Genomic DNA, 142,941 nt, shown 5'->3' with positions numbered 1-142,941 from the left:
TTCAATACTTGTGTTCCAAAATGGCCCCACACAGCAAATACACAAAACACATATAGATCCATGCAGTCATACACACACACACACATATATAATATATCCATAAAAAGAAGATGTAACTGATTTATAGGTATAGTCTCTAAGGGAATAGAATAATAGCTGCTGTGCTGGTGGTCTTTGATAATTTGCTATTTTCTCAATCTTGCATTTGTTTTCTGATCACTTCTCAGATGGCGATGGCCAATGAAGGGATGCCAGTTCGGAGGAAAGAGTCAACATTTATTTTAATAAGTGCAGTTTCATGCGTGTTCCAGAATCTGGTAGGTTCCCCATGGCCATAAGATTTTTTTTGGCTAAATGTACTGCTGGTCTCCTAAGGAATAAATAGGCCTAAAAGAAACTGCTTTTTGTCATGTCAATGATACCATGCCCAGATCCACTCATTGAGTGTCTTGTCTCTTATCCTTAATCAATGGTATGGGTGTGGATACTCAGGGACCAAAATATTTGCCCTCATGACCCCTGTAGCTTGCTGCTTAAAACTTCTAGACTGTAACAACGTGCTTGGATGGATGATGACACCCTAACAAGCATTCCTTGGAAAAGCTGAACAAAATGAGTGAGAAATCCCTACCGTCTCCTCTCATCGAACTGAGGTCCAGCACATTGTCTCTTTCTAATATCATCTATGAATGAGGGACACACACGTTCCAAAGTTTCTATGACCTCCTGTCCCAAGCACTTTTACTGTGGGTGTCCATAGTCTTCCCAGCTCTAGCTTTACGCATTGGTCTTGTGTGAAGATATCCCTTGCCCCTTGGATCCTTGATTAAGTCCATCTTCCCAGCCAGTGGTCACACCAGTGAATAGGTGCTGGAGTATTAGTAACAGAATTTTAATACCATAGCTTGAGTCTGTACAGGCATTTGAGACCTTCATGTAGTTCTCTGCCGCCTAAGTTTAGGGGATAGAGATCAGATCTTTGAGTCATCGAGTAGAGGCTAAGGTCAAGGATTTAGTAGTGATTTCATTTGGTGAGGAATGTTAGTACCAATGGTGTTTGGATTGGATTAATTGGAATTGGTGATGGGAATGCTGACAAACCATCTACAAGCATACCCAGAACCCAGTGAAAAGCTTGTTACTCAACTCTTGACCTCAAAGTGATATGGAGGTGCTAAGGACATTGCTGGCCTCATGAAGTAGAAATCAGGGAAGCTTGTTCTGGAAAGCATTAGATATCTTTAGATGTTGTCTAATGGCTGGATAGTCCTCACATGGCCATAAGATATCTATGTAATTCTATAGGTAAAGGAGATGTATAGAGGCAATTCTAGCATGGAATGGTTAATGTCCACATATATGGGTATCTGGCTCTTTGGCTTTCATTTACGTATGTTGTTTATTCCACAGGATCCTTCTCTTCATAAATAAGTAAGAGATCTCCTGTTTTTACATCACCATGGGCCACAGTTTTAGCCACCTTAGGCTTCTGAATCTTGATAGTCCCTGTCACACTAGGATTCACGTCGAAGAGGATGTGTTTTTTATTTTCAGGAAAGACCCTCTGTCATCACTTGCATCCCCTCTCTCTCATGCAGCCTGGTGGAAGTTTGGTTCACTTGCACAAAGTGCCCCGAAGGAGAGTGCATGTCAAAGTACCAGGCATTAAGCCTGATTTTGAACTCATCCCAGACTCCATGTTGTAGTTGCCTGTTTCCTTTCAACTGTTGTGACTTTTATTGGTGATATGCTTCTTGTAGCCTCAGAAAGCTCTAGCACTGCCTTGCCAAGATAGGCTCAGGAGGTGACTGCTTCATGTGGTTTGGACCCAAGTCCTGGTGATCTTTGTTTTGCCTCCCTTTAGCTTATATGGTGCCCTCTTGGTAATGATTTGTGTTCCAGAAGGTTTCTTTTGTGCTGACCTGAGTGTGATGATGAAAATTTTAATGTGTGATTTTATGTTTCCTTCACTCTCATGACATTGATTCCTATTGTTTATGAAGCTGACAGATATTTGGGGATTTCTCCAATTCCGGTATAAGAGAGTTTTTGCGTGTACACTTGCGAAAGTTGTGTTTTGATGGACAGTTCCTGCTTAGTGGCCTAGTATTGCACAGGTGCTCCAGGTCATCCCTGAAATGTTCTTTTCTGGAGTTTGCTGCTTTCCCACCAAGTCATTTCTGCTTGGTTTGAAGACAATACTACACTGTTGAATTCAAATGTATGATAAGTGAGAATGTAGAGTATTGATGGGTGTGCTTTCCTGGAATGCACAGGCTGAGTATAAAGGGGAATGTAGCATTTATCATTTCCTAATTTTGTCAAACTCAGAGACTTCTGGTTGAAGGCATAGATTTTCTGGAGAAGTTTTCCACAATTGGAATCAATGAATGTAGAGAAAGAATGCTCTTGCCACAGGAGGTAACACCTGCATACCTAAATGTGCACATAAAACATACATTCATAGCTATATATGCCTATAGGATTTCTCACTAATATACATAAAAATAGTTAGGTAAACAGTGGAGTTGCAGCACATAAGCAGTGTAAGATTTGGGATTAACTGTGTTGCATGTGATCCTGTGTACATTTCTGAAGCATGTGTTTGTTTTCCCTGGCCTTCTCTGTTGCAGTTGCTTATGAATGAATGCCATTTTGAGGAGAAGATTCTCTGCTTATCTTCACATCTGTAGATATTTGGGGGTCTCTGGAAGTGCTGAAGACCAGAGCACTCTGGAAGCTGATAGATGGCTTGGCCGTAAGCATTTGGTTTTCCTTACCAAATGTGCAGATATTCTTCATAGGGACAAATAGACCTAAAGGAACGTTGACTTTTGCTGTCACTGAGGTGTGCAGGGGACCATTCACTCCTTGAGCACCTTGCCTTTTCTCCCTGCTCAATGGCCTGACTCTAGAAACTCAAGGGTGCTAAGGAGGGGGCTCACCAGGGTGAATGAAAATGCTTAGATGGATGAATCAACCCAAATATATATTCCTTAGAAAAGCTGAGCTAAATGAGTCAGAATCCCTACTGTCTGCTCTCCTAGCACAGTGCTCCTGCACTTTGACTCAGTTTAAGGAACCTCTGAGTGAGGGACCACACCGTATGCTCCCATCGTGCTCAAATCCATGCTTGTCAATTTGGATGTCTCCAGCCGACTTTGCACTAGAAAGATTCAGTTTTAAACTTGGCCATGAAACTGCAAATGCAATTTTCTAGATTGGATGGGTATGGGTTTGGGAGGGAATGGGTGACACCATAGTGTCAGTCCATGCAGGTCCCTTAATCCTCATATACCCTTAACCCTCCTCTGGGAGAAGTCTGGCAGGTTGTAAGGTCATGATGAGAGTGTAACATAACCAGTTATTCATCTTTTCCTAGGTTCCCTTATGTGGTGAAGTAATTTGTTTTGCCAGTGGTTTTTTTGGTGTGTCTTTATTTATTTAATGTTACATTAAAAAAATATGAGGCCCCCATATACCCCCCACTTCCCTCACCCCACTTCTTCCCCCGTAACAACACCTCCTCCATCATCATGAGACATTCATTGCACTTGGTGAATACATCGCTGAGCACCGCTACACCTCATGGTCAATGGTCCTTAGCCCACACTCTCCCACAGTCCACCCTGTGGGCCATGGGAGGACATACAATGTCTGGTAACTGTCCCTGCAGCACCACCTAGGACAACTCCAACCCCTGAAAATGCCCCCACATCACATCTCTTCCTCCCACTCCCTACCCCCAGCAGCCACCATGGCCACTTTCTCCACACCAATGCCACATTTTTTTTCCATTACTAATCACAATAGTTCATGTATAGAATATTAGTAAATCCACTCTAATCCATACTCTATTCCTCCATCCTGTGGACCTTAGAATGGTTGTGTCCACTCCACATCGATGTCAAGAGGGGGCTTAGATTCCACATGGATGCTGGATGCAATTCTCCTGCTTTCAGTTGTAGGCACTCTTGGCTCTCTGGTGTGGTGTTTGACCTTCTTCACCTCCCTGTTAGCTGAGTGGGGTAAGTCCAAAAAACCAGAGGGTAGGAGTTGTAAGTCTGTTGAGGCTCAGGGCCTGGCTATCACATGGTCAGTCCAGAGATTCAGGTCCCCTGGGTATACACTAAACCCAGCACCAACTACAGATCCTGTAAAAGTAACAGGAGAGGCTTGTGGACAAAGATCACATCTGAGTCCAACTCCATCACACAGAAACACAAACTCCAAAATAGGGCCAACTGGCATGGCACTGAATTCCATCTGCCATGACCATAGAATCTGTGGGTTGCTGTAGCCCTCAGGAGAACCAATACCCAGGGTTGTATCTACTTTATCTGTCTCTGGGACTCTGCTGAGGTGTGCATAAGGGCAACCCCTCTGATAACCTCCCGGCTCTTTTTGGAGACTCGTATCTGTATAAATTCATTTGTCCTTTCCATTTCCCCCTTTTATTCAGGTCAAAAAGCATTTTAACTGCTGATATTATATGTAGACTGAGATACTCTGCTGGTCTGAGTTGACCCTTTTATTCAAGGTCATTTTCTAGTTACATCATCAGCTGGTTCTTGGTAGTAATCCCTTGGCACCAGGGAGGCTCATTCCTGGGAATCATGTTCCATGCTGGGGGGAAGGCAATGCATTTACATGCTGAGTTTGACTTTGAGACTGGCCACATTTGAGCAACACGGAGGCTCTCAGGAGCTAACTCTTAGGCATCCTGCAACTCTAGGCCTTGTTCTTATTTCAGGTGCACAGGCTTACAAGCATAGTCATTAGTATCAAGGGCTCATTGTTGGACCTTCCTTTTTTTTTTGGTCTTTCCCATTGCACTTGAGGGGTTGTTGCTGTTCCTTTAGGGACTGTGATAGAGTTCCCTGGCTAAGAACTCAGCACTCCCTCAGTTGTTGTTTTTAATTGTAACCACTATGAAAATATCCAAACATTTTTTTTTTTAAAGATTTATTTTTATTTATTTAATTCCCCTCCCCTCCCCCGGTTGTCTGTTTTCTGTGTCTTTTTGCTGCGTCTTGTTTCTTTGTCCGCTTCTGTTGTCGTCAGCGGCACTGGAAGTGTGGGCGGCGTCATTCCTCGGCAGGCTGCTCCCTCCTTCGAGCTGGGCGGCTCTCCTTATGGGTGCACTCCTTGCGCGTGGGGCTCCCCTACGCGGGGGACACCCCTGTGTGGCACACGGCACTCCTTGCGCGCATCAGCGCTGTGCATGGGCCAGATCCACATGGGTCAAGGAGGCCCGGGGCTTGAACTGCGGGCCTCCCATGTGGTAGACGGACGCCCTAACCACTGGGCCAAAGTCCGTTTCCCTATCCAAACATTTTTATGTACCCTGGATATATGCCCTGGAGAACTCCCTGCCAACCATGTGTGCCCTGTCAGTGACATCCCACACCAGTATTCCTCCCCTGCCATTGTTTTTTTTTTTTTTAATTTCTTTTTCTTTATTTAAATTGAGATATAATTCATATATAAATTTTCACCATTTTAAAGTATACAGTTCAATGATTTTTAGTATATTCACAAGGTTGTGCCATCATCACCACAGTCAATTTTAGAACATTTTCATCACCCAGAAAAGAAATCCCATAACTTTAGCTATCGCCCCCTAAACCCCTACACACCCCCGCAGCTCTAGGCATTCACTGATCTACTGTCTGTATGGATTTGCCTATTCAAGAATTTTCATATAAATAGAATCATACACTACATGGTCTTTTGTGACTAACTTCTTTTAATACAATATTTTCAATATATGATACATCTATGCTGTAGCATTATTAGTACTTCATTATTTTTTAAAATTTATTAAAGTATATCACTCATACATAAACATACATAAACAATAAGTGTATATAGTAATTGTTGTGAACTTACAAAACAAACATAGTTAACATCATACAGGACTCTCATCCCTCACTCTACCCCCCAATACCTTGCATTACTGTTAAACATTTTTAGCTAATGATTAAGGAGCATTGTCAAAATATTACTACTAACCAAAGTAGTTTCCCCCAACTACCTATTTTTATATCTTTATATCATTTATATATGAATGTACATAAACAGTAAGTATACAGTAAAAGCTGTGAACTTACAGAGCAAACATGCATAACATCATACAGGGGTCCCATACCTCAACCCTCCACCAACACCCTGCGTTGTCATGACACATTTGCTACAAATTATGAAAGAATATTGTCAAAATCTTACTACTAATTATAGTCCTAATATTTGGTGCATTTTCCCCCAACCCACCCTATTATTGTTTTTTAAATACATTTTTATGACAGACATTGTAAACTTATAAAACAGTCATAAAATGTGCAGAATTCCCAAACAATACTCCTCTAACAACATACCACACTATGGTGGAACATTTGTTACAGATAAGATAATATCATCTGATTGTTACCATCTCCATAGTGTACTTTTGGCACACATTTTCCATACTGCCCCATTATTAACACAGTACATCTTTGGCATAGATGCAAGAATATTTTATTATTACTCCTAACCACAATCCATAGGTCACTCCAGTTGTATTTTTCCCATATTATTCCACATTCCCAACACCCTTCGGTAGTGATGTACAGTTGCTCTAATTCACAAAGGATACTCTTGCATCTGTACTACCAACCACAATTCTCATCCATCTCTTGGTTTACCATGCTATTCTGTTCTTAGATTATTCTCTAGCATTTGCCAATTGGCATTGACATACCTAGACTACCATTTTCAGTCACATTCCCATTTATAAACTAGCTTTTTCTCACTCTGTGCTACCAACCACTCATTACATTTCCACACTTTTACAGTAAAGCTAATTAAAACTTCTACATACATTAAACATCAGTAGTCCATCTCAGTCATTCTCTTATCTCCTTTAAGAATCCACCACCCACCACCAGATCTTGAACATATTTTCGTATAATTTCTTCTAGAAGCTTTACGGTTCTTGCTTTCACTTTTAAGTTTTTGATCCATTTTGAGTTAATTTTTGGATATGGTGTGAGATAGGGTCCTCTTTTCTTCTTTTGCATATGGATATCCAGTTTGTTCAGCACGATTTGTTGAATGGACTGTTCTGCCCGAGCTGTGTAGGTTTGACAGACTAGTGAAAAATCACTCACTATACCTGTGAGGGTCTGTTTCTGAACCATCAATTTGGTTCCATTGGTCTATGTGTCTGTCTTTATGCCAGTGCCATGCTGCTTTTACCGCTATAGCAAGGTAGTATGAATTAAAGCCTGTAGTTGAGGGAAACGGACTTTGGCCCAGTGGTTAGGGCGTCCGTCTACCATATGGGAGGTCCGCGGTTCAAACCCCAGGCCTCCTTGACCCGTGTGGAGCTGGCCATGCGCAGTGCTGATGCGCGCAAGGAGTGCCTTGCCACGCAAGGGTGTCCCCCGCGTGGGGGAGCCCCACGCGCAAGGAGTGCGCCTGTGAGGAAAGCCGCCCAGCGTGAAAAGAAAGTGCAGCCTGCCCAGGAATGGCGCCGCCCACACTTCCTGTGCCGCTGACTGACAACAGAAGCGGACAAAGAAACAAAAGCAGACAAAGAAACAAGACGCAACAAATAGACACCAAGAACAGACAACCAGGGGAGGGAGGGAAATTAAATAAATAAATCTTTAAAAAAAAAAAAAAAAAAAAGCCTGTACTTTTTTTTGAGAATTCACTTTTCCTTTTTAAATGTTTCTGACTATTCAGGACCCCTTACCCTTCTGAATAACTTTGATAATTGTGTTTTCTATTTTTAAAAAATACTGGTGGAATTTTTATCAGAATTGCATTGAGTTTGTATATAGATTTGAGTAGAATTGACATCTTAATGATATTTAGTCTTCCAATCCGTGAGCATGAAATGTTCTTCCAGTTATTTCGGACTTTTTAAATTTAACATTGAGTTGCAGTTTTCTGAATACAAGTGCTTTACATTATTGGTTAACTTTATTCCTGATTATTTGAGTTTTATCTGTTATATATGTATACTTTTCATTATTGAACCTCTTTATAGAACAAAACTTCTTCAAAAATGAAGCCCAATATAGTGCCAGGTTCCATTAATTGTAAAATGGAATATAGTGATGAGTTTAAAGGTTAGATATAGAATACATATTAATTTAGAAAAATTAAGGTAAAAATGAATTGGGGTATCAAAAAATTTAAAAATGCAAAAGCTTTGTTTTTGATGTTTTGCCATCCATCACTGCAGTAAGTGTTGCCCTGTATGCAAATTGGCAAGGCAACTTCTTCCGTCTTTTCCTCAGTGTCTATGTCCTTTCTTTTTCTTTTCTTTTTTTCCCTAATTATTAAGCTTATCTTCATAAAAGTTTTATATCACAATAATTTATATATACAATATACAGTATGCCCACATATCTAACATAAAACCCTTTCCCTTCCACAGCAATAATCTTTTTACATGTTCATACTATATTTACTGAAACTGATGTACAGATATTGAGACAATAGCTTTCAAACAAGGTAACATTTAGGTTTACATTGTGGTTTATATTTTGGACTATACAATTTTCTAAAATTTTAATTATCTTATGTTTTACATTATGATTTACATTTTAGCCTAACAGCCCCTATATATTTTTGGTGTAATTTAACATGTCTTACATCCATCCTTGCATAATCTTGTGGAACACTTCTATTGCCCACACAGTTACGTTGATTCCATCTATTCAATACCTCTTTCCCCCTCCCCTCAAGGCCCACAGTGACTGTCAATCTTCATTGCTTGAAGGGCCATGTTCAGAGATACTTGCAACAGTGTTGAGGGCTTGACATGCTCAACTGCCCTAATGCATTGGGAGCCACCATTTCTCTCGAGAGATACAATTCCCTCTATTTGAGAACATCAGTCCTCCCTAGGATGTGGGTATACCTTCACTCTCATTATATGGGTCTCTATCCAATGATATAACCCACTATGGCAAAATGAGTACTCACACACTCCCTAGAAGCCTGTCCTGTATCGCCAGTGGTTCTGGGTTAATGAATTGGAATTAGGGATTCGGATGTTTTCAAAACTCTTGCAAGCATTTCCCAGTATCTTAAAATTTGTCCTATCTTGTATCTTGAGGAGTGACATCAAATGAAAATGCTCTGGTAGTTGTTTGGCCAGATGGAGAAGAAACTGGCAGTAGTTTATGAAAAGATGAGATTTGTTACAGATGGTTTATTGGCTTGATTCTCCACTAGATATCAGAGGTTTCCTATGGGTTTCTATGGGGATTTTGGTTCTATGGGATTTTGGTTTCCACTCAGTGGTGTCTAGAATGGCATGTTCATTGTGTCCTTGGGATGAGCATTTTGGTCAATCTCCTTGGTTTATTTAAGGTGTTTATTCCATAGAATTCACCCTGAGTTTTCCCTCCAGTGGATGTGGAAGTGATCCAGGTCCAGATCCTTTGGCTCTCCATTTGTTTCCATGCAGCTTTTAGAATCCTGTGACCAAAAGGGTTTCTGAGTGTGGGATCTTGAACACTTTGTTTCCCATTTAATGGTGTTTCTCAAGAAATGCTCCCATTTCTCCTGCCTCTCTCTTGGGCCTGTGCCCTTGAATAGAGGTTTGATTTCTTTTAATTCTCTCTTGCCTATAGCTGTGCATAATAGAAATTTATGGAACTGTGACTTGAAGGCAGGTTTTCAGTTCATCTAAGAGTTTCTGTATGGAGTTGCCTTGTGGTGGTTATTGCTGTTGCCTTATCACGGTTGATCTTGTTGATGACGTATTTCATGTGGTTTATGTTCTGAAGAGTAATATGTCGCCCACATATCTGTGAAGGTGGATGCCTTTGTATTTTCTATACACAAGACAGCAGTCTGTGACTTGTCTCCCCCTCAGCTCATGGTAACACATGCAGGTATTTGTGTTTGGGTTCATATGTTACGGTACTTGCGTATAGACATGAAGATGTTATAGATGAAGAGTTTAGGTGTGTTACGTTTCCTTGAGTTCACTGCATAGAAAAACTTTTGTTTTGAAAAAGGGAAATATTTGGGATTTCCCTGTTTCAGTAAGGGATATAACATGCACCATTGCGCATACATATTTACCGTTTGAAATAGGGTTCTGTATTGTTTAGTTAAGGGCATTTTATTCCCGTTGTTGCGCATATGCTCATGTCTCATATGAAGTGTAAGGTCTGTTGGGTGGAATTCCTGTTTTGTTGTCTCAAATCCTGGGATTTCACATCCTGTTCCTGACATTTGATTTTCTGCTGGTCATTGCTTTCATTTCCATTAGCGGCCAAAGTCATTCGTACAACATTTAATCCTAACGTACTATTAGGAAGAATGTCTGATAACTAAGGTTGTACCTTAATATACAGCAGAGGAGAAAAGGCAAGGGCTGTACATCATGTTTCCCCATACATTCTTGGTCGAACTATAGAGAGATTAAGATTTGGAGACACTGAATTCTAGAAACATGATACCAGTTTTTGCATCTGATAATTGTGCACCAAGGATGGGCTTAGGCCCTTAGAAGAACCTTCAGTGTTACATGTCTACTTGTACAAATGCAACATATCTAAGTTTATATCAAAGGATAAACTTAAGTGCATAGCTGGTGGAAGGAAATGAAATGTAGATGCATGAAGGGAAACTCAAAATTCTGTGTTTACTTAGGTCCTCTTCATCCTGATTATTGTAGTCATGTTTGCATTTGTTTTCTGTACAATTCTTAGGTGGAATTCACAGGGAATGAATGCTGTGTGAAGGGAAAGCAATTCACCATGTGTTTACTGTCCTGAGACGAAAAGAAATCCTTGGAATATCTGTGGTCAAGAGTCTTGAGAATCTTGGACACATCTCATAGCAGTAGGAATTTCTCTTTTTCCCCTAACCTACTGACAGACTCCAAGAATAGGTCTGCCTCCAGGGACCTCTTACCTTCCATATCACAAATGGCATGCAGATATTCAATCCTTTAGTGTCTCTCGTCTTCTTTATGATCAATGACTTGGCATGGATAATCCCATGTGAGCAAATGTTTAAAGACATCTGCTGTACAAATGCCATACCCGGAGTTTTAAAATTCGGCAGTCTATGCCTGGATCAAAGCATTCCTTGGAAGCTGAAGAAATTGAGTGAGAACTCTATACCGTCTCACCTCATCAAGCTGAGGTCCAGCCCATTGCCTCTTTCCTACACATATGTAAGTGAGGGGCACTTTCCATGTGTTCCCTTTCACACTCCCACTCAGTGAGGAATCTTTCACATGTCTCCAGCCCTCGGTCACTAGAAAGATGAGGTTTTCCCTCGGCATGAATACACGGTCCCTTTTGATGGGGGTTCTCTGAGGGCAAAGCCCCCCACATGCATACAGGATCTGTGCCCTGGTGGGTGTGGAGCTGGCGGCTGTTTTGTGACATCATTGTATGGAAGGTGCAGGCTGCTGAAGGCTAGGAGAAAGAAAGCAGGTCCAAGGTGTTGGGATTAGTGTGTTACTAAAGCCATGAAATTAGGAATATTCTCTAGGTTTTATTTTTCATTTTGTGAGGAAATGTGAGTGCCAACCTTGATGGGGAAAATTGAATGGAAGTAGTATTATGGATGGTTGAAATCCTTTTTGAAGTCCTCCAGAATCCATTGAAGGGGTCATAGGATTTTCTTTCAGATTTGATAGCGCAAGGAAATCACTCTTCTGTTGGGTTGTAGGTTAGAAAAGAAAAACCAGGGAAGAGTGCCCAGGAAATGATGTATGTCAACGTTAGTGGTTCAACAGCTGTGGTTTCTGTAGATTTTACTAGGATTTCTAAGCTATGGGTTGCATTTTCATACCTAGTTTTGCCTGGAATGGAATGTTCTAATGTCTATGTGTGCAAGAATTTCAAAGAATTGTCTTCCTTTGCTCCCAGCCTATATTCCTGAGAAATAAACATGACATTTCCCATATTGGAACTGCAACGATCCATTGGCCCTCCATTGCAATATGCCAATAATTTAGACTCTCTAATCTAAAAGTCTGGTGTGCCTCTTGCCACAGTTCATGGTAGGTTTTCTAAAGGAAGGTGCTTTTTAATAAAGGGCCATTTGATGCATATCTCTTTATCAAATGCACTTCAAGAAGATGTTTGATTGTTCCATGCAACTCTGTTCCATATCTGTCCACTAATCACTTACCCCCACAAATGAAATTCAGAATTTAACTTCATTTAAGAGTAGCTGAGGCATATTTGCCTTGTTTTTGTTTTATTGGTATCTTATCATTGTTGAGTCTGTTCACTATACTTTTTACTTGACAAAGGGGCAAATAGTACTTCTGAAAATATTGATGAGAAGTTGTCTCTTTTGTATTTTCAGTAGGCAAGTCTTGATGACACTTGGATTGACACCTTCAACTCATGATAACTCAATTTGGTTATGATTTGTTTTTATACATTTGGAGTTTTCTATAAAAAGAATGTGGAAGAGAGTTACTAATGTTGGTTTCATGAGTGTACCTTTGATCTATTGCCAGGATAGTGAAGCTCATGGTTTGAGAATACCTAGGTACTTGCAAATTGACCTTTTTCCATAAAGACCCTTATCACAGACCATTCATACAAATTTACCCTAATTTGCCCCTGTGAGGATTTCTTGACTGGATTGTTGAGAAATAGCCCATGTCCAGGAACAGGTGTGGAGTCTTAAGATGGGACTCTCTACTCCTTGGCCAAATATCCCAGCTGTGTATCCACTGATCCAGGAAACATTATTTCCTTCTGATCAAGTGCTGTTCATTTCTCATGGATCCAAAGGGTTTTCTGAAATGTTGAATTATTTCCAGTGTGAGTCAATGTAGATTATTAGAAGATGTGTTACATGCAGTGTGTCAGTGATAGGGGAGGGCAGTGAGGAGATGCGTCATCGACATGTGGTTACAACTGACAAAGTGATGGTAGAAGACATTATTCAGTTTATTATAAATTATCTGAATACGGAGTCAGAGGAATTGTACAGTCAAAAGAAGACTTTTATCATAAGGGAGAGCACTTTTAATGTACATATTCCAAATGGCCCCACACAGCAAACATGCAAGTATGCATACATACATGCCATCGTTCATACATATGTATATAAAACATCCATAAAGATAAGGTGTAAATGATTTGTAGGTGTGTTGTATTAGTCAGCCAGAGGGGTGCTGATGCAAAATACCAGAAATTAGTTGGTTTTTACAGAGGGTATTTATTTGGGGTAGGAGCTTACAGATACCAGACCATAAAGCATGTTACTTCCCTCACCAAAGTCTATTCTCACATGTTGGAGCGAGATAGCTGCTGACATCTGTGAGGGTTCAGACTTCCTGGGTTCCTCCCTTCCAGGGTCTTGCTTCTCTCTGGGTTCAGGGTTCCTTTCTTCCCAGGTCTTGCTTCTCTTTCCCCTGTGTGCTTACTTTCTGGGGCTCCAGCTTAAGTCTTCAGCATCAAACTCCAACATCAGAACTCCAACATCAAAAACCCTTGCATCAAAAGCTCCAACTCTGTCCTTTGCCATACCTTTTATCTGTGAGTCCTCACCCACCAGGGTCCCCTTGATGCCCTAATGTGTGGCCCAATCAAAGCCCTAATCATAACTCAATCACACCCAGTAATAGACCAGATTACAAACATAATCTAATATCTATTTTTGGAATTCATAACCATATCAAACTGCTACAGGTGTTATTTTAGGCAGTGAAAAAAGAATGTTGTCCTGATTGCCTTTGATCATTTGTCCTTTTCTTGACTGCATTTCTTTTATGCTAACTTCTCAGGTAAGATGCCATCAGATGGGAGCCATTTGGGTGAAAAGAGTCTACATTTCCTTTAACAGCTGAAAGTACATGAATGTCCCTAGAAGCAATATGGCCTTGAGTCTCCTGGAACCTGGTAGGTGGCTCATGGCAGTAAGATATTTTTTTGGGTAATGTATTGCTATATCCTATGGAATACATAGATCTAAAAGAAATTTTTTTTTTTTTCATGTCAAAGTACCATACCTAAGTCCACTCATTGAGTGTTTTGGGTCTTATCCATAATCAACGGTACGGTTGTCAATATTCAGAGGATTGACATATTTGCATCCGTGACCTCTGTACCCAAGCCTGCTGCTTAAAACTTCTAGACTGTAACAATGTGATTGGATCGATGATGACATCCTAATTAGCATTCCTTGGAAAAGCTGAACAAAATGAGTGAGAAATCCCTACTGTCTCCTCTCATCAAACTGAGGTCCAGTACGTTGTCTCTTACTAAGTTACTACATGAGTGAGAGACACACATGTTCCAAAGGTCCTATGTCCTCCTCTGGCCTGGGCTTTTTCACAGGGGGTATCTACAGTCTTCTGGGCAGTGAAGAGATTCAGTTTTACACTTAACACAAGTGAAGATATCCTTTGCCTCTTGGATCCTTGATTAGGTCCATCTTCCTAGTCAATAGTCATACTCAGTGAATTGGTTCCTGGGGATTTTATTGAGGGAATTTATAATACCATATCTTGATGGGTATTTGAGACCTTCCTGTAGCTCTCTGCTATCCATGACTAGGGTACGGAGAACAGGTCTTGACTCATTGAGTAGCACCGAACATCAAAGATTTAGCAATGATTTCCTAGTTTATATCATTGGGTGAGGAATTAGAGTGCCAATGGTGTTTGATATGAAATAATGGGGATCATTGATGGAGATTCTAACAAACTATAATCATTACAAAGTGCATTGAAAAGGCATTGTTGCTTGTTATACTCTTGACCTCAAAATGATATGGAGGTGCTATGGGCATTGATGGCCAGATGAAGCAGGAAACAGGACAGCTGCCTCTGAAATGATTAGATGGCTATAGAAGTTGTTTAATGGCTGGATTTTCCTCATGGTGCACAGAGGTTCTATGCAGTTCTATTGGTAAAGAAGGTGAATAAAGGTGGTCCTGTAATGGAATGGCAATGTCAATGTATATGTGAATTTGGTTAGGTGGCTTTGGTTTGCATATATTGTTTATTCCATAGTAATAAACGTCTTCCTTCTCTTCATAGATAATGAAGAAATCTCCTAGTCTTGCATCTCCATGTCCCAATGATTTAGCAACCTCAGAAGGTCTTTCCTGGATCTTGCCATACCATGTTTAACATTGAAAAAGATAAGTTCATTTTCCAGAAAGACCTCATATTGTTACTCGTATCCCTCTCTGTCATGCCTTTTGTTGGAAATTTGCTTTATGTATGTATGCAAGTAGGTGCCAGGATGGGCTTGGAGAGAGCATGTCAAAGTACCAGGCATTAAAACTGATTTTGAATTATCTTCCCAGACTCGGTGATGGTAGTTGATTTTTTTCCTTTGAATAATAGTTGTTGATCTTATTGGTGATGCATTTCATGTATTAGAGAGCTTCTAGTAATAACTTGCCAACTTAGGCTTGAGGGGTTGACTCCTGCCTGTGTTGTATTTGTAAGTCTCAGTGATTTTTGTTTTACTTCAGCTCATGGGGTTCCCTGTTGGAATTTTAACTTGTGCCCCAGAAGGGTTCTCTGTGCTTGTCTGTGTGGTACCAATAAAAATTTAGATGTGTGAGTTTATGTTTCCTCCACTCTCATGAAATTGAAGCCTGTTGCTTGTGAAACTGCCAGATATTTGGAAATTGCCCCCATTTCCAGTATTAGAAAGATATAGCATGGGCTATTTTGTGTACAAATGAACTAATTCCTCAGGATTCCATCTTGGCCCTGGGAGGTGAGGATTTCTTATCATATACTAGTGTGAACTTAGGGTTAGATTTGGCTCTGATAGAAGGATGCTCCCTGCTCTGTGGCCTAGTGTCTCTCATGAGCCCCATTTCATCCCTGAAACAATTCTTCCCATGTATTTGCTTCTTTCTGACCAAGTCTGATCAATTTCTGCTTGTGTCCAAAGACATTACTATACCGTTGAGTTCAAACATGTGATGACTGAGAATGTAGAGTATTGCTTTCATCTTCTCCCAATTTTGTCATATCAGGAGACTGATGATTGAAGGCATAGATTTTCCACAGAAGGTTTCCACAGTTGGCATCCAGGGAAGTATATAGAGAGAATGCCTTGCAGAAAGAGGTAACATCTTTAACATCTGAATATATAAACCTGCACATAAAACATTTACACTTAGGCATATACATAAACACATATTCCTCACAATGTACATAAAAATAGTTGAAGTCAGTGCAGTGGAGGTGCAGCACATAAGCAGTATAAAATTTGGGATTGTGGGTTTTGTGTGTGATCTGAAGCATGTGTTTGTTTTCTCTGATCTCTGTTGCAGTTGCTTATGAATGAATGCCCTTTCAAGGTATTCTCCATCTGTCTTCACATGTGCAGATGTTTGGGGGTCTCTGAAAGCACTGAGGACTAGACCCCTCTAGAAGCTAGTAAATGTCTTGGTGGTAAGCATTCAGCTTCTCTTACCAAACATGCAGATAACCTTGCCAGGGTTACAAAGTCCTAAAGGAACTTTGTATTTTAATGTCACTACAGTATGCCAGAAACCATTCACTCCTTGAGTGCCTTGTCTTTTCTCCCTGCTCAATGACCTGACTCTAGAAACTCAAGGGGGCTGAGCAGGGTGGGCTCTTGGGCTCCCATCATCCCAATCACAGCTTTAAAATGCCAGGGTGTACGAAAGTGCTTAGATGGATGAATCGACCCAAGTATATGTTCCTTGGAAAAACTGATCTAATGCGTCTAAATCCCTTCTTTCTCTTCTCCTCGCATGGAGGTCCTGCACCTTGACTCACTTCAAGGAGCCTCTGAGTGAGGGGCCGCACCCTGTGCTTCCTTCTGAGCTCAAATCCATGCTTGCAAATTTGGATGTCTCCAGCCAACTGTGCACTAGAAACATTTGGTTTTACACCTGGCCGTGATGAGGGATTCTCTTGTTGAACCACCCCTTGATCGGTACATGATACCCATCAAATGCAGAGTTCCTAGATTGGGTGGGTGCAGAATCGGTGGGGAATCTGTGATACCACAGTGTCACTCCATGCAAGTCACTTAATCCTCATATACCCTTGACCTACCCACATCTGGGAGAAGTTTGGCAGGTTGGTAATGTCATGAGAGTGTGTAAGGTAAACAGTTAATCACCTTTTCCAGGTTTCCTCAGATGGTGATATAATTTCTATGCCAGTGGTATTGGTTTGATTGAATGGGAATGAGGGATTCAGATGTGTTGAATCCTCTTGCAAGCCTTGCCAGAATGCCTAAAAAATTGTCCTCTCTTGTATCTTTAGTAGTGACATCAAAATAAAATGAAAATGTTCTGGTGGCTGCTAGGCCATGTGGATAAGAATCTGGCACTTGCTTAGGAGCAATTGGTTGCCATTACAAGTGGCTTTTTGGCTAGCTTCTCCATAAGATGTCATAGTTTTCCTGTGAGTTTTTATGGAAATGTTAGTTTCGACCCAATGGCCTTTAGAATGGCATGTTCAAATGTCTTTGAGGATGAGCAGTTTGGCAGATTTCCTTGATTTTGTTGCGTTGTGTATTTCTCACAATTCAGCCAGATCTTTCCCTCCAGTGGGCATGGAAGCAATCCAGGTCCATATCCATTGGCTTTCCTTTTGCTCCCACCTAACTTTTAGAACTCCTGTGACCAGAGTGTTTTCTGGAGTGCCGGACCTTGAGCACTTTTTTTCCTAAGTAAAGGAATTTCTCAAGGAATGCTCCCATTTCTCCTGCATCCTATTGGATTAGTGCATTTGAATGGAGGTTTGACTTCTCTAATCCTCTCTTGCCTGTAGCTATATGGAATCAATGATTCATGGCACCAAGAATTGAAGGTTGGTTTTCAGTTCATCAAAGATTTCCTGTGTGGAGTTGCCTTGAAGTTGTTGTTACCTTATCATGGTTGATCTTGTTGATAACATATTTCATGAGGTTTAGGTGCCATCTGTTAACAGGTTGCCAAGATATGTGTAGGAGGTGCATGTCTAATATTTTCCATAGGGAAGACATGGAGATGAATGGTTTATCTTCCCCTCAGCTCATGGGAATTCATATAGGTATTTGAGTTTGGGTGTAAATGTTAGATTACTTCTCTACAGTCATGAAGATGCTATAGATGAAGAATTTAGCTGTGTTACATTTCATTGCTTCCATTATGTGTTGTAGCAATTTGATATGGTTCATGAATTCCGAAAATAGATATTTGATTATGTTTGTAAACTGGTCTGATTCTGAGCATGATTAAATTATGATTTGGGCTTTCAATGGGCCACTTAAGTAGAGTGTGGAGTCCCCACCCATTGGTGGATGGGAACTAAGATAAAAGACATGGCAAAGGGGATTGTTGGAGTTTTGATTTTGGAGCTTTGATGCTGGAATTTTGAGCTGGAGTCCAAGAAGTGAACATACAGGTGAAGAACAAAGAGAAATAGAGAAGGCTCCTTAGACAAGGCAGAAATCCCAGGGAGAAAGACAGAGCCATTTGCCTGATCATCTGTAGCTGGCCTTGTGGAGAATCAGATGAACTGAGCCAAGAGAGAAATGAGCCCCAGGAAGAGAGGAACCCAGGAAGCCTGAACTCTGGCAGATGTCAACGGCCATCTTGCTCTAACATGTGGTAAAAGATTTTGATGAGGGAAGTACCTTATCCTTTATGGCCTGGTAACTGTAAGCTTCAATCCCAAATTAATACCCTTTATAAAAACCAACCAATTTCTGGTATTTTGCATCAGCACCCCTCTGACTAATACATGTGGTTAAGCTTTTTTTTTTTTAAATGACATATCTGGGGATTTTCTTATTTCAGAAAGAGATTTCTCATGCCCCATTTTGCATACATGTTTTCTGTTTGAAATAGGGTTCTGCATTGCTTAGTTAAGGGCATTTTTTCTCATTGTTGTGAACAAACCCTTGTCTCAAATTAGGTTTGAGGTCTGTTAGATGGACTTCCTGTTTTGTCATTCAAGGTTCTCATATTTCTCATTCCATGCCTGAAGTTTAATTTTCTGATGGTTGTTACTTTCTGACCTACTTACTTCATTTCTGTGTGGTCGAAGTCATTGCTACAATCTTGAATTCTAATTTACTTTTAGGAAGAATGTCCGTTAACTATGGGTGTGCCCTATGTACAGTAGTGGGGAAAAGGTAAGGGCTATTTGACATTTTTCTCCATCTAAAGTTGGTCGAATTGAGAACATAACACCAGCTTCGTGATCTGAAAATTATATGCCTGATATGTTTTCTGCCAGTGGAAGAACCTTAAGTATAACATGCTTATCTGCACAAGTGCAACATGTCTAAGGGTATATCTAAGTATACACATAAGTGCATAGCTGCTGGAAGGAAATGAATTATCGATGCTTGGAACAAAACTCAAATTTATGAGTTTACCCTGGTCCTAAAACTTCTGAGTATTGTAATCATGTTTGTAATTGTTCTTTATACACCTTTTAGGTTGAATTGGCAGGGAATTAATGCCATGTGAAGGGAAATCAATTCACCATGTGTTCTCTACCAAGAGATGTAAGGGAATCCCTGGAAGATCTGTGGCCAAGCGTCTTGAGATTATTGGACATCGCACATGGTGGTAGGCATTTATATTCCTAACCTACTGCTATTCTACCAAGATTAGGTCTGCCTCCAGGGACCTTGTGCCTGCCATTCGCAAATGGTGTACTGAGATTCAGTCCTTGAGTGTCATTGGTCTTCTACATGATCAACAACTTGGCACTGAAAATCCAGTGTGAAGAAATGTTTAAAGATATGTGTTGTCCTAATGCCATGCCTGGCGTTTTAAAGTTGGGCATTCTGTGATGGATTGTTGATGACACCCTCAAAGCATTCCTTGGAAGTAGAACAAAATGAGTGAGAACTCTATACCGTCTCAGCTCATTGAGCTGAGGTCCAGCATGTTGCCTCTTTCCTACACATATGTGATTGAGGGCCGTTTCCATGTGTTCCCTTTCACACTGCCACTCAGTGCAGGAATCTTTCACACGTCTCCCGTTCTTGGATTATAGAAAGATGTGGTTTTCCCTCGGCTTGAATATAGGGTCCCTTGTGATGGGGGCTCTCTGAGGGCAAGGCCCCCCACATGCACACAGGATCTGTGCATTGGTGGGTGTGGACTGGTGGTGTCTTGTGACTTCATTGTATGGAAGGTGCGGGCTGTGGAAGTCTAGGACAAAGAAAGCAGGTCCAAGGTGTTAGGATTAGTATATTACTAAGGCCATGGAATTAGGAATATTTTCTAGGTTCTGTTTTACATTTTATGAGAAAAAGTGAGTATCCACCCAGATGGGGCATATTGAATGGAAGTAGTGTTAAGGATGGTGAAAATTCTTTAAACCCCTCTTGAATATATTGAGGGGTATCATAACATTTTGCTTCAGTTTTGACAGCCCAAGGAATTCACCGCTCTGTGCAGCTTTCAGGTAGATAAGGAAAACCCGGGAAAGAGTGATCATGAAAATGTATGTCATCATTAATGGTTCAACAACTAGAGATTCTGTAGATTTTTGTAGGATTTCTATGCTTTTTATGGGTTACATCAGCATGACTAATTTTGCATGGAGAGGAATGGTATAGCCTCTCTGTTTGTGTAAGCATTTCAGAGAATTGTCTTCCTTTACTCCCCAGCATATATTCTAGAGAAGTAATCACAACATTCCTGTATTGGAATGGTGGGCCTCTTCTCCCAGTTCACAGTAGTTTCCTAAGGGAAAGTGTTTTTTTTAGTAACAGCCCACTTGATGCACATCTCTTCATTAAAGTGCACTTTAAGAAAATGTTTCTTCTCCCATGCTGCTGTGTCCCGCACCAGTAGGATTAGTGGAAACTAATCACAGTGCCATGAATCCAGAATTTAACCTCATCCAAGGGTACTTTTGGCATTGTTGCCCTGCTTTTGTTTTGTTTGTATTGTACAATTGTTTATGTTTACTATATTTTACCATGGTATAGGTGTAAGTAATAAGTTCTAAAGATAGGAATGAGAAGTTAGACCTTGTATTTTCAGTAAGCAACTCCTCATGACATTAGTTTTGAAGATTTCAACTCAGGACAACCCAAGTTAGTATTAGAATTTGTTTTATATATGTGGGTTTTTCCATGCAAGAATGTGGAAGAGAGTGTTTAAAGTTGGTTACATGAGTGTACTTTTGCTGGGCTGTCAGGAATGTGAAGCTAACTGAGTGTGAAAATAATAGGTACCTGGGAATTGCCCTTTTTCGGTAAGATCTTTATCATGGACCCCTCATACAAATTTCCCCTGTTGTATTGTTTTGGCTCTTGACCCTGTGAAGGAGGAATTCGCTAGAATGTTGGAAAAAAATGCATGTTGGAACCAGGTGTCGAATCTGCAAATGGACCCCTCTGCTTCTTGGCCAGATATTCTGGCTGTGCTTCCATTGACCCCTGATGTGTTATTTCCTTGTGATGGTTACCTTCTGGGAAAGTCTCTTGGGCCCAAACATGTCATTGGAACATTTGAAGTCAATTTCAGGATGATTCACAATGTAGATTATGAAATGGTGTACTTCTTGCCATGCACGGTTGATAGGAGGAAGGCAGTGTGGTAGATATCATCATTAAAACCTGGGTACAACGAACAAATTAATGGTAGATGGTACTCTGTTTATTAGAAGGTATCCAAATATGAAGTCAGAGGAATAGTGCAGTCAAAAGAAGGCTTTTGTTGTGGGAGGCAGAATTTTAAATGCACATATTCCAAAATGGTTCCACACAGCAAATATGCATACATCCATGTCATCACACAAACAAATGTATATAACACAGCCATTAATAATTTGTAGGTATAACATGTAAGGCAATGGAAAAAGTTTGAACTGGTTGCCTTTCATCATTGGCCATTTTCTCAATTACATGTGTGTTTTCTGCAGACTTTTCAGGTGGAGATGCCATCGAATGGAAGCCATTTGGGTGGAAAGACCTGGAGGTGCCCTAAACGCCCTGGAAGCAGTGTGGCCCCGAGCCTTCCAGTATCTGGTAGGTGGCTCATGGGAGTAAGATTTTTTTTTTTTTGCTTAATGTACCACTAGTCTCCTATGGAATACATATTTACTCTCATGACCCCTGCACACCTCAGCCTGCCACTTAAAACTTCTGGACTGTAACAACATGCTTGGATCGATGATGACACCCTAATCAGCATTCCTTGGAAAAGCTGAACAAAATGAGTGAGAAATCCCTACCGTCTCCTCTCATCGAACTGAGGTCCAGCACGTTGTCTCTTTCTAAGTTACTCTATGAACAAAGGACACACACGTTTCATGGGTGGTCTGCCCTCCTAGCCCAGGCCTTTTCACTGTGGTGTCTATTGTCTTCAGGGCACTAGAGAGATTCAGTTTTACACATAGCACTAGGGAAATTCTCCCTTGCCCCTTGGATCTACGATGAAGACTATCTTCCCAGTTAGTGGTCACACTCAGTGAGTTGGTTGCTGGGTTTTATAAGGGAATTTTAATACTGTAACATGAGTCTGTACAGGCATTTGAGATCTTCATGTAGCGCTCAGCTAGGGGATGAAGACCAGATCTTTTGAGTCATTGACTAGTACCTAAGGTCAAGGATTTAGCAGTGACATACAAGTTTATGTCATTTGGTGAGAAATTGGAGCGCCAGTGGTGTTTGGGTGAATGAATGTGAATCTTTGATAGGGATGCTTACAAACCATCTGCAAGCACTGTGAGAATCCACTGGAAAGCTGTCATTGCTTGTTTTTCTACTTTTGGCATCAAAATCATATGGAGGTGCTATGGGCATTGCTCAGGCTGGATGAAGTAGGAATTAGGGACTATTGCTCCTGGAATAATTAGATATCTTTAGAAGTTGTTTAGTGGTTGGATTTTCCCCATGTTGCCATGGGTGTTCTATGCAGTTTTTTGGTTAAAGGAGGTGTATAGAGGCAGTGCTATATGGAATGTCCAGTGTCCACACATACAGGGATTTGGTTTGATGGCTTTGGTTTGCATATGGTGTGTGTTCCACAGTAGTAAGCATCCTCCTTCTCTTCATAGATCATGGAAGCGATCTCCTCGCCTACATCACCATGTATTAAGACCTTAGGCTGAAGGTCTTTCCTGTATCTTGCCAATCCCTGTTCATAGTAAGGTTCACATGCAAGAAGATGTGTTCTTTTTCCTGAAAAGACTCATATCATCACTTACATTCCTCTCTCTTTCATGAAGTCTGCTGAACGTCTGATTTATCCATGTATATAGGTGTTAAGAGGGACTTGGAGAATGCAAGTCAAAGTACCTAGCAGTGACTTGATTTTTAATTCATCACAGTCTCAGTGATGGTAGCTGACTTTTTTCCTTTCAGTTATTGTTGATTTTATTGATGATATAGTTCATGTTATTAGGAGAGCTCTAACATAGGCTAACAGTGTTGAATCCTTCAAATGTTCTGGACTCTTATCCTGTACTCATGTTTCTTTTGCATTTGTTCAGCCATGAAATTCATTGTTAGAAATAAAACTTGCATTCTCAAGGATTCTTTGGTGATGGCCATTGATACTTTGAGTGTCACAGTGATAAAAATTTAGATATGTGACTTGATGGATCTTCCAATCTCACCATATCGAAGCCCCCTGCTTGCAAAATTGTCAGATATTTGGGAACTGTCTGATTTCCAATATAAGAAAGTTATTGCATGAACATTTTTGTATATGAACATCTTTTCCTTAGGATTCCATCTTTGCACCAGAAATCGATGATTTTTTTCATTATCATGTACTATAGCGACCTCCGCTATTGACTCCGATAGATGGATACTCTCTGCTCATTGGCAAGTGTTGTGCATGAGCCCTAATTCATCCCTGAAACATTCTTTCCTGCTGTTTGCTGCCTTCTGACCAAGTCGGATTCATTCCTGCTTGTTTCCAAAGACATCAATACACTGTTGAATTCAAATGTGTGATGACTGAGAATGTAGAGTATATAGATAGGTGTGTTTTCCTGGAATGCACCGGATGAGCAAAAGGGGAATGTGGCGCTTGTCATCTCCTAATTTGGTCAATGTGGCAGATTGATGGCTGAAGGCATAGATTTTCTTCAGAAGGTTTCCGCAGTGGAATCTAGGGAAATGTAGAGAAATAATTCATTTGAGGCAGGAGGTAACACATTCAACATGTACATAAAGGAGAAGATAAAACTTTTAGCTATGTACATATGCACATGATTCCTCACCAATATACATAAAAATAGTTGAAGTCACTGCAGGTCAGGTATTGCACATAGCACTATAAAACTGGGGAGTGTGGGTGTTGCGTGTGATCCTGTGTACATTTCTGAAGCATGTGTTTCTTTTCTCCACTCTTTTCTGTTGCAGTTTCCTATGAATGAATGCCATTTTGAAGAGAAGATTCTCTGCTTATCTTCACACATGTAGATATTTAGGGGTCTCTGAAAGTGCTGAAGACCAGAGCCCACTGGAAGCTGGTAGATGACTTGGTGGTATGCATTTGTTTTAATTACCGAAAATGCAGATATTCTTCCCAGGATTACTAAGTCTTAAAAGAACTTTGTCTGTTACTCTCACTAAGGTGTGCTGGAAACCATTCACTCCTTGAGTGCCTTGTCTTTTCTCCCTGATCAATGGACTGTCTCTAGAAACTCGAGGGGGCTGAGCAGGGTGGGCTCTTGGGCTCTCATCATCCCAGTCACAACTTTAAAATGCCAGGGTATACGAAAGTGCTTAGATGGATGAATCAACCCAAATATATGTTCCTTGGAAAAGCTGATCTAAATGTGGCCAAATCCCTACTGTCTCCTCTCCTCGCATGGAGGTCCTGCACACTGACTCAGTTCAAGGAGCCTCTGAGTGAGGGGCCACACCATATGTTCCCTTTTGAGCTCAAATCCATGCTTGTAAATTTGGATGTCTCCAGCCGCCTTTGCACTAGAAACATTTGGGTTTACACCTGGCCATGATGAGATATTCTCCTGTTGGATGGCCCCTTGATTGGTACATGATTCCCATCAAATGCAGAGTTTCCTAGATTGGGTGGGTGTGGAATGGGTGGGGAACCTGTGACACTACAGTGTCACTCCACACAAGTCACTTAATCCTCATATACTCTTGACCTACTCACATCTGGGAGAAGTTTGGCAGTTTGGTAATGTCATGAGAGTGTAATGTAAACAGTTCTTCACCTTTTCCAGGTTTCCTCAGATAGAGATGTAAGTTCTGTGTGTTTTGGGTTGATTAAACGGGTATTAGAGATTTGGATGGTTTGAGTCCTCTTACAATTATTGCCATAATGACAGAAAAGTTGTCGTACCTTGTATCTTTAGTAGCATGATGGCTGCTAGGACATATGGAGAAGAAACTGGTAGTTGCTTATGAAATGATAGAATGTAGTACAAGGTGCCTTTTCATCTGGTTTCTCCAAAAGATGTCATAGGATTCCTTTGGGTTTCTATGGAAATATTACATTCGAACCAGTGGTCTTTAGAATGGTATGTTCAAATTTCCTTGGGAACGAGCATTTTGGAAGATTTAAAAAATCTTTTTGTGTTGTGTATTCCACACAATTCAGTCTGACTCTTGAAACTCGAGGGAGCTGAGCAGGTTGGACTCATGGGCCCTCCAAATCCCAGTCTTCAGCTTTAAACACCAAGGTATATGGAAATGCTAAGATGGTTGAATCTGCCCAAAGAAGAATACCTTGGAAAAGCTGATTCTAAAATCATTTATCTGCTCCCCTTGCACAGGGCTCCTGTATGTTGACGCAGTTCAAGGAACCTCTGAGTGAGGGGCCACATCCCTCTGTTCCCTTTTATGCTCAAATCCATGCCTGTAAATTTGGATGTCTCCAGCTGACCAGGTACTAGAAAAATTCAGTTTTACACTTGGCCATGATGAGGGAATCTCTTTTTAAATGCCCCCCCCCTTTTATATATATATATTTTATTTATTTATTTTTAAAAGATATATAGATCACACAAAATGTTAAATAAAAAAATATAGGGCAACCCATATGCCCCATTCGCCATACCCACCCCACTGCTCCCACATCAACAACTTCTTTCATTAGTGTGGCACCTTCTTTTTGGTTTTTGTGCTCTGCTGCTCAGTATGGATTATAGTTTACATGGTAGTTTACACTCTCCCCCAGTCCATTCATTGGGTTATGACAGGAAATATAATGTCCTGCATCTGTCCCTGCAGTATCATTCAGGACAGATCCAAGTCCCGAAAACGCCCCCATATTATACCTCTTTTGCCCTCTCTATATCTTCAGCAACTCCTGTGGCCACTGTCTCCAAATCATTGCTAGAGTCACAATAATTCTATAGTAGAATACCAGTAAGTCCACTCTAGTCCATGTTTTATTCCCCAATCCTGAGGACTCTGAGATGGTGATGCCCACTCTACCTCTTAATTGAGAGGGGGCTTGCATCCCACGTGACTGAAAGATTGGACTCCCATGCTTGCAGTTGTAGACTCTCTTGTTTCCTTAGTGTGGTAGTTGTTCATTCTTACCTCCCTGTCAGCTGACCTAGGTAAGTCCAATGAACTGGAGAGTAGGTGTTGCAACTCTGCTGAGGCTCAGGGCTCAGCTGGCACATGGACTGCCCAGAGAGTCTAGTTTTCTGAGCGTATACCAACCCCAGCGCCAACTACAGGTTCAATAAAAGGTATAGAAGAGGCATGTGTAGATAAGTCACCTCTGATTCTAACTCTGTCACACTCAGGAGCACAAATTCCAAAGTAGGGCCCACTGGCAAGCCACCAAACTCTTGGAGCCATCTTTAAATGACCCCTTATTGAATGTGATATTCCCAGCAAGAGCAGAATTTCCTAGATTAGGTGCATGCTGATTTGGGAGGGAATGCCACAGTTTGAGACTCCACAGGTCATCTAATCCTCATATACCATTTACCTGCCCACCTCTGGGAGAACTATGGCCAGTTGGTAATGTTATCTAAGAGTCTAAGGTAAACAGCTATTATACTTTCCTAGGTTTCCTCACATAGTGATGCAATTTGTGTGCCAGTGGTACTGGGTTAATTGAATGGAAACCAGTTATTCTGATGTCTTGAAACCTCTTGCAAGCATTGCCAGAATGCCAGAAGAATTGACTACCTTGTATCTTTAATAGTGACCTCAAAATAAAATGAGAATTCTCTGGTGGATCCTAGGCCAGATGGAGAAGAAACTGCCAATTGCTTATAAAATGATTAGATGTCATTAAAAGTGACTTTAGGCTGGTTTCTCCATAAAATGTCATAGGTTTCCTATGGTTTTCTCTGGGAGTGTTATGTTCCATTCAGTTCTGTCTAGAATAGCATGTTGAAGTGTCCTTGGGGATGAGCATTTTGGCAGATTGCCTTGATTTATTTATGGTATATATTCCATAGAATTCAGTCTGAGCTTATCCTTCAGTGGGTGTGGAAGTGGTTCAGGTCCAGATCCTTTGGCTCTCCATTCCTTCCCACACAACTTTCAGAATCCTGTGACCAAACTGGTTTCTGGCATCTGGGGCCTTGAACATTTTGTTTCCTATTTAAAGGTGTTTCTCAAGAAATGCTCCCATTTTACCTTCATCCCTATTTGGCCAGTATCTTGAGTGGAGGTTTGATTTCTCTAATCCTCTCTTACTTATACTTGTGTGGAATCGACAATTTATGGAACAAAAGAATGAAGGAAAGTGTTCAGTTCATCCAAGAGTCTGAATGGAATTAAATGTCTGGTTTTTGTTGTAAACTTATCATGGTTGATCTTGTTGATACATATTTCTTGTGGTTTCAGTGCTGTATAGTAACATGTACCCAAGATACATTCTTCATTTGATCCCTGAAACATTATTTTCTTATGACTCTTACATTCTGGTCAAGTGCAGCTCATTTCTTGCAGGTCCATAGATATTACTGGAAAGTTGTAGTCCATTCCAGGATAAGTCACAATGTAGATTATGAAAAGATATATTTGATAGGGGAGAGCAATGTGACCAATACCATCATCGATACCTGGGAACAATGGCAGATTGATGGTGGAAGGCATTCAGTTTAATAGAAGGTATCCAAATACAGAGTCAAAAGCAGCCGTTTGCCATAGGAGTCAGCACTTTAATGCACATATTCGAAAATGGCCCCACACAGCAAATATGTAAACATGCATATTCCCTTGCTATCATACATACATATCTATATAATACACCCATAAAGACAAGACGTAAATGGTTTTCAGATGTGGTAAGTGAAGCGTGGAAAAATGGGTGTGGCCCTGGTTGCCTTTGATCATTTGTTCTATTTTCAATAGTGCATTTGTTTTCCACTGACTTCTCAGGTGAGATACCATTGAATTGAAGCCATGTAGGTGGAAAGAATCTACATTTCTTTCAACAGCTGGAGGATGCAAAAGTCCCCGGAAGCAGTGTGGCCCTGAGTCTTCTGGAATCTGGTAAGTGGCTCATGGCAGTAAAATTTTTTTTTGCAAAATGTCCTGCTAGTCTTCTAAGAAATACATAGACCTAAAAGAAAATATTTGTCATGTCAATAATGCCATGCCTAGACCCACTCCTTGAGTGTCTTACCTCTTTTCCATAGTCAACTGTATGGTTGTCAATACTCAAGGAACCGACATATTTGCACTCTTGACCTCTGCACACCCCAGCCTGCTGCTTAGAATGTCTATACCAGGGGCTCTGAAAAGGGGTCCATGAGCTTGAATTGGAAGTCAAGAAAACATTCTTGTTGGGACATGTTGGTGTGGGTGTGATATATTTATTAAATAATACCCAGTATAGTGTGGACTTAGTAAGGGGTCTGTGGTTTTTACCTGACTGACAAAAGGGTCTATGGAACAAAAAAGTTTAAGAACCCATGTTGTAATTGTAACAATGAGCTTGGATCGATGATGAAACCCTAATCAGCATTCCTTGGAAAAGCTGAACAAAATGAGTGAGAAATCCCTACCGTCTCCTCTCATCGAACTGAAGTCCAGCACGTTGTCTCTTTCTAAGTTACTGTATGAACAAAGGGCACACACGTTCCATTCTGCATAGGTGGTGGAAGGAACTGAAATGCATGATGGAAAACTCAAAATTCTGCATTTACTCTGGTACTCATCCTCCTGAGTATTGTAGTCATGTTTGTATTTGTTTTCTGTACACTTCTTAGGTAGAATTGACAGGGGATGAATGCCACGTAACGGGAAAACAATACACCATGTGTTTACTACCCCAAGATGTAAGGAAATCCCTGGGAGATCGTGGCCAAGAGTCTTGAGAATCTTGGACATGTCTCACAGAGGTAGGCATTTTATTTTCCTAACCTACAGATATTCTCCTAAGAATTGGTCCTCTTCCAGGGACCTCTTACTTGTCATATCACAAATGGCATGCTGAGATTCAATCCTTGAGTGTCATTGGTCTTCTCAATTTTCAATGACTTGGCATTGATAATTCCATGTGAATAAATACTTAAAGATATCTGCTGTCCGAATGGTGTATCTGGAGTTTTAAAAAATTGGGCAGTCTGTGCCTGGATCGATGATGACACCCTCAAAGCATTCCTTGGAAGCTGAACAAAATGAGTAAGAACTCTATACCGTCTCATCTCATCGAGCTGAGGTCCAGCACGTTGCCGTTTTCCTATGCATATGTGAGTGTGGGGCAGTTTCTCTGTATTGCCTTTTCCGCTCCTACTCAGTTTCACACAGCTCCAGCCCTCAGTCACTAGAAAGTTGCATTTTTACCATGGCATGGATACTATAGGTCACTTGTTGTGATGGGGGATCTCTCAGGGCTGGCATCCTCAAACATATACATGGTCTGTGCATTGGTGGTTTGAAGCCGGTGGCTGTCATGTGACATTTTGTGGAAGGTGAAGGTACCTGAAGTCTAGGGGAAGGAAATCATGTCAGCGTTAGAGTGTTTTAAAGCCAGGGAATTGGAGTATTTTGTATGGTGTTTTTTGTTTTTTTTTCTTCATTTTATGGGTAAATGTGAGTGCCTACTGTGATGGGGTAAACTGAATGGAAGTAGTGTTAAGGATAGTTGAAAACCTCTTTGAAGCCTTCTAGAATCCATAGCATTTTTTTTATCCCCCCCTTGAAACTTTTGTGTGCTGACTGCTCTCTGTGTCCATTTGCTGCATGCTCTTCTGTGGGTTTTTTACTGCTTGTCTCCCTTTTTTGTTGTTGCATCACCTTGCTGTGTTGGCTCTTCACAGCATCTGTGGGCTAGGCAGTGCTCTGCAGTGTGTGGACGAGCTTGCCTTCACAAGGAGACGTGAACCCAACTGATTGAGCCACAGCCACTTCCCAGTCCATAGCATTTTAGTTCAGTATTGATAGCTCAAGGAAATCAGTCTTCTTTGTGACTGGTTAGCTAAGATGAAACCAGGGAGGGGTGTGCATGAAATGATATATCTCAATATTTGTGGTTCAGCAGCTAGAGTTGTGTAGATTTTTGTAGGACTTCTTCCTTTCTGTGGGTGGCATAGTCATGTCTAGCTTTGCCTGGAATGGTAGTGGAAGCATTTCAGGGAATTGTCTTCCTTTACTCTCTGCATGTTTATTCCAGAGAAGCAAATATGAGAATTTTCTTTATCAAGTATGCAGTGATTCATCAGACCTCTAATTGCAATATGCTAATTTTTTTTAAGAATATCTAATCTAAAGGTTGGTGTACCTCTTGTCTTGGTCCATAGTCATTTTCCCAAGGGAAAGTGTTTTGTCAGTAAAGGCCCATTTGACATGCATGTCTACATCCAGTGTACTTCAGTAAGATGTTTGCTTCTTCCATGCAACATTTGTCTTACAAATGAAATCTGGAATATAAGTTCATCTGATAGTAATTGTTGTAGTTGCCTTGTTTTTTTTGTTGGTGATATCCTATCATTGTTGATTTTGTTCATGATATTTTTCACATGGCATAGGGGCAAATAGTAACTTCCAAAGGTTTGATGAGAAGTTGTTTCATTTGTACTTTCAGTAGGCATGTCCTGATGACAGTTAGCTTGATGTCCTCAACTTAGGACAGCCTAATTTAGTATTGTGATTTATTATTTTACTTGTGGGATTTTCTTTTTTTTTTTTTTTCTTTTATTGACTTTGTAATAATATTACATTAAAAATATATATGTGAGGTCCCATTCAACCCCACCCCCCCACCCCCCCTCTCCCCCCCCCCCAACAACACTCGTTCCCATCATCATGACACATCCACTGGATTTGGTAAGTACATCTTTGGGCACCTCTGCACCTCATAGACAATGGTCCACATCATGGCCCATACTCTCCCCCATTCCATCCAGTGGGCCCTGTGAGGATCCACGATGTCCGGTGATCACCCCCGAGGCGCCATCCAGGGCAGCTCCACGTCCCAAATACACCCCCACCTCTCATCTCTTCCTGCCCTTCCCCATACCCATCGTCCACCATGTCCACTTTTCCCAATCCAATGCCACCTCTTCTATGTGGACATTGGATTGGTTGTGTCCATTGCACCTCTATGTCAAGAGGAGGCTCAGATTCCACATGGATGCTGGCTGCCATCCTCCCATTTTCAGTTGTAATCGCTCTAGGCTCCATGGTGTGGTGGTTGTCCTTCTTCAACTCCATCTTAGCTGAGTGTGGTAAGTACTTGTGGGATTTTCTATGGAAGAATGTGGAAGAGAGTAATTAAAGTAGGTTTCATGAGTTACCTTTTCTCTGTTGTCAAAAGAGTGAACCTTACCGATTGTGAACATATCTGGTACATGCAAATTACCCCCTTTCCAGTAAGACTCTTATCACAGACCACTCATATAAATTTACCATGTCATATCATTATGGCTTTTACTTGGGAGAAGGTGTTGATTGTTGAGAAATAGTATGTGTCTGGGACCAGGTGCACAATTTTCAGGTGGACCCCTCTGCTCCTTGGATAGCTATCCTGGCCGTCTGCCATTGATTCCTGAAACATTATTTCCTTGGGCCTGTTACCTTCTGGCCAAGTGCACTTCATTTCTGCATCTCGAAGTTGTTCAGCTTTGAGTAACCAGGTAGATTCTGAGAAGTTGTGGCTCTTGCAGTGCATGGTTGATAGGTGAGGGCAATGTGGCCAATACCATTGTTCAATGGGAGAAAAATAGGCAAAGTAATGGTAGAAGGCACTCAGTTTACTAGAAGTTACCCAAATATGGAGTCAGCTGCTGTCATAGGAGACAGTGCTTTTAACGCACATGTTCCACAGTGGTCCCACAGAGCAAGCATGCATACATTCATGTCATCATACATGCAAAGGTATGAAATACAAGAGAATATCTAAATGATACACAGGTGTGGTATGTAAGGCAGGGGAGATGTATTTTGCACTGTTTGCCTTTGTTCATTTCCTTGTTGCTCAATCATGCCCTTGTTTTCTGCTGACATCAGGTGGAGATGCCATCGAATGGAAGCCATTCAGGTGGAAGGAGTGTATGTTCGTTTTAACATCCGGATGTGCATTAAATTTTCTGGAAGCAGTGTGGCCCTGAGTCTTCTGAAATTTGGTAGGTGACTCATGGAAGCAAGAATATTTTTTGGGGTAGCTAAATGTATCATTAGTCTCCTATGGAATATATAGACCTAAAAGGAATTATTTTTTGTTATATCAAAAGGTCATTCCCAGACCCACTCCTTGAGTGTCTGGCCGCTTTTCCATAATCAATGGTTTGCTTTGGGATAGTCCAGGAATCGACACATCTGCACCCATGACCCCTACATATCCCAGCCTGCAGTTTAAAATTTCTAGACTGTAACAACGTGCTTGGATCGATGATGACACCCTAATCAGCATTCCTTGGAAAAGCTGAACAAAATGAGTGAGAAATCCCTACCATCTCCTCTCATCGAACTGAGGTCTAGCCTGTTGTCTCTTTCTAAGTTACTACATGAGTGAGGGGCACACACGTACCACAGGTTGTCTGCTGTCCTCTGGCCCAGGCCTTTTCACTGTGCGTGTAAATGGTCTTCTGGGCACCAGAGCGATTCAGTTTTGCATATAGCACTTGTGACCATATCCCTTCCTGCTTGGATCCTCTATGAGGTCCACCTTCCAGTAAGTACTCGTGCTCACCGAATTGGCTGATGGGGATTTGTTGAGGGAATTTATAACACCAGAGCTTGAGTCTGTATAGGCCTTTGAGACCTTCAGGTAGTCCACGCTACCCACTTCTGGAGGATGGAGTCCAGGTTTTTGAGTCACTGAGAGTGCCTTAGGTCCAGGATTTAGCAGTGATTTCCCAGTTTATGTTATTTGGTGAGGAATTAGAGTGCCAGTGGTGTTTGGGTTGAGTTAATCAAGGGAATTCTTGATGGGCATGCTGACAACTCATCTAGAGCATTGCAGGAATCCAGCCACCAGTGGCCATTGCTGGTTACTGTACACTTGACCTCAAAATGATATTGTGGTGCTTTGGGCCTTGCTGGCCAGCTAAGGTAGGAAACAGGGACAGTTGCTGGTGAAAGGATCAGTTGTCTTTGAAGTCGTTTAATGGCTGCATTTTCTTCATGTTGCCATTGGTGTTCTACGTAGTTCATTTGGTAAAGGTGGTATATATGGAGGTGGTCCTGTAATGGGATGTTTAAAGTCCTTGTGGATAGGAATTTGGGTATATGGCCTTGGTTCACATAGGATGTGTATTCCACAACAGTACCAGCCTTCTCTTCATAGCATCAAAGCTATCTACTGGGCTTACAAAGCAGTTGCCAATAATTTAGCAAGCCTAGGCTGAAAGCATTCCTGAATCTTGCCACTTTCCTTTTCATGCTAAGTTTCACATTCAAGAGTTGTGTTTCTTTTTCCTGAAAGGCCCCAACTCGCATCTGTGTCTCCCTCATGCCTTCTGCTGAAAGTTTGATGTATCCAGGCACACAGGTGCCAAGAGGGGGCTTTAAGTGTCCATGAGAAAATACTAGGCATTAATCCTGATTTTGAAATCCCCCCTGACTCTGTGATGGTAATTTCCTTCTTTCCTTTCAGTTATTTTCATTGCTATAATTTGCAAAATATCTCATGTATATTAGGAGAGTTTTAGCAACACCTTGTACACGTAATCTCAAGATGTTAACTCCTTTGTATATTCTAGACCTAAGTCCCAATGAATTTGTTTTGCCTCCTTTAACTTATGAGGTTCCCTGTTGGAGTTATAACTGGTGTTGCAGTAGGTTTTTCTTGTGCTAGCCTGAGTGTGATACTGAAGAAAATTTAGATGTGTAGCTTTTTATATCTTCCACTCTCACAATATTGAAGTCTGTTATTTATAAAACAGCCAGATATTTTGGATTTGCCCCATTTCCAGTATAGGAGTGTTAGAGCATGGATCCTTTTGTGAACAAAAGAACCAATTCCTCAGGATTTCATCTTGGTACAGGGAGTGGATGGTTTCTTTCTTATCTTGTAATAGTTTAGTGTTAGATTTAGCTCCATTAAATAGACACTCACTGATCAGTGGCCCATTGTCATGCATGTGCCCTAATTCATCCCTCAAATGTTTGTTCCTGCTCTTTGCTGATTTTTAACCAAGTCTAATTCAGTTTATTTTTGCTTGTGTCCAGTGACATTATTCCACCTTTGAATGCAAATACCTGATGAGTGAGAATGTAGAATATTGATAGGTGTGCTTTCCTGGAATGCCCTGGCTGAGCATCAAGGGAATGTGGTGTACGTCATCTACTAAGTGGTTCACCATCAGTCGATGGATGGTTGAAGGCATAGATTTTCTTTTTCTTTCTTTCTTTCTTTTTTAATGTTACATTTAAAAAAATGAGGTCCCCGTATAGTCCCCACCTCCCTCACTCCACTCCTCCCATAACAATAACCTCCATCATCATGGGACATTCATTGCACTTGGTGAATACATATCTGAGCTGCTGGACCACATGGTCAATGGTCCACATTAGAGTTTACACTCTCCCCTGTTCACCCAGTGGGCCATGGGAGGACATACAATGTCCAGTAACTGTCCATGCAGTACCACCCAGGACAACTCCAAGTCCTGAAAATGTCCCCACATCACATCTCTTCTTCCCACTCCCTACCCTCAGCAGTTACCATGGCCATTTTCTCCAGGTCAATGCTACATTTATTTCCATTACTAATCAGAATAGTTCCAGAATAGAATATCAGTAAGTCCACTCTAATCCATACTCTATTCCTTAATTCTCTGAATCCTGGGATGGTTATGTCCACTCCACCTCTGTACAGATTTTCTACTGAAGGTTTCCATCGTTGGAATCCAGGGAAATGTAGAGTCAGAATGTTTTGAGGCAGGAAGCAACATATTTAACATGTTCATATCTAAATGAGAACATAACACTTTTAGCTACATATGTACTCACATGATTCTTCATCAATGTACATATAAAAATTGTTGACACTGATGCAAGGGCGATGCAGCAGATAAGCAGTGTAATTTGGGATTGTGGGTGTTGCGTGTGATCCTGGTAGTTTCTGAAGCATGTGTTTGTGTTCTCTGCCTTTTCTCTTGCAGTTGCATATGAATGAATGCCATTTCGAGGAGAAGATTCTCTGTTTCTCTTCACACATGTGGATATTTGGGGGCCTCTGAAAGCGCTGAGGACCAGAGCCCTCTGGAAACTGGTAGATGGCTTGCTGGTAAGCATTTTGTTTCCTTACCAAACATGCAGATATTCCTCCCAGGGTTACAAAGTGCAAAAGGAACTTTGTCTTTTGCTGTCACTAAGGTGTGCAGGCAACCGTTCATTCCTTGAGTGCCTTGCTGTTTCTCCCTGCTCAATGACCTGACTCCAGAAACTTGAGGGGGCTGAGCAGGGTGGGCTCTTGAGCTCTCCAACTCCCAGTCACAGCTTTAAAACACCAGGGTGAATGGAAGTGCTTAGATGGATGAACCCCTGCAAATACCTATTTCTTGGGAAAGTTGAGCAAATGAGTCTAAAATCCCTACTGTCTTTTCTCTTTGCATGGAGCTTTGCATGTTATGTCAGTCCAAGGGACCTCTGAGTGTGGGCCAGCATCATATGCTCCCTTTCATGCTCACCCTCTGTGCTTGTAAATTTAATATCTCAGCTGACTTTGCACAAGAAAGATTCCATTATAAAATAGGCCTTGTGGAGCTCATGTGGCTCAGTGCTGGAGTGCCAGCCTCCCACTTATGAGGTCCTAAGTTCAATCACCCACCCCAGTACTTAAAAAAAAAACCTGGTATGATGAGGGAATCTCTTACTGAATGACCCCTTGATTAGTGCGTGACTCAGATCAAATGCAGAGTTTCCTACACTGGATGGGTGTTGACATGGAAGGGAACCTGTGATGCCACAGTGTAAGTCCATGCCAGTTTGCCTAATCCTCCTATACCCCTTGCCTACCCACCTCTAGGAGAAGTATGGCAGACTGTTAATGTCATGATGAGAGCCTAAGGTAAACAGTTATTAATCATTCCTAGGTTTCCTCACATTGGGATGTATTAGTGTGCCAGTTATGTTGGGTTGATTGGATGGGAACCAGGGAATCAGATGTTTTGAATCCTCTTGCAAGCATTGCCAGAATGCCAGTAAGTTGTCCTACCTGTATCTTGAGTAGTGTCATCAAAATAAAATGAAAATGTTCTGGTGACTGTAAGCCAAATGGATAAAAAACTGGTAGTTGCTTATGAAATGATTTGATGTCAATGTAAGTGGTGCATCAGGTAGTTTCTCCATAAGATGTCATAGGTTTCCTATGGACTTCTATGGAAATTTTAGTTTCCACTGACTGGTCTTTGAATGACACATTCAAATGTCCTTGGGGATAAGTCATTTGGAAGATGTCCTTGATGTACTGAATGTGTGTATTCCACAGAATTTTCCCTCCAGTGGGTATGGATGTGTTCCAGATTCAGATCCATTGGGTCTCCATTTGTTCCCACCGAAATTTTAGAATCCTTTGACCAAAGTGGTTTCTGGAGCATGGGATCTTGAACACTTCATTTCCTAAGTAAAGGCATTTCTCAAGAACTGCTCCCATTTCTCCTGCATCCTATTGGACTAGTGCCCTCTTCTGGTGGTTTGAGTTCTCTAATCCACTCTTGCATGTAGCTTGCGGAATCAATGATTCATGCAACCAAGAATTAAAGGCAGGTTTCAGTTCTTGCAAGATTCCCTGTATGTAGCCTTAAGGTTGTTAATTTATCATGGTTGATCTTGTTGATTATATATTTTGTGTGGTTTTGGTGCATACCATTGTATTTTCCCTAGCAAGACATGGCTATGTATTCCTTGTCTATCCCTCAGCTCATGGCAACCCATGAGCTATTATTTGTGTTTCAGTGTATATGTTATAGTAGTTGTGTACAGATATGAAGATATTACAGATGTAGAATTTAGCTGTGTTAGGTTTCATTGCATTCTTCGTCTGGAAAAACAATTTATTTAAAAAATGTCAAAATCCAGGAATTTCCCTATTTTGGTAAGAGATATAGCATGCCCCATTCTGCATACATATTTACCATTTGAAATTGAGTTCTCTGTTTCTTAGTTAATTCATGTTTTGTTGTTTGAGATTCTGGTATTCCCCATCCTTTGCTTGAGATTTGATTTTCTCCTGGTCGTTGTTTTCTGAGCTACTTTATTTGTTTCTATTTGTGGCCAAAGTCATTACTAAAGTGTTGAATTCTAATTTACTTGCAGGAAGAATGTCCATTAACTATTGGTTCACCCTATGTACAGCAGTGGTGGAAAGCACGGGATATGTGATATCTTTCTACATCCAAAGTAGACCAAAGTAGGCAGATTGAGAGTTGGGGCATCAAATTCCTGAAGCATGGTACCAGCTTTGGTACCCAATAATTGCACACCAGGAATGTTTTCTGCTAGTGAAGAACCTTCAGTATAACCTGTTTGTATGCCCAAGTGCAGCAGGTCCAAGGGTATATCTTAGTATCCACACACGTGCATAGTTGGTGGAGGTAAATGAAATGTACATGCATGAGGGGAAATAGATTTTCTGTTTACCCTGGTCCTCATCCTCCTGAGTAGTCATGTTTGCATTTGTTTCCTGTACACTTCTTAGGTGGAATTAACATGAATGGATTCCATGTGAAGGGAAGGCAAATAACCCTGTGTTTACTACCCTCAGATTTAAGGGAATCCCTGGAAGATCTGTGGCCAGGAGTCTGGAGAATTTTGGACATCGCTCTCTGTGGTATGCATTTTATTTTCCCATGCTACTGGTAGTCTCCCAAAATTAGGTCCATCTCCAGGGACCTCTTACCTTCCATTCACAAATGGCGTGCTGAGTTTCAATCCTTGAGTGTCATTGGTTTTCTCTGTGATCAATGGCCTGGCACTGATAATGCCATCTGAATAAATGTTTAAAGCCATCTGCTGTCCAAATGCCATACCTGGAGTCTTAAAATTGGGCATTTTTTGCCTGCATCAATGATGACACTCTGAATGCATTCCTTGGAACCTGAACAAAATGAGTGAGAACTCTATACCGTCTCATCTCATCAGGCTGAGGTCCAGCACGTTGCCTCTTTCCTACACATCTGTGAGGGAGGGGCAGTTTCCATGTGTTTCCGTTCATGCTCCCACTCAGAGCTTGAACCATCCATGTCTCCAGCCCTCAGTCACTAGAAAGATGCGTTTTTTCCCCGACTTGAATACTGGGGTCCCTTGGGATGGGAGCTTTCTGACAGCTCGGCTCCCCACACGCATGCAGCATCTGTGCATTGGTGGGTGTAAAGCTGGAAGCTGCCTTGTGACATCGCAGTACAGAAGGTACAGTCTGTTGAACTCTAGGAAAAAGAAAGCAGGTCCAAAGTGTCAATTAGAGTGTCAGTAAGGCCATATGTCAGGCATTCTTAACCAGGGGTCCATCCGCTTAAATTGAAATTAAAAAACATTATTCTTGTGGTTTTGATATATTTATTAAATAATACACAGTATAGTGGGACTTAGTACGGGGTCCATGGATTTCATCTGAATGTCAGATTGGTCCATGGAACAAAAAAGATTAAGAGCCCCTTCCATGGAGTGCAGAATATTTTCTCATTTTGTTTTTATAATTTCGTGAAGAAATATGAGTGCCCACCAACATGGGAGTAGAGTTATGGATGGTTAAAAACCTCTTTTTTTTTTTAATTTTTAAATTTTTCTCTCTTTATTTTTTTACATGTTACATTCAAAAAACGAGGTCCCCATATACCTCCCACCCCCGTCACCCCACTCCTCCCACATCAACAACCTCTTTGATCATCGTGGGACAGTCATTGAATTTGGCGAATACATTTTGGAGTGCTGCTGCACCACATGGATAATGGTTTACATTGTAGTTTACACTCCCCCCAGTCCCTCTTTGATGTCTTCCTGAATATATTGGGATGTTTCATAGCATTTTTTTAAAGGATTAAAAAAAAATTTCTCCCCTTCCCCCTGTTGTCTGTTCTCTGTGTCCATTCGCTGTGAGTTCTTCTGTGTCCACTGGCATTCTTGTCATGTGGCACTGGGAAACTGTGTCACTTTTTTTGTTGTTGGTTTTCCTGCATCATCTTGCTGCATCAGCTCTCCATGTGTGTGGTGCCACTCCTGGGCAGGTTGCACTTTTTTCACGTGGGGCAGCTCTCCTTGCCAGATGCACTCCTTGTGCATGAGGCACCCCTACAAGGGGGACACCCGTGTGTGGCATGGCACTCCTTGTGCATGGCAGCCCTGCACGTGGGTCAGCTCACCACATGGGTCAGGAGACCCTGGGCATCGAACCCTGGACCCTCCATGTGGTAGGCGGATGCTGTATCAGTTGAGCCATAACTACTTCCCTGTTTCATACCATTTTGCTTAAGTATTGACATTGCAGGGAAATCAGTCTTCTATGGGGCTTGTGGAGTAAATAAGAAGCCAGGGAAGAGTGCTCGTGAAATGGTGTTTGTCACCATGAGTTTATCAACAGATAGACTTTCTGTAGATATTGTAGTATTTGCATGCTGTCTGTGGTTTATATCATCATGCCTGACTTTGTATGGAATGGAATGTTCTAACATCTATGTTTACAAGCACTTGAGGGAATTTTTTCCTGTTCTCCCAGCATATATTCCAGAGAACTAAACATGACATTTTCCTTTTTTGGTCTGTAGTGAACCATTGGCCCTCCAATTGCAATAGGTCAGTTAAGTAGATGCTCTAATCTAAAAGTATGGTGCATCTCGAGCACCTGTCCATAGTAGGTTTCCTAAGGGAAGGTGTTTTTTGTTTTTTTTTTAAGTAAAGGCCCATTTGACATGCTTCACTATGTCAAATGCATGTCAAGAAAATGTTTGCTTCTTCTATGCAACTTTGTTGCTCACCTGTCTGGGTACAGTAACCACAGTTCCTCCAAAGAAATCTGGAATTTAAATTCATCTAAGAATAAGCGTTCTAGTTGCCTCATTTTTATTTTGTTGGTATCTTATCATTGTTGATTTTGTTCACATATTATTCACATGGCATAGGGCCCAAATAGTGACTTCCCAAGTGATGAATGAGAAGTTGTTTTTGTTAGTATTTTCAGCAGACATGCCCTTTTTTGTTGTTATACATGTAGATTTTTCTATGCAAGAATGTACAAGAGAGTGATTAATGTTTGTTGCCTGAGTTTACTTTTGCACTGATATCAGGATAGTGAGGCTCATAATTGTGAAGATACCAAGTACTTGTGAATTGCCCGTTTTTCAGTAATACCTTTTATCATGAACCACTCATACAATTTTCCCCTGTTGTATCCTTATGGCTGTTGGCCCTGTGAGGAGGTGTTGACTGGATTGTTGAGAAACAGTGCATGTCTGGGACCAGGTGTCAGTTCTCAGATGGACTGCTCTGCTCCTTGGCCAAATATCATGGCTGTGTGTCTATTGATCCCTTCACTCAACATCTGGTCTTTGAGACACATCCTCTCTTGTCAATACACCATTCCTTCTTATAGTTGAGCAATAGTCCATCATTTGTATATGGCACATTTTGTTTATCCACCCATCTGTTGGCAAACACTTGGGTTGCTCCCATTTTTGACAATTGTGAATAATGCTGCGATGAACATTGGTGTGCATATATCTGTTTGCGTCCCTGTTTTCAACTAGAAGGCACTCATTTATTAGAAGTTACCTGAATACAGAGATAGAGGTGTGTATTGTACAATTGAAAAAAGACTTTTTTCAAAAGAGGAAGCATTTAAACGTATACTTTCCAAATGGCCCCACACATCAAACATGCAAACATACATACCCCTATCCCATCTTATATACCTATATTTATAATGTATCCATAAAGAGAAACATAAGTGATTTTTGAGTATGGTATGTGAGGCAGTGGGAAAGTTATTAAACTGTTTGCCTCTGATCTTTTGGTCTTTTCTCAATTGTGCATTTGTTTCCTGCTTACTTTTCAGGTGGAGGTGCCATGAATGGAAGCTGTTCGGGTAGAAAGAGTCTACATTTCTTTTGCAACTGTAGGTTCAGGAAAGTTCCTGGCAGGAGTATGGCCCCGAGTCTCCCAGAATCTGATAGGAGGCCCCTGACAGTAAGGTTTTATTCTGACTAAATGAACCACTAGTGTCCTCAGAAATACATAGAACTAAAAGAGTGTATTTTTTCTCATGTCATACTGCTATTCCCAGTTCCACTCCTTGAGTGTCTGGCCTCTTTACCAAAATCAATGGTATGGTTGTTGCTGCTCCAGAGATCAACACTATCTGTACCCATGACCCCTACACATCCCAGCCTGATGCTAAAACTTCTAGACTGTAACATGCTTGGATTGATGATGACACCCTAATCAGCATTCCTTGGAAAAGCTGAACAAAATGAGTGAGAAATCCCTACTGTCTCCTCTCATCGAACTGAGGTCCAGTACGTTGTCTCTTTCTAAGTTAATATGTGAGCGAGGGGCACACATGTTCCATGGGTTGTCTGCTGTCCTCTGTCACAGGCCTTTTCACTGTGGGTGTCTGTTGTCTTCCTGGCATTATAGAGTCTCAATTTTACACATAATTGTAGGGAACTTATCCCTTGCCGCTTTGATCCTCTATGAGATCCATCTTATGAGTCAATATTCAACTCATTGAGTTGGGTGCTGGAGTTTTACACACCATGTCTGTAGTCTGACCACATATTTTGAAACCTTCATGTAGTCTTCTGCTACCCATATCTAGAGGATGGAGACTGGTTTTTGAGTCACTACTTCCTTAGGTGAAAGATTTATCAGTGATTTCTGAGTTTATGTATTTAGTAAGTAATTGGAGTGCCAGTGGTATTTGTGTTGTTAATGGATCATTGATGGGGATGCTGTCAAGCCATTTATAAACATTGCTAGGATTCAGAGTAAACGAGTTATTCCTTGTTACTTTACTCTTGACCTCAAAATAATATGGAGGTGCTACAGGCATTTCTGGCCACATGAAATTGGAAGCAGTGACAGTTGCTCCTGAAATGATTAGATGTCTTTGGAAGTTTTTTAATGGCTAAAGTATCCTCGTGTTGCCATAGGTGTTCTATGTAATTCATCTGGTAAAAGAAATGTATAAAGGTCATCCTGTAATGGAATGTTCTGATTTTATTCATATGGGAATTTGGTTATATGGCCTTGGTTTACAATAGTAAGCACCATCCTTCTTTTTACAGATCATCAAAGTTATCTTACATAGCCAGTTGCTAGTATTTTAGCAAGCTTAGGCTAAAAGTCTTTACTGAATCCTGCTACTCCCTGGCCATGCTTGGGTTCACATCCAAGGTTTCACTTTTTTTTTTTAAGAGACCCCCATATAATTTATTGCATTTTACCTTCTCATGCACTGTTAGAAATTTGATTTATCCATTTACATAGGTTTCTTTCTTTCTTTTTTTTTTTTAAGATTTATTTTTATTTATTTAATTCCCCTCCCTTCCCCCGGTTGTCTGTTTTCTGTGTCTTTTTGCTGCGTCTTGTTTCTTTGTCCGCTTCTGTTGTCGTCAGCGCCACGGAAAGTGTGGGCGGCGCCATTCCTGGGCAGACTGCACTTTATTTCGTGCTGGGCAGCTCTCCTTACGGGGCGCACTCCTTGCGCGTAGCACGGGGGACACCCCTGCGTGGCAGGGCACTCCTTGCGCGCATCAGCACTGCGCATGGGCCAGCTCCACACGGGTCAAGGAGGCCCGGGGTTTGAACCGCGGACCTCCCATGTGGTAGACGGACGCCCTAACCACTGGGCCACAGTCCGTTTCCCTTACATAGGTTTCTTGAAGGGCTTGGAGTGTGTATGTCAAAGTACCAGGCATTAAACCAGCCTCAGTGATGATAGTTTCCTTTTCTCTTTTGATTATTGTTGTTTATTTAATGGTGATATATTTCATGTTATTAGGAGAGCTCTAGAAATACCTTGAGAACATAGGCTCTATCTGTTGACTGCTTCTTATCTTCCTGACACAAGGCCCATTGATATTTGTTTTGCCTCCCTTCAGCTCATGAAGTTCCCTGAAAATATAACTTGTCTTCCAGAAGGTTTCTCTTGTGCTAGCTTGGTTGTCAAACTGAGGAAAATTTAGGTTTGTGATTCTATATTTCCTCCATTTTCACTACGTTGAAGCCTGTTGCTTACAAAAAGAAGAGATTTTTTGGATTTGCCCAATTTCTAGTGTAAGAGTTACAATGTGGACCCTTTGAATACAAACAAACCAGTTTCTCCAGATTCCATCTTGGCCCTGGGAGTCGATGGTTTCTTTGTTATCATGTACCAGTATGAGCTTCGGTTAGATTTGGTTCTGATAGTGGGTGCTCCTTGCTCAGCAGCCTCGTGTTGTGCATGAGCCCCAGTTCGTGCCTGAAATGTGCTTTCTTGGTGTTTGCTGCTTTTCGACTAAGTGTGATTCATTTCTGCTTTTTCTTTACATTGACACTGTTGAATTCAAGCATGTTGAGTGAGAATGTGTTTTTCTGGAATTCACTGGCTGAGTGTCAAGGGGAATGTGGCACATGTCATCTCCCAATTTGGTCAATGTAGGGAGACTGATGGTTGAAGGCATAGATTTTTGTGTAGTAGGTTTCAGTAGTTGGAATTCAGGAAAATGTAGATTATTTTTGCAGCAGGAAGTAACACCTCAAAAGCTGCACAACTAAACTTGCCCGTAAAACACAAAACATGTAGTTACAGCTACATACATATGCACATGATTCCTCACCAATGTACATAAAAATAGTTGAAGTCAATGCAATGGAGATTCAACACATAAGCTGTGTAAGCTTTGGGTTGTGGGTGTTGCATGTGATCCTGTGTATATTTCTGAAACATGTTTTTATTTTCTCTGCCCTTCTCTGTTGCAGTTGCCTATGAATTAATGCCATTTTGAGGAGAAGATTCTCTGCTTATCTTCACACATGTAGAAATTTGGGGGTCTCTGAAAGCTGAGGACCAGACCCCTCTGGAAGCTGCTAGATGGCTTGGTGTAAGCATTTTGTTTTCCTTACCAAATGTGCAGATATTGTTCATAGGGGTACATAGACCTAAAGGAACTTTGACTTTTATTGTCACTAAGGTATGCAAGGAACCATTCACCCCTGAGTGCCTTGCCTTTTCTCCCTGTTCTGTGGCCTGACTCTAGAAACTCGAGGGTGCTGAGCAGGGTGGGCTCATGGGCTCTCCACCTCTCAGTCACAGCTTTAAAACACCAGGGTGAATGAAAGTGCTTAGATCGATTAAAGCCCCCAAATATGTATTCCTTTTGAAAGCGGATATAAATCAGTTTAAAATCCCTACTGTCTGCTCTCCTTGCACTGAGCTCCTGCACACTGACTTAGTTCAAGAAACCTCTGATTGAGGGGCCTTATCCATACGTTCCCTTTCATGCTCTCATCCATGCTAGTAAATTTGAATGTCTGCAGCTGACTTTGCACTAGAAAGGTTTGGCTATACACCTCGCCATGATGAGGAAATCTCTTTTGAATGGCCCCTCAATGAAGCTGTTATTTCTAGCAAGTCCAGAGTTTCCAAGTTTGGGTGGGTGTGGAATTGGCAGGGAATGGGTCACACCACAGTATCAGTCCATGCAGGCCCCTTAATCATCATATACCCTTCCCCTACCCAATTCTTGGAGAAGCATGACAGTCCAATAGTTATGTTGAGAGTGTAAAGTAAACAGTTACTCATCTTTTTCTGATTTTCTCATCTAAATTCTTTACTAACGGTATTGGGTTGATTGAATGGAAACCAGGGATTCAGATGTGTTGAATCCTCTTGGAAGTATTGCCAGAATGCTGGAAAAGTTGTCCTACCTTCTATCTTTAGTAGCAACATCAAAATAAAATAAAAATGCTCTGGTGACTGCTAAGCCACATGGAAAGGAAACTGGCAACTGCTTATGAATGATTGGATATTGTTACAAGTATCCTTTCACCTGGTTTCTCTCCAAGATGTCATAGTTTTCCTTTGGGTTTCTATGGAAATGTTAGTTTTGACCCAACGGTCTTTAGAATGGCATATTCAGATGTCTTTGGGAATGAGCATTTGGGCAGATTTTCTTGTGCTGTGTATTTCTCACAATTCAGCCTAAGTTTTCCCTCCAGTGGGTATAGAAGTGATCAAGGTTCAGATCCTTTGGCTCTCCATTTGTTCTGACCTAACTTTTAGAAGTCTGCGACCAAAGTAGTTTCTGGAATGTGGGGCTTTGAGCACTTTGTTTTCTAAGTGAAGTTGTTTCTCAAGAAATACTCTCATTTCACCTATATCTCTATCAGGCCAATACATCTGAGTGGAGGTTTGAGATCTCTAATCTCCTGCCTGTAGCTGGGCAGAATCAACAATTCGTGGAACCAAGACAGGTTTTCAGTTCAACCAATCTTCCCTGTATAGGATTGTCTTGTGATTGATCTTGTTAACTAATGTGCTTGATTTTGCCCATCACGTATTTCATGTGGTTTACATGCCATGTATTAACATGTTTTCCAATTTATGTGCGGTAGGTGCATGCCTTTGTATTTTCCATAGTAAAGTCATGGCTGTATATGGGTTGTCTAACCCTCATCTCATGGGACCCCATGCAGGTATTTGTGTTTGGGTGTATGTTAGGGTATTTGTGTAAGATGTTACAGATGAAGAGTCTGACTGTGTTACATTTCCTTGCTTTTATTACATGGAAAACATTTGTTTAAAAAATCGATGTATTTGAGAATTACCCTATTTCAGTAAAAGATATAGCATGCACCATCCTGATTGCCTTTTTACCATTTGAAATAGGTTCTGTATTGCTTAGTTAAAGGCATTTTATTCCCACTGTCATGAACATGCCCATGTCTTGGATGAGGTGTGAGGTCTATTAGACAGAATTCATGTTTTGTCCTTTGAGATTCTGGGAATCCGGATCCTGTGAATGAGATTTGATTTTCTGCTGGTCAATGCTTTGTGAACTACTTCATTCATTTCTATGTGTGGCCACAGTTATTGCTACAGTATTGCAATTTTTTTTTCAAGATTTTTTCTGTTATTTATTTATTTTTTCCCCTCTCTTCCCTGTTTGCGTGTGCTGTCTGCACTCTGTGTCTGCTCGTCATCTTTTTAGGAGGCACCCAGAACTGAACCTGGCACCTCCCATATGGGAGGGAGGCAGCTATTCACTTCAGCCACAACTGCTCCATATTTAGTGTGTCTCTCATTGTGTTTTCTCTTTGTGTCTCCTTTTACCATCATCTTGTTGTGTCAGGTTGCAAGCCAGCCCATTGCGTCAACTCGCTGTCTTGTTCATCATCTTTAGGAGGCACTGTGAATTAAAACTGGGACCTCGCACATGGTAGGAGGAAGCCCAACCACATGAGCCACATCTGCTTCCCAAAAGGTTGAATTTTAATTTACATTTAGGAAGAATCTCTGTTAACTATTGGTATGCCCTATGTACAGCAGTAGTGGAAAAGGAAGGGCTCTGTGGCATGTTTCTGTATCCAAAATTGGTTGAACTAGACAGATTGAGGATTGGAGGTTTTGAGTTCTAGAAACACAATAACATCATGAAGACCAATAATTGCACAGAAGTAATGTTTTTTTGCCAGTCTCAGAATCTTCAGAATAACATGCCTACCTGTATAACTGCAATATATCTAAAGTTATAGCTAAGTATTCTGTGTTACTCTTGTCCTTTTCCTCCTGATTTTTGTAGTCAAGTTTGCATTTGTTTTCTGTACACTTCTTAGATGGAATTGGCAGGGAGTGAATGCCAAGAGAAGGGAAGACAATTAACAATATTCATTTACTACTCAAGATGTAAGGGAATCCCTGGAAGATCTTTGGCCAAGAGTCTTGAGAATCTTGGACATTGCACATGGTGGTAGGCATTTTATTTTACTAACCTACTGATAATCTCCCAAGTAGAGGTCCACCTCCAGGAACCTCTTAACTGCCATATCACAAATGGCGAGCTAAGATTCAACCCTTCAGTGTTTTTGATCTTCTCTGCGATCAATGACTTTGCACTGATAATTCAGTATGAAGAAATGTTTAAAGACATCTGCTATCTGAATGCCATGCCTGTAGTTTTAAAATTGGACATTCTGTGCTGGATCGATGATGACACCCTCAAAGCATTCCTTGGAAGCTGAACAAAATGAGTGAGAACTCTATACCGTCTCATCTCATCGAGCTGAGGTCTAACACATTGCCTCTTTTGTATGCATATATGAGTGAGGGGCAGTTTCTTTGTGTTCCCTTTCACATTCTCACTCAGTGCAGAAAACTTTCACACGTCTCCAGCCCTCAGTCACTAGAAAGATGCGTTTTTCCCTCAGCATGAATACTGGACTTCTTGTGATCAGGGCTCTCTGAGGGCAAGACTCCCCGCACACATACAATTTCTGTGCATTGGTGGGTGTGGAGCTGGTGGTGTCTTGTGACATCATAGTATGGAAGGTGCAGGTTGTTTTATTCTAGGACAAGGAAAGCAAGTCCAAGGTGTCAGGATTAGTGTGTTACTAAGGCCATAGAATTAGGAATATTTTCTAGGTTTTATTTTTCATTTTGGGAGGAAATGTGAGTACCCACCCATTGGGGTAAATTGAATGGAGCAGTGTTCTGGATAGTTCAAAACCTCTTTGAAGGTCTCCTTTTTCATTGCAAGGTGTGATAGCATTTTGCTTCAGTATCAGCTGCTTGAGGAAATCATATTGGTTCAATGCCTAGAGGCTCTGTAGAATTTCATAGGTTTTTTTACAGTGTGTGGTTGATGAGAAGGCCAATATGGCTGATACCATCATTGAAGCCTGGGAATAATGGACAAATTAATGATTGAAGGCACTCCCTTTATTAGAAAACATTTGAATACTGAGTTAGAGGAATTGTACAAAGGAAGGCTTTTGCCATAGGAGGCAGCACTTAAAATTCACATATTCCAAGTTGGCCGCACTAGCAAACATGGAAACAAGCATACACGTTGGCGTCATACAGACCTATTGTTATAATATATGCACAGAGAGAAGATGGGAAGATTTGTAGGCATGGTAGGTAAGGCAGTGGAAAATGGGTATTGCCCTGGTTGCCTTTGATCATTTGTCCTCTTCTTGACCGCCCATTTCTTTTATGCTCACTTCTCAGGTACAATGCCATCGGGTGGAAGCCATGTGGGTGGAAAGAGTCTGCATTTTTTTTAACAGCAGGAAGTACATGAAAATCCCTGGAAGCACTATGACTCTGAGTCTTCCATTAAGCTGGTAGGTGGCTCAAGGCAGTAAGGTTTTTTGTTTTTTGGTGGTTTTTTTTGGCTAAATGTCTTTCAAGTCTCCTAAAGAATATATAGACCTACAAGAAAGTGTTTTTTGTCAAGTCAAAACACCTTTCCCAGTTCCGTTCCTTGAGTGTCTGGCCTCTTTACCTTAATCAGTGGTATGGTTCTTTATACTCAGGGGACCAACATTTTTGCACCTATGTCCCCTGCACACCCCAGCCTGCAGGGCAAAGCCTCTAGACTATAATATTGTGCTTGGATCGATGATAACACCCTTATCAGCATTCCTTGGAAAAGCTGAACAAAATGAGTAAGAAATCCCTACCGTCTCCTCTCATCGAACTGAGGTCCAACACGTTGTCTCTTTCTAAGTTACTCTATGAGTGAGGGGCACACATGTTCCACGGGTTGTCTGCCCTCCTTGGATTAGGACTTTTCACTGTGGGTGTCTGTAGACTTCTTAGCACTAGAGCTGGGCATCTGTGGAAAGATTTCAGGGGTTCTGTTTGCTTGAATTAAAAAACAATCAATTTATTATTTTTATTTTCTCTGACCTCTTACTGATATAGCATTTATTTCACTTATGTATGCAATAAAGTATGGTAGTATTCATTTTACATCCCATTACAGTTGTTGCCTATCTTGAAAAATCACTTACAGTTATCTATACTTCAAAATTACAGTAGTTGTTAGACTTGATGCTAGTTGAGTGTCATAAAACATTCTGCCTCTACATTCTGAGAATGGGTCTGTGGTTTTTACCTTACTGGCAAAGGGTTCCATGGTACAAAAAAGGTTTAAAACCCCTGCACTGGAAAGATTCAGTTTTACACATAGCGCTAGTGAAGATATGCCCTGCCACTTGGCTCCTCAGTGAGGGCCATCTTCCCAGTCAGTAGGAACAATCAGTGCATTGGTTGCTAGGGATTTATTGAGGGGATTTATAACACCATAGCTGGAGTCTGTATAGGCATTTGAGACTTTCATGTAGTCCTCTGCTACACATGTATAGGGGACAGAAATTAGGTTTTTGAGTCATTTAGGTATGCCTTGGGTCAAGGAATTAGCAGTGATTTCCAAGATTGTTATTTGGTCAGGATTTGGAGTGCCAGTGGTGTTTGGGTTGAATTATGGGAGTGATTGATGGGGATGCTTACTAGCCATCTACAAACATTATGAGAATCCAATGAAAAGGAGTCAGTGCTAGTTACTCTACACTTGACCACAAATGATATGGAGGTGCTATGGGCATTATTGGCCAGATGAAGTAGGAAACAAAATTGCTCCTGAAATGATTATATGTCTTTAGCTGTTGTTTAATAGATGGATTTTCCTCATGTTGCTATAGGTGTTCTATGCAATTCATAAATAATGAAGGTATACCAAGTCAGTCCTGTATGGAATGTTCTAAGTTCACTCGAACGGGAATGGGGTATTATAGTTTGTTTTTCATAGGTATACATTCCACACGATATGCCATGCTATAAGGAGAGCTCTAGAAATACCTTGCACATAGGCTCTATATGTTGACTCCTTTGCATGTTCCCGACACAAGGCCCATTGATGTCTCTTTCACCTCCCTTCAGTTCAGGATGTTCCCTGTTGGAACTATAATTTGTCTTCCAGAAGGTACCTCTTGTGCTAGCCTGATTGTCATATTGATGCATTTTAGATCTGTGTCTCTATATTTACTCCATTCTCATGACATTGAAGCCTGTTGCTTACAAAAAGGACAGATTTTTTGGATTTGCCCAATTTTTAGTACATAGAATTATAGCATGGACCCTTTGTATAAAAACAAACCAGTTCCTCCAGATTCCATCTTGGCCCTGGGAGTCGATGGTTTCTTCGTCATCATGTACTAGCATGAGCTTTGAATTAGAGTTGATTCTGATAGTGGATGCTCCTGCTCAGTAGCCTAGTATTGCGCATTAGCCCCAGTTCGTTCTTTTTTTTTTTTTTTTTTTTTTAAAGATTTATTTTTATTTATTTAATTCCCCTCCCCTCCCCCGGTTGTCTGTTTCCTGTGTCTTTTTTGCTGCGTCTTGTTTCTTTGTCCGCTTCTGTTGTCGTCAGCGGCACGGGAAGTGTGGGCGGCGCCATTCCTGGGCAGGCTGCTCCCTCCTTCCCGCTGGGCGGCTCTCCTTATGGGTGCACTCCTTGCGCGTGGGGCTCCCCTACGCGGGGGACACCCCTGCGTGGCAGGGCACTCCTTGCGCGCATCAGCACTGCGCATGGGCCAGCTCCACATGGGTCAAGGAGGCCCGGGACTTGAACCGCGGACCTCCCATGTGGTAGATGGACGCCCTAACCACTGGGCCAAAGTCCGTTTCCCCCCAGTTCATTCTTGACACGTGCTTTCCTGGTGTTTGCTGCTTTTTGACCAAGTGTGATTCATTTCTGCCTGTTCATTACATTACTACCTTATTTTAATTCAAATAATGTTGAGAGTTTGCTTTCCTGGAATTCACTGGCTGACTGTTAAGGGGAGTGTGGCTTATGTCATCTTGCATTTTGGTCACCATCAGGAGACTGATGGTTGAAGGCATAGATTTTTGTGTAGAAGGTTTCAATAGTTGGAATTCAGGGGAATGTAGAGGAGGACTATTATTGCATCAGGAAGCAACTCAAAAGTTGCATATCTAAACATGCACATAAAACTAAAAACATACGTACGCACATGAATCCTCACCAATGTACATAAAAATAGTTGATGTCAATGCAATGGAGTTGCAGTAGATAAGCAGTGTAAGATTTGGGATTGTGCTTGTTGCGTGTGATCCTGTGTACGTTTCTGAAGCATGTGTTTCTTTTCTCTGCCCTTCTCTGTTGCAGTTGCCTATGAATGAATGCCATTTCGAGGAGAAGATCCTCCACTTATCTTCACACATGTAAATATTTGCGGGCCTCTGAAAGCATTGAGGACCAGAGCTCTCTGGAAGCTGATAAGATGGCTTGACAGTAAGCATTTGGTTTCCCTTACCAAATGTGCAGATATTATTCATAGGCGTAAATGTACCTAAAGGAACTTTGTCTTTAAAAGTCTCTAAGGTATACCAAGAACCATTCATCCTTGATTGCCTTCCCTTTTCTTCCTGCTCAATGGCCTAACTCTAGAAACTCTAGGGTGCTGAGCAGGTTTAGGCTCATAAGCTCTCATATCCCAGTCAGAGCTTAAAAACACCAGGGTTTATGAGAGTGCTTTGATCAGTGAAACTAAATCATTCTAAAATCCATACTGTCTGCTTTCCTTGCATGGAGGTCCTGCATGTTGACTCAGTTTAAGAAACACCGGAGTAGGGGCCACATGCATATGTTCCTTTCATCTAAAATCCTTTTAAAATGCTTTTAAATTGAGTGTCTCCAGCTAACCTTACATTAGAAAGGTTTGGTTATACACCTGCCCATAATGAGGAAATCTCTTTTGAATGGCCCCTCAAAGAGGGTGTTATTCCCACCAAATGCAGAGTTTCCAAGATTGGGTGGGTGTGGATTTGGCAGGGAATGGGTCACTCCAGAGTATCAGTCCATGCAAGTCCCTTAATCATCATATACTCTTCACCTACCCAATTTTTGGGGAAGTATGGGAGTTTGGTAATTATGTTGAGAGTATAAGATAAACAGATATTCATCTTTTCCAGGTTTCCTCAGATTTGTGAACTATGTTCTTTGCCAGTGATACTGGATTGACTGAATGGGAACCAGAGATTCAGATATGTTGAATCCTCTTGTAAGCATTGCCAGAATGCCAGAAAAGTTGTCCTACCTTGTATCTCCTTTTAAATTTAATTTTATTTATTTCTCTCCCCTTCCCCACCCCCGCTCCAGTTATCTGTTCTCTGTGTCCATTTTGCTGCATGTTCTTCTTTTTTGTCTGCTTCTGTTGTTGTCAGTGGCATGGGAATCTGTGTTTCTTTTTGTTGCGTCATCTTGCTGCGTCAGCTCTCTGTGTGTGCAGCGCCATTCTTGGGCAGGCTGCACTTTCTTTCGCGCTGGGCAGCTCTCCTTACGGGGCACCCTTCTTGCATGTGGGGTTCCCCTATGCGGAGGGCACCACTGCGTGGCATGGCACTCCTTGTGCGCATCAGTATTGCACATGGGCCAGCTCCACATGGGTCATGGAGGCCTAGGGTTTGAACAGTGGACCTCTCATGTGGTAGGTGGACACCCTATCCACTGGGCCAAGTCTGCTTCCCCTACCTTGTATCTTTAGTAGCGACATCAAAATAAAATGCAAATGTTCTGGTGACTGCTAGGCCACATGAATAAAAATTTACCAGTTGCTTATGAGTGATAGGATGTTATTTAAAGTGTCTTTTCAGCTAGTTTCTCTGTAAGATGTCACAGGTTTCCTTTGGGTTTCTATAGAAATATTACTTTTGACCCAATGATCTTTATTTTTATTTATTTATTTATTTATTTTATTAAATTGCCTTTTTTAAAAAAAGATACATAGATCACAAAAAATGTTACAGAGAATGGTATGTTCAGAGGTCTTTGGGGACGAACATTTTGGCAGATTTCCTTGATTTTCTTGCATTGTGTATTCCTCAAAGTTAAGCCTGACTTTCCTTTCAATAGGTAGGAAAGCGATCCAGGTCCAGATCTTTTGGCTCTCCATTCTCTCTCACCCAACTTTTAGAACCCTGTGGCCAAAATGGTTTCTAGGGCGTGGGACCTTGAACACTTTGTTTCCTAGGTAAGGGTGTTTCTCAAGAAATGCTCCCGTTTCACCTGCATCCCTACTGGGCCAACACCCTCGAGTGGAGGCCTGGGTTCTCTAATCCTCTCTCACCTGTAACTGTGTGGCGTCAATGATTCATTGAACTAAGAATCGAAGATAGGTTTTAGTTCATCCAAGATTCCCTGTATGGGGTTCCCTGTGTTTGATCTTTTTAAAAAAAAAAATACATAAAAAAAATTTAATGATACTTAGATTACTTAAATGTTACTCAGAGAATATAGGGATTCCCATATGCCCCACTCCCCACACCTCCCACAGCCTCCCACATAAACAACATCCTCCATTAGTGTGGCACATTCATCACAATTGATAAACGCATCATGGGGCATTGCCACTGAGCATGGATCATAGATCACATTGTAGTTTACACTCTCTCTCACACAGTTCTACGTTATGGGGAACTTATCATGGTTGATTTTGTTGATAACCTATTTCATGTGGTTTAGTGTCATTTATTAACATGTTTCCAAGAGATGTATGGGAATTGAATGCCTTTGTATTTTCCATACTCAACACATGATTATATATGGGTTTTCTAACCCTCAGCTCATAGGAACCCTATGAAGGTGTTTGTACTTGAGTATATATGTTAGGGAGCTTGTGTAAAACATAAAGATGTTACAGATGAAGAGTTTAGGTATATTATATTTCCATGCTTTCATTATGTGGGCAGACTTTTGTTTGAAAATGCAAAATATTTGAGAATTTCCCTATTTCAAATGTACAAGATACAGCATGCACCATCCTGATTGCATATTTATCATTTGAAATAGGTTCTGTATTGCTTAGTTAATGGCATTTTATTCTCATTGTTGTGAACATGCCCATGTCTTGGATGAGGTGCAAAGTCTGTTCAATGGAATTCATGTTTCGTCCTTTGAGATTCTGGAATTTTGTATCCTGTAGCTGAGATTTGATTTTCTGCTGGTGATTACTTTGTGAGCTACTTCATTCATTTCTATGCGTGGCCACAGTCTTTGCTACAACATCGAAGCTTAATTTACTCTTAGGAAGACTATCAGTTAACTACTGGTGTGCCTTATGTACAGCAGTAATGGAAAGGGAAGGTCTGTGTGGCGTGTTTCCAGATCCAAAGTTGGTTGAACTAGACAGATTGAGGATTGGAGGTTTTGAGTTCCAGAAACACAATAACATCTTTAGGACCAGTAATTGCACAGAAGTAATGTTTTTGTGCCAGCATAAGAATCTTCAGAATAACAAGTATACTTGTATAACTGCAATATATCTAAAAGTATATCTAAGTATACACATATGTCCATAGTAAATAGAAGGAGTTGAAATGTACATGCAAGATGTACATTTATTTTTGTCGTTGTCCTCCTGAGTATTGTAGTCACATTTTCATTAGTTTTCTGTATACATCTTAGGTGAAATTGGCCAGGAATGAATGCCAAGTGAAGAGAAGACAATATAACAATGTTTGATCACTAACCCAAGATGTAGGAGAATCCCTGGAAGATCTTTGGCAAAGAGCCTTGAGAATCTTGGACATCTCTCATAGCGATAGGCATTTTATTTTCCTAACCTACTGATATTCTCCTAACAATAGGTCCACTTCCAGGGTTTTCTTAATTGCCATATAACAAATGGTGTGCTGAGATTCAATGCTTCAGTGTTTTTGGTCTCCTCTGTGATCAATGACTTGGCACTGATAATCCCATGTGAAGAAATGTTTAAAGACATCTGCTGTCCGAATGCCATGCCTGGACAATTAAAATTGGGCAGTCTGTGCCTGTATCGATGACGACACCCTCAATGCATTCCTTGGAAGCTGAACAACACGAGTGAGAACTCTACACTGTCTTATCTCATCGAGCTGAGGTCCAGCATGTTGCCTCTTTCTTGTGCAATATGTGAGTGACGGACAGTTTCCATGTGTTCCCTTTTGTGGTCCCACATAGTGCTTGCACATTTCACATGTCTCCAGCCCTCAGTACCTAGAAAGATGTGTTTTTCCCATGGCCTGAAACCATGGTCCTTTGAGATGGGGGTTCTCTGAGGACACGGCCCCCCACATGCATGCAGGATCTGTGTGTTGGTGGGTGTAGAGCTTACATCATTGGATGGAAGATGCAAGCTGTTTAATTCTAGGAGAAGGAAAGCAGGTCCAGGGTATTATATGATAGTATTACTAAGGCCCTGGAATTAGGAATGTTTTCTAGGTGTTATTTTTCATTTTAGGAAGAAATGTGAGTGCCTACCCAGATGGTGTAAATTGAATGGAACTAGTGTTATGGATAGTTCAAAACCTCTTTGGTTTGCTTTTTTCATATCAGAGAGGTCATGTAGTATTTATCCTTCAATGCCTGGCTTACTGAAAGTCTCCTGATTGCGTTGAAAGGTATCGTATTAGTCAGCCAAAGGGGTGATGATATAAAATACCAGAAATCAGTTGGGTTTTATAAAGGGTGTTTATTTGAGGTAGAAGTGTACAGATACCAGGCCATAAAGCATAAGTTACTTCCCTCATCAAAGTCTATTGCCACATGTTGGAGCAAGATGGTTGCCGATGTCTGCCAGGGTCCAGGATTCCTGGGTTCCTCTCTTCCCAGGGCTCATTTCTCTCCAGGCTCAGCTCCTCTGTTTTGTCCACAAGGCCAGCTGTTGATGATCAGGCAACTGTCTCTATCTCTTTCCCTGGGCCTCGATTCTCTCTGAGCTCAGTTGCTCTGACCCTCTGTGTGCTTACTTCCCAGGGTCCAGCTCAAAAACTCCTAACTCCATCCTTTGTTATGTCTTTTATGTGTGCGTCCCCCTTGGTGGGCGGGGACTCACCACCTTACTGACGTAGCCCAATCAAAGCCCTAATAATAATTTAATTAAGTGAAAGTGAAACTTCGGACAGACCAATTTACAAACATAATCCAATGTCTGTTTTTGGAATTCATAAACAATATCAAACTGCTACTGGTGTCATAGCATTTTGCTTCAGTATCAACTGCTTAAAAAAATCACTCTTTTGTGGGGCTTGTGTAGGAAAGAAGAAACCAGGGAGGAGTGATCATGCCTGCATATTTGTCACCATTATTGGTTCAACACCTAGAGGTTCCATAGAGTTTTGTAGGGTTTTGCAGTGTGTGGTTGATGAGAAGGCCAATATGGCCCATATCATCATTGAATCCTGGGAATAATGGACAAATTAATGATTGAAGGCACTCCCTTTATTAGAAAGTATTCTTCGAATATGGGATCAGAGGAATTGTACAGTTAAAGGAAGGCTTTTGTCATAGGAGGCAGCACTTAAAATTCACATATTCCAATTGGCCCCATTAGCAAACATGGAAACAAGCATACACATTGGCATCATACAGACCTGTCGGTATAATACAGCCATAGAGAGAAGATTAAAGACTTGTAGGCATGCTAGGCAAGGCAGTGGAAAATGGGTTTTGCCCTGGTTGCCTTTGATCATTTGTCCTCTTCTTGACCACCCATTTCTTTTATGCTCCCTTCTCAGGTGGGATGCCATTGGATGGAAGCCATGAGGGTGGAAAGAGTCTGCATTTCTTTTAACAGTAGGAAGTACATGTAAATCCCTGGAAGCACTATGACTCTGAGTCTTCCATTAAGCTGGTAGGTGGCTCAAGGCAGTAAGGTTTTGTTTTTGTTTTTGGCTAAATGTCCTTCAAGTCTCCTAAGGAATATATAGACCTACAAGAAAGTGTTTTTTGTCAAGTCAAAACACCTTTCCCAGTTCCGTTCCTTGAGTGTCTGGCCTCTCTACCTTAATCAGTGGTATGGTTCTTTATGCTCAGGGGACTAGCATTTTTGCCCTTATGTCCCCTGCACACCCCAGCCTGCAGGGCAAAGCCTCTAGACTATACTACTGTGCTTGGATCGATGATGACGCCCTAATCAGCATTCCTTGGAAAAGCTGAACAAAATGAGTAAGAAATCCCTACCGTCTCGTCTCATCAAACTGAGGTCCAATATGTTGTCTCTTTCTAAGTTACTCTATGAGTGAGGGGCACACACGTTCTATGAGTTGTCTGCCCTCCTGGCCCAAGCCTTTTCATTGTGGGTGTAAATAGTCTTCTGGGCACTAGAGCAGGGCTTCTTAACTAGGGTGTCTGTGGATAGATTTCAGGGGGTCCATGCATTTGAACTGAAAAAAAATCAACTTATTTTCTTTATTTTCTCTGACCTCTAACTGAAATCTAGCATTTCTTTCATTCATGAATGTATGCAATAAATTACAGTAGGATTCATTTCATATTATATTGCAGTTGTTGCTTATCTCAAAGTCACTTATGCTCACCCATACTTCAAAATTACAGTGATTGTTAGACCTGATGATAGTTGAGGGTTATAAAACATCTGCCACTATATTCTGAGAAAGGGTCTGTGGTTTTTACCTTACTGGCAAAGGGGCCCTGTGGTACAAAAAAAGGTTTAGAACCCCTGCACTAGAGACAGTCAGTTTTACACAATAGCCCTAGTGAAGATATGCCCCACTGCTTGGATCCTCAGTGAGGTCTGTCTCCCCAGTCAATAGGCACAGTCAGTGAATTGGTTGCCTGGGATTTATGAGGTAATTTTACCTGGAGTCTCTACAGGCGTTTGATAACTATGTAGTCCTCTGTCCATGTATAGGGGTTGGAGACTAGGTTTTTCAGTCACTGAGTAATGCCCTAGGTCAGGGATTTGGCAGTGATTTCTAAGATTATATCATTTGGTGAGGAATTGGAGTGCCAGTGGTGTTTGGGTTGAATTAATGGGAATGATTGATGGGGATGCTTACTCATCATCTACAAGCATTATGAGAACCAGTGGAAAGGTATCATTGCTAGGTACTCTACACTTGACCCTAAAATGATATGGAGGTGCTATGGGCATTATTGGCCAGATGAAGTAGGAAGCAGGGACAGTTACTCTTGAAATGATTAGATGCTTCTAGAAATATTTCGATGACTGGATTTCCCTCATATTGCCATAGGTGTTCTATGTAATTCTATTGGTAATGGAAGTACGTCAAGGTGGTCCTATGATTTAATGTACTAAGTCCACGTGGATGGGAGCTTGGTTATATGGCTTTGGTTTACATATGGTGTGTATTCCATGGTAGTAGGTACCATCCTTCTCTTCATAGACCATTGAAATGATCCACTGGTCTTACATTGCCTCATGCCAGTATTTTATCAGACTTTAGAAAGTCTTTCCTGAATCCTTCCACTCCTTTTTCATTATTGGGTTCACATCCAAGAGCGTTTGTGTGTTTTTTAAGAAATTCCCATATCAACACTACACCCCTCTTTCTCTCGTGCACTCTGCTGGAAGTTTGACTTATCCATCTATGTAGTAGCCAAGAGGGGCTTGGAGGGCTCATGTCAGAGTACCAGGCATTAAACCTGATTTTCCATACATCCCACACTCATTGATGGTAGTTACCATTTTCCTTTCTTGTTGGTTTTATTGGCAATATATTTCATGTGAGTTAGGAGAGCTCTAGCAGTACCTTGCTAATACAGGCTTGAGATGCTGACTCCTTCTTATGTTCTGGACATAAGTCCTGATGATGTCTGTTTTGCCTCCCTTTAGCTCATGACAGTTCCCTATTGGAGTTATAATTTGTATTTCCAAAAGGTTCTTTTGTGATTCTGATGGAAACTTAGATGTGTGATTTTGTTCTGCCACTCTAATAACATTGAAGCTGGTTGCTGGTGAAATTGCCAGATATTTGGGAATCACCCAATTTCCCATATTAGAGAGCTATAGCATGGACCCTTTTGTATATGAATGAACCAATTCCTTCAAATTCTGTCTTGACCCTTGGAGTTGATGATTTCTTCATTATCATGTACCAGCATGAGCTTAGGCTTAGATTTTGTTTTGATAGGTGGATGCTTTCTGCTCAGTGGCCTAATGTCATGCATATGCCTGAAATTATTCCCTGTAATGTACTTTCCTCTTATTTGCTGCTTTCTGACCAAGTCTGATTCATTTCTCCTTGTTCCAAAGTCATCACTACACTGTTGAATTCAAACACATTATAAGTGAGAATATAGAATATTGATAGGTGTGTTTTCCCAGAAGGCACAAGCTAAGCATCAAGGAGAATGTGGCATTTGTCATCTTCTCATTTGGAGACTGACGGTTGAAGGCATAGATTTCCTGCAGAAGGTCCACAGCTGAAATTCAGGGAAATGTAGAAAAAAAATGCTTTTGTAGCAGGAGGTAATGCCTTCAAAGCTGCATACTTAAACATGCACATAAAACATAAAATATACAACTACATACATATGCACATTATTCCTCACCAAAGTACATAAAAAATAGTTGACATCAATGCAGTGGAGATGCAGCAGATAAGCAGTGTAAGATTTGGGATTGTGGGTGTTAAGTGTGATCTTGTGTATGTTTCTTTTTTTTTCTTCTGTATATGTTTCTAAAGCATGTGTTTGTTTTCTCTGCCCTTCTCTGTTGCAGTTGCCTATGAATGAATGCCATTTTGAGGAGAAGATTCTCTGCTATCTTAACACGTGTAGATATTTGGAGGTCTCTGAAAGTGCTGAGGACCAGAGCCCTCTGGAAGCTGGTGGCTGGCTTGGCGATACACATTTGGTTTTCCTTACCAAACAGCAGATATTTTCCCAGGGGTACGTAGCCCTAAAGGAACTTTGTCTTTTACTCTCACTAAGGTGTGTGGGGAACCATTCACTCCTTGGGTGCCTTGCCTTTTCTCCCTGCTCAGTGACCTGTCTGGAAACCTGAGGGGGCTGAGCAGGGTGGGCTTATGAGTCTCCACATTGCAGCCTCAGCTTTAAATCACCAGGGTTTATGAAAGTGCTTAGATGGATGAATCTCCCCAAATATATACTTTTTGGAAAAGCTGATCTAAATGAGTCAAAATTCCTACTGTCTGCTCTCCTCGCATGGAGCTCCTGCATGTTGACTCAGTCAAGGAACCTCTGAGTGAGGGGCCACACGATACACTCCCTTCATGCTCAAATCCATGCGTGTCAATTTGGATGTCTCCAGCCGACTTCACACTAGAAACATTTGGCTTTACACCTGGCTGTGATGAGGATTCCCTTACTGAACATGCCCTTGATGAGGGTGTTATTTCCAGCAGATGCAGAGTTTCCTGGATTGGGCAGGTGTGGACTTGGGAGGGAACCTGTGACACCAGTGTCAGCCCATGCTGATCACCTAATCCTCACATACCCTTCACTTGCTCACCTCTGGGGGAAGTACGAAAGGCTGGTAATGTCATGATGAGAGCCTAAGATAAAGAGCTGTTAATTTTTTCCTAGGTTTCCTCATATTGTGATGTAATTTTTTTTATCAGTGGTATTGGATTGATGAAACAGAATCAAGGATTTGGATGTTTTGAAACATCTTGTTTGAATTGGCAGAGAGCCAGAAATGATGTCCTGCCTTCTATCTTGAGTATTGATGTGAATACAAAAAGAAAATGCTCTGGTGGCCGTTGGGCAATACGGAGAGGGAACAAGCAGGTTCTTATGAAATGACTGAATTTTATTCCAAGTGGGTTTTTAGCTGGTTTCTCTATACGATGCCATAGGTTTCCTACTGATTTTTATGGGCATGATGGGTCCCACTCAGTGGTACCTAGAATGGCCTATTTAAGTATCCTTTGGGCATAGTATTTTGGCAGATGTCCTTAGTTTACTTAATGTGTGCGTTCCACATGATTCAACCTGAGCTTTCCCTCCAGCAGGTATGGAAGCAATCCAGGTCCAGAGCCACTGGCTCTCCATTTGTTCCCACCCACCTTTTAGAATCCTGTGTCCAGAGTGGTTTCTGGAGTCCGGTGCCTTGCACACTTTGTTTCCTAAGTAAAGGGAAGTGCTGCCGTTTCACCTGCATCCCTATCAAGCCAACGTACTTGAGTGGTGACTTAAGTTCTCTAATCCTCTTGCCTATAACTTTGTAGAAGCAGTGATTCATGGAACCAAGAACTGAAGGCAGGTTTTCAGTTCATCCAAAATTCCCTGTATGTAGTTGCTTCGTGATTATTTTTGTTAACTTACTATGATGGATCTATTGATTACATCTTTGGTGTGGTTTAGGTGCCATCTATTAACATTGTTTCCAAGATATGTGTAGGAGGTTTGTGTGTTTGTATTTTCCGTGGGCTAGACATGGCTACGTATGGCTTGTCTTCTCCTCATGGAAAGCCATGCAGGCATTTTTGCTTGGGCATCTATATTAGAATATTTGTGTACAGACATGAAAATGCTACTTATGAAGAGTTTAGCTGTGTTACATTTTCTTGCTTTTATTACGTGGAAAAACTTTTCTTTTGAAAATATTTTGAGATTTCCCTATTTTAGTTTTAGATATAGTTTGCACCATTCTGTGTACATACTTATCATTTGAAAAAGGATTCAGTATTGCTGAATTAAGGGAATTTATTCTCATCTCTGTGAACAAGCCCATGTCTTGAATGAGATGTGTGTACTGTTAGATGAACTGCCTCTTTTGTTATGCAGGGTTCTGAAATTCCCCATTTTGTTCCTGACTTTTGATTTTCTGCTGGTAGTTGCCTTCTGAACTACTTCATCTATTTCTATATGTGGCCAAAAATTGCTACAACCTTTAATTCTAATATACTTTTTAGGAAGACTGTTAACAATGGGTGTGATCTGTGTATATTTGTGGCGGAAAGTGAGAGGCTATGTGGCATATTTCTGCATCCAGACTTGGTTATATGAGACATTGAGAATTGGAGGCATTGAGTTCCAGAATCACAATATCAACTTTGGGATCCAATAATTGTTCACCAAGAATGTTTCTTTGCCATTGAAATAACCTTCAGTATAACATGGCTCCCTGCACAAGTGGAGCCTATCTAAGGTTATATCGAAGTGTACATACATGTGCATAGCTGCTTGAAGGAAATGAGATGAGATGCATGATGTGACAACCAAAATCCTGCATTTACTCTGGTCCTCTCCTCCTGAGTATTGTAGTCATGTTTGCATTTTTTTTTTTTGCACATTTCTTAGGTGGAATTGGCAGGGGATGAATGCCATGTGAAGAGGAAGCAATTCGCCGTGTATTTACTACTCTGAGATGTAAGGGAATCCCTGGAAGATCTGTGAATTTTGGAGATGCTCATGATGGTAGGCACTTTATTTTCCTATCCTACTGATATTCTCCCAAGAATAATTCCACCTCCATGGACCTCTTACTTGCCATATCACAAATGGTATGCTGAGATTCAATCCTTGAGTGTCATTGATCTTCTTTTTTTTTTTTTTTTTTTTAAAGATTTATTTATTTTATTTAATTTCCACCCCTCCCCCGGTTGTCTGTTCTTGGTGTCGATTTGCTGCATCTTGTTTCTTTGTCGGCTTCTGTTGTCCGCTTCTGTTGTTGTCAGCGGCACGGGAAGTGTGGGCGGCGCCATTCCTGGGCAGGCTGCTCTTTCTTTTCACGCTGGGCGGCTTTCCTCACGGGCGCACTCCTTGCACGTGGGGCTCCCCAATGCGGGGGACACCCTTGCGTGGCACGGCACTCCTTGCGTGCATCAGCACTGCGCATGGGCCAGCTCCACACGGGTCAAGGAGGCCCGGGGTTTGAACCGCGGACCTCCCATATGGTAGACGGACGCCCTAACCACTGGGCCAAAGTCCGTTTCCCTCATTGATCTTCTTGAAGTTCAATGACTTGGCACTGATAATCCTGTGTGAATAAATATTTAAAGATATCTGCTTTCTGAATGCCATGCCTGGAGTTTTAAAAAATTGGGCAATCTGTGGCCTGAATCGATGATGACACCCTCAAAGCATTCCTTGGAAGCTGAACAAAATGAGTGAGAACTCTATACCGTCTCATCTCATCGAGCTGAGGTCCAGCACGTTGCCTCTTTCCTACACATATGTGAGTGCAGGGCAGTTTCCTTGTGTTTCCTTTCCCACTCCCACCCAGTGCCTGCACGTTTCACACATCTCCAGCCCTCAGTGACTAGAAAGTTGTGTTTTTACCATGCCATGAACACTAGGTCACTTGTGATGGCGGCTCTCTGAGGGCTAGCCTCCTCAAGCATATACACGGTCTGTGCATTGGTGGTTTAAAGCTGGCGGCTGTCTTGTAACATCATTGCATGGAAGGGGAAGGTAGCTGACGTCTAGAGGAAGGAATCATGCCAGGGCCATGGAGTTGGAGTATTTTTTCTGGTGTTTTGTTTTGTTTTCTCCATTTTGTGAGTAAATGTGAGTGCCAACTGTGATGGGGTAAACTGAATGGAAGTAGTGTTATGGATGGTTGAAAACCTCTTTGAAGCCTTCTAGAATCCACTGAAGGTGTCATAGCGTTTTAGTTCAGTATTGATAGCTGAAGGAAATCAGTCTTCATTGTGGCTTGTGGGGTAGATAAGATGAAACCAAGGAGGAGTGTGCATGAAGTGATATGTCACCATTTGTGGTTCAGCGGCTGCAGTTCTGTAGATTTTCGTAGACTTCTTCCTTTCTGCGGGCAGCATAGTCATGTCTAGGTTTGCCTGGAATGGGATGTTCTAATGTCTATGTGTGGAAGCATTTCAGAGAACTGTCTTCCTTTATTCCCTGCATGTTTATTCCAGAGAAGCAAATATGACAGTTTTCTTTATTGAGTACGCAGTGATTCATCAGGCTTCTATTGCAATATACTAATTTTTTTAGAATACCTAACCTAAAGGTTGGTTTACCTCTTGTCTTGGTCGATAGTCATTTTCCCAAGGGAAAGTGTTTTGTTAGTAAAGGCCCATTTGACATGCATCTCTATATCCAGTGCACTTCAATAAGATGTTTGCCTCTTCCATGCAACAGTGTCCCACACCTATGAATGAAATCTGGACTATAAGTTCATTCGATAGTAATTGTTGTAGTTGCCTTGTTGTGTTGTTGTTATTGTTGGTATCTTATCATTGTTGATTTTGTTCATGATATTTTTCACATGCATAGGGGCAAATAGTAATTTCCAAAGGTTTGGATGATAAGTCTCATTTGTACTTTCAGTAGACATTTCCTGATGACATTTGGCTTGATATCCTCAACTTATGACAGCCTGTTATTTATTGTGATTTATTATTATACTTGTAGACTTTTCTATGGAAGAATATGGAAGAGAGTGATTAAAGTACATTTCATGAGTTTATCTTTTCTCTGTTGTCAGAAGAGTGAACCTCATTGAATGTGAACACATAAAGTACATATGAATTACCCCCTTTCCAGTAAGGCCCTTATCACAGACCATTCATATAAATTTACCATCCCATATCATTATGGCCTTTACCTGGGAGGAGGTGTTGACTTGATTGTTGAGAAATAATGTGTGTCTGGGACCAGGTGCACAATTTTTGGATGGACCCCTCTGCTCCTTGGATAGCTATCCTGGCCGTCTTCCACTGATTCCTGAAACATTATTTCCTTGGGCCTCTTATCATCTGGCCAAGTGCTCTTCATTTCTGCATCTCGAAGTAATTCAACTTTGAGTAACCAGGTAGATTATGAGAAGTTGTGTCTCTTGCAGTGCATGGTTGATAGATGAGGGCAATGTGGCCAATACCATTGTTCAATGGGAGAAAAATGGGCAAAGTAATGGTAGAAGGCACTCAGTTTACTAGAAGGTACCTGAATATGGAGTCAGCTTCTGTCATAGGAGACAGTACTTTATTTATTTATTTTAATGTTTGTTTTTTTTTAAAGATTTATTACATTTTATTTGTCTTCCCTTCTGCTGCCATCCACCCCCCCCCCCGCCGTTGTCTGCTCTCTTGTGTCCATTCACTGTGTGTTCTTCTGTGTCCACTTGCATTCTTGGTGGCATTGGGTATCTGTGTCCTTTTCTTTGTTGTTGTGTCATCTTGCTGTGTCATTCAGCTTTCTGTGTGTGCAGTATCACTCCTGGGTGGGCTGCACTTTTCACGCAGGGTGGTTCTCCTTGCGGGGCGCAAACCATGCATGTGGGGCTCCCCTATGTGGGGGACACCTCTGCATGGCATAGTACTCCTTGAGCGCGGCAGCGCTGCGCATGGGCCAGCTCATCACACAGGCCAGGAGGCCCTGGATTTCAACGCTGGACCTCCTATAAGGTGGGCGGATGCTCTATCAGTTGAGCCACATCTGCTTCCCGGAGACACTACTTTAAACACTCATATTTCACAGTGGTCCCACAGAGCAAACATGCATGCATCCATGTCACCATACATGTGAAGTTATATAATACAACCAAAATGATACATAGGCATGGTATGTAAGGCAGAGGAAAATGCATGTTGTACTGTTTGCCTTTGTTCATTTCCTTGTTGCCCAATCATGCACTTGTTTCCTGCTGACATCAGGTGGAGATGCCATCAAACGGAAGCCATTCAGGTGGAAGGAGTGTATGTTCACTTTAACATTCGGATGTGCATTAAATTTTCTGGAAGCAGTGTGGCCCTGAGTCCTCTGGAATTCGGTAGGTGACTCATGGAAGCAAGAATATTCTTGGGGGGTAGCTAAATGTACCGCTAGTCTCCTATGGAATATATAGACCTAAAAGGAATTCCTTTTGTTATATCAAAACACCATTCCCAGACCCACTCCTTGAGTATCTGGCCTCTTTTTCCATAATCAGTGGTTTGCTTTCGGATAGTCTAGAAATCGACACTATCTGCACCCATGACCCCTACATACTCCAGCCTGCAGCTTAAAATTTCTAGACTGTAACAATGTGCTTGGATCGATGATGGCACCCTAATCAGCATTCCTTGGAAAAGCTGAACAAAATGAGTGAGAAATCCCTACCATCTCCTCTCATTGAACTGAGGTCCAGCCCATTGTCTCTTTCTAAGTTACTACTTGAGTGAGGGGCACACAGGTACCACGGGTTGTCTGCTGTCCTCTGGCCCAGGCCTTTCCACTGTGCGTGTAAATGGTCTTCTGGGCACCAGAGAGATTCAGTTTAGCACATAGCACTTGTGACCATATCCCTTCCTGCTTGGATCCCCTCTGAGGTCTGTCTTCCAGTCAGTACTCATGCTCACTGAACTGGCTGATAGGGATTTATTGAGGGAATTTATAACACCAGAGCTTGAGTCTGTATAGGCCTTTGAGACCTTCAGGTAGTCCACGCTACCCACTTCTGGAGGATGGAGTCCAGGTTTTTGAGTCACTGAATGTGCCTTAGGTCCAGGATTTAGCAGTGATTTCCCAGTTTATGTTATTTGGTGAGGAATTGGAGTGCCAGTGGTGTTTGGGTTGAGTTAATCAAGGGAATTCTTGATAGGCATGCTGACAACTCATCTAGAGCATTGCAGGAATCCAGCCACCAGTGGCCATTGCTGGTTACTGTACACTTGACCTCAAAATGATATTATGGTGCTTTGGGCCTTGCTGGCCAGCTAAGGTAGGAAACAGGGACAGTTACTGGTGAAAGGATCAGTTGTCTTTGAAGTCGTTTAATGGCTGCATTTTCTTCATGTTGCCATTGGTGTTCTACATAATTCATTTGGTAAAGGTGGTATATGGAGGTGGTCCTATAATGGGATGTTTAAAGTTCTCGTGGATAGGAATTTGGGTATATGGCCTTGGTTCACATAGGATGTATATTCCACAGTAGTAGGTACCAGCCTTCTCTTCATAGCATCATAGTTATGTACTGGGCTTACAAAGCAGTTGCCAATAATTTAGCAAGCTAGGCTGAAAGCATTCCTGACTCTTGCCACTTCCCTGTTCATGCTAAGTTTCACATTCAAGAGTTGTGTTTCTTTTTCCTGAAAGGCCCCAACTCGCATCTGTGTCTCCCTCATGCCTTCTGCTGAAAGTTTGATGTATCCAGGCACACAGGTGCCAAGAGGGGGCTTTGAGTGCCTATGAGAAAATACTAGGCATTAATCCTGATTTTGAAATCCTCCCTGACTCTGTGATGATAATTTCCTTCTTTCCTTTCAGTTATTTTCGTTGCTATAATTTGCAAACTATTTCAGGTGTATTAGGAAAGTTTTACCAACACCTTGTACACGTAATCTCAAGATGTTAACTCCTTTGTATGTTCTGGATGTAAGTGCCAATGAATTTGTTTTGCCTCCTCTAACTTATGAGGGTCCGTGTTGGAATTATAACTGGTGTTGCAGTAGGTTTTTCTTGTGCCAGCCTGAGTGTGATAGTGAAGAAAATTTAGATTTGTAACTTTTTGTGTCTTCCACTCTCACAATATCGAAGCCTTTTACTTATAATACTGCCAGATATTTTGGATTTGCCCCATTTCCAATATAGGAGTATTAGAACATAGATCCGTTTGTGTACAAAAGAACCAATTCCTCAGGATTTCACCTTGGTACAGGGAGTGGATGGTTTCTTTCTTAACTTGTAATAGTTTAGTGTTAGATTTGGCTCTGTTAAATAGACAATCATTGATGAGTGGCGTGCATGAGCCCGAATTCACCCCTCAAACATTCATCCCTGCTCTTTGTTGATTTCTAGCCAAGTCTGATTCATTTCATTTTTGCTTGTGTCCTGTGACATTATTCCACCTTTAAATGCAAATACCTGATGAGTGAGAATGTAGATTATTGATAGGTGTGCTTTCCTGGAATGCCCTGGCTGAGCATCAAGGGAGTGTGGTGTATGTCATCTACCAACTTGTTCACCATCAGAAGCCTGATGGTTGAAGGCACAGATTTTCTACTGAAGGTTTCCATCTTTGGAATCCAGGAAAATAAAGAGACAGAATGTTTTGAGGCAAGAGGTAACACTTTCAACACGTTCATACCTAAAAGAGAACATAAAACTTTTAGCTACAGGGGAAACGGACTTTGGCCCAGTGGTTAGGGCGTCCGTCTACCACATGGGAGGTCCGTGGTTCAAGCCCCGGGCCTCCTTGACCCGTGTGGAGCTGGCCCATGCGCAGTGCTGATGTGCGCAAGGAGTGCTGCGCCCCGCAGGGGTGTCCCCTAGGGGAGCCCCACGAGCAAGGAGTGTACCCATAAGGAGAGCCGCCCAGCGCAAAGGAGGGAGCAGCCTGCTGAGGAATGGCGCCGCCCACACTTCCTGTGCCGCTGACGACAACAGAAGCGGACAAAGAAACAAGACGCAGCAAAAAGACACAGAAAACAGACAACCGGGGGAGGGGAGGGGAATTAAATGAATAAAAAAATAAATCTTAAAAAACAAAACAAAAAAAAACTTTTAGCTACATATCTTCTCACATGATTCCTCATCAATGTACATATAAAAGTAGTTGATGCAAATGCAATGGAGAGACAGTACAAAGCAGTGTAATATTTGGGGTTGTGGGTGTTGCATGTGATCCTGTGTAGTTTCTGAAGCATGTGTTTGTTTTCTCTGCCTTCTTTCTTGCAGTCACTTATGAATTAACACAATTTCGAGGAGAAGATTCTCTGCTTCTCTTCACACCTCTGAAAGCACTGAGGACCAAAGACCTCTGGAAACTGGTAGATGGCTTGCTGGTTAGCATTTTGTTTTCCCTACCAAACATGCAGATATTCCTCCCGGGGTTACAAAGTGCTCAAGGAACTTTGACTTTTGCTGTCACTAAGGTGTGCCAGGAACCATTCACTCCTTGAGTGCCTTGCTGTTTCTCCCTGTGTCGGAGACTAGGACCCAAAGGGTATCGGGAATGAAACAAAGAGAGAAGGGATCAGGGGATCTGTGAGTAGAGACTCATCAGACAAATTTATTGCCTCAGAGGGGCTTCTATATATACCCCAGCATATGTGCAAACAAGCAGCTACATGTAGTTAATCATTAATATTACCTATAACCTACGGAATTCAATCAACTATTATTTCAAGTTACCCATCTGTCCAAAGAAACTGAAAGATCTTATCTTGGAGTACAAAATCTAGATGTTCTATATAACTACGAAGTAAATATGCTTATAATTCCTGTAGCCCTTGACAACTTTGTCCCATTTGGCCAACTCTCTTAATTGCTGAACTCCTTGCATTGCAAGCATTACCAGGGAAACAGCATGTTTTTCCATATGAGATCATTACGTCTTTGTTTCCAGTATTTCCCCCTTTTTGTTTTAGTCGTGGTGACTGTGCCTATCTTAGGTTGCCATCCTTTCGAGAGTCTTACCCTTCATTGACTACCAGCCAAGCACTTTGACTAGGGAGTTATTGAAGTGCTTCACTAGTGCCTAATTATTAGCTTGTCCCATGGCTGTTACGCTTTGCAATTTTCTTCTGCAGCACTGTCTGGCACAGGTGAAAATCATGAGCAACAGAACAAGTATGATTAGCCCTATTCCTAAAGCTGACAGGAAATGCTGTGATTTCCACCAATTGACAGGATTAAATTTTGTAATATGTGAAATCAAATCTGAGAAAATATCCTTATCATTTGCTACATGAATTTGATTGAGACATTTCTAATATTTTCCTTTGTAATTTGATTATTTCTAGAGAAATATTACTTTTATGGCCTAACAATCTTTCAAATCTGTAATAATCAAAGACCAATTCTTAGGATTCATAGAGGGCTGCAGAACCCCTGGTTGTAGTGCCCCCATAGGGCTCATAACTTTTTTGACACCTCTCAGATCAGCTAGCATTCACCATTTTCCAAATTTCTTTTTTATTACAAACACTGGAGAATTCCAAGGACTACTTGAGGGCTCAGTGTGTTTCTAAGATAATTGTTCTTTTACTAGACTATGAAGGGCATTAAGTTTTCCACAGGGAGGGGCCATTGATCAACCCACACTGGTGGCGGCGGACTTGGCCCAGTGGTTAGGGAGTCCGTCTACCACATGGGAGGTCTTCGGTTCAAACCCTGGGCCTCCTGACCCGTGTGGAGCTGGCCCATGAGCAGTGCTGATGCGCTCAAGGAGTGCCTGCCACGCAGGGGTGTCCCCCGCGTAGGGGAGCCCCACGCGCAAGGAGTGCGCCCGTGAGGAGAGCCGCCCAGCACGAAAGAGAGTGCAGCCTGTCCAGGAATGGCGCCGTCCTCACTTCCCATGCGGCTGACAACAACAGAAGCGGACAAAGAAACAGGACGCAGCAAAGAGACACAGAGAACAGACAAGGGGGAGGGGGGGATTAAATAAATAAATAAATATTTTTTAAAAAAATTTATAGAAAGCAAAAAGTTTAAAAACAAAACAAAACAAAACAAAAAAAACCCACACTGGTACCTCTGTAAGCCAAGTTATGGGAATAGTTATGCCCTTTGTTGCAGTGGCCCCTATGTTAAATTTTGTGTCTCTGAATTCTGTCTTGGTGTAACAGAACCAAGTCCTCTACAGTCTCCTTTCTGACGTATGTTAGGGTTATACTGCATATTCATATATAAAGTTTTTGCCTGCTCAGATAATGTAGGTATATGACCAAAGGTTCCCCACTGACTAAGTAAATCACAGCCCCATATATTAAGTCCAACATCAGCCACATAAGGTTGTAGCATAGATTTTTGCCCATTAGGTCCTAATACATCAAAAATAGAGGTACTTTGATAAACATGTCATAGTGCCAATGCCAGTAAAGACTGCTGGAACCTTTTGTAATGTCCATGATTGAGGCCAATATCATTTAGCAATGATGGACTCATCAGCACCTGTGTCTATTAACCCTAAAAATATCATTCCATAAATTGTAATAATAACTTCAGGCCGATCATTGCCTACAAAACTTTGCCAATAAATTTCATGTCCTGTGGATCCAAATCCTCCTTCTCTATTAAAAGGAAGTGTCAATGGTTTATGATAAGGTAATAGAAGTAATTGAGCTATACGTTGCCCTAGAGTAATTTGTACCTGACTCACAGCTTGTACCATAACTTTAATCTCCTCCTTATAATCACTCTTGATAATGCCAATTTGCACTAACAATCCCTTCATAGTTAAACTACTTCTTCTCACAATTAACCCAACAGTTGCAGGGAGTAAGGGACCTTTCACTCCGTTATGTGTAGTTTGTGTACCCATAGCTGGAGTTAATAGCTTAGTTTCTGTAGAAGGTAGGTCAAAGCAGCCCTTCCTCAAGAAGCTGCTCTTAATTCTGAAACTGGGATGCATGCTGGTGGCCATTGCTGACTGGGTACTTTTCTTGTAGGCTCGTGTTGTTGTCTGAGGGCCCTGAGCTAGGCCTGTACAGCCGTTTCCCGATGATGAAATGGGAGAGCCATTTTTATGAAATTTAGATTTACATTCATTAGCCCAATGAAAGCCTTTTGACATATAGGGCATAGTTTGGAAGGAGTCTTTCTCCCACCATTCTTTCATGGCTGGGCGAAATATGCTCTGCAATCTTTTTGAAAATGACCAGATTTCCCACATTTAAAAGTTTCCTTTTTTAGCCTGCGGTCTTTGATTACCTCTTATTGCCGCAGCCAATACTGCCACCTGGTGGTGGTGGAACCTCTGTCCTGGCATGCGTTAATATAGTCTTGTATTGACCCTCCAGCAGCTTTGATAGGTCTTATTGCTTTTTTGCGCTCACTGTTAGCTTGATCAAATGCAAGAGTCAGTAAAATCAAATCTCTAGCTTCAGGGATTTCTATAGTTTTTTGAACACTGTCGGATAATTGAGCTACAAATTCCACAGAAGTTTCATTTACTCCTCGTATGACTTTAGCAAAAGACTGCGTGGGTTTTCCGAGAGCTGAAATTCGTCTCCATGCCACTAAACAAGACGTTTTAACCTGAACAACTGCCACATCATCATACTGCATCTGTCTTTGTGCTCCTGCCCAAGCTTCCCTTCCTAATAATTGTTCTGCAGATATAAGTATCGGAGGATTCTGATTAGCATTCCTCTGTGCTGTCGTGTTAGCCTCATCAGTCCACCAAGTTTTGAACTGCAGAAATTCAGCTGGACTAAGCACCATGCGTGCTAACATTTCCCAATCCCAGGGAATTTACCTACCCGAGCCAGGCCCTGAACTAAGCCAAACGTATATGGAGAATTAACCCCATATTGCACACAAGCCTGTTTCACATCTTTCAGTAGTTTCAAAGGTATTGGTTCATGATGGAACTCAGCACCTCCTGGAGGATTATTTATATCTGGTGGTATTGGTCATACTGTTACTGGAAAGGCAGATAGTAATTACGTGGCTTCAGGGTCCCCCTGTCTAGATCCCTGCAATAAACAGTGCATCACAGGTGTTGGAGGACCTGGGGTAGGCACACACATTTTATTAGTATAAGGCAAAGTGTCTGTCATATCTGAAAAAAATCCAGGAGCTGAGGTCGAGGCAGCCACAAGCGGTGGATCATCAGGTGCAGTAGGTTGAACTGAATATAAGCTAGGAGAAGCACCTGGACGAGATATGTGGAGACTGGACATTTCATTAGTACTGACAGTTCTCTTTATTCACAAAAGGATTGGTACTAGGATGAGGCATAAAGCCAGGAGACTCTTCACCATCCTCAGGTTCCTGCATTTCCTCAGATTCATCCTTTTGCTGCTCTAACTTATTTATTGGCTTAGAAAATATTGTAATTTCTTCTTCCTCATCCTCTTCTGACTGTAAAGGGTCTAATGCTGTGGCTATTTGACACAAAGCCCATACTGAGAGTGGAATAGACTCTCCCTTTTGATATGCTCTACATAAAGCCTTCATTACACATTTCCACTGCTTCAAATTTAAAAGATTATAACCCTGAGGTTGGAACCAGTAGCAATGTTTCTGGACCAATGCAAAGAGCTCCAATAAATCAGCTGTTTTCACAGATACCCCATTAGTTGTTAATAAAGTTTTTAGAACCTGAGAATATTCTTCCAAACATCCCAGTTGATTACTCATAACCCTGATGATCCACGGAAATGTTACCAAAAAGACTCGAGTCAAACTTCTTTGGACAGAGGGCTACAGAGACCCACAGGTTCTATGGTCATGGCAGATGGAGTTCAGTGCCATGTCAGCTGGCCCTTCTTTGGAGTTTGTGTTTCTGTGTGATGGAGCTGGACTCAGATGTGATCTTTTTTCACAATCCTCTCCTGTTACTTTTACCAGAACTGTAGTTGGTGCTGGGGTTAAATATATGCCCTGGGGATCTGAATCTCTGGACTGACCATATGATAGCCAGGCCCTGAGCCTCAACAGACTTCACTCTGGTTTTTTGGACTTACCCCACGCAGCTAACATGGAGTTGAAGAAGGTCAACCACCACACCAGGGAGCCAAGAGTGCCTACAACTGAAAGCAGGAGGATTGCATCCAGCATCCATGTGGAATCTAAGCCCCCTCTTGACATAGATATGGAGTGGACACAACCATTCCAAGGTCCACAGGATGGAGGAATAGCATATGGATTAGAAAGGACTTACTGATACTCTATTCATGAACTATTGTGATTAGTAATTGAAGAAAATGTGGCACTGGTGTGGAGAAAGTGACCATGGTGGCTGCTGGGTGTGGGGAATGGGAGGAAGAGAGGAGATGTGGAGGCGTTTTCAATTCTTGGAGTTGTCCTGGGTGAAGTTGCAGGGACAGTTACTGGACATTGTATGTCCTCCATGGCCCACTGGGTGGACTGGGGGAGAGTGTAAACTCTAATGTGGACCATTGACCATGAGGTGCAGCGGTGCTCAGAGATGTATTCACCAAATGCAATGAATGTCTCATGATGATGGAAGAGATTGTTGTTATGGGGGGAGGAGGGGGGTGAGAGGGGTAGGGGGTATATGGGGACCTCATATTTTTTTAATGTAATATTTTAAAAAAAAAGACAAAAAAAACTTCTTTGGACAACATTCACGACCCTCTTAGGAGCCCTTTCCACTGGTTCCTCGATACTGTTGTGGAAGACACTTCTTCTACCCCACGCTGGGTGCCAGATGTCGGAGACTAGGGCCCAAAGGGTATCGGGAATGAAACAAAGAGAGAAAGGATCAGGGGATCTGTGAGTGGAGACTCATCAGACAAATGTATTGCTTCAGAGGGGCTTCTGTATATACCCCAGCATATATATATGCTTCATGTAGTTAATCATTAATATTGCCTATAACCTATGGAATTCGATCAACTATTATTTCAAGTTACCCATCTGTCCTAAGAAACTAAAAGATCTTATCTTCGAGTACAAAATCTAGATGTTCTATATAACTACCAAGTAAATATGTTCATTATTCTTGTAGCCCATGACAGTTTTGTCCTGCTTGCCCAACATTCCCAACTGCCGAACTCCTTACATTGCAAGCATTACCAGGGAAACAGCATGTCTTTCATATGAGATCATTACGTCTTTGTTTGCAACATCCCTGCCCAATATCCTGACTCTAGAAACTTGAGGGGGCTGAGCAGGTTGGTCTCTTGAGCTCTCCATCTCCCATTCACAGCTTTAAAACACCAGGGTAAATGAAAGTACGTAGATGAATGAACCCGTGCAAACATCTATTTCTTGGGAAAGTTGAGGAAATGAGTCTAAAATCCCTACTGTCTTCTCTGTTTGCACAGAGCTCCTGCATGATATGTCAGTCCAGGGAACCTCTGAGTGCTGGCCAGCATCACATGCTCCCTTTCATGCTCATCCTCCGTGCTTGTAAACTTGGATATCTCCAGCTGCCTTTGCACAAGAAAGATTCTGTTATAAAACAGGCCACGGGGAGCCCGTGTGGCTCAGTGCCAGTGGGTCAGCATCCCACTTAAGAGGTCCTGGGTTCAATCCCCTGCCTCGGTACCTTAAAAAAAAACAAAACAAAACATGGCCATGATGAAGGAATCTCTTATTGAACATCCCTTTGATTAGTGCTTGATTCCAATCAGATGCAGGGTTTCCTACATGGGGTGGGTATGGACTCAGAAGGGAACCTGTGACAAACCACAGTGTAAGTCCAAGCCGTTCACCTAATCCTCATATACCCTTCACCTACCCACCTCTCGGAGAAGTATGGCAGGCTAGTAATGTCATGACGAGAGCCTAAAGTAAACAGTTATTATACATTCCTAGGTTTCCTCAGATTGTGATATATTAGGGTGCCACTGGTATTGGGTGATTGAATGGGAACCAGGGACTTGGATGATTTGACTCCTGTTGCAAACATTGCTAGAATGCCAGTAAGTTGTCTTACCTTGTACCTTGAGAAGCATCATCAAATAAAATGAAAATGTTCTGGTGGCTGCTAAGCCACATGGATAAGAAACTGGCAGTTGCTTGTGAAATGATTTGATGTTAATACAAGTGGTGCTTCAGCTCGTTTCTCCATAAGATGGCATAGGTTTCTTATGGACTTCTTTGGGAATTTTAGTTTCCACTGAGTGGCCTTTGAATGGTACATTCAAATGTCCTTGGGGACAAGCCATTTGGAAGATGTCCTTGATGTACTTAATGAGTGTATTCCACACAATTCAGCCTGAGATTTCCCTCCAGTGGGTATGGATGCAATCCCGGTTCAGATCCTTTGGCTCTCCATTTGTTCCCACCCAACTTTTAGAATCCTGTGACCAAAGTGTTTTCCTGAGTGTGGGACCTTGAACACTTTGTTTCCTAAGTGAAGGCATTTCTCAAGAAATGCTCCCATTTCTCCTTCATCCTATTGGACTAGTGCCCTTGAGTGGCAGTTTGAGTTCTCTTATCCTCTCTTGCCTGTAGCTTGCGCAATCAACAATTCATGGAACCAAGAATTGAAGGCAGGTTTTGAGTTCATGCAAGATTCCCTGTACGTAGTTGCCTTGAAGTTGTTGTTAATTTATCATGGTTGATTTTGTTGATTATATATTTTTTTGTGGGTTAGGTTCATACTATTGTATTTTCCATAGCAGGACATAGCTATGTGTGGCTTATCTATCCCTCAGTTCATGGGAACCCATGCAGTTATTTGTGTTTGAGTGTATATGGTACAGTACTTGTGTACAGATATGAAGATATTACAGATGTAGAGTTTAGCTGTGTTAGGTTTCATTGCATTCTTTATCTGGAAAAAACAATTAATTTTAAAAATATCAAATATCTGGGGATTTCCCTATTTTGGTAAGAGATATAGCAGGTCTCATTCTATGTACATATTTAGCATTTGAAATAGAGTTTTGATTTGCTTAGTTAATTCATGTTATGTTGTTTGAGATTCTGGTATTCCCCATCCTTTGCCTGAGATTTGATTTTCTCCTTGTCGTTGTTTTCTGAGCTGCTTCATTTGTTTCTATTTGTGGCCAAAGTCATTACTAAAGTGCTGAATTCTAATTTACTTGTAGGAAGAATGTCCATTAACTATTGGTTCACCCTATGCACAGCAGTGGTGGAAAGCATGGGCTATGTGATATATTTCTACATCCAAAGTTGATCAAAGTAGGCAGATTGAGAGTTGGGGGCATCAAGTTCCTGAAGCATGGTACCAGCTTTGGTACCCAATAATTGCACACCAGGAGTGTTTTCTGCTAGTGAAGAACCTTCAGTATAACCTGCTTTTATGCCCAAGTGCAGCAGGTCCAAGGATATATCTTAGTATACACACACATGCATAGGTGGTGGAGGTAAATGAAATATACATGCATGAGGGAAAATGGATTTTCTGTTTACCCTTGTCCTCGTGCTCCTGAGTAGTCATGTTTGCATTTGTTTCCTGTACACTTCTTAGGTGGAATTAACATGAATGGAGTCCATGTGAAGGGAAGGCAAATAACCCTGTGTTTACTACCCTCAGATTTAAGGGAATACTGGAAGATCTGTGACCAAGAGTCTGGAGAATTTTGGACATCACTCATTGTGGTAGGCATTTTATATTCCTATGCTAATGATAGTCTCCCAAGAATTGGTCCACCTCCAGGAACCTCTTAGCTGCCATTCACAAATGGCATGCTGAATTTCAGTCCTTGAGTGTCATTGGTCTTCTACATGATCAATGCCTTAGCACTGATAATCCTGTGTGAAGAAATGTTTATAGACATCTACTGTCCAAATGCCATACCTGGAGTTTTATTATTGGGCATTCTGTGACTGGATCGATGATGACACCCTCAATGCATTCCTTGGAAGCTGAACAAAATGAGTGAGAACTCTGTACCGTCTCATCTCATTGAGCTGAGGTCCAGCACATTACCTCTTTCCTATGCACATGTGAGTGAGGAGCAGTTTCCATGTTTTCCCATTCACACTCCCACTGAAAACTTGAACCTTCTATGTCTCTAGACCTCCATTACTAGAAAGATGCATTTTTCCCCTACATGAATACTGGGGTCCCCTGTGATGGGGCTGTCTGAGGGCAAGGCTTCCAAAGCACATACAGGATTAGTGCATTGGTGGGTTTCAATCTAGCCACTGTCTGGTGGCTTTATTGTATGGATGGTGCATGCTGCTGAAGGCTGGGAGAAGGAAAGCTGGTTCAAGGTGTCAGTATTAGTGTTTTACTGAGGCTATGGAATTAGGAATATTTTTTCAGATTTTTATTTTCATCTTGTGAGGAAATGTAAGTGCCCACCATGATGGCATAAATTGAATGGAAGTAATGCTAGGTTGGTTAAAAACCTCTTTGAAGCCCCCTGAATACATTGAAGGAAGCTTAGTATTTTGCTTTGTAATGACAGTGCAAGGAAATCACTCTACTGTGGGGCTTGTGGGGCTCATAAGAAGAAACCAACAAATGTCCTTATGAAATGGTGTATGTCAACATAAGTGGTTCAAGGGCTAGAGATTCTGTGGATTCTCATAGGATTTCTGTGGTTTCTATGGCTTGCCTCATCATGCCTAGTTTTGCCTAGAATGTAAAGTTCTAACATCTGTCTATGGAAGCATTGCAGGGAATTGTGTTCCTTTTCTTCCAGCATACATTCCAGAGAAGTAAACATGACATTTTCCTTATGGGTTTGCAGTGAACCATTGGCCCTCTATTGCAGTATTCCAAGAATTTAGCCTCATAACCTGAAGACCTGGCATGACTCTTGATAGTAGTTTTCCTTAGGGGAGGGTTTTTTTAGTAAAGACCCATTTAACATGCATCTTTACATCAAATGCACTTCAGTAAGATATTTCTTCTTCCATGCAACACTGTCCTGCACCTGTCTGTAGTCCAGTAAATACAGTTCCACAAATGAAAATCAGAATTTAAGTTGATCCAAGAGTAGGTATTTTAGTTGCCTTGTTTTTGTTTTGTTGGTATCTTATCATATTTTTCACATGGCAGAGGGGCAAATAGTAATATCAGAAGATGTGAATGAGTTGTTGTCTTATTTGTATTTTCACTGGACTAGTCCTGATGACATTTGTCTTGATCCCAATTTGGTGTTGTGGTTTGTTATCATACATGTGGGTTTTTCCATGTATGAATGTGGAAGAGAGTGATTAAAGTTGGATGAGTTTACCTTTGTTCTACTGTCAGGTTAGTGCAGGTCATTGATTGTGAAAGTGTCAGTTACTTGTAAATTGCCCCTTTTCCAGTATGACCTTTATCACAGACAACTCATAACGAATTTACCCTATCTTAAGGGTATTGGCCCTGTGACGAGATGTTGACTCAGTTGTGGAGAAATAGTGCATGTCTGGACCAAATATGGAATTTACAGATGGACCCTCTGCTCCCTGGCCAGATATCCCAGATGTGCTTCCACCAATCCCCAAAACATTACTTCCTTGACCTTGTTACCTTCTAGCAAAACATACTTCATTTCTCATGGGTCCAAACATATTTCTGGAATGTTGAAGTATTCATACTATGAGTCACCAGGTAGATTATGAGAAGTTATGTTTCTTGCAGTAGATGGTTGATAGAGGAGAGAAATGTGGCCAATACATCATAGAAAACTCAGAACAATAGACAAATTAATGGTAGAAGGCACCCAGTTTATTAGAAGGTATCCAAATATGGAGTTAGAGGAATTGTATAGTCAAAAGAGGGCTTTTGTCATAGGAAGTTGCACTTTAAATACATGTATTCCAAAATGCTCCCCCCCCCCGCAGCCAAAATACAAGAATGTAGACATCTATATCATCATACATTCATATGTATAAAATATATCCATCAAGAGAAGATGTAAATGATTTGTAGGTGTGGCATGTAAGGCAGTGTAAAAATAAGTTTTGTGCTGGATGCCCTTCATCATGCGCTCTTTTCTCAATCATGTGCTTGTTTTCTGCTCACTTCTCAGGGTGAGATGCCATCAAATGGAAGCCACTTGGATGGAAAGAGTCTACATTTCTTTTAAAAACTGTGGGTGCGTAAACGTCCTTGAAAGCCACATGGCCCTGACTCTTATATAATTTGGTATGTGGCTCATGGAAGCAAAGTTTTATTTTTTGGCAAAATGTAGTGCTAATCTCTAAGGAATACATAAACCTAAAAGAAATTATTTTTTTTTCCATATAAAAACGTCATGCCCAGACACACTCCTTAAATGTTTTGCCTCTTTTCTGCCATCACTGGTATGGCTTAGGATACTCAGAGGACCGACATATTTGCCCTCATGATATGTTCAGAGCCCAACCTGGAGCTTAAAACTTCTAGAATGTAACAATGTGCTTGGATCGATGATGACCCTAACAAGCATTCCTTGGAAAAGCTGAACAAAATGAGTGAGAAATCCCTACTGTCTCCTCTCATCGAACTGAGGTCCAGCATGTTGTCTCTTTCTAGGTTACTACATGAGTGACAGATGTACACATTCCACGGGTTGTCTACCCTCCTGGCCCAGGCCTTTTCACTGTGGAAATCTATTGTCTTCAGAGCACTAGAGGGATGTTTTACACATAGTCCTAGTGAGGATATCACTTTTTGCATTAATTCTCAATGAGGTCCTTCTTACCAGTCAATTGTAAGCTTACTGAATTCATTGCTAGGGATGCTTGAGTGGGAACAGGTATTTGAGACCTTCATGTACCCCTGTGCATTTCTAAGTGTTGGAGATCCGTTTTTGTGTCATTGAGTAACACCTTAGGCAATGGATTTAGCACTATTTCCTTGTTTGTTATTTGGTGAAGTATTAACGTGGCAATGGTGTTTGGGTTGAGTTAATGGAATCATTGACAGGGGATGCTTACAGGAGGTCTACAAGCACTGTGAGAACCCAGTAAAGGTGTTGTTGCTTGTTACTCTACACTTCCAAAGTAATATGGAGGTGGTATGGGCATTGCTGGCCAGATGACGTAGGAAACAGTGTTGCTCCTGAAATGATTGTATGTCTTTACTAGTTGTTTAATAGCTGGATTATCCTCCTGTTACCATAGGTGTTCCATGCAATTCTGCTGGTAAAGGAGGTGTATAGAGGGAGCCCTGTAATGGAATGTTTGAAGTCCACGTGGACGGGAATTTGGTTATATGGCTTTGGTTTATGTATGGTCTATATTCCACAGTTGTTAGTGCCATCCTTCTCTTCTTAGAGCATCACTGTGATCTACCTGTCTTATATTGCTTCTTCATGCCAGTATTTTAGCAACTTTTCCTGAAAGTCTTTCCTGAATCTGGCCATTCCCTTTCACACTTGGGTTCACATCCAAGAAGTGTTTTGTTTTTTCCAAGAAAGGACCCATATCATCACTCCCATTTTTCTCTCTCATGTAGTCAGCTGGACGTTTGACTGATCCATGCTTGTAGGTGCCATGAGGGGTTTGGAATGCACATGTCAAATTACCATGCATCAAACCCGAATTTGAAATCCTCCCAGCGTGATGGTAGAGCTCTAGCAATAACTTGGAGATAGGAGAGCTCTAGCAATACCTTGTCAACATATGCTTGAGATGTTGACTCCTTTGTAGATTCTGGAAGCAATTGCCAATGATTTTGTTTTGCTTCCCTTTAGCTCATGAGGTTCACACTGGAATTACGACTTGTGTTCCTGTAGGGTTCTTTTATATTGGCCTGAGTGTGATACTGATGAAAATGTAGATATGAGGCATTGTTTCCACAACTCTCATGACTTTGAAGCCTGTTGCTTGCAAAACTGCCAGATATTTCAGGATTACCCCATTTCTATTAGTAGAGAGTTTAAGCATGGACAGTTTTTATATAAAAAAATCAATTCCTCGGGTTCTTTCTTGGAGCTGGGAGTTGATGGCTTCTTTGTTATCATGCAGTAGCATGATCTTAGGGTTAGATTTACCTCTATTAGATGTCTACTTCCTGCTCAGGGGCCTACTGTCACGTATGAGCCCCAATCCATCCATTGAATGTTCTTCCCTTGTGTTTGCTTCTTTCCCACCAAGTGTGATTAATTTCTGCTTGAGCCTATAGATATTACTACATCATTGAATTCAAACGCGTGATGAGTGAGAATGTAGAGTATTGATAGGTGTGCTTTCCTGGATTGCACTGGTTGAACATTATGGGGAACATGGCATATGTCATCTCCCCATTTGGTCAATGTCAGGAGATTAATGGTTGAAGGCATAGATTTTTGCTCAATATTTCCACAGTTGGAATCCAGGGAATTGTATTGAAAGCATGCTTCTGAGCAGGAGGTTACACCTTCAAAACCTAAATGTACATATAGAATGTGCACATACTGCTACATACATAATCGTGTGATTCCTCCCCAATGTACATAAAAATAGTTGACATCAATGCAGTGGAGATGTAGCACATAAGCAGTGTAAGATTTGGGATTGTGCTTGTTGTGTGTGATCCTGTGTATGTTTCTGAAGCATGTGTTTATTTTCCCTGCCCTTCTCTGTTGCAGTGGCCTAGGAATGAGTGGCATTTTGAGGAGAAGATTCTCTGCTTATCTTCACACCTGTAGATATTTGGGGTCTCTGAAAGTGCTGAGGACCAGAGCCTTCTGGAAGCTGATAGATGGCTTGGCTGTAAGCCTTTGGTTTTCCTTACCAAACATGTAGCTTTTCTTCCCTGGGGTACATAGACCTAAAGGAACTTTGTCTTTTATGCTCACTGAGCTGTACCAGGGAACCATTCACTCCTTGAGCACCTTGTCTTTTCTCCCTCCTCAATGACCTGATTCTAGAAACTCGAGGGTGCTGAGCAGGGTGGGCTTTTGGGCTCCCATCATCCCTGTCACAGCTTTAAATCACCAGGGTTTATGAAAGTGCTTAGATGGATGAATCTCCCCAAATATATATTTCTTGGAAAAGCTGATCTAAACAAGTCAGAATCCCTACTGTCTGCTGTCCTTGCATGGAGCTCCTGCACGTTGACTCAGTAAAGGAACCTCTGAGTGAGGGGCCACACCATACGCTCCCATCGTGCTCAAATCCATGCGTGTCAATTTGGATGTCTCCAGCCGACTTCACACTAGAAACATTTGGCTTTACACCTGGCTGTGATGAGGATTCCCTTACTGAACATGCCCTTGATGAGGGTGTTATTTCCAGCAGATGCAGAGTTTCCTGGATTGGGCAGGTGTGGACTTGGGAGGAAACCTGTGACACCAGTGTCAGCCCATGCTGATCACCTAATCCTCACATACCCTTCACTTGCCCACCTCTGGGAGAAGTACGAAAGGCTGGTAATGTCATGATGAGAGCCTGAGGTAAAATTTTTCCCTAGGTTTCCTCATATTATGATGTAATTTTTTGGACCAGTTTTATTGGGTTGATGAAATTTAAACCACGGTTTCAAATTTTTTGAAACTTCCTGCAAGCATTGCCCGCATGCCAAAAATTTGTCTGTCTTCTTGTCTTGAGTACCCACATCAAAAGAAAATAAAACTGTTCTGGTGGCTGCTGGACCAGATGGAGATGAAACTGGCAGTTGCTTACAAAATGTTTGCATGTCATTACAAGTGACTTTTTAACTGGTTACTCTCTAAGATGTCATAGGTTTCCTTGAATTTCTATGGGGATTATAGTTTCCACTCAGTGGTGTCCAGAATGGTGTGTTCAAGTTCATGTTGCAGATGAACATTTTGGCAGATTTCCTTGATTTACTTCTGTTGTTCATTCCACACAGTTCAGGCTGAATTTCCCTCCAGTGGGTATGGAAGTGTTCCATTTTCAGATCTATTGGCTCTCCATTTGTTGCCACCCAACTTTTAGAATCCTGTGACCAAAGTGGTTTCTGGAGCATGGGCCTTGAACACTTTGTTTCCTAAGTAATGGTGTATCTCAAGAAATGCTCCCATTTCTCTTATATCCTTATTGGGCCAATACCCTTGTGTGGAGGTTTGATTTTTCTAATCCTCTCTTGCCTGTAGCTGTGCGGCATCAACAGTTTATGGAAACGAGTTGAAGACAGGTTTTCTGTTCATCCAAGATTCCCTATATAAAGTAGCCTTGTGGTTGTTGTTCTTGTTACCTTATCATGGTTGATCTTTTGGTGACATAGTTCATGTGTTGAGGTTCCATCTATTAATATATTGCCAAGATATGTGTGGGAAATGCACGCCTTTCTATATCCCATAGGCAAGAGATGGCTATGTATGGCTTGTCTCACCCTAAGCTCAAGGGAGCCTGTGTAAGTACTTTTTGTTTGGGAGTCTATGTTAGGGTACTTGTGTACAGACATGCAGATGCTACAGATGAAGAGGTTCACGGTGTTGTTTCCTTGTATCCATCAGATAGAAAATTTTTGTTTTGAAAATGCCAAACATTTGGGGATTTCTCTCTTTCAGTAAAAGATATAGGAAGTACCATTTTGATGACATATTTTCCATTTCAAATAGGGTTCTGTATTGCTTAGTTAAGTGCATTTTATTCTTGTTTTTGTGAACATGCTCCTTTCTTGAATGAGGTGTGAGCTCTGTTAGATGAATTTCCTGTTTTGACATTTGAGGTTCTGGGGTCCCTATTCTTTGACTGAAATTTGATTTTCTGCTGATCATTGCTTTCTGAAATTTCATTCATTTCTATGTATGGCCAAAGTCATTGTTAAAACACTTTTAATTCTAATTTACTTTTTGGAAGAAGAATGTCCATTAACTATGGGTGTGCCTTATGTTCAGGAGTGAATTAAAGCGTAGTTCTTTGTGGCATATTTCCGCATCCAATGTTGATCAAACTAGTTGTTGGAAACTGAGACACAGTGGTCTCAGGAGGAGAGACGTGCTGTCTCCAAGGCTATGCTTGCACCCTGAGGAATGCCGTAATTAAGAGTTCCCAGGCAAACAGGATGAAGCTGTTAAAGGCTGAAAGAAAAGATGACCACATAAACCTTTTTAGTAAATAGAACACTTAGACTTTGTACCTTGAGATAAGATTTTTTGAATTCCTTAGACTGTGAGTAAGGATGATGGTTAACTGCTTGTTGCCGCTTATTGTCTCGTGGACTGGGGTATATAGAGAGCCCCTTGAGAATAATAAAGTTGTCTAATGAGTCCCTACTCGCAGACCTCCTGATCCCAGCTCTCTCATTCTTCCTTTCTCTCTCTCTCTCTCTTCCCCCCCCTTTCTTTCTTTCTTTCTCTCTCCTTTTTCTCTTTCTTTCATTCCCGATACCCTTCGGGTCCAAATCTCCAACACTAGTCAGATTGAGAATTGTCGGCATTGAGTTCCAGAAGCACAATACCAGCTTTGGGGTCCAATAACTGTATACCAGCACGTCATTTTTTGTTTTTGTTTTGCCAGTGGAGGAACCCTCTGTATGACATGCCTTCCTGTACAAGTGCAACATGTCTAAGGGTATATCTTACTATACACATACATGCATAGGTGGTGGAAGGAAATTAAATGTAGATGCTTGAAGAGAAACTTGAAATTCTGAGTTTACTTAGGTCCTCAGCAACCTGATTATTGTAGTCATGTTTGTATTTGTTTTTTGCATGCTACTTAGGTTGAACTGGCAGGGAATGAATGCCATGTTACGGGAATGCACTTCAACATGTGTTTACTACCCTGAGATGTAAGGAAATCCCTGGAGATCTATGGTCAAGAGTCTGGAGAATCTTTGTCATCACTCATTGTGGTAGGCATTTCTCTTTTTTTCCTTTTTTCCTAAGCTACTGTTAATCTCACAAGAATAGTCTCTCTCCAGGGACCTCTTAGCTGCCATTCACAAATGGCATGCTGAGATTCAGTCCTTGAGTGTCATTGGTCTTCTCCATGATCATTGACTTGGCACTCATAATCCAGTGTGAAGAAATGTTTACAGACATCTGCTGTCTGAATGCCATGCCTGGCGTTTTAAAATTGGGCATTCTGAGCTGGATCGATGATGACACCCTCAAAGCATTCCTTGGAAGCTGGACAAAATGAGTGAGAACTCTATACCGTCTCATCTCATTGAGCTCAGGTCCGGCACGTTGCCTCTTTCCTACGCGTATGTGAGTGAGGGGCAGTTTCCATGTGTTCCCTTTCATGCTCCCACCCAGTGCAGGAACCTTTCACACACCTCCAGCCCCCGGTCACTGGAAAGATGCAGTTTTCCCTTGGCATGAATACAGGGTCCCTTGTGATGGGGGCTCTCTGAGGGCAAGGCCCCCGCATGCATACAGGGTCTGTGCATTGGTGGGTGTGGAGCTGGCACCTGTTATGTGGCATCATTGTATGGATGGTGCCGGCTGCTGAAGATGAGGAGAAGGAAAGCAGGTCCAAGGTGTCAGGATTCAAGTGGTACTGAGACCACAGAGTTAGCAATATTTTCTACGTTTTCTTTTTCATTTTGTGACATAATGTGGTACAGGGTTGAAAACCCCTTCGAGGCCCTCCAGAGTACATCTAAGGGTGTCATAGCATTTTGCTTCTGTATTGACGGTGTAAGAAAATCATGGTTCCTCAGGGCTTGTGAGGTAGATAAGAAGAAACCAGGGGGTACTGCTCAGGAAATGATGTACGTCAACATTAGTGGCTGAATGGCTACAGTTTCTGTAGATTTTATTAGGATTTCTATGCTTTCTGTGGTTTGCATTGTTATACCTTCTTTTACCTGGAATAGACATGTTCTTAAGTCTAGATGTTTAAACCTTCCAGGAAATTGTCTTCCTTTACTCCTAGTATATATTTTAGAGAAGTAAATATGACATTTTTTTTAATTGGGTCTGCAGTGATTCATCGGCCCTCATTATAATGTTCAAATTTTTTGGACTGTCTAATCTAAATGCCTGTCATACTTCCATATCAGTTTTCCAAATGTAAGTTTTTTTTTAGTCTCACCCATTTGACACATATCTCTATATCAAACACACTTAGATAAGATATTTGCTTCTTCCATGGACCTCTGTTACACACCATCCTGGAGTCCAGTAAACACTGTACCAGCAATGAAATCCAGAATTTAAGTTCATCCAAGTGAAGTTGTTTTAGTATCCTTCTTTTTGTTTTGTTGATATTTTATCATTGTTGATTTTCTTCACGATATTTTTCACATGGCATAGTGGCAAATAGTAACTTCCAGAGATGTGGATGAGAATTTGTATTATTTGTATTTTCACTAGACAAGTCCTGATGACATTTGTCTTGATGCCCTCAAATCATAATCCCAATTTGGTACTGGTATTGTGATTTGTTATTATAAATGTGGGTTTTCCATATAAGAATGTGAAAGAAAGTGATTAAAGTAGGTTCCATGAGTTTACCTTTTCTCTAATGTCAGGACTGTGAAGGTTGTTGATTGTGAAAATACCAGGTAATTGTGACTTGCCCTTTTCCAGTAAGACTCTTTTTTTAATATTTTTAATTTTTTTGTCTTTATTTTTTTAATATTACATTAAAAAATTATGAGGTCCTCATATGCTCCCCACCCCCCTCACCCCACTCCTCCCCCATAACAACAATCTCCTCAATCATCATGAGACATTCATTGCATTTGGTGAATACATCTCTGAGCACTGCTGCACCTCATGGTCAGTGGTCTACATCATAGCCCACACTCGCTCATATTCCAACCAATGGGCCATGGGAGGACATACAATGTCCGGTAACTGTCCCTGCAGCACCACCCAGGACAACTCCAGGTCCCGAAAGTGCCCCCACATCTCATCTCTTCCTCCCATTCCCTACCCCCAGCAGCCACCATGGCCACTTTCTCCACACCAATGCCACGTTTTCTTCAATTACTAATCACAATAGTTCATGAATAGAATATCAGTAAGTCCACTCTAATCCATACTCTATTCCTCCATCCTGTGGACCTTGGAATGGTTGTGTCCACTCCACATCTATATCAAGAGGTAGTAAGACTCTTATCACAGACTTCATACAAAATCTTATATCTTAAGGGTATTGGCCCTGTGAGGAGGTGCTAACTGGTTGTTGAGAAATAGGACATCTGGGACTAAAGGTGGGATTTTCAGATGGACTTCTTTCTTCTTGGGCATACATCCTAACTGTGTTTCCATGCATTCCTAAAATATTATTTCCTTGTGCCTATTCCCTTCTGGGCAAGTTTACTTCATTTCTCATGGGTCTGAACATATTTCTGAAACGTGAAAGTATCCCTAATGTGAATTAACATGTAGCTTATAAGGAGTGCTTCCTGCAGTGCATGTTTGATTGGGGTGGACAGTATGGCTATAACATCATCAAAACCTCAAAACCTGAGAACAATGTACAAATTAATGGTAGTCAGTATCAGTTTATTAAAAAGTATGAGGTTCAGAAATTGCACAAAGCAGCACTCTACATGTACATGTTCCACAGTGGTCCCACACAGCAAACAAGCAATATGCATATATCCATGGCATCATATGAATATATCCATATAAAACATTCATAAAGAAGATGTAGATGATTTGTAGGTGTGGGAGGAAGGCAGTGGAAAATGGGTGTTTCCCTGGTTGACATGGATCACTGCTCTTTTCTCAGTCTTGCATTTGCTTTCTGTTCACTTCTTAGGTGAGATGTCATCAATGGAAGCCCTTTGGGTGGAAAGAGTCTACGTTTCTTTTAACAGCTGGAGGTGCAGGGAAATTCCTGGGATCATCATGGCCCTGAGTCTTCCAGAATTTGGTATGTAGCACAAGGCATTATCTTATTTTTTTTTGTTTTGCTAACTGCACTGCTAGTCTCCTAAGGAGTACATGGATCTAAAAGAAAGTATTTTTTGTCATGTCAAAGTGCTCTATACACCTGCAATAAGAACAAGGCCTAGAGTAGCACTGTGCCTGGGAGTTTCCTCCTGACAGCCTTCATGTTACTCAAATGTGGCCACTCTCACAGCCAAACTCAGCATGTAGATGCAGTGCATTCCCCGCAGTGTGGGACATGACACCCGGGGATGAGCCTCCCTGGCACCGAGGGATCACTACCACATACCAGCTGAAGATGCAACTAGAAAATGACCTTGAATTAAAGGTTCAATACGGATCAGCAGAATATCCCTGTCTACATATAATAACATGACTTCAAAATGCTGTTTGACCTAATGTGAGGGGGAAATGGAAAGGAGAAATGAGATTATAAGGCTATGAGTCTCTAAAAAAGAGTCTGGAGGTTGTCAGAAGGAATGCCCTTATGCACAACTGAGCAGAGTCTAAGAGACAGATAAAGTAGATACAACCCCAGGTGGTTCTTTTGAGGGATAAAGAGACCCACGGGTTCTATGGTCATGGCAGATGGGGTTCACTGCCATGGCAGATGGCCCTTCTTTGGAGCTGGTGTTTCTGCATGATGGAATTGGACTCGGAGGGGATCTCTTCTCACAAGACTTGCATGCTACTTTATTGGAATTGTAGTTGGTGCTGGGGTTTAAGATATATTTAGGGGATTTCAATCTCTGGACTGATAATAAGACACCCAGGCCCAGAGCCTCAACAGACTTCAGCTCCTACACTCTGATTTATTGGACTTACCCCACTCAGCTAACATGGAGTTGAAGAAGGTCAACCACCACACCATGGAGCCTAGAGTGCCTACAACTGAAAGCAGGAGGATTGCATCCAGTATCCATGTGGAATCTAAGCCCCCACTTGACATAGATGTGCAATGGACACAACCAATCCAATGTCCATAGAGAAAATGTGGAATGGGTGTGGGAAGGGTAGCCATGGTGGCTGCTGGGTTTGGGGAATGGGAGGAAAAGATGAGATGTGGAGGCGTTTTCGGGACGTGGAGTTGTCCTGGGTGGTGCTTCACGGACAACTACGGGACATTGTAGATCCCCCCAGGGCCCACTGGATGGAACGTGGGAGAGTGTGGGCTATGATGTGGACCATTGACTACGGGGTGCAGTGATGTTCAGAGATGTACTTACTGGGTGCAATGGATGTCTCATGATGATGGGAGAGAGTGTTGCTGTGGGGGTGTGGGGGGTGGGGGCAGTGGGGATGATTGGGACCTCATATTTTTTTAATGTAATTTTTAAAAATAAATAATTAAAAAAAAAAAATGTTCTTCCCAGGTCCACTCTTGGGTGTCTGGCCTCTTTTCCATAATCAATGGTATGATTGTTGATTCTCCAGAGATTGACACTATCTGCACTCATGACATGTACTCACTCCAGCCTGCAAGTTGAAACTTCTAGACTGTAACATAGTGCTTGGATCGATGATGACACCCTAATCAGCATCCCTTGGAAAAGCTGAACAAAATGAGTGAGAAATCCCTTCCGTGTCCTCTCATCGAACTGAGGTCCAGCACATTGTCTCTTCTAAGTCACTATATGAATGAGGGACACACGCATTCCACGGGTGGTCTGCCCTTCTGGCCCAGACCTTTTGCTGTGGGTGTCTATGATCTTCCAGGCACTAGAGAGATTCCATTTTACACATAACCTTAGCTAAGATATTTTTTGACATTGGGATCATGATGATGTCCATCTTCCCAATCAGTAGTCATGCCTAGTGAACTGGTTGCTGTGGATTTATTGAGCGAATTTATGACAACATAGCTTGAGTCTGAAGACTCTTTTAAGATCTTCACGTAATCCTCTTCTACCTATGTCTAGCAGATGGAAAAGAGGTTTTTTAGTCATTGAATAGCACATTAGGTCAAGGATTTTGCACTGATTTCCAAGTTCATGTCATTTCATGAGGAATTAGAGTGCCAATGATGTTTGGGTTGAATTAATGGGAATAATTGATGGGAATGTTTACATCTCATCTAGAGCATTGCGAGAATCCTGTGAAAAGGTGTCATTATTAGTTTACTCTTGACCTCAAAAAGATATGGAGTTGGGGAGTGGATGTGGCTCAAGCGGTTGTGGGCCAGCTTCCCACATGGGAGGTCCCAGGCTTGGTTCCTAGTGCCTCTCCCCAAAAAACAACAAATAAAACAAAAACAAACACAAACAAACAAAATAAATGAAAAAAACAACTCAGGAGAGCCATTGTGGCTCAGTGGTTGAGTGCTGGTTTCCCACATATGAGGTCCTGAGTTCAGTCCCCAGCCCCTAGTACCTCAAACAAACAAACAAACAAACAACAACAAAACTACCACCATTGTGGGTGAGATGAAGTAGGAAACAGGGCCCATTGCTCCTGAAATGATTAGATGTCTTTGAAACAGTTTAATGGCTGGATATTCCTCGTTTTGCCATAGCTGTTGTATACAACTCTCTTCATAATGGAAGTATATAGAGATGGTCCTGTAATGGAATGTTTAAAATCCAGGCATATGGGAACTTGGTTATATGGCTTTGATTTACATATATTGTCTATTTCACAGTAATAAGCATCATCCTTTTCTTCATAGATCATCGAGGAAATCCCATGATCTTATATAACCACCTGCCAATATTTTAGCAAGCTTAGGCTGCAAATCCTTCCTGAATCCTACCACTCCCCAAGCATGCTAGTGTTCATATTTAAGAGGTTTATGTTTTTATTTTTGAAGAAAGGCCCCATATCATCACTCATATTTATCTAATTCATGCACTCTGGGGATGTTTGATTTATCTATGCCAGTAGGTGCTAAGAGGGGTTTGGAGTACAGATGTCAAAGTACCAGGCATTAAAACTGATTTTTAAATCCTCCCAGACTCGCTTATGATAGTTACCTTTTCCTTTCAATTATTGTTGTTGATTTTATTGGTGAAATATATCATGTGTATTAGGAGAGCGCGAGCAATACCTTGCCAACATAGGCTCAAGATGTTTATATGTTCATATGTTCTGGACACATGTCCCATTGATGATTTTTTGCCTCCCTTCAGCCCATGAGGTCTCCTGTTGGAATTATAACTTTTGTTCCTGAAGGTTTCTCTTGTGCTGACCTGATTGTCATACCAATGAAAATTTAGATGTGTGACTTTATGTTTCCTCCACGTTCATGCCATTGAAGCCCATTGCTTAATTAACTATATATTTGGGATTTGCTCCATTTCCAGTATAAGAAAATTATAGCATGGACCTTTTGTATACAAATGAAGCAATTCCTCAGGATTCTATCTTGGCCCTGGAAAGTGAGGGCTTCATTGTCACGTACTTCATTGTCATGAGGTTAAGGTTAGAGTTGGCTCCATGAGATGGACACTCCCTGCTGAGTGGCCTAGTATTGTGCATGAGCCCCAATTCATCCCTAAAATGTTCTTTCCTGGTGTTTGCTGATTCACTTCTGGTTAGTAAAAGGCACTACTACACAAATGAATTAAAACATGTGATGAGTGAGAATGCATGATATCAATAGGTGTGCTTTCCTGAAAGGCACAGGTGGAGTATCAAGGGAATGTGTCATTCATCATCTCCCAAGTTGGTCAAGGTCAGGAGATTGATGGTTGAAACCATAGATTTTCTGAAGGTTTCCACAGTTGTAATCCAGGGAAATGTAGAGAAAGAATGCTTTTGTAGCAATCATAATACCTTCAAAGCTACATACCTAAACCTGCACATAAAACATATCGTTATAGCTACATACATATGCAATGATTCCTCACCAATGTACATAAAAATAGTTGAAGTCAATACAGTGCAGATGCAGCATATAAGCAATGTAAAATTTGGGGTTGTGGGTTTTGAGTGAGATCCTGTGTAAGTTTCTGAGGCATATGTTTGTTTTCTCTGCCCTTCTCTGTTGCAGTTGCCTATGAATGAATGCCATTTTGAGAAGATTCTCTGCTTCTCTTCACACGTGTAGATATTTGGGAGCCTCTGAAAGTGCTGAGGACCAGAGTCCTCTGGAAGCTGGTAGATGGCTTGCTGGTAAGCATTTTGTTTTCCTTACCAAACATGCAGATATTCCTCCCAGGATTACAAAGTGCTAAAGGAACTTTGTCTTTTGCTGTCACTAAGGTGTGCAGGCAACCATTCACTTCTTGAGTGCCTTGTCTTTCCTCCCTGCTCAATGACCTGACTCCAGAAACTCCAGGGTGCTGAGCAGGGTGGGCTCATGAGCTCTTCACCTCCCACTCATAGCTTTAAAACTCCATGGTGTAGGAAAGTGCTTAGGTGGATGAATCACCCCAAATATATATTTCTTGGAAAAGCTGATCTAAATGCATCTAAATCCCTACTGTCTACTCTCCTTGCACAGAGCTCCTGCATGTTGACTTAGTCAAGGAGTCTCTGTGTGAGAGGCCACTCCACATGCTCCCTTCATGCTCAAATCCATGCTTGTCAATTTGGATGTCTCCAGCCAACTTTGCCCTAGAAAGATTTGGATTTACACCTGGCCGTGATGAGGGAATTTCTTATGGAACATCTCCTTGGTGACGGCATTATTTTTAGCAATTGCAGAGTTTCGTAGATTTGGTTGGTGAGGATTTGGGAGGGAACTTATGGTACCACAGTGTCGGCCCATGCAGGTCCCTTAATCCTCATATACGCTTCACCTACTCACCTCTAGGAGAAGTATGGCAGGTTGGTAATGTCATGTTGAGAGCTTAAGGAAAATAGTTTTTCACCTTTTCCTAGGTTTCTTCACATGATGATTAAATTTGTGTGACAGTGGTATTGAAAAGATCAAATGAGGGCCAGGGATTTAGATGTTTTGAAACAACTTGCAAACATTGCCAGAATACTGGAAAATTATGTTTGATGAGTAATGTCATCGAAACATAATGAAAATGTTTTGGCAGCTCTTCAGCCATATGGGAAAGAACAGGCAGTGGCTTATGAAATGATGGATGCATTATAAGTGGCTTATCAGCTTGGTTCTCCATAAAATATCAGAGGTTTCCTATGGATTTCTATGGGAATTATAGTTTCCATTCAATGGTGTCTAGAAAGGCCTGTTTAATTGTATGTGAGGATGAGCATTTTGGTAGATTTCTTTAGTTTACTTAATGTGTGCATTCCATACAATTCAGCCCGAGTATTCCCTCCACTGGGTATGGAAGTGATCCAGGTTCAGATTCACTGGCTCTCCATTAGCTCCCACCCTACTTTTGGAAATCCTGTGACCAAAATGTGGGGCCTTGAGCATTTTGTTTCCTAAGTAAAGGTGTTTCTCAAGAAATCTCCCATTTCACCTGCATCCGTATTGGGCCAATACCCTTAAGTGGAGTTTTAATTTTTCTAACCCTGTCTTGCCGGTAGCTGTGCAAAATCAGTGATTCATGAAATCAAGAATTGAAGGCAGGTTTTCAGTTCATCCAATATTCCCTGTATGGAGTTGCCTTGAAGTTGTTGTTTCCTTATCATGGTTGATCTTGTTGATGACATATTTCATGAGGTTTAGGTGCCATCCTATTAAGATATGCGTGGGGGATGCAGGCCTAGTATTTTCCGTAGACAAGAGATGGAGTTTTATGGCTTTTTACCCCCTCAGCTCATGGGAATCTATGTGGGTATTTGTGTTTGGGTGTAAATGTCAGGGTACTTGAGTACAGACATGAAAACGTTACAGATAAAGATTTTAGTGTGTTATGTTTCTTACATTCATTACATGGAAAAACATTTTGTTAAAAATTCCGAATATTTGGGGATTTCCCTATTTCAGTAAAAGTTGTAACATGCATCATCCTGATTACAAATTTACCATTTGAAATAGGGTTCTGTATTGCTTAAAGTGCAGTTTATTTTCATTTTTTGAATGTGCCCACATCTTGAATGATGTATGAGATCTGTTAGATGAAATTCATGTTTTCTTGTCTATGATTCTGGGATTCCCCATCTTATGCCTGACTTTTAACTTTGTGCTGATTGGTGCTTTCTTACTACCTCATTCATTTCTATAAGTGGCCAAGTCATTGCTACAAGATATAATTCTAATTTACATTTAGGAAGAATGCCCATTAACTGTGGTTGTGCCCAATGAGTAAGAGTAGCCAAAAAGCAAGGGTTATGTGGCATGTTTCTGCCTCTAAAGTTGGTCGAAATAGACAGATTGAGGATTGCAGGTTTTGAGTTCCAGGAGCATGATATCAGCTTTGGGATCTGTTAATTGTACATCAGTAAAATTTTCTGTGACAGTGCAAGACCCTTACTATATCATGCCTACCTACAAAGGTGCAGCATATCTAAGGGTATATCTAGGTATACACATACATGCATAGCTGCAGGAAGAAAATAAAATGTAGATGCATGAAGGGAAACTCGAAATTCTGAGTTTATTCTGGTCCTCATTCTCCTGAGTATTGTAGTCATGTTTGTATTTGTTTTCTGGGCACTTCTGAGGTGGAATTGGCAGGGAATGAATGCCATGTGAACATGGCACATGACGGTAGGCATTTTATTTTCCTAAATTACAGATATTCTCCTAATAATAGGTCTACTTCCAGGGACCTCTTACTTGCCATATCATAAATAGCATGCTGAGATTCAGTCCTTGAGGGTCATTGGTCTTCTCCATGATCAGTGACTCGGCACTGATAATCCAGTGTCAGTAAATGTTTAAAGATATCTGCTGTCTGAATGCCATGCCTGGAGTTTTAAAATTGGACAGTCTGTGCCTGGATCGATGATGACACCCTCAAAGCATTCCTTGGAAGCTGAACAAAATGAGTGAGAACTCTACACCCTCACCTCTCATCGAGCTGAGGTCCAGTACGTTGCCTCTTTCCTATGCGTATGTGAGTGAGGGGCAGTTTCCGTGTGTTCCCTTTCATGCTCCCACCCAGTGAAGGAACCTTTCACACGCCTCCAGCCCTCAGTCACAAGAAAGAAGTGGTTTTCCCATGGCCTGAATACAGGGCCCCTCGTGATGGGGGCTCTCTGAGGGCAAGGCTCCCCACACATACACAGAATATGTGCATTGTGGGTGTGGGTTTGTAACATCATTCTATGAAGGTACAAGTTGCTGAATTCTGGGAGAAGGACTGCAGGTCCATGGCAGAATTAGAGTGTTAAGGCCATAGAGTTTGGAATATTTTAAAATTTCATTTTGTGAGTAAATATGTGTGCCCACATGATGATGTAAATTAAATTGAAGTAGTGTCATGAATGGCTGAAAACCTCTTTCAGGCCCTCCAGAACACATTGAGGGTAGAGCATGTTGCTTCTGCATCACCAGTGCAAGGGATTCACTTTACTGCGGGACTTGTAGGGTAAATAAGAATAAACCAGGGAGGAGTGCTCCTGTAATAATGCATGTTCAATTGATTCTGTGGAATTTTGTAGGTTTTCTATGGTTTCTCTAGGTTGAATAATCATGCCTCCTTTTGCCTGGAATGGAATGTTCTAAGTGCTATGTGCCCACGCATTTCAAGGTATTGTCTTCCTTTACTCCCAGCCCATATTCTGGAGAGATAAACATGACATTTCCCTTATTGGAGTGGCAGTGGCCCATCGTCCCTCCACTTCAATATACCAATTTTTTAGAGTCTCTAATCTAAATATCTGGTGTTCCTCTTGCCCCTGCCCATAGTCCATTTCCTAAAGGAAAGTGTGTTTTAGTAAAGGCTCGTTTGACATGCATCTCTACATCAAAAGTACCTTAAGGGAGTGGCTCAAGCAGTTGAGTGCCTTATTCCCACATGGGAGATAGCAGGTTCAGTTCCCAGTGCCTTTTAAAAAGAAACAAACAGACAAAAAAAAAAAACAAACAAACAAGCAAAACAAATGATAAAACCAACTCAGGAGAGCTGATGTGGCTCAGTGGTTGAGCTCTGGCTTCCCATGTATGAGATTCTGGGTTTAATCCCCGGTCCTGGTACCTCAAAAAATAACAACAACAACAACAACAAAAAACTACCTCAAGAAGATGTTTGCTTCTTCTGTGCAACACTTTTCCACACCTATCTGGAGTCCAGTTACTACAGTCCCACAAATGAAATCCAGAATTTAATTTCATCCACATGTAGTTGTAGTTGCCTTCTTCTGTCCTGTCAGTATAATTGTTTATTTTGTCCACAGTACTTTTCACATGGCATAGTGCCAGATAGTAATGTACAAGATATGGATGAGCAATTGTCACATTTGTATTTCCAGTAGGCAAGCCCTGGTGACATTTGCCTTTATGATCTCAATTCAGGACAACCCAGTTGGTATTACTATTTGTTATTATACATGTTGCTTTTTCTATGGAAAAATGTGGAAGAGAATGGTTAAAATTGGTTTCATGAGTGTGCCTTTTCTCTGCTGTCAGGTTTGTGAAGGTCATTGATTGTGAAAGTGTCGGGTACTTGTGAATTGCCCCTTTTCCAGTTAGGCCCTGATTATGGACTACTCATACGAATTCACCCTGTTCTATCATTATCACTATTGGTTTTATGAGGAGGTGTCATTGACTTGTTGAGAATGAGCACATGTCTGGGAGCAGGTGTGAAATTTTCAGATGGAACCCTTTGCTCCTTGGCCAGATATCCTGGCTGTGCTTCCATTGATCCCAGAAATATCACTTCCTTGTGTGTGTTACCTTCTGGGCAAGTGCATTTCATTTCTTGTGGGTCTAAAGATACTTCTGGAATGTTGAAGTATTTATAATGTTTGTCATCAGCTAGATTATGAGAAGTTGTGTGTCTTGAAGTGCATAGTTGATAGGGGAGGGCAGTGGTGGCCAAATGCATCATCAAAACTTGTGTAGAAGGCACTTAATTTATTAGATGGTATCTGAGTGTAGTGTCAGAGAAATTATACAGTCAAAAGAAGTTATGGGATGCAGAATTTTAAATGCACATATTCCAAAATAGTTCCACACAGCAAACATGCAAACATATTATACCCCTATGCTATCTTACATATGTCCATTTATAATACATCCTTAAAGAGAAGAGAAGATGTAAATGATTTGTAGGTATGGTATGTAAGGCAGTAGATAAATGGGTCTTGCACTGGTTACATTTGATCTTTTACTCTTTTCTCAATCATGTGTTTGTTTTCTGCTCACTTTGCTGGTGGAGATGTCATTGAATGGAAGCCATTCAGATGGAAGGAGTGTATATTTGTTTTAATATCCAGATGTGCACAAAATTTCCTGGAGGCAATATAGCCTCACATCTTCTAGAACTCAGCTGGTAGCTTATGGCAATTAGAATTATTTTTCTAGCTAAATGTACTGCTAGTCTCCTATGGAATGGATAGAACTAAAAGAAATGATTTTGTCTTGTCAAAACGCCATGCCTATCCCAGTTCTTGGAACAATTCAAGACTGCTCAGGCTATGGCTCAGTTGGCAGCTCAGCATTCTCAATCTGGAAGCACCACCACCTCCTCTTGGGACGTGAGGTCGACCACACATTCCCCATTGCTGGTGCAGTATGATTTGAAGAACCCAAATGATTCAACAGCACACAGCCCTTTTACAAAGTGCCAGGCCTTTACCCCATCTTCAACCATGATGGAGGTGTTCCTTCAGGAGAAACCAATTGCAGTGGCTACATCTACAGCCGCACCTCCACCCCCCTCTTCTCCTTTGCCGAGCAAATCCACCTTGGCTCCACAGATGTCTCCTGGATCTTCAGATAACCAGTCCTCCAGCCCACAGCCAGCTCAGCAAAAACTGAAACAGCAGAAGAAAAAAGCTTCCTTGACTTCAAAGATTCCTGCTTTGGCTGTGGAGATGCCTGGCTCAGCAGATATCTCAGGGCTAAACCTGCAGTTTGGGGCATTGCAGTTTGGGTCAGAGCCTGTCCTTTCTGATTATGAGTCTACCCCCACCACGAGCGCCTCTTCAAGCCAGGCTCCAAGTAGCCTGTATACCAGCATGGCCAGTGAATCTTCATCCACAATTTCATCTAACCAGAGTCAGGAGTCCGGTTATCAGAGTGGCCCATTCAGTCAACAACCTATACCTCCCAAAATAGTGCTCAGGGCCCACTGTACGAACAGAGATCCACACAGACTCGGCGATACCCCAGCTCCATCTCTTCGTCACCCCAAAAGGACCTGTCTCAGGCAAAGAATGGCTTCAGTTCTGTGCAGGCCATGCAGTTACAGACCACGCAATCTGTTGAAGGTGCTACAGGTTCTGTAGTGAAATCTGACTCACCTTCCACTTCAAGCATCCCTCCTCTCAATGAAACAGTATCTGCAGCTTCCTTACTGACAACAACCAATCAGCACTCATCCTCCTTGGGTGGCTTGAGCCACAGTGAGGAGATTCCAAATACTACCACCACACAACATAGCAGCACGTTATCTACTCAGCAGAATACCCTTTCATCATCAACATCTTTTGGGTGCACTTCAACATCCACTCTTTTGCACACAAGCAAATCTCCATTCTTCCTCCAGCACTTTCTCCACCTCGTCTAGTACAGTCTCTGCACCTCCTCCAGTGGTCAGTGTCTCCTCCAGTCTCAATAGTGGCAGTAGCCTGGGACTCAGCCTAGGCAGCAACTCTACCGTCACAGCCTCCACTCGCAGTTCAGTTGCTACGACTTCAGGAAAAGCTCCTCCCAACCTCCCTCCTGAGGTCCCGCCGTTGCCTAATCCATATATTATGGCTCCAGGGCTGTTACATGCCTTCCTGCCACAAGTATATGGTTATGATGACTTGCAGATGCTTCAGACAAGATTTCCTTTGGATTACTACAGCATCCCATTCCCCACACCTACCACTCCACTGACTGGGAGGGATGGTAGCCTGGCCAGCAACCCTTATTCTGGTGACCTCACAAAGTTCGGCCGTGGGGATGCCTGCTCCCCAGCCCCGGCCACAACCTTGGCCCAACCCCAACAGAACCAGATGCAGACTCACCACACCACGCAGCAGACATTCCTGAACCCGGTGCTGCCTCCTGGCTACAGTTACACCAGCCTGCCATACTACACAGGGGTCCCGGGCCTCCCTAGCACCTTCCAGTATGGGCCTGCTGTGTTCCCTGTGGCTCCTACCTCTTCCAAGCAGCATGGTGTGAATGTCAGTGTGAATGCATCAGCCACCCCTTTCCAACAGCCAAGTGGATATGGGTCTCATGGATACAACACTGGTGTATCAGTCACCTCCAGTAACACAGGCGTGCCAGACATCTCGGGTTCTGTGTACTCCAAAACCCAGCAGTCCTTTGAGAAACAAGGTTTTCATTCCGGTACTCCTGCTGCCTCCTTCAACTTGCCTTCAGCCCTAGGAAGTGGGGGGCCCATCAATCCGGCCACAGCTGCTGCCTACCCACCTGCCCCCTTTATGCACATTCTGACCCCCCATCAGCAGCCGCACTCCCAGATTCTTCATCACCTGCAGCAGGATGGACAGACGGGCAGTGGGCAACGTAGCCAGACCAGCTCCATCCCGCAGAAGCCCCAGACCAACAAGTCTGCCTACAACAGCTACAGCTGGGGGGTCAACTGAGGCCCTGGGCCTCTTCTCTTGGCCCCATCTTCTGAGAGGGTTACCCAGCCCGGCAACTATGGAAACAGCATCTAAGAGAAAAAGGAATGTTGGGGGGGTTCCGCTGCCCCCACCCCCAGCGGAGCTCCCCATGCCTCAGCTTCATGTCTGTCCCATTCCCATACCATCCCCCACCCTGTTGTATGTATTATAGGATTTGTAATTTTTTTTTCCTTGTTTTTTTTCCCTTTCTTTCCTCGTCCTCTTCCGCTCCCCTACCTCTTGCATTTAAGATTATGAAACTTTGCTGGGGGCCCTGCCCTTCCTTCTCCTCCTCCTGTTCACCCTGGTGGTGTGTGGGTGAGATGGGGAGGTGGGACCCTCAAATATATATCAGCCCAACACCCCTAAGTCTCCTCCTTTATTATTAGGAAAACAAAACAACAACAAAAAAAATGGTGTCATGAGTATGAACAGCATTTGTCAGATGAATTAGTTGAAGTGTTGTTTTTTTTTTGTACTGTGTCCTCAAATTTAATGGATTAATGTGTCTTGTATATATAAAAAGAAAACCTCTAAAAAAAAACAAAAACGCCATGCCTAAGACTCACTACTTGAGTGTCTTGCCTCTTACCCATAATCAGTGGTATGGTTTGGGATGCTCAGGGGACCGACATATATTTGCACCCATGACCCCTGCATACCTAGCCTGCCACTTAAAACTTCTAGACTGTGCCTGGGTGGATGATGGCACCCTAACATGCATTTCTTGGAAAAGCTGAACACCTGAGTGAGAAATCCCTACCATCTCCTCGCATCAAATCGAGGTCCAGCACGTCATCTCTAAGTTACTCTATGAGTGAGGGACACACACGTTCCAGGGGTGGTCTGCCCCCCCTGGCCCAGGCCTTTTCACTGTGGTGTCTGTGGTCTTCAGGGCAGTAGAGAGATTCGGTTTTACACACATGGAAGATATCACAGGGAAGATATCACTTGGGCCTAGATCATCCCTGAGGTCCATCTTCCCAGTCAATAGTCACAATCAATGAATTGGTTGTTGGGGATTTACTGAGGAAGTTTTAACACCATATTTTGAGTCTGAACAGGGACTTAAGACCTTCGTGTGGTCCACTGCTTTGTAATACACTTCAAGATCTGGAAGCATGAGTCTCCTGGCTTCAGTCTTCTTTTTGGGGATGCTTTTGTCTATTTGGGACCCCTTTCCCTTCCAAATAAATTTGATAATTGACTTTTCTATTTCTGTAAAGTAGGTGTTGCAATTTTGATTGGTATTGTGTTGACTTTATAAATCAGTTTGAACCAAGCCAAGGTCCACAGGAAGGAGGAATACAGTAAGGATTAGAGTGGACTTAATGATATTCTATTCATGAACTATTGTGGTTAATAATCGAGAAAATGTGGCATTGCTGTGGAAAAAGTGGCCATGGTGGCTGCTGGGTGCGGGGAATGGGAGGAAGAGACGAGATGTGGAGGCATTTTCAGGACTTGGAGTTGTCCTGAGTGGTGCTGCAGGGACAATTGCCGGACATTCTGTGTCCTTCCATGGCCCACTGGATGGAACGTGGGAGAGTGTGGACTATGGTGTGGAACACAAGACATGAGGTGCAGCGATGCCCAGAGATGTACTCACCAGATGCAATGGATGTGTCGTGATGATGGGGGAGAGTGTTACTGTGGGGGGAGTGGTGGGGTGGGGGCGGTGGGGGTGAATGGGGACCTCATATTTTTTTAATGTAATATTTTTTTAAAAAATGAATAAATTGAGTAGAATTTGAAAAAATAAATAAATCAGTTTGGGTAGAATTGACACCTCCACGATGTTTAGTCTTCCAATCCATTAACACAGAATGCTCTTCCATTTTATTAGGTCTTCTTTGATTTCTTTTAGCAGTGTTTTATAGTTTTCTGAGTATATATCCTTTACATTTCTGGTTAAACTAATACCTAGATTTTTGAGTGTTTTTGTTGTTACTGTAAATGGAATTTTCTTTTCTTGATTTCCTTCGTCAGTTGCTCATTACTAGTATATACAAACACTACTGATTTTTGCGTGTTGATCTTCAATCCTTCTACTTTGCTGAATCTTTATTCTAATAGCTTTGTTGTAGATATTTTGGTATTTTCTAAATATGGGATCATGTCATCTGTGAATAGTGAGAGTTCTACTTCATCTTTTCCAATTTGGATACCTTTTAATTTCCTTCCTTCCTTCCTTCCTTCCTTCCTTCCTTCCTTCCTTCCTTCCTTCCTTCCTTCCTTCCTTCCTTCCTTCCTTCCTTCCTTCCTTCCTTCCTTCCTTCCTTCCTCCCTCCCTCCCTCCCTCCCTCCCTCCCTCCCTCCCTCCCTCCCTCCCTTCGTCCTTCCTTTCTTTTTCCTATTGCTCTAGCTAGAACTTCTAGCACAATGGGGAATAACAGTGGTGACAGTGGGCATCCTTGTCTTGTTCCTGATCTTAGAGGGAAAGCTTTCAACCTCTCACCATTGAGCATGATGTTGGCTAGGGGATTTTCATATATGCCCTTTATTATGTTGAAGAACTTTTCCTTCTATACCTAAATTTTGAAGTGTTTTTATCAAGAGAGGATGCTGGATTTTGTTAAATACCTTTTCTGAATCAATTGAGGTAATCATGTGTTATTTTTTCCTTAAAGATTTTAAATTAAATTAAAGATTTGTTAATGTGGTTTATTATATTATTTGATTTTCTTATGTTGAACCACACTTGCATACCAGGAATAAAACCCATTTGAATGTGGCGTATAATTCTTTTAATATGCTGTTAGATTCAATTAGCAAGTATTTTGTTGAGAATTTTTGCATCTATGTTCGTAGAGAGATTGGTCTATATTTTTCTTTTCTTGTAGTAGCCTTATTGAGCATTGGTATTAGTGTTATGTTGGCTTCATAAAATGTGTTCGGTAATTTTACTTACTTTTCAATGTCTTGGAAGAGTTTAAGCAACATTGGCGTAAGTTCCTCTCAAAATGTTTAGTTGAATTTGCCTGTAAAGCCATCTGGTCCTGGACTTTTTTTATTGGAAGATTTTTGATGATTGAGTCAATCTCTTTACTTGTGATTGGTTTGTCAAGTTCTTGTATTTCTTGTGACGTCAATGTAGGCTGTTTGTACATTTCTAGGAATTTGTCCATTTCATATAGATTGTCTTAATTTGTTGGCATACCTTTTCACATAATATCCTCTTATGAACCTTCTTATTTCTGTGGGGGCAGTCATAATGCCCCCCTTTCATTCCTGAGTTTTTTTCCCCATCCTCTCTCTTTTTTTTCTTTATAAGTCTATTGAAGGGTTTGTCAACTTGATTGATCTTCTCAAAGAACTAGCTTTTGGTTTTTTAAATTTTCTCTATTGTTTTTTTTTAAAATTTATTTTTAATTGTCTTTTTTTTAAAGATACATAGATTACAAAAAATATTACATTAAAATATATAAGAGATTTTGATATACCCCCCACCACACACCCTCACTTCTCCCATATCAACAACCTCTTTCATCATTGTGGCACATTTATTGCATTTGGTGAATAGATTTTGGAGCACTGCTGCACTGCATGAATTATAATTTACATTATAGTTTATACTTTCCACCATTCCTTCAGCAGGCTATGGCAGGGTATGTAATGTCCAGCATCTGACCCTGCAATATCATTGAGGACAACTCCAAGTCCAAAAAATGCCCCCACATTGTATCTCTTCTTCCCTCTCCCTGCCCTCAGGAACTACTGTGGCCACTGTCTCCACATCTAGTAGAATAACACCAAGTCCACTCTAATCCATATTTTATTCCTTCATCCTGTGGACCCTGGGGTGGTGATGTCTATTCCACCTTTAAATTAAGAGCGGGCTTAGACCCCACATGGCTGATGGATGTGATTCTCCTGTTGCAGTTGTAGGCACTTTTGGTTCCCTGGTGTGGTGGTTTACCATCTTCACCCCCCTGCTAGCTGACCTGGGTAAGTCCAACGAACCAGAGAAAAGGAGTTGCAACTCTGCTGAGGCTCAGGGCCCAACTGGCACGTGGCCAGTCCAGAGATTCAAATCTCCTGAGTATACACCAACCCCAGCACCAGCCGCAGGTTCAGTAAAAGTGACAGAAGAGGCATGTGTAGTAAGATCACATCTGAGTCCAACTCCAACATACTCAGGAGCACAAATTCCAAAGTAGGGCCCACTGACAAGGCACTGAACTCCAGAGCCATCTGCCATGAGTAGAACTTTTGTGTCTCTTTAGCCCTCAGAAGCACCAGTAGCTGGGGTTGTATCTACTTTGGCTATCTCTGGGATCCTGCTGAGACATGCATAAGCACAACCCCTCTGATGACCTCCCAACTCATTTTGAAGTCTCTTAGCCATATAAATTCATTTGTCTTTACCATTTTCCCCTTTTATTCAAGGTATTTTTCTAGTTGCATCACCAGCTCGTGATTAGTAGTAATCCATTGGTGCCAGGGAGGCTCATCCCCAGAAGTCATGCCCCATGCTGGGGAGAAGGTAATGCATTTACATGCTGAGTTTGGTTTAGAGAGTGGCCACATTTCAGCAACATGGAGGCTCTCAGGAGGTAACTCTCTGGTCTCTGGCACCCTGCAGCTCTGGGCCTACTTGAAATTTCAGGCACATCCAGGCTCATAAACATAGTCATCAGTATCAAGGGCTCATCATTGGAGCAGCCTTCTTCATGGCTTTGCCTTTTCACTTGGGGGATTGTTGCTGTTCCATTAGGGACTATGACAGAGCTCCCCTGTCTAGGAACTCAGCACTCCCTCAGTTGTTTGTGACTGTAACTACTATGAAAATACCCAATGAATATCCGAACATTTTTATATACCCCATATACATGCCCTGGAGGACTCCCTCCCAACCAAGTGTCCCCCATCAATAACACCCCACACCAGTGTTCCTCCCCTGCCATAGTTTAGCCCCTCTGTGGTCCAAAACATCTTCAAAGATGAAACCTAATATATTGCCAAATTCAATTAGTAGGAAAATGAAATGGTAATGATAGTTTTAAAGGTTAGAAATAGGATACATGCTAATTTAGAAAAACTAAAATAAATAATAAATTGGGGTATTAAAAAAGAAAAATATCATAAAACTTTGTTTTTGATGTTTTGCCTTTCATCACTGTAATAGGTGTTGCCCTGTATGTACAATGGCAAGGCAATTTCTTTCATTCCTTCCTCAGTGTCTACGTCCTTTTTTTTTTTTTAATTTTGTCTTCAAAAAAGTTTTAGATCACAGTAAAGTCATATATACAATTTAGGGGACTCCTATATATCCAACATCAAACCCTTTTCCCCCTTCCCCAGCAATGACCCTTTTTATTTTTTAAAGATTTATTTATTTATTTACCTCCCCTCTCCCCCATTGTCTGCTCTCTGTGTCTATTCACTGTGTTCTTCTGTGACTGCTTCTATCCTTATCAGCGGCACCGGGAATCTGTGTTTCTTTCTGTTGCATCATCCTGTTGTGTCAGCTTTCTGTGTGTGCAGCGCCACACTTGGGCAGGCTGCACTTTCTTGCGCTCTGGGTAGCTCTCCTTACAGGGCACACTCCTTGCACATGGGGCTCCCCTACATGGGGGACACCCTTGTGCGCATCAGCACTGTGCACGGGCCAGTTCCACATGGGTCAAGGAAGCCCGGGGTTTGAATCGCGGACCTCCCATGTGGTAGGCAGACGCCCTATCCATTGGGCCAAGTCCTCTTCCCAGCGATGATCTTTTTACATCTTCATGTTATATTTGCTGTAGCTGATGTGTAGATATTGAAATATTGCCACCAAACATGGTTCTATTTTGGTTTACATTATGGTTTGTTTTTTAGATTGTATACTTTTCTAAACTTTTAGTTACATTATGGTTTACATTATGGTTTACTTTTTAGACTATGCACTTTTATAAATTTTTGATGAAGTTTAACATGTCCATATCCATCATTGTACAATCTTGTGGAACACTTCCATTGCCCCCCAGTTATCCCTTCCTCCATCTATTCTATTCCTCTCTCACCCTACCCTCAGAGCCCACAGTGACAACCAAGCTTCACTGCTTGTTCTCAATTGCATTTATTTCTGCTCTTCTCTTTTTTTCTTCCCTCTATTTTTAAAAAATGTTACATTCGAAAAATATAAGAGGTCCCCATATGCCTCCTACCCTCCTCACCCTACTCCTCCCACATCAACAACCTCTTTCATCATCATGGGACATTCATTACATTTGGTGAATTCATTTTTTTCTTTCTACTTGCTCTGGGATTGGTTTGCTGTTCTCCTTCCTCTAGGTGTTCAGTTAAGTCTTTGAATTTATCTCTTTCTTCTTTTTTAAGATACACATTTAGGCCTATAAATTTCCCTCTCAGCACTGTCTTTGCTGTTACCCCATAAGTTTTATAAAGTTGTGTTTCCATTTTCATTCATCTCAAGATATGTACTAGTTTCTTTTTCAATTTCTTCTTTGATCAAGGACTGTTTAGAAGTGTGGTGTTTAGCATCCATGTATTTGTGAATTTTCCCCTTTCCCACCTATTATAGACTTCCAGCTTCATTCCATTATGATCAGAGTAGGTGCTTTGTATATTTTCAGTCTTCTTAAATTTATCAAGAGCTGTTTTGTGGCCCAAACTGTGGTCTATCCTGGAGGAAGATCCATGAGCACTTGAGAAGAATGTATAACTAATATGGGATGCAGCATTCTGTGTATGCCTGTTAGGTGTTGCTTGTTTATCATATTGTTCTGGTTCTCTGTTAGTTCTATCTTTTCATGTAAGTGGCATGTTGAAGTCTCAACCTATTATTGTAGAGATGCCCATTTCTCCTTTCAGTTTTGTCAGAGTTTGTCTCAAGTGTTTTGGGGCATCCTGGTGAGGTGCAGAGGTATTTATGACTGTTACTCCTTCCTTGTGGATTGTCCCTTTTATTTATTAATATATACTGACCTTCTGCATCTCTTATCTCTTTGTTTGCATTTAAAGTCTCTTTTGTTCAACGCCAGTATACTGTTCTCTTTGGATTACTCTTTGCATGAACTATCATTTTCCAGCCTTTCACTTTCAGTCCGTTTGCATGCTTGGGTCTAAGGTGAGTCTCCTGCAGACAGCGTATGGATGGCTCATGTTTTGAACTTCATTGATTAGCTCTTCAAGTCCTGTATCTTATCTGGTGCTTTGATTTGTTCCTCTGCCTGATCCATATCTTCCTTTTTCTTAATATGGCTTCTCATTTTTTGCTGATGTCTAGGCATCTGATTATATGCTGAGCTGCTCTGATGTTCAGTTTCTCTCTTTCTTATGGGCTTACTGTTAAGTAGCTTATATTACCACTATTCTTTGACTCTATTCAACACATTCTAGATATTTAGGATTGCTCCTATTTTATTGCTCACACCAGGTCTAATGACCCAGTAATGGGGCATAGGCCAGTTTCCAAGGGCCTTGGAGAGGGGAGTAGTAAAGGCATCCGACTGCCTTATTTATTTATTCATTGTTACTTTTTCCTTTTTTTGTGCACTTTTCTGGTCTGCCAGCCAGTGGTGATATTTGGCAGACCTCTCAGCTCAGACCTCAGATGCTAAGGGGAATATATTCATGGGAATATATTCACTTTAATCTGCCTGGGTGGGGAGTTTAGAAGCAATGCCCTCAGGGCAGGCCAAGCCTACCAAACAGACTTTCTCTGAAGCGGTTCTCCTCCCGTGGCAGGCCACACCCTCTTTCCCTCTGCCTCCTCAGCAGCCAACCACAGAAATAGAGAGGGTGTTTGAGAAGGCAAATTGTCTTTAGCTCCCCGCCAGCTCTCAGGGTAAATGGTGTTGTTGTCCCATCCATCCTGGCACCACACAACCCCTCCAATAAAGCAGACCAAGTTAACAAGCCCAAATCTGAAGTTGCTGTAGGCTGTACCCCTCCCTTTCCCCTCTCTAGAGGAAGGATGACCCCTGCAACCCTCTCAGTTTGCAGCCACAGCAGTCCATGGCTGCTGCAGTCCCCAGTCTGCTGTTTGCCCCAAGGGTTGGGAGATGGGCACAGTACCTGCTGCTGCAGCTTTATTTGGGATTTTCAGGCAGGTGGAGATACTTCTCCTCAGCTCTTCTCACTTCAGGGTGGTGTATCCTTCCCTTAGTGTCCTAAGCCCCAGAGCAGCCCTCCAGATAGTCTCTGCCTGTCCTCTAGCAATTTTTTTTCTGGGAGAGAATAGATCCCTCTTGCTCTCTAATCCTCAATCTTCCCAAAAGTCCCTAGTTGTATCTTTAGTAGTGATATCAATATGAAATGAAAATGTTCTGATGTGTGCTAGGTCAGATGGAGAAGAAACTGGCCATTGCTTATGAATTGATCGTGTCATTATAAGTAACTTCAGCTGATTTCTCCGTAAGATGTCATAGGTTTCCTATGGGTTTCTATGGGAATGATAGGTTCCACTCAGTGGTGTCTAGAATGGCATGTTCAACTGTCCTTGGGGATGAGCACTTTGGCAAATATCCTTGATTTACTTGCATGTGTATTCTATACATTTCAGCCTGAGCTTTCCCTCCAGTGGGTATGGAAGTGATCCAGGTCCAGATCCATTGCATCTTTATGTGCTCCCATCCAACTTTAAGAAATCTTGTGACCACAGTGGTTTCTAGAGCATGGAATCTCGAACACTTTGTTTCCTAAGTAAAGGAGCTTCTCAAGAAATGCTGCCATTTCTCCTGCACTCTGTCATAACAGTGTCCCTGAGTGGTAATTTGCATTCTCTAATCCTCTTGCCTGTAATTTTGTGCAATTGATGATTCGTGGAAGCAAGAATTGAGGGCAGGTTTTCAGTTCATCCAAGATTCCCTGTATAGAGTTGCCTTATGGTTGTTGTTGTTGGTACCTTATCATGGTTGATCCTTTTTTTTTTTTTAAGATTTATTTATTTATTTTAATCCCCCGCCCCTCCCCCCCCGGTTGTCTGTTCTCTGTGCCTATTTGCTGTGTCTTGTTTCTTTGTCTGCTTCTGTTGTCATCAGTGGCACGGGAAGTGTGGGCGGCGCCATTCCTGGGCAGGCTGCACTTTCTTTCGCGCTGGGCGGCTCTCCTTACGGGCGCACTCCTTGCGCGTGGGGCCCCTCTACACAGGGGACACCCCTGCATGGCGCGGCACTCCTTGCGCGCATCAGCACTGCGCATGGGCCAGCTCCACACGGGTCAAGGAGGCCCGGGGTTTGAACCGTGGATCTCCCATGTGGTAGACGGACGCCCTAACCACTGGGCCAAGTCCGTTTCCCTGGTTGATCTTATTGATGTCATGTTTCATATCGTTTAGGTGCCATCTATTAATAGGTTGCCAAATATGTGTGGAAGGTGCACCCCTAGTATTTTCCATAGGCAAGACATGGAGATGTATGACTGATCTCCCCCGCAGTTCATGGGAACACATGTGGATATTTGTGTTTGGGTGTATATGTTAGGGTACTTGTGTACAGACATGAAGTTGTTGAGGATGAAGCATTTAGCTGTGTAACATTTCCTTCCATTCATTACTTGGAAAAACTTTTGTTTTGAAAATGCCAAATATTTGGGAATTTCCCCATTTCAGTAATAGATAGCATGCACCATTCTGCATGCATATTTTCCAATTGAAATAAGGATCTCTTGTTGCTTAGGTAAGGGTATTTTATTTACATTGATGTAAACAACCCCATGTCTTGAACGACGTAGGGTCTACTAGATGACTTCCTGTCTTGTTGTCTAAAGTTCTGCTACTGCTCATTCTGTGCCTAAGATTTTATTTTCTGCTGGCCAATGCTTTCTGGCCTACTTCATTCATTTCTATGTGTTCTGAAAGTCATTGCTACAACGTTTAATTCTAATTTACTTTGGGGAAGAATGTCTGTTAATTAAAGGTGTGCCCTGTTACAACAGTGGCAGAAGAGGAAGGGCTATGTGGCATGTTTCCACATCCAAACTTGGTCGACCAAGACAGATTGAGGATGGGGGCCATTGAGTTTCAGGAGCATGATATTACCTTTGGGAATCCAATTTCCAGTAATGTTTTTATGCCAGTGGAAGAACCCTAGTAAAACATGCCTATCTGTACATTTGGAATGTACAGACATAAGGGTATGTCTCAGTATACACATACGTGCATAACTGGGGGAAGGAAATGAGATGTAGATGCAAGAAGGGAAACTCAAAATTCTGTGTTGACTCTGGTCCTCGTCTTCCTGATTATTGTAGTCATGTTCGTGGTGGAATTGGCAGGGAATTAATTCCATTTGAAGGGAAAGCAACTTACCATGTGTTTACTATCCCAAGATGTAAGGAAGTCCCTGAAAGACATGTATCCAAGGTCTTGAGAATCTTGTCATCACTTGTGGCAGTAGGCATTTATATTCCTAACCTACTGATATTCTCCCAAGAATAGGTCTCTCTCCAGGGACCTCCTAAGTGCCATTCACAAATGGCATGCTGAGATTAAATCCTTCAGTGTCTTTGGTCTCCTCTGTGATCAATGCCTTGGCACTGATAATCCCATGTGAATAAATATTTAAAGATATCTGCTGTCTGAATGCCATACCTGGAGTTTTAAAATTGGACAATCTGTACCTGGATCGATGATGACATCCTCAAAGCATTCCTTGGAAGCTGAACAAAATGAGTGAGAAATCCCTACCGTCTCCTCTCATCGAACTGAGGTCCAGCACGTTGTCTCTTTCTAAGTTACTGTATGAGTGAGGGGCACACACTTTCTGCAAGTGGTCTGCCCCCCTGGCCCAGGCCTTTTCACTGTGGTGTCTGTGGTCTTCCAGGCACTGGAGAGATTCAGTTTTACGCACAGCCCGAGGGAAGCTATCCCCTGCCACTTGGGTCCTCTGTGAGGTCCATCTTCCCAGTCAATAGATAGTCACAATGAATGAATTAGTTGCTGCGGATTTGTTAAGGGAAATTATAAAACTGTAGCTTGAGTCTGTAGAGGCTTTTGAGACCTTCCGGTAGCCCTCTGCTGCCTGTATGTATGGGATTTAGACCACGTCTTGAGACATTGAGGAGTGGCACCTAAGGTGAAGTGTTTAACAGTGATTTCTTAGTTTATGTTATTTGGTGAGGAATTGGAATGCCAATCGGGTTTTGTTCGATTAATGATAATCAGTGATTGGGATGCTTGCAAACCATCTACAAGTATTGTGAGAATCCAGTGAAAAGGTGGCATAGCTTGTCCTAGCTGTCTATATCAAAATGATATGCAAGTGCTATGAGCTTTCCTGACTGGAAGAAGAGTGAAACAGGGACAGTTGCTCCTGGAGTGATTAGATACTGTTAGAAGCTGTTTAATGCCTGGGTTTTCCTCTCGTTGCCATAGGTGTTCTCTGCATTTCTCCTGGTAATGGATGCATTTTGAGACAGTCCTGTAATGGAATATGGTTTTTATATATGGCATATATTCCCCAGTGTTAAGCATTGTTCTTCTCTTCATAGATTATCAAAGACATTACCTGGTCTTACATTACCAGGTGCCTGTATTTTTAAACCATAGGCTGAAAATCATTGACAACTTGCTGTTCACACTAATGTGCATATCTAAGAGGAATCATTTTTTTAAACTTAATTTTTAGAAGGACTTTAGATTTACATTTACAGAAAAATTACACCAAAAGTGTAGGAAATCCCCATAAAACCACACACACACAGTTACCCTTAATATTGATATCTTAGATTAATGTGGTGCATTTGTTATAGATGATGAGTCTGTACTGAATCATTGAATCACTGCTACTAAAGTCTGTAATTTATATTATAGTTTACACTTTGTGCTGTACAGTTCCATAGGCCTTGACAAAAATGTCATGTGTCCGTCCTTGTAGTATTATGCTGAACAGTATTACCACCCAAAATATGCACTGTTCCAGCCATTCATTCCCACCCTCCCTCTGAATCCTTGGAAACCATTATTTTTATATCAATGTTACAAATTCTTCTTTCAATACAAAAGAACAGGCCCAAGAACATCTAATCTAATTTGGTCTGTGACCACACACAGCCACCCCCTTCCCCCACCCACTTATTCATTTCCTGATCCCAAGGGACCCAGACACCGGCCTCAAGCTGTGAGGGCACCCAGATGCCACAGGGCAGATGGGAGGAATTATCCTGTCCACAGCTGCAAACCCTCCCCGATTTTGGAGATGGGACCTGCCAGTCATCATGGTTTTGTTGGTTGTCCATTGTCCAGGGTAAGCCTGAAGAACTGGAGAGCAGGAGTAGTCTGCTACTCTGCTAGGCTTCCAGGCTCAACAGCATTTGCACCGTCCAAATTTAATTCTCTGAGAATTAAATAGAACACATACATTCAAGATTGTAGGTTCAAATAGAAGGAGTAGAGGAATCTTGATTAGGGAGATTATAAGTGAGTGTAACTAAAGTATTTTGGGGAGATAGAGTATCATATATTCCCATATAGGGCCTTGCTTCTGTTGTCCACATGTCCCAAGAGCCCTCGGGAACACTCTTGTTTGAGGCTTTGTTTCCTCTGGCAGTTGGTGAAATCTGCCTGAGACCTGCATAAGCGTAATCTCCAGAATGAACTCCGGACTCACTTTGAAGTCTCTTAGTCATAAAAACTCTTCTTTATGTAATTTTCTGGATTTTCTGGAGAAAGTTTCCATAGCTGGAATCCTATGAATGTAGAGAAAGAATGCTTTTGCAGCAGGAGGTAAGACCTTCAACACCTGCACAGGAAACCTACACTCATAGCTACATCCATATACACATAATTCCTCACCAATGTACATAAATGCAGTGCAGATGCAGCATATAAACAATGTAAAATTTGGCATTGCGGGTTTTGTGTGAGATCCTGTGTGTATTTCTGAAGCATGTGTTTGTTTTCTCTGTCCTTCTCAGTTGCAGTTGCCTATGAATGAATGCCATTTGGAGGCGAAGGTCCTCTGCTGGTCTGCACCCATGTAGATGTTTGGGGACCTCACCTTTCCTTCCTGCTCACACACCAGTCGGCAGTTTTAAAATACCAGGGTGTATGAATTTGTCTGCATCAATGAAGCCACCCAAATATGCTTTCCTTGGAGAAGGTGAACAAAGGGAGTCTTAAATCCTTACCATCTCCTTTCTTTGCACAGAGCTCCTGCACGCTGTCTCAGTCCATGGAACCTCAGAGTGAGGGGCCACACCCAGGAGCTCTGTTTCGTGCTCACATTCCATGCTTGTAAATTTGGGTGAGGGAATCTCTGATTGAATAGCCCATCGATGAGGACGTTATTCTGCAGATTCCGATGGAAACGTGTGATGCCATATTTTGATTCTATGCAGGTCCCTTAATCTTCATATACCCTTCACCTACCCACCACCTAGAGAAGTATAGCAGGTTTGTATTGTGATGAGAGCCTAAGGCAACAGCTATTTATCTTTTCCTGTGTGTCCTCATTAGGTAAGGTAATTTGTGTGCCAGATGTTCCCGGGTTGATTAAATGGGAATCAGGAATCCGATGTTTTGAACCTCTTGCAAGTATTGCCATGATATCAGAAAATTTGTCCTACCTTGTATCTTGAGTAGCGACATCAAAATAAAACGTTTGCTCTTCTGACTCCTTGTCCAGATGGAGAAGACACTGGCAATTGCTTATGAAATGACTGGATGTTGTTACAAGTGGCTTTTCAGCTGCTTTCTCTACAAGATGTCAGTGGTTTCCTGTGGGTTTCCACGGGAGTGATAGGTTCCACTCAGTGGTGTCTATAATGGCATGCTTCAGGTGTCCTTGGGGATGAGCATTTTGGCAGATTTTCTTGATTTACTTAAGGTATGTATTCCACAGAATTCATCGGAGATTTCCCTTTAGTGGGTATTGAACTGATCCAGAGCTATCCGCTCCCACCCAACTTTTAGAAATCCTGTGATAAACTGGTTTCTGTAGCATGGGACTTTGAATACTTGGTTTCCTAAGTAAAGGTATTTCTCAAGAAAAGCTCCTGTTTCACCTGCAGTGTTTTTGAGTCAATGCCCTTTAGTGGATATTTGATTTATCAGGTAGCTTTTTATTCTTCCATGTCCTATGTCCCACATCTGTGTACAATCTATTAATAACAGTTCCTTGAATGAAATTCACACTTTTAATTCTTCCTAGAGTGTGTTGTTGCCTTATATTTTATTAACTTATTTTCTGTTTTACTGAGAATGTATTTCATACTATATAAGAGAGGTATGGTAATAACTTTCTAAAATATGTATAAGAAATTGGTCTGTAGTATTTTTCATATCTTTCTTGGTATCATTTGATTTGACCCCCTCATTTCTTTACTGCCTATATGCATATAATGATTTATGTTTACATATGAATGTTTTTCACTGCAAGTGTGAAAATGAGCTTGATGAACAGTTGTTTATGCACATTAGCTTTTCTCTAATCTCTCTATATAAAATTCCCTTTGTTTTGATAATCCAGGTACTTGGGAATTGCCCATTTCAGCATAGAATTTATCATGATCCATGCTTAAAATTTCACCATGTCACATTGTTTTTGTTATTGGACACATGAAGTGGTATTGACAGGTTCTGAAAAAGCACATGTTTAAGGCCATGTGTTTCTTCTTCAGGTAGACAACTTCTGTTCTTTGGCCTAATGTTCCTATGGTGCCCCAATTAATCCCTTGCACACTATATCCTTGTGGCTGTTAATTTCCTGCCAAGTCCAGTTTATTTCTGATGTGTTCCAAGGTATTTCTTTAATGCTGAACACATGTGTTTGGTGATTCACCATTTAGATGAATTCTAAGTGTGTTTCTTCCAATGCAGTGACTGATGGGGAAGGGAAATATGGCATACCACCCTTGAAACCTGGACAAACTTGACAAATTCATAATTGAAGACATTCAGTTTGTGTGGAATGTTTGCAAAGCTTGAGTCCAGGAAATTTTATAAACAGAATGCTTTTACCGTAAGGGGATACATTAAATTCACGTATACCAAAATAGCCCAATACAACACACATGCCTGCATACATACCTATATACATGCACATCTATACAATACGTACTTAAAGAGAAGATGTAATCAACTTATAGATGAAGCATATAAATGAGTGGAAAAATGGTGTGGTTGCCTTGTTGGTCTTGATTTTTTTGCTTGTTTCTAAATCATTCATTAGTATTCTCCTCATATCCCAATTGGAGTTTCCAATGAATGAATGCCATTTGGATAGAAAATTCCACATTTATTTTAACAGCTAGAGAAAGTCCCTAAAAGTGGTGTGGCCTTGAGTCTTCTGGAATCTGATAGCCCATTTTCTCTCTCTTGGCTTTCTCCTACTTTTGACTTCTCCTTCTTTTGATGATTCATCTCTCTCTCTCTCTAGATTTACTCTCTTTATAAGAACTAGCTATATGGGTTAATGTCCATTCTGATTAAATTTTGTTACACTTTAATAATATCTTCAAAGGCTTACAATATTTATAATATTTACAAATGGGTTCACACCCACAATACTGGGGTTAGCATTTGAGCATGTCTTTTGTGGGGGTAATAATTCAGTCCCCAACAACACATTTCTTTTTATTTTTTCATTCTCACTTTCCCTTTGGGTATATTTTCTTTTTTAAGAAAGTTTTAGGTAACAGAAAAGTTACATAAAAAATATAGGGGATTCCCATATACCTTACCCCCTGCCCCTCTCACATTTTCCCCTATTAATAACAGCTTACATTAGTGTAGTACATTTGTTAAAATTGATGAACAAGTATTGAAGCATTGCTACTAACCAAGGTCTATAGTTTATATTATGGTATACATTTTGCACTGTACAATTTTATAGGTTTTGACAAAATGTATAATGGCCTGTATCTATCATTGCAATATCATGCAGAACAATTCCAAAGCCCTAAAAATACACCTATGTTCCACCTATTTTTCCCTCCCCCTTCCTTCAGAACCTATGACCACTATCTTTATATCAATGTTACACATTCTTCTGTTCTACAGTAATAATAAGTCTACTTTTGTCCATGCTTGCATCCTCCCTTTAGGTTTGTTCATTGTGTATTTTGGAATGGTGCTACCCATTCTGCTTCAGATTGAGAGGGGGCTTAGATCTTATGAGGCAGATGGAAGGAACTGTTGTGCTTGCAGTTTTAAGTACTCTTTGCTCTTTGGGATGGGGTTTGTCCATTATCATCATTTTGTTTGTTGTCCTGGGCAAGTCCGATGAACTGGAGAGTAGGTGTTGGCTGTAATTTTGCTGAGATTCAAGACTCAACCTGCCTATGAACAGACCAAAGGTTTAAGTCTCTGGGACATTTATTTAATGAGTATAGTACTCATTATAGGTTCAAATACAATGGTAGGAAAATCATATGTAGGGAAATTATGAGTCTAACTCTGTTGTATTGGGGAAATAGGTTATTATATATTCCAATGTAAGGTCCACCAACCATGTGCTGATTTCATTGTGTGCCTTGCATGTAGTACCCAGAAACCCTTAGAGCCATCAGGAGCACTCCTATTTGAGGCTTTGTTTACTGTGGCAGTTAGTGAGATCTGCCTGAGACTTGCATAAGTGTAACCTTTAGAATGACCTCACAACTCACTTTGAAATCTCTTAGCCATAAAATATTTCCCCATTTTCATGAAGGTTTTTTTCTAAATGCATTGCTGATTGGTCCTTGGTAGTAATACCTCAGTGCCAGGTAGGCTCATCCCTGGGAGTTATGTCCCATGCCAGGGTGTGGGGAAGGTAGTGAGGTGTTTTGCTGAGTTTACCTTAGACTCTAAGGCTTAGAGAGAGGCCACATTTGAGTAATAAGGTTTTCAGGAGGTAACTTAGGCAATAGATAGTACTAGGCTAAGTGTCAACAAGAATAAAGTTCATAATTATAGGCATTAATATCAAGGGCTTGGTGTGTTGGTCTGTTTTCTCTTATTAGACACTGCCTATGTACTTGAGAGATTCTTGCCACTCTATTAGAGAACATAGCAGGACTCCCCAGGATGGGAATTTAATATTTTGTTGGTTATTGTGTGGTTCTCCACCCCCTGAGATAATACCCAATGACTACATGAACACATTTATATTCCATAAAGACATGTCCTAGATACACCATTCTCCACACACCCCACTTGTACCCTGCATCAGTGACCCTCCCCTGCCATAGTTGCCAAAAGAACACTCCCACAATTGCCTTCTCAACCAGAATCCTCTACCTCCCCAGAGGTCACCTGTTTTTTCCTCCATGCCAACCAACCCCCAGCTCATTGGACAGCACAACCTTCAACCCCAGTCCCACTCACACTCATGCTCCTGCACCATCAACCCCACTCATATCACTGAGCATCACACCTGTCTATGCCCAATATCCCCAATCCACCTTATCATAGATTCTGCCCAGGTTGAGTATTGGCTCACCACACTCTATTCTCTATCACCTAGTAACCTATCTTCCAGACACAACCTTTTTGAGTGTGCTTGGTACCATAGTTCATATCAGTGAGATCATGCAGTATTTGTCTTTCAGTGGCTAACTTACTTCACTCAACATAAGGTCTTCAAGATTCATCCATGTTGTCACGCATGCCAATACTTCATTCCAACAACACATTTCTGAGGTGAATTTACAGCATAATCTACGTATATTATGAGTGGATGAACACCTGTCCAGCAATCTCTTGAAACACAAATCACACTCAGAGCATCTGTTTACACATTTTATATTGTTAACAGAAATTGCTGGATAATATTTGCTCTACTGATAACCAAAGACCAATACAAAGGAATGTTTGTTTTGGATATCATTTGGAAATATCCTGGTAGAGTAATAATTTAGTATATTCCAGTTGAAGTATAGTCAGTAATCAGATGGTCTTTTGTGTGTTTGCCTAATGTATGTGTATATTTCTCATCTTTCTCCATTTTTATTCTCTCTGTAGGTGGTAGCTGTATACCAGTCACAGAATTACATATCAGAGAGTCATTCCTCCCCTTGAGACATGACATGAATTAGAGTATCAGAAATAAGTTGTCATCCACTCCTCAAGGACTGTTGTGACTTTTCACATTTTGTCCTGGAGATACTATCTGTGGCAGTTCGATATTATTTATGAATTCCAAAAAGAGGTATTGATTATATTTGTAAACTGGTCTGTTTCTCTAGTCATGATACCCTTTGATTGATTTAAATCCAAAGGCTTTATGTTTTCTTGATTAAATCAAGATTAGGGCTTTGATTTGACCACATCATTAGGGCCCCATCGGTCAGCCCATAAGATAGACTCATACACAGAGAATATATACAGAGGAAGAGAGACAGCTCTATAGACACAGCAGAGGCCCCAGGAAGAGAGATGAGAGTTCACAGCCGACCTTATGAAGAGAACACAGCAGCTGAGCCCAGAAAGAAACGAGCCCTATGCCAGCCTAGAGCTGAGATAGGAGGACACTGGACCCATGGAACCTTGAGAGGGAAGAGGACAGGTGAACCCTAGCAGACCTGCCTTCCATCTTGCTGCAACATGTGGCAACAGTTTGGTGAAGAAGTACCTCTTATGGTACCTTGAGTTGGACTCCTTATGGCCTTGTAACTGTGAGCTTCTACCACAAATAAAAGCCCTTTATAAAGGACAACAGATTGCTGGTACTTTGCCTCAGCACCCCTTTGGCTGACTAATACACTGTCTTTCTTCTTAGTGATTCCAGAATACTCAATGTGGTGGTCTGAAATTATTTTATAAATCCCCAAAAGAGAAAGATTATGTTTGTGAGCTATTCCCCTCCCCATGGGTGTGACACCCTTTAATTGGACTACGTCAGTGAGGCATTTCTCAGGTTGAGTCTCTGCCCTCTTGCTGGGTCTGATAAAAAAGGAGACACAGGAAAAGGGAGTCACCCTATTATGTTCATCCTGCCATGTGAGAGGGAGGACTGCAGGAAAACAGAAGCCCTGAGAGGCTCGAGGGCTGAGGCCCAGGAAGAGAGGAGCCATATGCCTGATAGCTTACCACTGTGCTTGGGAAGAAAGTGGAGCAGCTGAGACTGATTGAAGAGGTCTGGAAGGAGGCAAGCCCTCTGCCTGGTTGCTCCAGCTGAGCTCCAAGAATTGGTAGATTCTGGGGGAAGGCAGAGACCTCAGCAAAGACCTCAGCAGAGGTCAGCGGCCATCTTGCTTCACCTCATCACCAGACAACTGGATCAACAGTAGCTGACTTTGGTGAGAAAGCATCTCTGATGGTGCCTTGAGTTGGATGTTTCATGGCCTTGGAACTGTGAATTTTTACCCCCCAAAAATCCCCTTTATAAAAGTCTGGTACTTTGCACCAGCAGCCCATTAGCAAACCAAAATAGAAATTGTTACCAGGAAAGTGGGGTGCTGCTGCTATGCAAATGCCAAAAATGTCAGAATGGTTTTTTAAATGGGTAAAGGGTATTTTTTTTTGAGGAATTTTAAGCTGCTTGATAGAAAAGACCTAGATTACTTTGAAGAGACTATTAGTAGAGATATGGGCCCTAAATTTATTCCTGATGAGGCCTTAGAAAGAAATGGTGAAACTATTATTGGAAACTGGAGGAAATCCAATATGATCCTTGTTTTACAGTTGCAGAAAACTTGACAAAATGGACTCCTGATGTTACATGGGAGGCAGAATTTGAAAATGACAAGTTTGGACATTGAGCTGAGGGGATTTCCAAAGTAAATGTGGAAAATGCAGCTTGGCTTTAACTTGCAGCTTACAGCAAAATGCAAGAGGAAAGAGATAAGTGAGAAGTAAACTGCTGGGCAGAAAGGAAATAGAGATTTATGATTTGGGAAATTCCAACCTTCCAGAAACAAGCTCCCAAGAGGACAGTGACCCATGTGAGGACTGAACTGAACGTGGAACTTGTAAGTCATGATTGGAAATGCACTTATCCAGGAAGGACTTGCAGAAAGTCCGTTTACCCCAAAACACCCCCTTTGTAAAAGCCAGCCCATTCCTGGTCCTTTGCATGGCAGCCCTGTGGCTAAGACACTCAGTGACAAAGACTCTGGCTTTCTTCTAGCTGTAGAACTGCAATCATTGATATAACAGTCAGTCTCCTTGGTTAATAGTGTGGGCCAGTGTGGCCAGGGACAAACGCTGAGCACTGTGTCTGTCACTTTTCATACGGTCAAGATCCTCTTCTTGAAGTGTTTTAATTGATGGTGACTTCAATGTGGATCTTGTTGGAATCTGAACAAAATGAGTGAAGCCTTTTAAACTGAGGTCCAGCATGGAGACCCACTCTAAGCAAAAATATATAGAGGGGAAATTAGTATTTGGTTAGCTAAGTGGTACCAACCAGGACTGCCCTATTTGTAGGTAACCTGCTTGCATACATTAGAGGAATTGGAAAACAGAGTATCAACACTTGAGGGCGGAATTGACAATTTCACATTATTTGGTCTTCCAATCCATTAACATGGAATGTTCTTTCATTTATTGAGGTCTTTCTTTTAGAAATATTTTGTCAAGTTTTCTGCAACTGTAAAACAAGGATCATATTGGATTTCCTCCAGTTTCCTTTATTTTTTATTTTATTTTATGTTTTTAATATTTATTTTTTATTTATTTCTCTCCCCTTTCCCCCCCACCTGCCCAGTTGTCTGCTCTCTGTGTCCATTCGCTGTGTGTTCTTCTGTGACCGCTTCTATCCTTATCAGTGGCACCGGGAATCTGTGTATCTTTTTATTGCATCATCTTGTGTCAGCTCTCCGTGTGTGCTGCGCCATTCCTGGGCAGGCTGCACTTCCTTTTGCGTTGGGCGGCTCTCCTTACAGGGCGCACTCCTTGCGTGTGGGGCTCCCCTATGCAGGGAAACCCTGTGTGGCAGGGCACTCCTTGCGTGCATCAGCACTGCGCATGGGCCAGTTCCACATAGTCAGGGAGGCCTGGGGTTTGAACCGCGGACCTCCCATGTGGTAGGCGGATGCCCTATCCATTGGGCCAAGTCCACTTCCCTGCATATAGGCCATTTATATCCTCAGTTACATTTATTCCTACAAACTTTGATTCTTTTTGTTGTTAATGTAAATGGATTTTTCCCTTGATTTCTTCTACATATGATTAATTACTATTAGATGGAAACTGTGATTTTTGCATGTTGATCTTGTACCCTGTCACGTCACTGAATTTGTTTAATTCCAGTAACTGTTCTGGATTTTTCAGGATTTATTGATATGCTATTTTGTTAATGGTTTTTTTCCTCCTGGTATATTGTTAATGGTTTTTGCATCTATCTTCATAAGAAATATTGATCTATAATTTTCTTTTCTTGTGGTATCTTTATCTGGCTTTTGTATGAGGATGATGTTAAGATTGATCTTTTCAAAGAACAACTTTTTACTGATTCTGTTGTTATTGTTTTTTTCTATTTAGGTTATTTCCACTCTAATCTTTGTTCTTTCCTTTTCTTCTGCTTGGTTTGGGTTTAATTTCCTCTTTTCTTGTTCTTCCAATTTTGAGGTTAGTGCTCTGAAGTATTTCTTCTTTTTATTTTTTATTTTTTATTTTTTATTTTTTAAAGATTTATTTATTTATTTAATTTTCCCCCCTCCCCTGGTTGTCTGTTCTTGGTGTCTATTTGTTGCGTCTTGTTTCTTTGTCCGCTTCTGTTGTTGTCAGCGGCACAGGAAGTGTGGGTGGCGCCATTCCTGGGCAGGCTGCTCTTTCTTTTCACGCTGGGCGGCTCTCCTTACGGGGCGCACTCCTTGCGCGTGGGGCTCCCCCACGCGGGGGACACCCTTGCGTGGCACGGCTCTCCTTGCGCGCATCAGCACTGCGCATGGCCAACTCCACACGGGTCAAGGAGGCCCGGGGTTTGAACCGCGGACCTCCCATGTGGTAGACGGACGCCCTAACCACTGGGCCAAAGTCCGTTTCCCTCTTCTTTTTAAATGTAAGCACTTAGAGTCATAAACTTCCCTCTCAGCACTGCCTTTCCTATGTCCCGTAAGTTTTGGTATGTTGTATTTTCATTTTCATTCACCTCAAGATATTTCCTAATTTCACTTTTTATTTCCTCTTTAATCCATTGGTTGTTTAAGAATTTGTTGTTTAATTTCCATATATGTGAATTTTCTATTTCTCCCTTGGTTACAGATTTCTAGCTTCATGCCATTGTGGTTGGAGAAGATACATTGTATAATTTCAATATATTAGTATTTATTGAGATTTGTTTTGTGCCCTAAGATATGATACATTCTGGAGAATGATCCATGTGCACTAGGGAAGAATGTGCAAACTTTTGTTGTTGAGTGACTAGTCCTCTGTATGTCTGTTAGGTCTAGTTGGTTTAGGGTATTCTTCAAGTCTTCTATTTCCCTGTTGATCCATTTGTATCCATTATCAAAAGCAGTGTATTAAGTCTGCTATTAATATAGAGCCATTTATTTCTCCCTTCAAAGCTGTCAATATTTGCTTAATATATATTGGGACTTTGTCATTAGGTGCACATGTATTTATTATTGTTACATTGTGTATAATTGACTCCTTTATCAGTATATAATGACCATCTTTATCTTTTGTAAAAGGTTTTGACTTTAAGTCCATTTTAAAAATATATTATTCTACCACCCTGAGATGGCTCCCTCGTCTGTTCACTTGTTGTTTTTGCTCATTGTCTGCTTGTTTTTTGTTTCCTTTAGGAGGCACTGAGAACGGAACCCAGGACCTCCCAAGTGGAAGGAGGGCACTCAACTCATTGAGCTACATCTACTCCCTACTCATTTGGTTTTTTTTCTCATCTGCTCATTGTTTTTTGTGCACTGTCTGCTCATTTTCTGCTCATAGTTTGTCTGTCTTCTTTAGCACACTGGGAAGCAAACCTGGGACCTCCCATGTGGAAGGCAGGCACTCAACTGCTTGAGCCACATCCACTTCCTGCCTTTAAGTCTATTTTATCTTATATTAGTCTAGCTATCCCAGCTATCTTTTGGAATTGGAGTTGCATAACAAAAAATACAATTGCATTTATAATTACCCATATCGTTAGCTTTCCCAGAGTTCTTTATTTCTTTATGCTGCTTTGATTATGGTGTCCTTTCCTTATAGTCTGAAGAACTCTCTTTAACATTGCTTGTAGGGGAGGTCTAGAGCTAATGAACTTTCTCCGATTTTTAAAAGATCTGGGAATGTCTGAATCACTCCCTCAGTTTTAAAGAAAGTCTTGCCAAATAAAATTCTTGGTTGGCAATTGTTTTATTCCAGCACTTTAAGTATTTCTTAGTATTGCCTTCTTGCCACCATGGTTTCTGATAAGAAATCAGCACTTAAATCTTATTGGGATTCCCTTGTACATAACTTATTGCTGTTCTCTTGCTGTTTTCAGAACTGTATTCTTACAATTGACATTCAACAGTTTGATTACTGTGTATCTGGGCATGGATCTCTTTGAGTTTATCTTGTTTGGGATTCCTTGGGATTCTTGAATGTGCACATTCATGTCTTTCATTAAATTTGGAATGTTTTCTGCCACTATTTCTTAGAATGTTCCATCTGTTCCTTTCTCTTTCTTCTCCCTTTGGGTCTTCCATAATGCATATATTGGCATAGTTGGTGGTTTCCCATAGGTCTCTTAGGCTCTGTTAATTCTTTTTTATGCTTTTTTCTTTTGGCTCCTCAGCCCAAATCATTTCAGTTGTCCTGTCTTCAGTATCGCTGATTCTTTCTTCTCCCACCTCCATTCTGCTGTTGAAATTGTTTAGTTCATTTTCCATTCAGTTATTGTGTTTCTCAACTCTAGTATTACTCTGGAGAGATTTCCATATTATTCATTCATTGTTTTCTTCATATCCTTTAGTTCTTCCTCTGTGTTTTTCTTTATTTCCTTGATGATATTGAGGATAATTTTTTACATATGTCTGTCTGGTAAGCCTGAAACCTGGCCCTCTGCCCTGGATGTTGCATGGTGTTCCACTAGACTTAGGAATTTCAAAGCAGTTGATTCAGACAGTTCCTGCCAGTTCAGTACTTATTTTGGGGGGAAGACTGATTCCTGGAGCTTCCTACTGCACTGTCTTCCCACAGTCTTATCCTCCATATGAGCCTTTTTTTCCTTTCATTTCCAGGATTTTTTTCCCATTCTCTGACTTCATATTAGGCCTCATATAGGATTTGGGCATGGAGAATGTTAGTGTGACAGAGGATAGTTTGAATCCTCTGACGACATTTGCAACCAGTTGCTGTTAGTTCCTAGAGGTGTGGCCTCGTGAGCATCAGCCTGACCATGGGGCTGGAGAAGTTCCTCATGGTGAGAGGGATGATGGTCTCTCTGGGTGGCTGTGCGTGCCCCCAGTCTTCAGTCATCTGTGTACCTGCTCCAGGTGCTGTCGCCATAGTAGTAGAAACCGATACAGCATAAGACTGTGTAGCCTATACAAATTGTCAGGTGTGGAACCACGCAAGTAAGTGTAGGGAGGGACTTGCTGACACATTTCACATCAGTGCATAATCTTTAAAGTTAATATATCTGAGGTGAATTCATAGAAATATCTGTGTCTTACTGTTAATGAATAAAACTTAGACAACATTTTCTTGAGACTTTAAGCAAAATCAGACCATCTGGGTACACATTTTTCATTGGTTGACAGAATTATTTCATTACACATGCTTTGCTGGTGGCTTGTTTACAATAATGCACATTATTTTGAAACATCCCAGTAGAGGAATACTTTAGTATATTACAAATACAAGTGTATTTTGTTATCCTACTGTCTTGCGTGTTACTATTATGTGTATATTTCTCACCTTTCTCTATTTTACCACATTCCCACAGTTGGTTGTGGATGACATACCAGTAAGTATATGAAAGAGTTATGTCCTCCCTTTAAGACATGATACATGGTGGAAAACCAAGAATAAGTCTGTCATCCAATCCTCAAGGGCCACTGAGTATTCTCGTATCAGTAAGTATTTTCTCCTGAAAATGCTTTCTATCCTCTTAGGGGATTACATATTACTCCAAAGACAGTAAGCCACTGGCTGTTCTGCTCAGCCTTGGGGACTCAACATTGGTAGACCAGTGTGTCCCCACATGACAGTCCCTGAATACTCAGTGTCTGTCCCTTGTCTCCAGCTCTTAGTCCGCATCTTAAATGTGCCTGGATCAAGGATGACTTCCAAATGGTCCTAAAGTCATGTGAACAAATTGAATAACTTCTGTGAAACTGAAGTCCAGCATGGAGAGGTACCTATTCTGATTAAATACATGCAGAAGGAATTCTTTTTGTCAGTTAAGTGGTACCAAAGGGATTGTCTGCATATGTTAGGTGACTTGAATTGTACAGAGGTTTATGCATAAATGATTTGGGATTAAATCTCAATTCTTTGAATGTTTCCGTGGCAAGGTGCACACACTAAATGAGACTATCTCTTGAGATACGTCTCTTTAGAGCTATCGGTTATGGCAAACCTTAAGAGAGCATGAGTTTGTAGTAGTCATGTATCTCTTCTATTAAAGTCTTACTTGGGAATTGAAGAATGGATACTACATGGGCAAATGTCTTGGTTGTTTACTTGCTAATCATGGCACAAATATTAGAACTGATCTTTCATGCCAGCCAAGGATATAAGTTTGTACATATTTGAAAGCTGGATTCAAGTTGATTCTGCATTACTATTTCAGTTATGAAATGATTAAACTTCCAATTTAGTATATTCTGTGGATTTCGTTGGCTAGCATTACTGTGCCCTCTGTGTTTCATATGAGTTTAAAGGGTGATTCTAATTGCAGTGAGTGATGCATTGGAAGGAATGGTTGAAAAATGTTGAGCCCTAGATTTAGCATACATTAGGGTATTTTGAAGAGTGAGCATAATTATTCTTATTATACATACTGTCAAGTGCGTAAGTCCCTTGATTTTTGTAGTCCCTTATAACTTTATATTCCATTAGGCAATATTTGTTTCTCAAATACATAGACTGGAAGTGGTATTGGAAGGAAGAGACATTTGATGTATAGAATTATATACAGCACTCTTCTCTGGATTGACCGTTGTTAAGGTACCACCTCCCAACACTAGAAAGGACAAAATGTCTTCTTAGTTGTTTGAATTGGCTGGCTAAACCTGACCCAAGCATTCGAACTGATTATTTTTTGTAACACCTGAGGGTATAAGTTTGTATGTATATGAATGCTGGCTTCATGTTGATACCGTATTCAGTATTTTAGCTGTGAAACAATTAAACTTCTAATTTCAACGTTTTATGTGGATTTCCTTGGCTACTGTTGAAATGCTCTCTCTGTGTTTTAACATGGGATTTAAAGGGAGATCTTAATTACAATGAATAATGCCAAAAGTGTATGCTGGGACAACATTGAGACCTAAGTCTTAGAAAAATTATCTGTTCTGAGTAGCAAACATAATCATTCTAACATCAGGTGGTCAAGTGAATAACTTTTTCATTCCATGTAATCCCTTATAACTTTACATTTCATTTGGGAATATTTGTTTCTCAATTTCCCTAATTTCTCCCTCTACCTAGAGATTGGAGATGATTAAAGGGAAGAGATATTTTGTTGTGTGAAATAATGAACAGCACTCCTTAAGAACTGATGATTATGTCATGATACCAGTGCCCGTATTTTGAAGGAACAAAATGATGTATTTCATGGGTAACATCTCCTTTTTAATGTATATATTTAACATCTGTCTTCAGTAATTTTAATTATAGAATGAAATTGGTTTAGGAAGAATCCGTTCATCTTTGCACTATAATGCATAATATCATGATGAGTCATCTGAATTTCTATTCTCCTAATTTTCAGGGTTTTACTCTTTACTGTTTCATAAAGAATTTCTACATAGAGCAGTAGAGAAGGTGTTCCTTGCCATCATAGAAGGTGGTAGTTTGAATCTGCTGAGGGGAGTGTGTTCCACACAAGCTGAGTCATCACCACTGTGGCCTGGTGGCCTCACACATGACAGGGGCAGGAAGGCCTTGTGCTGCTCTGCGTGTTCCCAGCCTCCTGGTCACCTGCCCATTCTCACCGCACGTGCAGGTGCACTGCCCGAGTTGCTGTGACCACACTGAATGGCATAAGCCTGTTCAGCCCCCATAAATTGGCTGTTTCTAAGACAAATCGGATAACTATAGTGAGAGACTTTTAGTTCGTTGTCTTTTTTCTCCTGTCCACATACGTTTTGTTGTTTTTGAAGTTAATACATTTCTTAGATTGAATTTAGGGAAATACCTCCATCTTATTGTGATTGATTGAAAACCTGACCCATGTGCCCTTTAGTTTTAAGCACCCTCCTTCTACTTAGGGACCCATTTTCTCTCAGTTTTTGGAATGCTGCATACTATTTGCATTGCTGGTGGCCTATGACAAACAAGGTATGTTTTTTTGAATATCATATGAAACATTCTTTTAGAGCAATACTTTAGTGTATTTCAAAAGCAACTACTGTCGGTAAGATTAATTCTTACATGTGACTGAGCAATGTATGTGTTTCTCATCTTGCCCCATTTATATTCTTTTCCCACGGGTGGATGTGGAACAAGCACAGATTTCTACATAAAAGAGTTATGACCTTCCATTGAGAGACAGCACGGAGGAGAGGATTAGTCATTTATCTGTCACCCAGGTCTTAGGCCAGTGGGTGCCTCCATTGGTAAGCATTTTATCCTGAACACCATCATTCTTCATAGGGAATATGTGATATTCTAATGATAGTAAAACTGGGCTTTCTAGTCTGCCATGGCGTCGTGGTCATTGATCGTAATGGCCCATCTCTTTGACTGACAGCGTGACCAGTGTGTCCCTGGGGGACAAGCCCTGAGTGTTCCATGTCAACTCACCGCAGGATCTGGTCCTTTCATCAACATGTCCAGATCAAAGACGACTTCCAAATGGTCCTCAAGTCATCTGAAAAAAATGAGTGATCTCTGTGAAGCTGAGGTCCAGCACAGAGACCCTCTCTCAGCAAAACACATGCAGGGGGCTTTCAGCTTGTTCAGCTGAGTGGTACCGAAGCGGCTCCCCTATTTGTAAGAAACCTGCCTGCTTTACAGTAGAGAAATTGAACCGTACAGAGGTTTCTATGTGTTTGATTGTATCCTGTAGATGGTTGACTGGCAGGGCTTCTAAATGGATAGTTAATAGACACTGGGAACCCAGCACATAAGTGATATGATACCCCAAGAAGAGATAAATCTACATTTGAAAACTTCAAAGATATTTCTCAGGTGTCTGAGTCTTGAGAATGAGGCTCAGTCTCTTGAGGGCTATTTGTTGATCAAAACCCAAAGAGACTATAGGTTTTGCTAGCCATAGTTCTCTTTGATTAATGTCTTATTTAGGAATTGAAGAGTGGGTACTGTATGGGCAATGTCTTCTTGGTGTTTTAATTTACTTGCTAATCCTGACACAAGTATGAGAAGAGATTTTCATATTAACTAAGGGAGTAATTTTGTACATGTTTGAGTACTAGCTATAAGTAGATGTTGGATTAAACATTTTAGTTGTGAAATAAACTTCCAATTTTAGTACATGGATTTCACCGGCTACTATTGATATGCCTTCGCTGTATTTCATCTGGATTTAAATGGAGATCCCAGTAATCTCCATTTAAGAGGAATAATGATATGAGTGTACTCTGGGGAAAGGTGACATAGGTTTTAGAAAAACTGAGTTTCTGTATCATGGTATTTCAAGGAGAGAGCATAATTATTGTCACATAGAAGGAAGCTAAGTGAATAACTTTTTTACTTCATTGTAATCTCTTATAACTTTACATTCCATCATTAGTATCTGTCTATAATCTTTTCTAATTTCTTTCTCTAGCTTGTAGCTCAAAAGTAATATTGGAGGGAAGAGACAGTCTGGGGCATGGAATTCTCAACAGTATTTCCCATGAATCAATGGTTATGTACAAACTCTCATCTGTCGGGAGGAAAATTGATGTATTCCAGAGGTAAAAAAACAATTTTTAATATATTCAATTTACAGTGTTGTTTTCTGTATGTATTTCTTGTTCAAAATACATAATTAATTTGGTAAGAATATGAAAATCAAGCATTGTGAGGCGTAATGTTATGATAAGTCATCCAAGTATCTATTCTCTTAATTCCAGGATATTTCCCTTTCTTTTCCTTCATATGGGTGCCTCATAAAATGCATTTATGCATGGAGAAGGATAGACGTGGCATTCCGTGCCTGCATGAGTGAGAGTAGCTTGGATCCACTGATGGGAGTGTGTGTGCAGATCCGCCGAGTGCTCAGCAGCATGCCCTGGGAGTGTAGCTTCAGCCTGCAGGGGAGTGGGAAGATCCTCATGGCAAGTGGGACGAGAGCCTGGCTGGGCTGCCCCACGTGCTCCCCAGCCTTCCAGCCTTTGCACATGAGGGTATCTGTCCAAGTGGCTGTGACCACACTGAGTGAAAACAGATGTAGTGTGAGCCCGTTCATCCTCCGAAATTCACCTGGTTCCCAAGATCAGGCAGGTTAAGTGCCAGGAGAGATTTTTCAGTGGTTGTCTTCTTTCCCCAGTTATGATTTATCAGACGTCCTGTCTGTGTCCATTATGTTACATTGACCTTAACATATTTCTGAGGTTGAATTTAAAGAAATAACTGTCTTGCTGTGAATAGAAAGGACTCCTGGTCAACATTCTCTTGAAACTGTAAGCACAATCAAATTATTAGGACGCACATTTTATGTTTGGCAAAATAGTTGCATATTATGTGCATTATTGGGGGGTGCTATAAACAAACAATGTATATTGTTTGAATATCATCTCAAACATTCTAGTAGAGCGCTACTTCAATATTTTTCAAGTGAAAGTACTTTGGTATCCCATTGCCTTTGGTGTCACTGACCAATGCCTGTGTATAAATCTCATCTTTCCCCATTTACTCTCTTCTGGTAGATAGATGTGGACCAAGCACAGATTTACATATGAAAGAGTTGTGCCTTCCCCTTAAGACATGACATGAGAAGAATATCAGGTGTAAGTCTACCAGCCAGTCTGCATTGCCATTTGGAATTCTTACATTGGTAAGCATTTGTTTCATGAAAATACTTTGATCCTCTTAAGGGAAAGAGCCCTGCAATGACCGTAAGCTTCCAGCTATGTTGTTCAGTTGCAGGCAGTCAACATTAGGGTGAGGGCCAGTGTGTTTCCGGTGGCAAGTCCTGAATGCTCAGTGCCTGTCACTTACCTGAAGCTTTTTAAAAAATTTTTAATTTTTTTAATTTTTAAATTTTTGTCTTTATCTGTTTTTTTAATGTTACATTAAAAAAATATGAGGTCCCCATATACCCCCCACCCCCCTCACCCCACTCCTCCTTCCATAACAACAAGCTTTTGATCCCCCTTTAAAATGTGCCTGTATCAGTGATGGCTTAAAAACAGTCCTGACATCATGTCAACAGAATGTGTGACTTCCGTGAAACCGAGGTCCAGCACAGAGACCCTCTCTAAGCAAAGCACATGCAAGAGGAAGTTCATTTCTTTAACTGAGTAGATCCAAAGGGACTTATGAGTCTATAACCTTCTAAGTGGAATTGAATTGTTCAAAGACGTACATACAAGCGTACCTTGGAGATACTGCAGGTTTGCTTCCAGACCACAAAGAAATATAGTATTAAATAGAGTCACAGGAATTTGTTTTGGTTTCCCAGTGCATGTAATAGTTATGTTTACACTGTACTGTAGCCTATTGAGTGTGCAATAGCATTATATCTAAAACTACAGTGTACATACCTTAATGGGAAGATACTTCTTGGCTAAAAATTGCTAACCATCCTCTGAGTCTTCATATGACTTCATATGAGCGAGTCATAATCTTTCTGCTGGAGGGTCTTGCTTCAATGTTGATGGCTGCTGATGGATCAGGAGTGGTTGCTGCAGGTTGGGGTGGCTGTGGCAATTTCTTAAAATAAGATGATGAATTTTGCTATATCGCTTAGCTCTTTTTTTTTCAAGACAGATTTCTCTGTAGCATGTGATGCTGTTTGATAGCATTTTACCTACAGCAGAACTTTCAAATTTGGAGTCAGTTTTCTCAAACCTGGCCCCTGCATTATCAATTAAGTTTATGTAATATTCAAAATCCTTTTTGTCATTTCAACAAATGTTCACAGTATCTTCACTGAGAGAAGTTTCCACCTCAAGAAACCACTTTCTTTGCTCTTCCCTACTCCTCATCCATTAAAGTTTTATCATGAGATTACAGCAGTTCAGTCACATCTTCAGGCTCCACTTCTGATTCTAGTTCTCTTGCTATTTCCACCACATCTGTCATTACTTCCTCCACTGAAGTCTTTTTTTTTTAAGATTTATTTTTATTTATTTCTCTCCCCCCCCCCCCCGCCCCCAGTTATCCATTCTCTGTGTCTTTCTGCTGCATGTTCTTCTTTGCCCACTTCTGTTGTTGTCAGTGGCACAGGAATCTGTGTTTCTTTTTGTTGCGTCATCTTGCTGTGTCAGCTCTCCGTGTGGGCGGCGCCATTCCTGGGCAGGCTGCACTTTCTTTCACACTGGGTGGCTCTCCTTATGGGGCACACTCCTTGCACGTGGGGCTCCCCTATGCGGGGAACACCCCTGCTTGGCACGGTACTCCTTGCGCGCATTAGCGCTGCACATAGACCAGCTGCACACAGGTCAAGGAGGCCCGGGGTTTGAACTGCGAACCTCCCATGTGGTAGGCGGACACCCTATCCATTGGGTCAAGTCTGCTTTCCCATTAATGAAGATTTTCATATCTATTTTTTAGTTGTTTGTGAATTTCATTTCATATTTTAAAAATCATCTAGCTCAAGAATATTTGCCCCTATATTTTCTTCTATGAATTTTATAGTTTGAGCTTTAAAATTTGGGTGTTTGATCCATTTTTGTTAATACTTTACATAGTTTCTTATAAGAGTCCAAACTCATTCTTTTGCCTGTGGATATCCATTTTTCGGAGAAACATTTGATGAAATGCACAGTGTTATTTTGTTGCTATTTTGGGGTAATAAGGAATTTAATTGTATTTGCAAAGAGTCTGTTAATCCAAACACTATGAGGTAATAATAACCTGCTGAGTGTTCCAAGGCTTCTGTTGCCTTCATTTCCAGGACTGTGTCCTTTTCCTCTCCTCCTGCTGGTGCCTCATCTAAGATTTAGGCTTAGAGAGTAATGGAGAGGGTGTCTGTGTCACAGTGGCGGCAGGTTTGAGTCCACTGGGATTGTGTCACCAGGCTGTGCGTCCTCAGCAGTGTGGCCTAGGGGGCTGGGTACGTTCCTTATGGTGGGAGGGATCGAGTTTTGGCTGGGCCGCTCTTCGTGCTTCCTGACTTCCTGGTCTCACGCCGTCGTTATTGCTCCTGAGCGTATCCTGCCTGAATTACCTTGAGCACACTAGGGTGTCCAAACGTGGCAGAACCCTGTGCAGCCACCACACATTTCCCACCTCTAGGTGTTGAGTTCTGGGAGAGGTTTCCCCAACTATGACTTTTTTTGTGATTTTCTGCTGAACCATCCATTGACCTAACCTACCATGTAGGTAGCATAATTCTGAGATTTAATTTACTCAGGTAAACACGCTGTGTTGAGAATAGAATGGATACCTGGCCAACATTCTCCTTGAACTGTAAGCGTACACAGACATTCTGTAACAATTTTATATTGCCTGGAGAAATTGTTGGGCAACATTTACTCTAGTGGAGGATGGAGATTGACATAATGAATGGTTTATTTTCTTTAAACTTTACTTCAAATTTAAAAAACAAAATAACAGAGAAAAGGCAGCTTGACAAGCTACGGAGTGCTGTTTTGATTCCACTCTGCATCCTCGTAGAGCAGTCATTCGGTCTATTTTATGGGCAGGCAGGTAAGTGAACCTCATCCCCTTGAGCCTGAGTGACCAGGGAGCATGTCTGTTTCTCATCTTTGAATACTCTTACTCTCTGCCATAGGTTGATGTGGACCTATGATGGGGTTTCCTATGAAAGATGTAATTCTTGCCCTGGAAACATGATGTGAAGGAGAGTATTGAGAATAATCTGCCATCCAGTGCCATCCAGTGGCCACTGAAAATTCACACACTGGTAAGCCTTTTATCCTAAAAAAACTATCAGTCCTCTTAGGGATCACAGAATGCTCCAATGGCATAAAACTCTTGTACTGCTAGTGAGCCCTGGACCATAGGTCCCCAGTGGCCACTGTGTCCCCAGACCACCACCCCTGAGTGCTCAACATCTGTCACTTACTTCAGGGTCAGGCTCCCCTTGGTAAACATGCCTGGATCGATGATGACAACAATAATTGATCTCGTTGGAAAATCTGAACAAAATGAGTGGCAAAATCACTTCTGTGAAACTGAGGTCCAGACCAAGACCCATTACAGGCAAACTATTTGGAGAGGACATTTGAGTTCAGTCAGTTAAATTATATCAACATGGTCTGCAGTTTTGAAAGCCATCAAGTTTACATATGTTAGAGGAGTGGACTTGTACATAAATCTATAAGTATCTGGCTTTTGTTTTAAAGCACATTTGCATGCTTTGGCTGGCAGGGTTCATACACTCATAGTAAACAGACATTGGAGAAGGAGCACATGAGTAAGAGACACACTAAACATAGTTGTACCTATGTTTGAAACTGTCACATATTTTTCTTAGGTGTCAGTATTTTGAAATCCTTTAGATGGTCAAAATCCAAAGTGATTATTTATTTTTATAAACCCTTCTCTATTAAGGCAAAGTTATATGAAATATGAAAAGTGCACATTACTGTGGGAATGTCTGTGGAGAGTGTTTTAATTTGCTTGTCCATAAAGTCACAAGGGTTGGAGAAGTTTTTTCTTTTCTTTTTTCCTGTCAATTGAGTGTCCAGTTTCATAGTCATTTGATTAATAGCTACAATTAGATGCTGAATAAAACATTTTAGATGTGAAATGTTAATTATGTCAATTATCTTCCTTTTTTACATTTATTTCATTGGCCACTAGTTATATGTCCTCCTTGGGTTGCATGTAAGTTTAAAGGGAGATCCTAGATATAATGCTCGATACCTTAGAAAAAATAACATGCTTTCTAGTCTACAATTTTCGAAGAGGTGAGCATATTTGCTCCTATCATAAGGTAGTCAAGTGAATATTTATGATGTTTTCCTTGTAAGCAACTCTTTATCAGTTAACATACCATTAAGAAGATTTTCATTCTTAACTATTTTTTTTCCCCGTGCTTTGTAGATTGGAAGTGGTATTTGAGGAAAGGGACATTTTGATGCATGGAATTCTTGCCAGTACTCCAATGAATTGCTGATTTTGTTATTTGTACCAGCTCACTCTCCAGAGGTAATTACCCAATTTTTATAATATTTATTTTACCAGTTTTTATGATTGTAATTATTATTATTTTATAATAGAGAAATTAATTGGTTTTGGAAAGGGTCTTTTAATCCAAGCTGAGAGACATTAATAAACTGGAGAGTCATCTGAAGCTTATGTTCCCTCTGTTTCATGGTTTTGATCTTTTTCTGCTTTAGTGGAAAACGATAGAGAGAGGGCCACTTTGCCTCGCCACGTGGAAGAAGGTCCGCTGGGTTTGCTGAGGGGGGCTGTGTCCAAAGCCAAGTCCTCGGCAGTGTGGTCTGGCACGCATCAGCCTGTCCAGGGGCTGGGGAGCTCCTCACAGAGGGCTCAGCATCTGGCTGGGTGCCTTCACGTGGTCTCTGGTTCCTGGTCACATGCCCATAGTTTTTGCACAAGTGTGCCCTGCCTTATGATCACACATTGTGGAAACAGAAGCCTGTGCTGCTTCTGCAAATTGGCACAGACAGTGATAATAAGGTAAACGCTGGGAGACAGTTCAGATGTTAGTCTGTTTCCCTCTTATATCACTTTTTGTGATTTCCTGGTCTACTTTTTGTGATTTCCTGGTCTACAATCCATTTTGTCATCTTCGATGGTAACAAATTCTGATATTTAATTTACACAGTTAACTATGACTTGTGAATGGAATGGACACATAACCAGCACACTTCTGACACTTGAAGCACACTCAAATCATCTGGCTACACATTTTATATTGGCTAGCAGAAATTGCTGGACAATATTTGCCAGTGCTGTCCTCCAGTTTTCAAGGGCCAAGGGGTATTGTCATGTCATGTCCTGTCATATCATGTCCTGAAAATATCTACATTCCTCATAGTGATTGTTAATACACCGTTAATAATAAGACTCTAGCTGTGCTAGTCAGTCATTGGACCTGAGTCACTGATTGTGATATCTAGTCTCCTTGACCAGAAGGTAGTTTGAATCCACTGAAGGTAGTATATGACTGAATCCACTGAGTCATCAGCAGTGTGGCCTGGTGAGCATCAGCCTCACAGGATTCAGAGTTTGAATGGGCCCCTCTGCATGCTCCCCAGACATCTTTAGACATATTATAATTAGTGTTATGTTTGTGGTCCTTTCTGGTCTTTGATCATATGGAGTGAAATTGAAGACAGTGTAATCCTGCAAAAGCTGTATTTACAAAATGAAAGGGACAGACGATGACAGTGACTCACCAAATCAAATCCTTTTTTTAGAATTATAAAAATGAACCAATAGAAATTGTGGCAGTGAAAAGAATAAGGACTGAAATGGAGAGTTCACTAGAGAAGTTCAATGGCAGATTTGAGATGGCAGAAAAGAGGATCAGTGAACATGAAAATATATCTGTAGGAATTATCCAATCTGAGGAACAGAATGAAGAATTAAGAAGATGGACAGTCTCATAGACCTGTGGGACATCATGTCCACTGATAAAACCCTAATGGAAGTCAAGAAAGGTAGAGAGAAAGATAGAGACAGAAAATATATTTGAGGAAATGATGAATGAAAACTTACAAAATTTGATGAGAACCTTAAATATACATCTTAGAAGCTCAACCAACTCCAAGTTGGATATTCAGTAAGAGTCCAACACCTATGTCTGTTGAAAGATATATAAAAGACCATAAAACATTAGTATTAATCTGAAGTGGATTGTGATGAATTAAAATGCATTTTATAAACCTTGGATCCACTACTAAGAAAATAACTCAAAAATAGTAAAAGAACCCCCAAAGAATTAAAATAATATATTAGATAATGTATACTTAACACAAAAGAAGACAGTTAAGGAAAAACATAAGAAAAAAAATCATAAGACATTTAGAAAATAGGACAATGGCAGACATAATTCCAACCATGTCAACACTTGCACTGCTCGTAATGGATAAAACATTCAGTCAAAAGTTAAAGACTTTAAAACTGCAAAAGTAGATTCAGCTATACACTAAAAAAGATATACTTTAGATTAAAAGACAAATAGTTAAAAAACTATGCCATGCTAATACTAATGAAAGAAGTGCCAAAGTAATTATAATGATATTTAGAGAAAATAAATTTTAAAGTAAAAAGATGTTAAAAAGGATATTATATAGTAATAACTAAGGTTAATTCATCTGGCGTGTGTAACAGTTGTAAACACATATGCACCTAACAACATTGCCCCAAAATACTTAAAGCAAAAATGGATATAATTGAAGGAAGAAATAGGCAATTCAACAATAGTTGTAGACTTCAATACTGTCTTCTAGAGCCACTCTCTAGATATCCTACCCTATAATCCTTTCAGTTCCAGGCTGCAGCAACAACAGGTTGCTTAAGTACCATATTCACTCCAAAAGTACCATCTGTGTCACAACTTCAGATAGAAGAAAACTTAATGATTTGAAAGCTATTTCTTACCTTCAATTCTTGAAGACGCATGGTCAATAGTAGTAGTGAACCTGAGATAATAGAAAGGGAAGATACTTAAGCTAACATTTCTACAGTTTATCTAGAAGTTTCCCCAACAAGAAAAAAAATGGGGCAGCGGACTTGGCCCAGTGGTTAGGGTGTCCGTCTATCACATGGGAGGTCTGCAGTTCAAACCCCGGGCCTCCTTGACCCGTGTGCAGCTGGCCCATGCGCAGTGCTGATATGCGCAAGGAGTGCCCTGCCACGCAGGAGTGTCTCCCACATAGGGGAGCCCCATGCACAAGGAGTGCGCCCCATAAGGAGAGCCGCCCAGTGCGAAAGAAAGTGCAGCCTGCCCAGGAATGCTGCTGCACTCATGGAGAGCTGACACGACAAGATGACGCAACAAAAAGAAACACAGATTCCCGTGCCGCTGATGACAACAACAGAAGTGGGCAAAGAAGACGACGCAGCAAATAGACACAGAGAACAGACAACTGGGGTGGAGGGGGAAGGGGAGAGAAATAAATAAATAAATGTTTTAAAAAAATGGATTAAAATAATTAACGAGAGTGAGTTACACTGACTTTCAAGTTTCTCACTTTGAATAATTCCAAGCATAAATTTGTCCTTTAATAAATTATATTTTATTTGATATTCTTTTATGAGATAGAAAAGAATCCTTCCTTTTTTGAAGAAGTTCCTGTAACTTTTGAAAGATTGATATATCCAAGTATTTATAAATCTCCTGCATGTGTGTACTATGCATGCTTTTAACAATATTATTATTATTTTTTCACTCATGTTATTTCCTCTATGGGAGATCTTTATTTTCTCATGAATCTTCAATCTATTGTCCACTGTCCTTTCCTTTCAACCTGAAGAACTTTATTTATTGTATTTTATTTTATTTTTCAAATTCTACTCAATTTATTCATTTTTTAAAAAAATATTACATTCGAAAAATATGAGGTCCCCATTCACCCCCACTGCCCCCACCCCACCACTCCCCCCACAGTAACACTCTCCCCCATCATCATGACACATCCATTGCATCTCGTGAGTACATCTCTGGACATCGCTACACCCCCATGGCCTATGGTTTAACAATATTATTTTGTAATTATTTAGAGTTGTGCTGTTCAGTATGATAGACACCAGTCACACATGACTATTTAAATTAAATACATGTTAATCAAATGAAGACAGTATTATAAATTCTGTCCTTTATAAACCTGAAATAATTTTCTTTTTCAAATGGAATTCTTAGCGGCTTTCCTTGGGTATAACCAGGTAGTGTAAAGGAGTTGTTTTGATTTCCCTGTGTATAATAGTAAATAAAAAATGTTTTAACTATAGAGACTTGGAATAACATTTCTGTTAGCAAAAATAAAATATTTCTACCCCATAGATTTTAAGAAAAGGTATGTACATCTATAAATACAGATGCATCTACATGTACATACAAACTATACACACATATCTAATTTAACAATAGAACATTCACAAAGTGTGCCATACAGACTGACAAGTGTGGATGTAAAAGTTTTTTCTTATATCATATACCAGCATTTCCAATATACACATATTTATAAATATATTTTATAAAAATAAGTGCAATAAGACCATTTTTCTTTTTCAATGAAAGTTTTTGCCTGCGTCTGTAGTTTTTGGGTAGAGGGCAGGTCACTTCAGAGGGATTGAACTGATTACTACATAATCTACAACATTGTTGCCTTATGGCATATAGTGTTTTATGTGTACAAAGAATGCTCATATTGTTGAGGAAATAAAAATAAAATCTGCTAACCCAGAAAAGTCTCTCCACAAACTTTGAAAAGAATGAAAATTGTTTTATTACTGAATATGCTTTAAACCAGATTTGGATGTTCATCACAGACAAGTTTGCTAATGAGATTTCTAAGGTGGAAATATCACCCTTTTGTATAGCCAGGCAGATACAACCTATTACACGCATGTTATCAAGATTAGTATCTCGGCCTAAAGTAAGAGGACTTGGCAATATCATTTGCTACACAAAGTTCACCCTAAATTCACCTGGGTGTACAATTACCTGTGTTAGTCAACTGCCTTTTTCCAAAGTAAAAATAAACATCTTGTATCTACATGGCGAGCAGTTAGGTGCACATGGAGTCAGGTGCGCAGGCTAACCTCCCACAGAGAAAGGTGAGAGAATGCTGCCTTCTTGAGGCTGACACATCTGAGAAATGATCCTGAGGCCCTTCAGAAAGGCATTCCTGAGTCAAGTTAGCAAGAGATTTATTTAGTTTTTAAAAAAGATTTATATACATTTCAAAGGGACTAAAAAGGATTTAAAATTTTCCCAAGAAAATACTCTAAGAAACAGGAAGAGGGAAAGGGTCTCTTTCCCTTTGGGAATCAAAGAAATTTTGAAATTTATATTTATTCTTACAACATACATTCTGAAATTATCTAATCATTAAACTATATGGGGTAAAAGCACTTCCATGTTTACCAGGAAAAACATTAGGGCAAGAAAAGGAGAGCAATAAAGTGCCAAGCATGAAGTTTACACTATTAAATTCTAATTTAGAGTCTAGTTTATGACAAGTTTTTGTATGTACCATCCATATGCAAAGACTGCCAAGTATACAATAGATAAATTCATTTACTCTTTCTTCGTACACGGATCATTCTTAGTAGATATAGAAAAAAGTTTTAGAGTTGAAGTCATTAAATTTCCTGGACATAATTTTTGGTATCATCTTTTTGGATAGTTAGTTATCAGAGGTTGATAAAGAATATGTTTATATTTTGAGGAAAAAGTCATGTTTTCACCATGCCATTAAATTTATACTTTAATTAGCAAATTAAATGAAAAGTAAATAATGAAAAATATTGAAAAATAATGAAAATTGTTATTTTCTAATGTCTAGAGTTTACAGATATTTTGGACTGCCATTGCATTTGGATGCTATGGAAGTAATAAAAGAGAGCATTTTGTTACTATTTTTTGCTTAAAATTCACAGGATATGGTAAAAGTCCTCTAGAAATGTCTATGAAATGGAATTGATAGACCTCTGATGTATTTCTTTCTAGGGTGACTATGAGAAGTAAGGGAAAAGGAAAATATTTTATTACACTTTATCCATATTTGGTGTTACTGCCTTCCTTCACCCCTCCTCCTAGCCCCTGTTATCTCCCTTTTCCAGCCGTTGCTATCCCTCCCGCCAGTCCCACCCACTTAGCCAACTCATAATCTGCCCCCTTCCTTAGTCACCGCTTACCTCATAGCTGCCTGCACGGCTCCGCCTATCCACTACCGCCCCGTAGTTAACCCGCCCCAGCTCCTACCCCTCCCTTGACCCGACCCTATATAATCAAGTGTATTTCCGCAATAAAGTGGACTAGCTCATTCTCACAGGCTGTCTCCGTGGTTCTTACCGCGCGTCCCCCACACCTGGAGAACCTAGGCCTACGCGTTGGCCTAGGGGCTCCCCGCTGAGCCGTGGAAGCCCGTCCGGTCCTCTTGGGTTGCTAACTCAAAATAGCAACCCACAATTTGGAAACAAACTAGATTACAGCCACTTTCTTATATAGACAGTTCATTTCTCACTATTTATAATAATAAAAATAAGAGTTCCTTACTTACGAAAAGCAGGTTTTCTAGTAGCTTGCATATATTTAGGTATTGAGCTTGTGGAATTACAAATTCTTTTATTTATTTATTTATTTATTTATTTATTTATTTAATTCCCCCCCTTCCCTGGTTGTCTGTTCTGTGTCTATTTGCTGCGTCTTGTTTCTTTGTCCGCTTCTGTTGTCGTCAGCGGCACCATTCCTGGGCAGGCTGCACTTTCTTTCGCGCTGGGCAGCTCTCCTTATGGGTGCACTCCTTGCGCGTGGGGCTCCCTTACGCGGGGGACACCCCTGCATGGCACGGCACTCCTTGCACACATCAGCACTGTGCATGGGCCAGCTGCACACGGGTCAAGGAGGCCCGGGGTTTGAACCGCGGACCTCCCATGTGGTAGACGGTGCCCTAACCACTGGGCCAAGTCCGTTTCCCTACAAATTCTTTAATAATTTTTTTCTTAACATATGTATTGAGTAAATAATGTCAAAAAGTAGAAGGGAACAGTATTTTTGACAGCTAGTTTGGCATTCAGTCTGCTGTGATATGTTGATGTAGTATGTATGGAAGATCCTAAGACCTCACAGATCCCCTAACGTGTCTTACTCTGGTGTCCTAAAGGAAAATAGCAAATGCCAAGTGTGGGAGGAAGGGCACCCGGCTTGCCACAGTAGCAAACGGTGCGGCAAGAAGTGATACCGCCTCTGCCCACTGGGCCTAGATAAGGTGACCACGCCTGACTAGGCCTTTGCTGCTAGCGGCTGGCCGGCGCTGCCCTCCCCCTTTCTATCTCCCGCCTAGCCCAACATCCGGCCAGCTCTCACTCCCCCTTTCCCCTCCCCTATTCCAAACCTCTCAGCTAGCCCTCCCTATATCTTACTCCTCCCTCTACCCAACCCTATATAACCAAGTGTACTTCCGTAATAAAGCAGACCTGTTCTTGCGCTCAAGCCGTCTCCGTGGTTTTTCCCCAACCACGCGTCCCCCACGCCTGGAGAACCGGTGCTCCCTCTTGGGGCACCCCCCGCCGGTGGTTTGGCAGGAGCAAGCCCCCCCGACTCTTGGGCCCGAGCGAGGACGAGACCCTCACGCTCAGCCACAACTGGCGCCCAACGTGGAAGCTCCTCCCCCGGCCCCTCTCTGCTGCTGCTGCTGCTGTGAATCGGACAGCCCATCCTCGTTCTCCAGGTAGGGACCCCTCGCCGTCGTCCCACTCCTATCCCGACACGGGTGCCTCTTTATCAACGCGTCAGGCGCCACAAGTCAGGGCCCTTGCTGCCCTGCTCGATACCAATGGAGTCCGCGTTTCCCTGCGGCAGCTCCAAAAATACTGGGACCTCTTGCTCCCTTTTAATCCATGGCTCGCCACATGTCAACTCTGGTAGACCGGACACCCATGAACCCCAGCCAGCTTTTCCCCTGTCTCCTTCTCTCACCTCTCTGCGTGTTGTTCCTGGCTCTCCTCTTCGGCAGTTCCCGCCCTCTAGTCACTTTCATCCTTTTCCTCGCGTTCCTATTCGCTCTCCCCCTCCCCTTTCTACTCTTCTAAATGGGAGTCTCTTTCTCCAGCCAGCAGGCCCCGCAAGTTTGGGCGCTTGCTGGCCTACTAGCCTGCCACCAATGCAAAGTTTCGGGCAGCAGCTCCAGGCTTACTAGGATCTACTAGCCCCCTTCAACCCCTGGCTTTCACTGCCAATCTCTCGGACCCTGATACCTATCTGAAATTGGCCCCGCCTATCAACAAGGCCAGCCACAAGCCTGAAAATCCACACAAGCTTATAAGGCAATCAACTCTGTTCCAACAAACGCCCGCCCACCCTTTTCACAACTCCTCAAGCTCCCTACTATCTACATGACAATGTAGCTATGAGAGAAAAACGTGGCAACATTTGTGTTTGTTTTATTTCCATGCTAATTCTAATTAGACTTATTTAACCAAGATAATAAAATGAGTACAAAATTTTTATCAAGGTCTAAAAGGAATTTTCAGTTTTAAATCAATAATTATCTCCAGAACTTCAAGTCTCAGTATAGTCTTACAGTAATTATCCAAAAATGTGTGCTAATGGTCTGCCTAACTGCTGCTCGGGTTATTTTAGCTGATTGCTGATAACTGATAGGAATGTTTCCGAGCACAAGCTTGCATGTTACAGGCAACATGGATTCCAGAGGAAATCTTAATAAGAACTTAAAAGCAGCTATACCAAGAAAGTAAGAATTATGAGTTAATTGTAAACTGTATGTTTCTGTTACTGTGTTGTGATTGTTCTGTGTTTGTCTGTTCGTTCAATGTCAGTGTATATTTTGATACCTCCGGATGGTAAATATAAATTAATAAAAATTTATAAAAGAGCTCTATCCAAATGGCCAAAAATTAAATAAGCGCTTATATTAATACTTAAGTTTATTATATCAATACATGAGCTTAAATGTTAATAAGATATCTACAATAATAGAAATTGTAAGTCTTGATTGACAAGATTAACTGTACGTGTTCATAAAAGGTTGTTCTTGCCCGATTAAAATGAATAACTTATTTTTCTTCACAGGATAATATAAAGAATGTAAAGCTTAAATGAATATTAAAAAAGGTTAAAAGTTTGTGAAAATGCTAACTGAAATGTAATAAGTTTTGCAAAAAGGTGTATTTTGTCCTAAAGTAGGATGGCTAATTTTCATAAACTCTTGAAACTTAATTTGCAGATGGCAAGCTGTAAAAGGTATTGTGATAACTTTAAGTAAGGGAATGTGTTCTATAAACATAAAATTTGTCTTCAATAGTCTATATGGTTATAAATAAAAGGTTTAATAAAGCATTGTTTACATTAAAGTATTAAATGGCTAATTCCAAAAGGTCATTCTTAAATATATATAAAACTGAATTGATGATGATAATAATAAAAGGTAATTTTATAACAGGAAAGATTGGCAGCAACCAGCCTCCCCTGCCAACTTACTTCTAGGAAACTGTTTCTAATATTGCATGCTACTAAG

At 41.3% G+C, this 142,941-nt stretch overlaps 4 long non-coding RNA genes, 27 other non-coding genes and 3 pseudogenes across 31 annotated transcripts; all 34 read left to right on the top strand.

Annotated features, from left to right (window-relative positions):
• Positions 1-563: 563 nt before the first annotated feature.
• LOC111763411 (small nucleolar RNA SNORD116) lies at positions 564-657 on the top strand. The gene has a single exon (XR_002796289.2). It is a non-coding gene; the product is annotated as a small nucleolar RNA SNORD116 (small nucleolar RNA).
• Positions 658-2,965: 2,308 nt separating this feature from the next.
• LOC111763464 (small nucleolar RNA SNORD116) lies at positions 2,966-3,058 on the top strand. Its single transcript, XR_002796334.1, has one exon. It is a non-coding gene; the product is annotated as a small nucleolar RNA SNORD116 (small nucleolar RNA).
• Positions 3,059-11,088: 8,030 nt separating this feature from the next.
• On the top strand, positions 11,089-11,164 carry LOC111763448 (small nucleolar RNA SNORD116; annotated as a pseudogene).
• A 2,977-nt stretch (positions 11,165-14,141) lies between these two features.
• LOC111763398 (small nucleolar RNA SNORD116) lies at positions 14,142-14,235 on the top strand. The gene has a single exon (XR_002796278.1). It is a non-coding gene; the product is annotated as a small nucleolar RNA SNORD116 (small nucleolar RNA).
• A 5,550-nt stretch (positions 14,236-19,785) lies between these two features.
• Positions 19,786-19,876, top strand: LOC111763435 (small nucleolar RNA SNORD116). The gene has a single exon (XR_002796313.1). It is a non-coding gene; the product is annotated as a small nucleolar RNA SNORD116 (small nucleolar RNA).
• Positions 19,877-22,115: 2,239 nt separating this feature from the next.
• On the top strand, positions 22,116-22,209 carry LOC111763397 (small nucleolar RNA SNORD116). Its single transcript, XR_002796277.1, has one exon. It is a non-coding gene; the product is annotated as a small nucleolar RNA SNORD116 (small nucleolar RNA).
• Positions 22,210-24,691: 2,482 nt separating this feature from the next.
• Positions 24,692-24,784, top strand: LOC111763461 (small nucleolar RNA SNORD116). Its single transcript, XR_002796332.2, has one exon. It is a non-coding gene; the product is annotated as a small nucleolar RNA SNORD116 (small nucleolar RNA).
• Positions 24,785-28,847: 4,063 nt separating this feature from the next.
• On the top strand, positions 28,848-28,941 carry LOC111763407 (small nucleolar RNA SNORD116). Its single transcript, XR_002796287.1, has one exon. It is a non-coding gene; the product is annotated as a small nucleolar RNA SNORD116 (small nucleolar RNA).
• A 543-nt stretch (positions 28,942-29,484) lies between these two features.
• Positions 29,485-29,575, top strand: LOC111763432 (small nucleolar RNA SNORD116). The gene has a single exon (XR_002796309.1). It is a non-coding gene; the product is annotated as a small nucleolar RNA SNORD116 (small nucleolar RNA).
• Positions 29,576-32,735: 3,160 nt separating this feature from the next.
• Positions 32,736-32,829, top strand: LOC111763400 (small nucleolar RNA SNORD116). The gene has a single exon (XR_002796281.1). It is a non-coding gene; the product is annotated as a small nucleolar RNA SNORD116 (small nucleolar RNA).
• Positions 32,830-38,357: 5,528 nt separating this feature from the next.
• LOC111763438 (small nucleolar RNA SNORD116) lies at positions 38,358-38,448 on the top strand. The gene has a single exon (XR_002796317.1). It is a non-coding gene; the product is annotated as a small nucleolar RNA SNORD116 (small nucleolar RNA).
• Positions 38,449-41,708: 3,260 nt separating this feature from the next.
• LOC111763399 (small nucleolar RNA SNORD116) lies at positions 41,709-41,802 on the top strand. Its single transcript, XR_002796279.1, has one exon. It is a non-coding gene; the product is annotated as a small nucleolar RNA SNORD116 (small nucleolar RNA).
• Positions 41,803-44,614: 2,812 nt separating this feature from the next.
• Positions 44,615-44,708, top strand: LOC111763458 (small nucleolar RNA SNORD116). Its single transcript, XR_002796331.2, has one exon. It is a non-coding gene; the product is annotated as a small nucleolar RNA SNORD116 (small nucleolar RNA).
• A 2,761-nt stretch (positions 44,709-47,469) lies between these two features.
• On the top strand, positions 47,470-47,560 carry LOC111763427 (small nucleolar RNA SNORD116). The gene has a single exon (XR_002796304.1). It is a non-coding gene; the product is annotated as a small nucleolar RNA SNORD116 (small nucleolar RNA).
• A 1,325-nt stretch (positions 47,561-48,885) lies between these two features.
• On the top strand, positions 48,886-48,979 carry LOC111763419 (small nucleolar RNA SNORD116). Its single transcript, XR_002796297.1, has one exon. It is a non-coding gene; the product is annotated as a small nucleolar RNA SNORD116 (small nucleolar RNA).
• Positions 48,980-55,127: 6,148 nt separating this feature from the next.
• Positions 55,128-55,218, top strand: LOC111763442 (small nucleolar RNA SNORD116). Its single transcript, XR_002796318.1, has one exon. It is a non-coding gene; the product is annotated as a small nucleolar RNA SNORD116 (small nucleolar RNA).
• Positions 55,219-57,227: 2,009 nt separating this feature from the next.
• Positions 57,228-57,321, top strand: LOC111763412 (small nucleolar RNA SNORD116). Its single transcript, XR_002796293.1, has one exon. It is a non-coding gene; the product is annotated as a small nucleolar RNA SNORD116 (small nucleolar RNA).
• Positions 57,322-59,819: 2,498 nt separating this feature from the next.
• LOC101417903 (uncharacterized) lies at positions 59,820-68,790 on the top strand. The gene is made up of 4 exons (XR_009185271.2): positions 59,820-59,989; positions 62,366-62,482; positions 65,683-65,798; positions 68,684-68,790. It is a non-coding gene; the product is annotated as an uncharacterized lncRNA (long non-coding RNA).
• Positions 60,183-60,275, top strand: LOC111763463 (small nucleolar RNA SNORD116). Its single transcript, XR_002796333.1, has one exon. It is a non-coding gene; the product is annotated as a small nucleolar RNA SNORD116 (small nucleolar RNA).
• LOC111763431 (small nucleolar RNA SNORD116) lies at positions 63,125-63,215 on the top strand. The gene has a single exon (XR_002796308.1). It is a non-coding gene; the product is annotated as a small nucleolar RNA SNORD116 (small nucleolar RNA).
• On the top strand, positions 66,060-66,153 carry LOC111763402 (small nucleolar RNA SNORD116). Its single transcript, XR_002796283.1, has one exon. It is a non-coding gene; the product is annotated as a small nucleolar RNA SNORD116 (small nucleolar RNA).
• An 8,072-nt stretch (positions 68,791-76,862) lies between the features above and the next one.
• On the top strand, positions 76,863-82,012 carry LOC139438739 (uncharacterized). The gene is made up of 3 exons (XR_011648506.1): positions 76,863-76,993; positions 79,366-79,431; positions 81,889-82,012. It is a non-coding gene; the product is annotated as an uncharacterized lncRNA (long non-coding RNA).
• LOC111763421 (small nucleolar RNA SNORD116) lies at positions 77,224-77,314 on the top strand. Its single transcript, XR_002796301.1, has one exon. It is a non-coding gene; the product is annotated as a small nucleolar RNA SNORD116 (small nucleolar RNA).
• On the top strand, positions 79,739-79,830 carry LOC111763405 (small nucleolar RNA SNORD116). Its single transcript, XR_002796285.1, has one exon. It is a non-coding gene; the product is annotated as a small nucleolar RNA SNORD116 (small nucleolar RNA).
• Positions 82,013-84,932: 2,920 nt separating the features above from the next.
• LOC139438738 (uncharacterized) lies at positions 84,933-122,211 on the top strand. Its single transcript, XR_011648505.1, has 4 exons — positions 84,933-85,064; positions 87,932-88,045; positions 92,051-92,172; positions 117,548-122,211. It is a non-coding gene; the product is annotated as an uncharacterized lncRNA (long non-coding RNA).
• LOC111763434 (small nucleolar RNA SNORD116) lies at positions 85,305-85,395 on the top strand. Its single transcript, XR_002796311.1, has one exon. It is a non-coding gene; the product is annotated as a small nucleolar RNA SNORD116 (small nucleolar RNA).
• LOC111763420 (small nucleolar RNA SNORD116) lies at positions 89,576-89,669 on the top strand. The gene has a single exon (XR_002796298.1). It is a non-coding gene; the product is annotated as a small nucleolar RNA SNORD116 (small nucleolar RNA).
• LOC111758679 (small nucleolar RNA SNORD116) lies at positions 94,865-94,955 on the top strand. Its single transcript, XR_002796305.1, has one exon. It is a non-coding gene; the product is annotated as a small nucleolar RNA SNORD116 (small nucleolar RNA).
• LOC101417468 (ubiquitin-associated protein 2-like pseudogene) lies at positions 94,911-99,710 on the top strand (annotated as a pseudogene).
• LOC111763445 (small nucleolar RNA SNORD116) lies at positions 100,357-100,449 on the top strand. The gene has a single exon (XR_002796319.1). It is a non-coding gene; the product is annotated as a small nucleolar RNA SNORD116 (small nucleolar RNA).
• On the top strand, positions 110,229-110,319 carry LOC111763418 (small nucleolar RNA SNORD116). Its single transcript, XR_002796296.1, has one exon. It is a non-coding gene; the product is annotated as a small nucleolar RNA SNORD116 (small nucleolar RNA).
• Positions 112,667-112,760, top strand: LOC131278133 (small nucleolar RNA SNORD116). Its single transcript, XR_009185389.1, has one exon. It is a non-coding gene; the product is annotated as a small nucleolar RNA SNORD116 (small nucleolar RNA).
• Positions 122,212-127,140: 4,929 nt separating the features above from the next.
• LOC111763367 (uncharacterized) lies at positions 127,141-135,674 on the top strand. Its single transcript, XR_009185270.2, has 5 exons — positions 127,141-127,245; positions 128,418-128,547; positions 129,502-129,629; positions 132,534-132,665; positions 133,811-135,674. It is a non-coding gene; the product is annotated as an uncharacterized lncRNA (long non-coding RNA).
• Positions 132,861-132,945, top strand: LOC111763449 (small nucleolar RNA SNORD116; annotated as a pseudogene).
• Positions 135,675-142,941: the final 7,267 nt, after the last annotated feature.

This window comes from Dasypus novemcinctus, chromosome 3 (assembly GCF_030445035.2).
Source record: "Dasypus novemcinctus isolate mDasNov1 chromosome 3, mDasNov1.1.hap2, whole genome shotgun sequence".
In the NCBI taxonomy this organism is placed as follows: Eukaryota; Metazoa; Chordata; class Mammalia; order Cingulata; family Dasypodidae; genus Dasypus; species Dasypus novemcinctus.
Note: the sequence above shows the minus strand (reverse complement) of the source record. Positions and strands in the feature narration are given on the sequence as shown.